This window comes from Trichosurus vulpecula, chromosome 8 (assembly GCF_011100635.1).
Source record: "Trichosurus vulpecula isolate mTriVul1 chromosome 8, mTriVul1.pri, whole genome shotgun sequence".
NCBI lineage: Eukaryota > Metazoa > Chordata > Mammalia > Diprotodontia > Phalangeridae > Trichosurus > Trichosurus vulpecula.
Window position 1 is genome coordinate 230,603,517 of NC_050580.1, and position 107,219 is coordinate 230,710,735.

Sequence of the window (107,219 nt, forward strand, 5' to 3'; positions counted from 1 at the left end):
AGAACTGATAGAGTCTGAATGCAGATCAAAGCACACTATTTTCACTTTTTTGTTGTTTTTTTTTTTTCCCTTTTGGTCTGTTTCTTCTTTCACAATATGACTAATGTGGAAATATGTTTTACATGACTGCACATATGTAACCTATTTAAAATTCTTACCTTTTTAGGGAGGGGGAGGAGAGGGAGAAAATTTTGAACTCAACATTTTCTAAAAATGAATGTTAAAAACTGTTTCTACAGATAAGTGGAAAAATATAATTTAAAAAAAGAAAAAAAAAGACCCTTTGGAATTCCTGCTCCAGCCTCTCCCCAACCAATGTGATTTTTCACATACCATATAGGTCACTGGGTCATTCAAGTCTGCTTACTCTTCCTACCACATCCTCATCAATATAAGCATACCCCACCCACCCCCCACCAAAAGCTACCAAGGTTGCCCAGCCACACTTCTTTCTCCCTCGTCTCATGATTCCAATTACAATGGTGACATGAAGGTTATAGAGGAGCCTACCTCTCTCATAAGCACCTCAGCCAAAGAGAAACAGAAAAGAATGTTCAAAACATAACAAAGACTAAGAGAGTTTACACCTGGGAAGACAATGTAGGCTCTGGTAAACAAAATGTAGCTTGAAAGCACTGAACCATGCCAGGGAAAATAGAAGAAAATATTGGATATAATGAAAAAAATATCATGGACTAACAGAAATCCAAGAGTTAATCCAAGAAAAAAGGATTAACTCTGCAACAAGTACAGGCAGAAGCTGGGGGGGGGGGGGGACGCGGGGGGGGGGGACAGGAAGACTTGGCCACAAAAACTATAAAAATAGCTGAACAAAAATGAACTTAAAAAGTGAAATTAGAAATGAAATAATAGCTGGGGAAGAAAAAATGGAAAGGAGAATAAATAGCTTAGAAAAGAAGTAAATTATCCAAGGAGTATACTCCCTAAAAAATAGAATGAAAAAATCAGAACTGAATGACTCCATGAAACAACAAGAAATCTAGAACAAAGTCAAAAGGTTCAAAAACCAAGAAAATTTAGGGTATCTACTATCAAAAACAACTGATCTGGAATAGAGGTCATAGAGAGATCATTTAAGAATCATCAGGATTCCTGAAAAAAAAAATGGCCAGACAAAAAACCTGAACATCATTTCAAGAAATAACAAAAAGAAAATGCCCAGATCTATTGGAAGAAATGGGTAAAGTGAAAATTAAAAGAATCCACGAAGCACCTGCTGGGAAAAAGAAAAAAAAACCCAAAAAACAAAAACCTAAACCACCCAGGAAGGTCAGCCAAGATCCAGAGTTTCCAAATCAAAGGAAAAATACTACAATTAGCCAGAAAGAAAGAGCTCAAGTGCCAAGGAACCAAAATCAGTATCACAAGACTTGACAGCAACTCCTGTAAAGGAGAAAATCTAGTAATACAATATTATAAAAACCTGCAAGATTGAGTACATTCCAAGAAGGGAGAAAGTGGCCTTCTAATAAATCAGATAGCAGGGGTCAGCTAGGCAGCACAGTAGATAGAGCACCGGCTATGCAGTTATGAGAACCTGAGTTAAAATATGGCCTCAGACACTTACTAGCTGTGTGATCCAAGAAGTCACTAAACTCCAATTGTCACTCCCACTCCCCAAATAAAATAAATCAAATGACATTCAAGAATTCTGTGTGAAAAGACTGGACCAAAAGTTTTGAAATGCTAACATGGGAAACAAAAGAAACCTTGAAGGGTAAATGCACTTCAACAACTGGAGGAGGATAGATGGTGATGAAGTATCTGCATTCAAATAGAAAAGAGATGTGTCCCTTCAGAATCCCAGTTTTCAAGAGTCATGGAAGGAGTTAAAAAAAAATATAGGCACAGAATCTGGGTGTGGTTTTGTTGTTTTTAAGGGTGGAAAGGAAGAAAAAGAGGACTATGCAAAGAAAGAAATGAGAAGGGGAAGCAATTTACCATCTCACAGAGATAAATTGCACAAGAAAAAGAATATACAATACGAAGGGAAGAATGAGAAGAAGAGGCATCTCATGATCCTCACTCTATGTGAACAGTGCAAAGGAGGGTTAAATACATGCACATCCACAATTTGACATATTAAATTTGACAAGAAAACAATCAGGTACAGAGAATATTGAGGGGAGAGCTAAAGAGGGAGGAAAGGTCCCAGCATACACAAAATAAACCTCAAATTTGGAGCATAAATGTAAAGGAGGGATTACAAAGAAAATAACGAAGTATAAAAACCAGAGATAAGTGTTTAGGTTTGGTGAGAAGAAGTGCAAAGGAGCAGGGACAGACCACTTCAGCCATAAACAACTATATTATTGATCAGATTCCTTCTCTTTCTCCATTCTCTTCATATTTGTAAGAAGGACTAAAAAGATTCAAAAAGTAAAAGAGGATATAACAAAAGGAAACATATAATTAACAATCATAAGAGAGACTCTAAATAGGATAGACAGTTATGAAATTGAAGAGGGCAGCAAAATGGATTAGAAAGCACTATCCAACCATATGTTATTTGCAAGAAGCACACTTGAAATATTATCTACACTTAAAACAAGAGTTGGTGCAGAATTTATTATGTTTCAGGAAAATTTTAAAAAGTATGATTAGCAATCATAATCTCAGACAAAGCAATAGTAAAAATAGACATATCTAAAAGAGACAAGCAAGGAAGTTACATTATGGTTAAAGGAGCTATAGTAATGGAATAACATCAGTACTTAACATATATACAAAAAATAGTAAGGCATCTAAGGACTTAAAGGAAAAAATAAACCTAACTAAAAAGAAGTAGATATCAAAACTACAAGTTAGGGTGTTCAATTTGCCCCTTTCATATTTAAATACTACATAAGAAAGAAGCTAAGGAGCTGAATTAATTTTAGTAAATTGAGATATAATAGCCTTCTGGTGACTAATGAATGGAAATTAAAGGAATATACACTTAATTGTACATGACACTTTTAGTCAATCAACAAGCATTTAATATGTGCCAGGCACTATGCTAAGCACTGGAGATACAAAGAAAGGCAAAAACATGGTTGTTACACACTTCACATTCTAATGGGGAGGCAACAACTAAATAATTATATACATACAAAATATATACAGGGTAAACTGGAAATAATATCAGAGGGAATGTACTAATATTGAAGACAACAGGAAAGGCCTCTTGCATAAGGTAGGTTTTCAGGTGCAACTTGAAGGAAGCCAAAGAAGTCAGGAGGTAAAAACAAGAAGGGAGAGTGTTCTAAGAATAGGAGACAGTAAGTAAAAATGCCCAGAGCCAGGAGATGAAATATCTCCTTCCATGACCATCAAGGAAGCCAGTGTAACCAGACTTCAGAATAACATGGAGGGGAATAAAGAGAGTTATGAAGGGATTTAAAAAAACAAAACAAAAGATTTTCTTTTTGATCCTGGAGGTTATAGGGAGCCATTGGAGTTTACTGAGTAGGAGAGTGACATGGTCAGATTTGTGCTTTAGAAGATCACTTTGGCATCTGAATGGAAGATGGACTGGAGTGGGAAGACTTGAGGCAAGGAGACCAATCAGAAGACTACCGCAACAGTCCAGTCATGAGATCATGAGGGTCTGCACCATACTGGTACCAGTATTAGAGAACAGAAAAGGACATATATGAGATGTTCTGAAGGTAATTAGATATGGGAAGGAAAGGTGAAAATAGTGAGGAATTGATGATAACACCTAAGTTGTGAGCCTAGGTGATTGAGAGAATGATAGGTCCTTGTTCTAGGATACATAATCTAATCAGCCATGTATCCCAGAACATACATAGTGTGTTGGTAAGCAAAATGGGCTCTTAGCACTTAGTTCAACAAGTGCCCTTGAAGAGTTTGGCTTCTGTTTGCTTTGAGTAATTCAGTGTATTTCATTGAGTCTTACTAAATGCTAAGCCCCAGGCTCTAACCCCTATTAGGTGTTAACCTAACCTATGTGGATGTGAACCTCCCAGGGTCCTAAGGGGAGGAGCTAACTCAAGAGCCAATCATAGCAGCCTAAGTTCTGGTCATTCAGATGACATTTGATGACGTCTGAAGCCCTATAAGAGAGGACAGAGCCATTTGTGCAGGGCTCTCACTTGTGCTGGTGTGCTGATGCAGAGACTACGGGCAGCTGTAGCTAAGGAGCCCTCCAGCTTGTAACCCGGATGCTGGGACTTTGTTAAACTCTGGTAACTATGTATTGGGATTTGAATCAGACAAGGTCTGTCTGTTGATGTTTGTACTCTGTTTATATTTTATTCTGAAGTTCAGGATGCTGGCTTTATCCCCTGAACTAAGTGAATGATATTTGTATGCTGAATTAAAAGTAAGCTTGTCAACCCCTTAACATAGCTTTCCTTAGTTAAGCAGATCAAAAGAACCTGTGCTTTTGCAGCATGCTGGTAGCATTCTTGTTGTTGGGGTTGTGTTGGTCTTCCACCCCCACAACAGCTGCTAGCCGGATTGCTGAAATAGTATCTTATCTCTTCTGCAATATGGATGCTTTCTCCACTAAAACCCACCCCAATGTGATGCACTGAATTGGAGGCAGGATGTGGATTTTTACTCTTCCCTCCTCTTTAGGTCTTGAGTTTTCTCATCTGGAAAATGAGAATAGATCAAATGACTTCTAATGCCCTTCCAGCTCTAGGTATATGAGTCCTCTCCCTCCTTCACTCAAGACTCTGCATTTAGTTTCCAAGATAGAGTGCCTCTTTGGACAGTCTCATATAGCTGCGTTCTCCATAGCCAGCCCAGAGGATTTGAGCTTCTCTAAAGAGAATTTTTTTAGTTAAGTTTTTAAAAAATTTATTTAGTATTTTATTTTGCCCCACTTACATGTAAAAAACAATCTTTAACATTTGTTTTCAAAACTTCTAAGAGATTTTTAATATTGCTTAAGGAAACCCTAAGTTTCTATTTCAAACAACACACGCATTCTTTACTCTTTCCTTTAAACTTTTATTTATTGTACAAATTATTTACACCATCAGCTGCAACTGCCCACGTGGATCGAACCCACCAATTTGTAGCAGGGACTGGCCCTTGCCTCAAGCTCATGAAACGTGCAGCCTTTTTCTTTGTTGTGAACTCAGTTAACCCCAAAGCACCTCAGTCACAAGGGAATAAATAAAAGTGCTGACCAAAAAAATACGTATCAAAAACTGCCAAAAAATTAATAGTCTTTCCCTTAATGTTCTGTACTGTCTTCCCCCACTGGTAAGTGCCAAGGGCAGGATGGGAAGATCGGATAGGGCCAAGAGCCTTTTTGGACTGAATGAAGGAGCAAGGTAAACTGGAGGCTGAAAAAAAAAACAATAGATATTAAGTACCAAAAGGGTTTCATTAACCAAAGACACTGAGGACCCACTACAGGTGTGGGGTTGACTTTAGAGAGCTATTAAGGAACCCAAGTCCCCCTAAGTGAATATTAAAACAGGACAGACTTCTAGCCAAGGAAATAACCTTAATTCCCAGCAGTAAAGGTCTCTGGATGGCCACTGGAATAGGGATTAGGGGATCCAGAAGAGGGACCACCACAGGAAAATCATAGAGGCAGTCCACATGCCCAAAGCTGGAAACCCCTATCTGGGCCTGAGGGATAAAGGGTTGTTCCTGTTTTCCAGGGTGGTGATTGCACCTGCCTTCCTACATCCTACTGGAAGAGGATGAAGGCAAGAAGCAACACCTTGTCTGGGTCCCTGAGGAGAGCAGTAAACATGGGGCATGGAGGATCTAGGAGTGCTAAGGCCCCAGCTGCAGGATTCTGGCTCCAGCAGATGGGAGAGGACAGCACCCTGGTCAAGAAAGAACAAATGACAGCTGAAAGAGACTGAAGCCACAGATGAGCTATAGCAGCTCAGGGAGATGGCAAGGAGTAGGGGTGAAGGGGCTTGTCCCTCCTGGTCCCCACCTGGAGGTTTCCAGGAGGCTGAGGTCCTGCCATAAGTTCTGTCTCTTCTTAGGACCCTTGTACTTGCTGGTTTTGGCAACAAAGATGGCTTGTAGTATTCTTGGTGTGAGTGCTCCACTGGGAATGGGTTTTCACAGCAAAGCATCCTTGAAAATGGAAACTTTTCAAATGGGAGAAATTTCTAATCTTGCAATTATCATTATTATTATTACTCAAATTTGTAATAAAAAAAAGGAGATCTTTCAAGAGAGATTTGCCAGTTTCAACCAGTCAAGACACTCAGAGCTTCTCAGAAACTAGCATTCATAATTTCTTTTTTCCCTTCCCCCTTGCTCATACCCCTCCAATCCCTGGTTGATAAGGACACAGCTCAATTTTTGACATTAAAGCAGTTGTCTTTTGAGCATATTCTCAGCACCCTGAACCTGAGAGAAAGGACATAGGAAGGCTTTACCACAGGTCAGTAGTGTGCCATAAGTTCAGGAATTCTAGATCCCTTTCTCCTTGCCTCAGTGCTTCCAGAATGGGGAAAATATTAAGAAAAAGGAATTCATATCTAGCAGGGATAGTAATCCTTTGCTAGAAAGATTTCTCCAGTAGAATTCAGATACATAATAAATAGGATCCCTATGCTAGAAAATTTTCTCTAGCAGGGTCTTAGGACAAGATACTGGTGCCATGCAAAAGATGGATTCACAGAACATAGCAGACTGTCCAACATAGAGGAAAGTGAACAGACCCAGCAGAACCTCTGTGGGAAAAGAAATCCAATGCACAGTATCAATGGCCTCCAAGCCAACCATGCACTCTAGAATGCCCCTTGATTCTACTACAGCTAAAGGTCGAGATATACCCATTATGTTCAATTTGAGAGGCTGTAGCTTTATCATCTTATATATTCTAAATTTGGTGTACTTTCCTCACCTGGCCTGAATTCAAGAGGGGGGAAAACAAACAAACAAACAAAAAACCCCATCAAAAGAACTCTTCTGGGGCTTTATGAGCTCTTCTGGAAATGCTTACACAAGTGGCTACTCTTCCAGTTCTGTACTCAGTGTCATAGGACACCAGGAGAAGGTCACCTTTGTGCTGCCAGTTCCCATTAGAGGTAGAACAACGCTATGGCCTATGTATGCCTGCTTTGCGCAGGGAAGCAAAGCAATGACCAGTCATGCTGGCCAGTTCCTATAGCAGATACTATGATCGTCTCTGCTCCTGATGAGAAAAGACAAAATCCTTTCCACAGAGAAGGTCTTGAGGCTGTGTCAGATCCCAAAGGGAAGAGAAAAGAGGGTTCCACTGGGAGCAATAGGAGAGGGAGCTAGAGCAAGGCATGGGCAGATATTAAGGCTTCCAGAGAGCCAGATGTCCGATGGAGCTCAAGAGCCCTTGGTGCACAGCCTTCTACAAGGCAGGTAGTCCCAACTACAGAAATCTTCTGCTCCCTGAGGATCAAATGGAATTCCTCTTCTCTCAGATGGATAACATGCCAAAAACTTCCAATATTTAGGTACCATACCAAAATGGCCTATGATGAGGAGAAAGAAATAATACAGGATTTCGGAGCAAGGCCTAGAGGTGGTAAAAAACTCCAGAAATAGGGGAGCATGCAACATCTTCTGGCTGACTGTGATGTCTGCCCTAAGGGCCAAAGGTTATGTCTGTGCTCTGCCTGAAAGGAAACTCTGCACCCAGGGCACTCTGGAGAACCCAGGGGTCAGATGGACAGTAGAAAAGTGGGTCAGAGCATGCCAAAGCCCTCGCAACCCTCACTGATGGCCAGTTGCAGCATTTTGTGCACATCTTCATATGAGTCATATGTAGGGAGGCACAACTGGTTGAAACTGGAAAGCAAGAAGAAAATCGATTAAAATATATTATTAATGACTGGTCACATAGGACAAGGGGTGCAAATACGTTCCTCCAAAAGGATGCCATTTCTGGTCCAACACTTACCATGTGTGTGCAGTGGGTAACGTGCTATGGGTTGGAGCTGCAATGATCTGGAATGAAGGACAGAGGGCAGCAAAGCCTCCGGGTGGCAACTGAGACGAACCAGTTGTGAACTGAAGCAACCTCGCCAATTCTTCCTGTGTGAGGCTAGAGACCACAGTCCAAAACCATCTCATTACCTGGCAAGAATAGCACAGAGTGAGAAAAATCAAGAAAAAGGGACTTATCCCAAAGATGATCAGCCTGTTGGTTTAGGGAATAGAAGAATAAATTCTGGGACATGCAGGAGTTACATGGGTAACACTGGGAATTGCTATTTCAAAAGTGTAAGGAAAGGAAGGATTATGTCAAATGATCTCTTCTAAGATTAGCTCTAATTGCTGCATGTGTACAAAGCACTGGCGATGGGATTGTTTCATTTTAAGACCAGGAGGGAATCTCATCCTATTCAGGAAGTGGAATGGTGCCAAAAGCAATTGTCTGGCATTGGAAGACCTTCCCAATATGGCCCCTTCCCACCTTTCCTCTTCTTACACTATACTCTTCACCCTCCACTCACTCTATAATGCAGTTTCCCTGGCCCACTTGCTGCTCCTCAAACATGGCTCTCCATCTTCCAACTCTTTTTAGTGGCTATCCCCCAAGCCTGGAACACTCTGCCTCCTCAGCTCTGCCTATTAAGTTTCCCTGGCTTCATTTGTGAGAGCTCAAAGCCCACATTCTGTAAGAGGCTTTTCCCAGTCCCCCACCTGCTTGTGCCTTTCCTCTGGAATTTCCTTCTATCTTCTCTGTATCTTGTTTGTCCCTAGCTATGTACATGTTTTCTCCTCCATTAGAAAGTCAGCTCCTTAATGGGAAAGACATTGTTTTTGTCTTTCTTTGTATCCCAAGAACTTAGCTCTGTGCCCGGCACAAAATAAGTGCTTAATAAATTGCTGGCTGAATGATTACCTAGATATCCCTTGACTGAAAGTAGTAAGCCTCAGTCTGGTCTACTTCAGCAGTCAACAAATGCTGTAATTAACCTTTTCTATGAATATTTATTAGCTGATTATTTGTATTTCCTACTGCATACTTTCCAATTTTCCTGATGCATGCACTAGAAAAGCCCCTAAGGATTCTGTTCCCCTAACATTTCAATCTCCTTACCTCCACTTTTCATGCCTTTCCATTAAACATGTCTACTTCTCTGATCCCCTTTAACCTTCTTCACAGCCTCTTATTCTGAATTCTCCAGTTTGTTTCTACTTTAAAATCTGTTTCCCAAATGACAAGGTGGGATGCCTGATATAATGAGGTACAATTTTTACTTCTGTTTATTTAAGAAAGAGGAGCTAATGACAAAATTTCTTTCTGAACAATAATAAAAAGCACTACAAAACTAATCATCATGTAATTATAGTGACCAAGCTTGGCTCCAAGGAAGAGATGAAAAAATGTATTCCCCATCTTTCATTCCAGAGGTGGACGACTATGGAAGAGAAACACCACATATACTGTAAAAACTCAGTTGATGATTTGGTTAGTTTTGCTGAACAGCTACTTTTTCTCCTATAAAATTTTTTTTTAATTACAAAGGTTGGCTGAGGGGGGTAGGGATAGGTTTGGAAATAAAGATGATATAAAAACAAAGTATTTAATTTTTTTTTTCATTTCAAAAATTTTTTCTATTTACCTTTTCCCTAAAATGCCATGAGCCTCCCACCACCACAGCATGTGCCTTGAAGTCAGAGACATTGATGTCACCAGTACCACACATCAGCAGCTAGAAGGAGATTGGTAAAAATTAATGGGAGCATACTCACCAACTCAGTGCTGTAACAAAAGGGTGTAATTTCTATTGGGTTTTCTTAGATGATCCTTCCCTATACTTTACTGAAGTAACTATCTAACCAATGATGCTACCACAAATTAAAATATATTTAAATGCGACCCATTTCCTAAACCAACGTACAAAAATCTTGAATAAAGAGATGATTATCTCAAGAGAATAAGTGAAAATTTTAGGAGAAAAAAGGCAAGGTCATAACCCTAACATCAAAGGTCTTAGAGGCCAAACAGTAATTGCTAGCTACTTCTGTGAAGAGAAATAACAAGAGTGGACAAGGAATACACAGCAGTTATTTAAGCCTTCCTCTGGGCCTTGCAGAGCACATCAGGAGCACTGAAGGAAGCAAGGAGGTGCTCCTGTCTCAATGGAAACACTCAAAGCAACCCTGAATGCTTCTGATACGCCTTCCTACCTGACTACAGTCATTTTAAAATTAAACTTTAATTCTCTCACCTTTAGCCCTTATCTTCCCCTCTTTCAAGCATATAAATGGAAAACTCTACTATACTAGGGATAATAAAAATATTAGTACATTAATAATTTCAGAGCTCAAACAATAATCTCGTTTGGTTCAAAATCTGAAAGATATTCAATACATAGTAAACAAAAAAAAAGATACAGTATTCATAGGCCATACAAACACCAGACCCAACTAAACCTATTAAATAATATCTTCCTACCACACGCACACACACACAGTCTATAGAACTAATCAACCAATGGTAATTTAAAATCATTAAAGAACTTTTCCTTTCCTTCTGCCCAAATATGACAATAGTAAATAAATATGACAATAGTAAAAGCAGAGGTGAGAGCTCTTCAACTCTAAAATAAGTTAACTTATTTCCCTGTTACAAACTTCAGGCAATTAATGTTAATTTCACTTAGATTCTCTATCACTTAGGTTCAAGATACCAGATAATACATAAATGCCATACAGACTACCCAAAAGGCACCACATTACCATGATCTAAGAAAATTCTATTAACAAGTACAAACAAACACAAGGCTGTTGAGGCCCTGATCTGTAACCCCATCCCTCCCCACTGCCTCAAAGCAGCATTTCCACTTTGCAGAATGCATAGTGTCTATAAAAAAATCAAGGCCTTTTTAAAAAAAATCTAAGCTTTTCATGTAGGTTGTAGGTATGAAAGAAATCATCTGTAAGCAGCAAACTGAATGTTCTTCTCACAGATAGTATAGACTTCAATTCTGTTCATCAAGGAGAGTTTGCCTTCTCGTCTACAGTAACCATTTTGTTTGTCACAGGATCTGAAATAAGAATATACTGCGTACAATCGTGTGATAGTGCTGTCCCAAATGTCATTAAGGCTGCTTTTAAATGCTTCTTGGTGGCTGATGTTATCAGACCTACAACTCAAGTTACTGAAGTTTCAAAGTTCCCAAGGTTTTGGGGAAAACCCTGGACACCATAAAATGAGCCTTTCATACTGCTCCTAAGTACCTCGATGGATCTCTAATTGCATCCAAGTTAACACGTCCTTCAACAGTGCAGATGCCAACCCATTTGCACCATCTACTCATCCAACATGATCACTCATTACAGGTGACTGGGCATTTTTAGGGTCTCTGTTATTACAGTCTAATGAAGACTGTAGACTAATGACTTAAAAAGTGTTCAGTGAAGAAAAGGTTGTGACAAAAGTAAAAATGACTCCTCTATAAAGGGCTTTCCCACTATATTCCATACCAGACACCCAATAAAATAACTGTTTATCAATATACACATTAATTAATTCAACAAACATTTACTGAAGTTTTACTAGTGTGCCAAGTATTGTATGCCATGAATCAAAGCAGGGCCTCAGAAATTCAAGCACTTACCTCAAGTTCATTCTCATCAAAAATAGCCAAAAGGTTTTCAGGAACTAATTCATTCAGGCCTGAAACAGAATAGTGAAACTCAAGTCAAATCTACAATGCTATTAAGGATGCTATAGCTATCAAACCAAAAAGAGCTGGCAAACACTTACCTTTTAAAAAATGTTCCACTTCATCTTTAACTTGGCTGGCCAGCCTATATTGTGCCAACAAATTTAGGTAGAAGGTTTTATTTGAGTTGGTGACTGGGACTTGAGCTCCTCCAGTCATGAGCTCTACAACCTGAAACAGGAATGAGACTTGAGGAATGGCTACAAAGACCAGACCACTACACTTCACTACAAGCTCTCACTATTCATCAAGCTCATTTCTCAACACATTTCCTCAAGCTCAACAAACCTTTTCATTATTTCTGTTTACAGCAATGGTTTTTTCTCTGGATTGCATCTCTAGGTATGTTTCCTTGTTTTAGCCATATTAGAGGGACAGTGCTGCAGATGGGAATCCTAACGAACTTACTGCTGAATGCCTCAACCTCTCAGTAGTCAAAGATTCAATCACCACTGATCTCACTTACTATTATAATGTCTATTCCTCAACTAAGCCATGAGTCTACAGGTCACATAGGAAGCAGAGAACACTGGGGTAAAGAGTGTCATAAAATATCACAGAAAGGAGAAGTGAGAGGTAGTCTAAAGAATTCTGCTACTTCAGGCTATAAAATTAGAAAAAGTTCTCAAAGTAGGAAAAGTTTTCCTAAACTTTTCTGTACTCTCTTCTCCAAAAAGGTATAGTGATGAGAACAAGACTTGGTGTTAAGAAGCATAGGTTCTTACCCCAGTTGTGCCACTAAGTAACTGGGGGACCACTGGCAAGTCATTTAACTTCTTTTGGCCTCAGTTTCTTATTCTACAAAGGTTAGAAAGATTCCTTTCAGCACTGAAATTATAGGATTCTTATCCCCACATTGTGTCTCCTTTCTAGTGGGAAACAACAAAGCTACACCAACTGGTAAAATGGGCAATCTGTTCAACAACTACTAGCTAGACTGGCATCCCTTTATCACTGCATGACTAAGGAAGAAGCTCCCATCCTTCTCTAGGGTGGTATAAAGAAGGGAATTAGGCTTTGGTCCTGCCTCTCACCTTATCCAGCTGCCCTGATTTATTGTATTTTTCTTCTGCAAAAACCAGCTCCATTTCACTCATGTCATTGTTGAGAATGAAACAAACCTTGGATTTATAAAATTCTGGATCATCAGTTTCAAAGTACTGAGAAGAAAGAAAAACAGGGAAAAGATACATGAATACTTGCTCTTCAACAAAAGGGAGCTTCATGTGGAAGAGGAACCCTATCCTTTTCACTTCCCCAACTGTAGGGACAGGCTCCAGATAGTCTCTAGAACTCATTTATGCCAACTAATCTTGAGCCTTTCTGCTGCATGGTATTCTTTTATTCTTCTCTGATATAACTTTAAAGTTACAATTCTTCCCTTCCCTCTTCAAGCCTTCTATACTTTTCCTCCTCTTCTCAAATCACTCAGATGAGGACCCTACCATCTCCTCCTTCACACCTTCACTCATGAAGACAAGACCCTTCTTGTCAAAGAAAATCCTTATACATGTATCCTTAATCCCACCCATTTCCCCCAGAAGATTGCACCTTATCTATCACGAACTTCAATTTCCCTGTTTCCTGGCTCCTTCACTGATGCCTACAAACATGCCAATGTCTCCTTTATCCTTAAAAATCCCTCATTTGCTAGCTATCATTCTATATCCCATTGCCTCTTCTCATCTAAAAGCTTTCTGAGAAAGCAATAAATGGTGCTTCCACTTCCTGTCCTCTCATTGCATTCTAAATCCTCTGCAACCCGGCTTTCAACCTCAATATTCAATTGAAACTGCCCTTTCCAAAGTCACCAATGATCTCTTAATCGCAAAATATAATGGCCTTTCTCACCTCTCTGCAATCTTCAGTACTGTTTTCTTCTTCTTTCCTCACCTTCTTCTCCTGAAGAATCTCTCTTCTCTAAGTTTTTGTGACACTGCTCTCTCCTGGTTTCCTACCTGACTTGTTCTTCACTGCTGGATCTTCCTCCAGGTGACATGCACTAACCATTGGTGTACCCCAAGGCTTTGATCTGGGTCCTCTTTTAGTCCATACTATATCATTTAGTGATCTCATTAGCAATGAGGGTTCAATTATCATCTCTATGCAAATAGTTCCCAAACCTATATATCTAGCCTAACTGCTCTCCTGAGCTCTAGTCAACAACTGCCTTTTGGATACCTCAAACTAGATGCCCCACAGACATTTAAAACTGAACATGTCCAAAAGAGAACTCATGATCTTTCTCCCTAACCGTCTTTTATCCCAAATCTCCCTCTTACTATGGAGAGTACCACCACCCTCCCAGTCACGCAGTCTCTAAATCAAGCCATAATCCTCAACTCCAAACTTGTATTTGCTCTACTTACCCTATCTATTTCTAAGTCTTGTCATTTCTACCTTCATAAGATCTCTAATATACACCCCCATTCTCTCTACCTATACAGACACCACCCAGGTGCGGGCTTTTATCACCTCAAGTCTGGACTATCACAATAGCCTTCTGCTTGGTCTTCCTATCTCAAGTTTCTCCCCATTCCAATCCATCTTCCATTCAAAAGCCAAAGTGGTCTGACCTTGTCATTCTCTTCTACTCAAACTCCAGTGGATCCTTATAATCTCCAGGATCAAAAATAAAACTGTTCATTTGGCTTTTAAAATCCTGCACAACCTGGCCCTTCATACCTTACCAATCTTCTTACACTTTACTTCGCACTTCCACCCATTCTATCATCAGAAACACTGTCCTCCCTTACAGAGGACACACACCATCTTCTCAACTATGACTTTTTGCTGGCTGACCCCCATGTCTGAAATGCTCTCTTTCCTCATCTCTGCCAATGAGTTTTCCTGGCTTTCTTCAAGCTCAAAGCTCAATCTATAAACAAGCTCCCTAAGAAAAATATGCCAGGACCAGCTGGATTTACAAGCAAATTCTACCAAACACTTAAAGAATAATTGATTCCAATATTATAAACTGTTTAGAAAAATAGGTAAGGGAGGAGCCCTATCAAATTCTGAGAAGAACAGTAAGAGAATGAACAAAAAAAAAATCTAAAGTAAGGCAACCTATATTACAAAAGAATTTGGTACTGGCTAAGAAATAGAGTGGTGGATCACTGGAACAGATTAGATACACGATACACAGCAGTAAATTACCATAGTAATCTAGTGTTTGATAAACTCAAAGATCTAACCTTTGGAGGTAAAAACTCATCATTTGGCAAAAACTGCTGGGAAAACTGGAGGGCAGTTTGGCAGAAACTAGGCATATAAAGGGTGATATCATAAGTAAATTAGGGGAGCATGGAAAAATATACTTGTCAGATCTATGGATAAAGGAAGAGTCTATACCAAACAAAAGACAGAGAGGATCATGGGAAGAAAAACAGGTAATCTTTATTACATGAAATTAAAAAGTTTTTGCACAAACAAAAACAAGGCAGACAAATGAGAAGGAAAGCAGGAAACTGGGCGGTGGGCGTGGGGTGGATTTTACAGCAAGTTTCTTGGATAAAAGTCTCATTTCTCAAATATATAGGGAACTGAGGCAACTTTATAAAAATAAGAGCCATTCCTCAACTGACAAATGGTCAAAGGATATGAACAGGCAGTTTTCAGAAGAAGTCAAAACTATCAATAGTCATATTAAAAAAATGCTCTGAGAAATACAAATTAAGACAACTCCAAGTTACCACCTCACACCTATCAGATTGGTTAACATAATGGAAAATAAAAATGACAAATGTTGGAGAGGACGTGGAAAAATCGAGACATTAATATGCTATTGGTAGAGCTGTGAACTGGTTAACATCAGATTGGTTAACATAATGGAAAATAAAAATGACAAATGTTGGAGAGGACGTGGAAAAATCGAGACATTAATATGCTATTGGTAGAGCTGTGAACTGGTCCAACCATTCCAGAGAGGAACTTGGAAATATACCCAAAGGGCTCTGAAATTATGCAAACCACTCTTAGTTCTATATCCTAAAAAGATAAAAGAAAAAAGGACCCATATGTATAAAAATATTTACAACAGCTCTTTTTGTGATGGCAAAGAATTAGAAACTGAAGGAATGTCTATTAATTAAGGAACAGCTGAACAAGTTGTAGTATGATAGTGTTGGAATACTATTGTGCTATAAGAAACAAAGAGCAGGATGGCTTCAGAAAGAACTGGGAAGACTTACATGAGCTGATGGAAAATGAGGTTAGCACACACAGTAACAGAAATATTGTAACAACACTGAAAGATCTTTCCTATTTCCTAGCTACTCTGATCAATACAACAATCCACTACAATTCCAAAGGACTCGTGATGAAAAATGCTTTCTAACTCCCGAGAGAGAACTGATGATCTCTGAGTGCAGACTGAAGTAGACTTTTTTCACTTTCTTTTTCACAACATGGCTAATGTGGAAATATGTTTTGCATAATGTCATATGTATAATGGGTATCCTATTTCTTGTCACTTAGGTTCACTTTGCCTTCTTCAATTCCTTCCTCTCCCTCATCCTTCATATCCAATCAATTACCTCATTTGGTCAATTCTCTATCCATGACTTTTCTTGGAGTACAACCACTGCATTACCTCCACCTTCACCTCTCTCACCTGGATTGTCATAAGAGCTTCCTGATTGGTCTCCTTGCTTCTAGTTTCTCCCTTCTCCAAACCATATTCTACAAAGCTACCAAAACCATCCTAAAAGCACATGTCTTCCTGTGTCACTCTCATAGATCAAGAATTTTCTATGGCTTCCTATCAAGCCTAGGATAAAAGAATCTTTCAGCTTGGCATTTAAAGTCCTTTCTAATATGTTTTCCCACCACCTTTCCAGACATTTTACATTGCTATCCTTTATATATTTTTTGTTCTACATGCCCTATTTGCCATTCCCTGAATTCAGCGTTCCATATCTTACCTCCCTGTCTCTGCCCAAGCTGTCTCATATACCTAGAAGGCATCTCCCTCACTGTCACTTCTTATAATACCTAGCTTCCTTTAAAATTCAGCTCAGGTCCTACTTCCTATAGGAAATCCTTCCTCATCTTCTTAGTTGTTAGTGTTCCTGACCTGCTCAGATTATCTTGTATTTAACTATCTGTTAACACGTAACAGCCCCCAGTATAACGTAAGCTTCTTGAGGGCAGGGACTTTGACTCTTATTTGTCTTTATATCTTCCGCAGCAAGCATACAGAAAGCGCTTAATACAAGTTTGCTGAATTGAATCAAACTGAATAGAAGCCTGGAGCTTTACTGTGGAAAACACACACCCAGATGTGTTACCTTGTAATGCATGCGAAGTCCTATGATTTGAGCCAGGAAAGAACGAGTAAAACGAGCTCGTACCAGTTGCTTGTAAGCTCCTCCTAAAGATGATTCATAGAGACACTTGCCTACAAGACGCCCTGCAAATTCATATAACTTTAGCCGGAGATGAGGAGGTCGGTTCGGGTTTGGATGCACCTATCAAAAGAAAAGAGATTTCAAGGGCTCTGTCCCTTGGCCCCAGGATTAGGAGATATCATAAAGAAGAACTCAGCGTTAACAAATGGAAAGCCCTCAAAACTGTCATAGGCTTTTTTTTTTTTTTTAGCAATTTAGGACTTTTTGTCACTTAAGTAATTCAAAGTAAAGGCACACTCCCCTCCTTTCTTTGCGGAGGTAGGGAGGGGGCTATTGGTGTGGAATACTACATATAATTCTGGACTTAGCTGATATATTTAGTTTTGCTGAACTTTTTTTTATTCTCTGTTATAAGACAAGACTATCTGGGTAGGGAAGGGTTACAAACTAAAAAATGAAGATAATGTAAAAGCAAAAGCTATAATTTTGAGTAAGAGCTTTGAGCTCAAGCTCCCTATCTTTCTATTGCAGCTCCAATTCCTACTTCTCATCTGAATTAAATAAGGTACATCTTCAGGCTTTGAATTGCCTTGAAAAGGACCTCTTCAAGACTGAATCATTCTGGGGGCGGAGCCAAGATGGCAGCTGGAAACCAGGGACTAGCGTGAGCTCCCCGCCGAGTCCCTCCAGAAAGGTATAAAAAACGGCTCTGAACCAATTCTAGAACTGTAGAACCCACGAAACAGCAGAGGGAAGCAGGGCTCCAGCCCAGGGCAGCCTAGATGGCCTCTGGGTGAGGTCTATCCCACACGGAGCTGGGAGCAGAGCAGAGCCCAGCATGAGCGGCACGGACCAACCAGACCAGGAGCCCGGCGGAATGTGCCCTAGTGCCCTGAATCACTGAGCTGAAGCAGTTACCAGACTTCTCAACCCACAAACACCAAAGACAACAGAGAAGGTTAGTAGGAAAAGCTGCTGGAGTGGAAGGAGTTCACGGTTCAGCTACCTCCCCGGGGGCAGTGGAGGTGGGGCAGCTACAGAAGTACAGCTGCAGTTGCTTCCGGCCCCAGGCCCACCTGGTGGGAGGAATCAAGTGGCAGATCACAGCAGGAGTGCACAGCCTGCTGAAGATCTAAGTCCAGTCCAGGTTGGGGGTTCTTGGGGAAGGAAGAGTGCTGGTGTGGCAGAGATGGCACATCCCCCTAAGTGTGGAAGATAATTCTCTTAACTACACAAGCAGTCATACCCCGCTGAAAAACTCAAGAGTCAAGTTAGTTGGCTGGGAATATGGCCAGGCAGCAAAAACGCACCCAGATTCAGTCTCAGACTTTGGATTCTTTCTTTGGTGACAAAGAAGACCAAAACATACAGCCAGAAGAAGTCAACAAAGTCAAAGAGCCTACAACAAAAGCCTCCAAGAAAAACACGAACTGGTCTCAGGACATGGAAGAACTCAAAAAGGATTTGGAAAAGCAAGTTAGAGAAGTAGAGGAAAAATTGGAAAGAGAAATGAGAAGGATGCAAGAAAACCATGAAAAGCAAGTCAATGACTTGCTAAAGGAGACCCCAAAAATACTGAAAAATATACTGAAGAAAACAACACCTTAAAAAATAGACTAATTCAAATAGCAAAAGAGCTCCAAAAAGCCAATGAGGAGAAGAATGCCTTGAAAGGCAGAATTAGCCAAATGGAAAAGGAGCTCCAAAAGACCACTGAAGAAAATACTACCTTAAAAATTAGATTGGAGCAAGTGGAAGCTAGTGACTTGATGAGAAATCAAGATATTATAAAACAGAACCAAAGGAATGAAAAAATGGAAGACAATGTGAAACATCTCATTGAAAAAACCACTGACCTGGAAAATAGATCCAGGAGAGATAATTTAAAAATTATTGGACTACCTGAAAACCATGATCAAAAAAAAGAGCCTAGATATCATCTTTCAAGAAATTATCAAGGAGAACTGCCCTGATATACTAGAGTCACAGGGCAAAATAGAAATTGAAAGAATCCACCGATTGCCTCCTCAAATAGATCCCAAAAAGAAATCTCCTAGGAATATTGTTGCCAAATTCCAGAGCTCCCAGATCAAGGAGAAAATACTGCAAGCAGCCAGAAAGAAACAATTTGAGTATTGTGGAAACACAATCAGAATAACCCAAGATCTGGCAGCTTTTACATTAAGAGATCAAACGGCTTGGAATACGATATTCTGGAGGTCAATGGAGCTAGGATTAAAACCAAGAATCATCTACCCAGCAAAACTGAGTATCATGCTCCAAGGCAAAATATGGACTTTCAATAAAATAGAGGACTTTCAAGCTTTCTCAGTGAAAAGACCAGAGCTGAATAGAAAATCTGACTTTCAAACCCAAGAATCAAGAGACGCATGAAAAGGTAATCAAGAAAAAGAACAAGAAAAAGAAATTGCAAGGGACTTACTAAAGTTGAACTGTTTTGTTTACATTCCTACATGGAAAGATGACGTGTATGATTCATGAGACCTCAGTATTAGGGTAGCTGAAGGGAATATGCATATATATATATATATATATATATATATATATACACATATGTTTATGTATATACATATATAAGTGAATGTGTATGTATCTAGAGAGAGAGAGAGAGAGAGAGAGAGAGAGAGAGAGGACACAGGGTGAGGTGAAGATGAAGGGAAGATATCTAAAAGAAATAAAATCAAATTAAGGGATGAGAGAGGAATATATTGAGAGAGGGAGATAGGGAGAGATAGAATGGGGTGGATTATCTCGCATAAAGGTGGCAAGAGGAAGCAGTTCTGTGGGAGGAGGGGAGAGGGCAGGTGAGGGGGGAATGAGTGACTCTTGCTCTCATCAGATTTGGCCTGAGAAGGGAATACCATATATACTCAATTGGGTATCTTACCCCACAGGAAAGAAGAGGGAAGAAGATAAAAAAAGGGGGGATGATGAAGGAGAGGACAGATGGGGGTGGAGGTAATCGAAAACAAACACTTTCGAAAAGGGACAAGGTCAAGGGAGAAAATTCAATAAAGGGGGATGGGTTGGGAAGGAGCAAAATATAGTTAGTCTTTCATAACATGAGTACTGTGGAAGGGTTATACATAACGATACACACGTGGCCTACGTTGAATTGCTTGACTTCTTAGGGAGGGTGGGTGGGAAGGGAGGAGGGGAGAGAATTCGGAACTCAAAGTTTTAAAAAGAGATGTTCAAAAACAAAAAAAAAAGTTTTTGCATGCAACTAGAAAATAAGATACACACAGGCAATGGGGCGTGGAAATTTATCTTGTCCTACAAGAAAGGAAGGGAAAAGGGGATGGGAGGGGAGTGTGGTGACAGAAGGGAGGGCTGACTAGGGAACAGGGCAACCAGAATATATGCCATCTTGGAGTGGGAGAGAGGGTAGAAATGGGGAGAAAATTTGTAATTCAAACTCTTGTGAAAATCAATGCTGAAAACTAAATATATTAAATAAATACATTTAAAAAAAAAACACTGAACCATTCCTATCACATCCTGCAATGCCACTTTATTCTAATCTCCTCACACTCTACAACAAGACAGGGATGAACAACCTCTTAACATTTAGTTGCCCCCTGAGAAGCTGGTAGGAAAAAAGCCCAGAGAAGATGAAGAGTGATCCTAAGCATAACTTAGGGGTCTTCTCCAATCCAAGATGGGGATGTATCTGTACTCTTCCAACAACCCAGATTTTTTGATACAGTTCACACTACAGAACTGGGTGGTGGACTCTGAAATTTCTGTTTCTCTTTCTCTCCTTTGCCGTTTCCTTCTGATTTACAACCAATGCTGGCTTGGGGTCTCTTTGCTCCCTGGAGACAACACAAGCTGTATGTCGAATGAAACACATATCTATGATATATTTTCTTCCCATCACTTTACTTCTTTAGAAAGGATGTTTTCACCTGTGCAGGCGTTTTCTTCTTCCCCTAAATAGCTACTGCTTTACCTACTGACAGAAGCTACTGATCAGTTATTATAGTAGTAGTAGTTGCACACATTTATATGATGCTTTAAAGTTTATAAAACATATTCCTTACAACCCTCTAAGGTAGGTAGTGTAAGTGGTATTATTCCCATTTTTCTGAATGAAGAAACTGAGGGTCAGAGTTGGAGATGGAATTGGAACTCATGCCTGAAGTCCGGGGCTTTTGTTAGTACATCTTGTTGCCTCTCTCCATCATACTGCCTATTCTCAGGCCTCATATTTCTTTCTCTTCCTCTCAGCTGACCCAGAAAGAGATGTTCAGTAAACTACACAGTGATCTGACTGGATTTCCAATCTGGAATGCTTGCAGAAGAGATCTCGGACCAGCTGCCTGTCTCTAACATTCTAATTTTGTTTCTTTTCACTAGGGAGTGAGCTCCTCTACCTCATTCTTCCTTGAAGAAGTACAGGAGGGATTTTCTGGAGCAGCACCAAAGAATTATCCTTGTGGCCTGGAGGTTTCTCTGAGATATATTTCTGACTTGCTTCTACAATCTCCTTTATACTGCTGTATATCACTTTGAAAGCACTTTCTAAATTGGGCTTGGGGAATCATCTTGCTTTTGCAGCTGTTTTCTGTGATTGGCTGATGCTTATTTAATCTTGGTTCAGCCATAATCTTCACTTCTAGAAAAATCAGGCCAGATGGCCCAACTTCCTCCTTCAGGTGAGATGAGCAACTCTTTTTATTTGAGAGCTGTCTGGGTGACCACTATATTTGGTCTCAAAGGTACAGGTGACAGTCTGATAGTCACAACTTCGTTAGCACCTAGAATGGGCTCTCTTTCATTCCACCCCCTCCCCAAATATAGAAAGATATAAAAAGTTCCTATTCTGGATTAGTCCAAAGGAGTGATTACCTCTAACTAGGTTATTTCATTTGATATTTGAAACCCCAAATCATTTGTCCCCTCTTTTCTCCTTGTTCCTCTCTCCCTGAGAAAGAATAGAGAGCTGGTCCCTGGATCTGCTGCAAACTGGTGGATTTTGTCTCATTTACGAGTTAGACCCCAACGAACTTGAGACAGCGCTTATGCTGCCCACCTTCAGTTTTATGTGTCATAACTTTTACCACTTTCTATGTATTTTGTATGCAAACTTTTTTACAATTAAAAATCAATTTTCTGTTAAAAAAAAAGCTAACAGAAGGTCAAAATGTATCCTTCCCTTATTAGCAAAAATAGGTAACACACATTGTGTAACATTACAAATATCATCAAACATGGTGGATATGCTATTTGGTTTTCTGCTGAGCTTTTTTTCTCATTTTTTTATTTTATGTTTACAAGGAATAACTTGCTGGGAAGGGAACACTGGAAGGATATATTCAAAAATGAAGGAGATCGAACAGAAAAGCTAGCAAAAAATAATTTTTTAATCTGAAAAAAAAAAGAGTGAAGGTTATGAAGAACAAAGAGAGATTTAAAATCAGTGCTTCTTAGCAATTTACACCGGAAAACTTAGTTTGCCTCTTTTCCTACACAAAAAAAGTAGCAACAACACTGGATGCTAACCCCTTGAATTCTCCCAGTTAAAGTCTATTTCTGTATGGGGACCAAAGATGCAGGTTTGCTGATTAAGGTATCCTTTGAGAAGAGATCATGGACTAGAACAATATTTATTATGATAATAACAAGTAGTAGTAGTGATAGCAATTGCATTATCATTTCTTTCATTCGAATGGGTTATCTGGCAACATGTCAAATTCTTCCCATTTTAGAGATGCCAAAACTAAAGACAAAAAAAGTAGAAACAGCCTGATTAATTCGCACGTTGAATCAACATCAAGGCCAAGAAAAGAACCTTGGTCTTCAGACTACTAAACCAGCACCCTGATGTATGTACCTTGTTAGTTTTGCCATTTGATGCACAGCTCTCCCCCCACTCCCAACCCCCATCCCACTCAGGGAAAGCAACAGACTCACCAGAGCTTGGTTGTTGTCACTGAATCGAGTGAAGAGTTGATTTGTGGTGTCAAATAATGCTCGGCAGGTTAGCTCAAACCACTCCCGGCGAGGGCCTCCCCAATCCAGAGCTAGACAATAAAACAAAGAAAACTCAGTCTGGGGCCTACAGCAACTTAATTTCCTTTATTTTTTTGCCTTGTTCTAGTCCCTCTCCTTCCCCTCTCTCCCTGCCCCCCAAAAACACACACACATATAGAACTAAAATACAAAGGTTTATGAAACTTGGCCCCCATCTATAGAATAACAACTACTTTGGCCACTGAACTGTGTGCCCCCTAGTGTAGATACACAGAAAGACAAAAAACTAGAAAAGCAGTTCATTTTCCTTTGCCTTCCAATCAATAAAAACTCTAGGCTTCAAATTTTTACACCTCCTCTTTTCACTTTCCCTCATGTTCATGCTCTTTAGGCTCTACACTGCCATGTGAACTTATAATGTTATCGCTCCTTTTCTGGCTCACTGCCTATTCTTTTCTCTCCAGAGGGAAAAAGGGGACATCCCAAAGATGGAAAATAAAAACACCCAAGTCACCTTCTTCATCCTGGAAAATTACTTCAAAATTCTTACTCCAATCTGAAATGGAGAAATTCCGAGTGGCTTTCAGAGACTGGAGGGCAATGAAAGAGAGAAAACTATCAACATACTGGCATATCAGAAATGCTGAGGTCAAGAGCAAGGCTGTGCCTATTCAAACCCAACAACAAGAAGAAATGTCATAACTGGAAGTAAGCTAATTTAATAACATCTCACATATACAGAGCACAAAGCTTCAAAGCAAATTGATTTTTAAAAAATATTAAAATATCTTTCCATTGGAAGGAAAGGTTAGAGCTTATAACTTTGACTTTACTGATAGGAAAATTGAGGTCCAGAGAAATGAGCAAACAGTGAAAACTACTCAAGTCACTACAATAACCAAGGATGGCCTCTGGTTTCTAGCTTGAAGTCCCCCTCTATCCACAAGACAACTTTCTCTAGCTACAAAGCTGGGGGAAAGACAGGGAATGAGGACACAGCAAGAACACAGTGAAGGAAAAGAGACTTTCTACTGGGCTATCCAGAGCCAAACACTCAGAGTTTCTGGAGAGAAGCCAAACTTACCCACTCCAAGGGAATGTATGAATTATGCTAATGTCTGGGCAACTGAGAAAGACACATCAGAGATCCATTTTCTGATTGACTATCAGTACAAGAGAAATGAGTTCCTTTTAACCCAACAACATCTCTTCTCATCTCTTATCAAGTAATTTATTTCCTTGATAATTTTAACTACATCCTCCTGGCCTATACATATACATAAGATTTCTTAAAAGCTCTTTTTATTTAGGTTTTAAACTCATTGTGCTGCCCAGTCTAGTTCTTTCACTACTATATGTCAAAGAAAGAATGACAAAGGAGACCATTTTAAGCAATAAACAGGAAGAGCATCTGACTACATTCAGAAGCGCAAAGGGGTCTCTGGAGTTTCTAGGGAAATAAAACATTACTTACAGACTCCAACAGGGTGTGTCTGCTGACCTTCAGTGTGACCTTCGAGTGTGGCCTTTTCATGTGCACCTGCCGAAGCTCTCGCTGGAAGAAGTTCACCTTGTCCTGAAAGGTCTCTGAGCCTCCTGGGAAGCAGTAGGACCCATTGTGGTCATAATCCCATTACAAAGTGTGCCTGACAAATCCAATTCTACATTCTTATACCTTGGGTTGTTAGTAAACCTTCCCTCCTCATTAAGAATCCCAAGCCAACTTTACCTATGTTTTTATGGAGAGAACGGATAAAAGTGGCTGCTAAGATGTTCCTTTCCTTACAGCTAAGCTCTACAGGAGGCTGGATCCCATCATCTACCACTAATGTAAGCAGCTTATGCACAGGGTCAGGTCCATGGTATGAAAACTATAAGGAAGGGGGAAAAAAACACATAAATTCAATGTCAGAACTGTTAATCTGCCAGATCAACCCAGCAAAACCCCTCATGCCCCAAGCTGGCCACACACCATCAAAGAAAGTCTAGTGCCAAAGCAGGATGACTGTAGTAAGCACCACTGCTCCAAAATACTGCTTTGAGGTCTCATGAAATCTAAGTTCAAAATAATTTTCGTCCATCACGGCTGTGGGAACAGATTTTGAGAACAAAAGGCACAGGTAGCTCCATATGCAGCACAAGATGAAGAGAGTTTATTCTTCAAAGTCCCTTTCAAGCCTAGGATTATAGACTAAAGATTTTGAGAATAACAGCTAGGTGAGTCTAACTGCCACAAGTTAGAAAAGAATACGTCTGTTTAGATTGTTTGGGGGAAGCTTACTCTTAACACAATGCCCCATTCCAGTTTCTGGGCAAAATTTTATCATTTCTCTGAGTCTATGTAGGGAAAGGAGCAAAAGGATGTATATAAATGCTAAGTCTACCGATTAATATTCAGTACAGGCTAATAAAATATAATCTTACAGATAAATTCTAGCACTAATAAGCCATTAGTGCTAGAATATTCTGAACTGCTAATAAACTCCTATGAGGCATTTCCTTCTATAATTTACATATTCCTAATGCTAATTTAGTAGAGATAATATTCCTTCATTTGGCAACAGATTCCACGTACAGTGAAAACCTCCAGATCCATCAGAAGCTCTCCCAAGAAAAAAGGGAAAGAGAGTTGAATCAGGCATGGTGGTGTACACCGTGTAATCCGGGATACTGTGTGAATCTGGCGGATGCTGAAGCATCCCCTGAGCTCAGGAGTTCTGAGTTGCAGTGGACTAAGTTGATCAGATGAACACATTAAGTTTTGCAATTAATATGGGAGGGCAGGAGGTAGAAAGAAGCACAGGTTGAGAGAGAAGGGATTGGAGGTGTTTTCAAGTTGCCCAAGGAAAGGCAAATTGGTCCATGTTAGGAACAGAGCAGGTTAAAGCTCCTATGTCAATCATAGTGGGACTGGGCCAGTATATAGGCCCTGCACTTTCAGTCTGGGCAAGATAGGGAAATAGTCTTTTAAAAAAAAAATTGTTCAATACAGAAAAAACACAAAGCTCAACCTACCTTTGTCCCAGGGCATACCCTAAAAGTGTAGAGGCGCCAGGGAATGATTTTCAGGTAGAATTCTTTCACTGAGAGTTGCTGAGGGACCAAGAAACCAGAAAGGAAATAAAGCAAAAGAAAAATTTTTCAAATGACCTAGGGTCATTGGAATTTAAGTTTCATTAAAGTTTAAACCACATTTCTTATTGCAATAACAAGAATAATAATAATTATTGCTCAAGGCTAAAGATTGGGAAATCCTTCAAAGTTCAAATCCTTATTCTACTTCTTGTATGCACTTAGACAAATTACTTAACATCACCCCCTCCTTCCTCCTTGAGTCTGTTTCCTCAGATCTCAAATGAGAGGATTAGACTAGATGGTCACCAATGTCATTTTCATTGTCATTCACTGTCATGTCATTTCTAGATCTTATTTTTTAAAAAGGGGGTCCCATGCATTGAGACACTGAGCACAGCTTTCTCCTTCCTTTCCAGTTTGGCAGCAACTCTGGGATAGAGGAAAGCTAACTTGAAAACAACCTCTGGATTTTTCTTCAAAGACTAAAAGGAGAAAAATACCCCTCAGACAACAATACAGTAAGGCCCCTTTGATGTAATTTCCAACAAAATGAGTGGAGAAAAGAATGATACAAGAAGGAAAAAAATTCTAAGAGGGACCTGTCGTTTGAGTGTTCACCAGGCCAGATCTTTAACTGTCAAAACTGCAAGAGAATGCTAAGTGGAACAGGGCCAAAATTGAATTTGGGTCACAGAGAAATAGGGACTCCAGGTCTGTAATAAGGAGTTTACATAGTCTGTCATTTATATAAGTCCTGAATTCATAAACAAAATCCATATATTTAAAAAGAGTTCCTAACCCAAAGCACCTCTTTGGGAGGTTTATGTTCTCATCCCTGCCAAAGTATCTCTACTCCAATCCCTCCAGCTAGGGAGAGAGGGAAAGTCATTTGTCATGCATTGAGAGATTATAAAATTCTATCCTTAATCAACCTGTTTCAATACAGCACAAGGTGCCAGCTAGGACTTTAGTTCTAGTGAGAAAATTCCAACGGCTAAAGGCAACTTTCTCAAAACCTGCCAGAGCCTATGACTTAGAAAAATACAACCCCAGGAAGAGCTAAAAACATATAACAGGTTACAATTTAAAACATCTTGGCTTGGTCTAGTCCATTCCAGATTATAGAAAACTTCAGAATATCATGAGTGGATGTTCAACTTCTATCTAGTTTTTCTAGTTCTCTAGAACATTAAAGACAATTACCCTATTTCAATTCTAGTGGAGTAGATACTATGAAAGACAACTCTGTCAAGCTTGTTCTACAGATACATAGTGACAATAAATATGTAAGCACGAGCAGAGGAATTTCAAAGTGAAAGGTGTTTTTACCTTGGGTGACACATAGCAGTACACCTTTTTAGGTTTTTTCACCTTTTCAGGGGTCTGGCTGTCAGAGGGTGAGTCTTCATCCTCCTCCTCAGTGGCAGTGGAAGGACGCCGTTGGGAAGAGCTCATGTGCATGGGTGGAAGGTGCCACTGTGGGTTGGCACAGTTGGTGGCATTATAGAGATAAGCCTCAAAGTAAATACTAACCCCTGAGGTGGACACATTGCGTTCTACGATGCTCTTCTCATTCTCTAGAAGGCATAAAGGAAAAGACTGGAAATAGGATTTGTTAGAGAAATATTCTATAGATAGAAAGATAGATAGATACAGATAGACCAACAAATGAAATGGTGCTAGACCTATACCTAGAACTACATATAGATCTAGATACCTGGAGCTATATCTGGATCACCATTTCGTATATTAGACTCTAAACCAGGAGTTCTTAACCCAAGGTCTTTGGATAGATTTCAGGGGGTAATGAATTTGTTTTTTAAATATTTTACAACTACATATCAATATAACTAGTTTCCTCTGTGTTTTATGTATTTAAAAAACATTATTTTAAGGAATCTATATGCTTCACCAGAATGTTAAATGTTCATATTACAAAAAAGGTTAAGAATTGCTCTAAACCAAGGAAGGCTCAAAGATCTAATAAAAATTTCAGTAGGTCAAAGGAGAGGAGAAATGCATCAGACAACAAATTCCAAATCCCTTCAACTCACCACTTAGGACAATTATATCAAATTCACCATTGCTGATTGGTTGATTTTGGTATGAAATGCAGGCACGGAAGCAGCCCCGGGAATGCAAGGTAAGCTTAAGGAACACCTGGCAAGTCTGTCTTTTGGATATCACAGATTTCTCAAATGAGACATCAGTACTTTCTTCTTCTGGAGGACCAAGCTACAAAGAGAGATGGACTATCACTTAGCATAAGAAGAGGGCAGGAAATGGGGTAAGGAGAGGAGGTTGACTGAAAACAAAAGGACTTTAACCTCCCTAGCACACAGGAAAAGGAGAGCTCACCTCATAAATGGACACATTGTAATTGTGTTCGTCTATCAAAGACACAGAGTTGTTGGTAGGATTGTCATACTCATCTCGAGGGACTATCTGGAGGGTGTGCTGTTGCCCACAGGTCAGAACAAGGGTAGAGAAATGGCACACAATTTTAGTCTTGGAAGGAACCACCATCCCTAGAACAAAAAACACAGGATCTAATGTTTAGAGAAAGATGCTAAAACAGATGGATCTTCACAGTACAAAGAGGTGCTTTGAACAGTGTGCTCTAAAGGCTTCCCCATCCCCAAGGGCAAACAACACTTTTAAATCACAGCATGGAAGGAAATAAAGGGACTGTTTCATATGATGAATTCTGGGTTCTTATGCCTATAAATCCCTTGCTAATCCAAGCACTATGTGAAATGAGAGAGAAGGGACCTGAAAAGAGAATTCAAAAGTTGTACCTAAACTCCCACGTGTATTCTGTACTACTTTCCCAGTGGGGACTTTTTAGTGAGGCAGAACCAAGACTAAAATGAAAGAAAATAAAAGGTCATGTACTGTCCTTGTCCACCCACTCCCACACCTTAGTGATAGGCTGGACTGCAAGGGAGGGGAGTGTCTTCACCCTGCACTGAAGAGAATTTTCTGAGACAAGAGTCTCTAATGAGCATATTCTTGCAAAAGGAAGTTATATGAAATAGCTAGTTACAAAAGAAGCTATTTGAAAGATTTAGCTCCAAAGGGAAAGGTAAATGCCAAAAGCTTCATTCTCAAGGCCTTGGCCTTTGTTCTAAGAATAAGGAAATCAGTTACCAGCCCATGGTTAAAATACCAAAACCTAATTAAACTCCTCTAGGATTTAACCCCCAAAGGTCATATATCTTTTTTTCTGTAACTACTAAATTGGCTAATACCCAGTGACACTCTCAAAAGGATGCCACCACAGTGTATACAGCACAAGTATTAGTCTCATAAATTGAAACAAAACATATGCAGCATACTAGGACAGATTCCACATTTCCAAAAATTTTAAGCAGAGCAAAGGAGGATCTGGTTGCTTATGTAATATGTACAAAGGATATGCAGAATATAACTAGAGACAAAAGGAGGTTCAATTCTCAGAAAACTGAAGCTTCAGAAACATTTACTAAAAATAGGTTCCATCAGTACAGGAAAACATACAATGGTAATAAAGGTGAGAGGAGGATAGGATTATTTTCACTTTGAATGATGTCAAACTACAGAAGACTTTTAAATCCATCTTGGCCCTCCTAGCCCTAAGATCTTACCAGCCTGAAAAATTTTGTAGTAGGGACTGTAGGCCACACTTAATCCACCAAGTTTCACTGTGATTTCATAGCGACCAGCCTTGCGAACAGTGAAGGCCACTTTTACAACATTGGAATTGGGCTCCTGAAGGACTTCTTGGGTTACTGGAATATCCACTGCTAACTCAACATGGGAGATGTGAACTCGTAATCCCACAGGTCGATGAGCAGGAAAGGGCTGTCCATTCTTGTAGAATAACTGTATAGGGGAAGTTAAAGGCACCTGTTAATGCCCAGAGAAAGAATACTGTTCCCCTATGGACACAGTAAACCCATTCATTGTATATGGAGAAAGCAGGTACTGGTAAGGGGAGCAGGAATTGTGTGTTAGAATTCTCATCCACTCCCACAGTTCTGCTCATGGTATTACAGGGAGAAATAACTCTAGCTACATATAACGCAATGTTTAAAGAAAGTTAAATAATATACAAACCTAGCTGTACAGAGGACAGGAGTGGACTGTGTCAGTGCACCACTCAATCAAACCCCACATTTCTGAATAACCAATGCTAGCTCTTGTATTACCAGAAATCTCCCCTCTAATATTGACCCAAACTTTAAAATCAAATTACACTGGTGTCACTGAGCACCTGAATCCTGTGCTATATGGGCCAAACACACTGCTAACAACATTTTTCATTTTCTAAAAAGTCATTAAGTTTATAATTCCTCAAAGAGAAGAAAATAATAAAAATAATAAAACAGTCCCTAGTGCTTGAATAGGAATCCTTCCCAAATTCCTTGGGGTGGGAGGACAGGGCAAGGGAAGATAATAACAGTATTTCAGTCTAGCACCACCCACAAGCAGAACCAGGCTCTGCAACAGCAAGCCACTAGAAACCCCAATGGGTGTGGAGACAGAAACATTCCCTTACATGCACTCGGAAGGCCATGCTATGGCCCACCTCATAGGGGTCCTTCCAATCCCAGGAGACTTTGCAGGACCGGGGGTCCAGGTAATTTCCCCGCACGTAGTCATAAATAGTCCGGTCCCCTCGGCGCTCCCGGTCTTCATTCTGGAGGAAGCTGACTACTCGTGCGGCAAGCTCAAAGAAGAACTTAATTGTGAAGAAGAAGGCAACCACAGACACTGTGATTCCACCTATGTGGAGAAAAGATCAGACGTATCACCCACCAGCTATACGTCATTGTATCTTAATACAGGAGAAGTCAGAAGTCTTTGAGAAGGATCAGAAAACCTTCCCAAACATAATATATGGGCCTAGGGATTTGGCATCAGAAGACCTGGGTTCTACTCCTAGATTTGCAATGTACTATTGATATGATGCTTAGGTAAGTCACTTAACTTCTCTGAGCCTCAGTTTCCCCTTCTGTAAAATGAGGAAGTTGAACTAGATGACTTTTGAGGTTCCTTCCTGCTCTAAATCTATAGTCCTGTGTTATTGGCAGGTAATGAGGTATACTTCTCTGACATGACATACAACATACATTACATAATGCACCCAATATCGCATATGTAGTTCCCACAATTGTGGTAAAAACAAAACAGGCACAAGGCATAAGTAGTTTTACCACTGTCATGTCTACTGAGGTATATTTGGCAGGACCAACAACTTTCTAGGTCAAATAGCAATGGAATTAAACAAAATTCACAAAGAACAGAAAAAAGAGAGAAAATAGGGCTCTCTCCATCACTCACCAATAACGTAAAACATCAGGTCCCTTCAATGAAGACAGACAGCTGAGGATCACAGCTTCAGCTGCAAAAGAAAATGAGCTTAGTTCTTTTCACTCCTTTTCCTCACAGCCATATCACCTAGGATAGCACAGAATAAGTTTTATGGGTTTAATTAAGCCAATCAAATCCCGAAAGTTTTTCTCTCCCCATCCTTTCATTCAAAACTAACACAGTCCTACTTAAGATATTTCAAGGAACAAAGATAGACTACATAATTCTCTCAAAAGAATCCTAATGTACCAAAAAACCTCTGGGATGCCAGACATTTCTTTGTTTCATTGCTAATTACAAATAACATGGCTTTCACAAATTCAGGTCTCCTGGGACAGTTCCCCTCCTCAAATAAATTGGTGCTAATTAATGCAAACAAGGAGGGGAAAGGAGTCACTGTCCTCTTACAGTGGCTTTCTGGAAGTAATTCATCCAAGTAGAATTAGCAATATAAAATGTGGGATTTAACAACTAAGTATTATTATTCTCATATTGGCATTATGTAATTAAAATGAATTTGAATTGTCCCAATATGCACAGGGTATATAACAGCAAGTTGCTTGTTTATGCTCAGCAATCAGGCTAATTGCCATTAATTGTCCCCTTAGTTGACAATCTCCAAAGAATAGCAGAGGAGCGAGGCAAGAACAAGTTATGAAGACCATACTTCCCCTTACATTAAGAGGCCACTCTCTGAGGATGGCTTGGAATCCTGGGAAGCTCACAATGCTGCTGCAAAGTCTTCACTACTTCTACCTGAACCACCACAGGACTCCCTTGGGGTAACCTGCAGTGCACCTTGATACTCGAATACCTTTGGACCCCAATAGCTCCTATTTGCCTCGAAATTATGTGCCACATGATAAACCTATCAGTATTTTAACCTAATTTTGAGTTCATGGCCAATGGGGTTGGAACCACATCTGCTCTCCATTCTAAACTGAACTGAGCACAATTTCTACAATCGAAACATATTAAATAACTTATTATCACCTTAATAAAACACCTTTTGCCAAGACCAAATCTTTAACTACTGAAATATAAAGGAAAATTCCTAAGACAGTGCTAGTGGTGACTAAAAAGGGTCTTTCTAAGAAACATGCCCAAGAGATTAAAAGGAGGGAAAGACACAGGCAAGCAGCATCCATCAATTCTTCCACTGACAATATGCCAGTGGAAAACAGGCAAAAAAGTTTTTTCAGGGGTATCTCAATCAAGTTTGATAAGAGTCCTTATTTAAGTTGACTTATACAGAGAAAAAAAAGGCAACCCATCATTCCATATCTGAAGCATTTACAACTGTCAATACAGTTTAGCATCAAGCTGCTTCTACATAGGACTACTACTTGAAGGACATAAGCAGCACAAAGAATTGGACCTTAATGACTGAGTCTTCTTCTCAAATAAGCACACAACGGTATCATTCTTCAGTGTTACACAATGGAAGCCATTATAGTATACCAGAAAGATCATCGCAATGGAAGTCAGGAAACCTGGATGCAAGTCCTAGCTCTGTTGAGTTTCCTCATCTGAAAAATGAGGATAAACAAGACAATCTCTATAGAGAAAAGCTGGCGAGCCTCTCTCAGATAGTATTCTGTCTCTGATATGCTGCTAACTTGGTGCAGCCAGAGCCAATAGCTAGGCTGGGTTGAATACCAAAAACATTATTGGAATATTCTCCAGACTGGTTCTGACTGTGAAATTTCTGCTCAATCAAGGAATGCACAGGACAGAGCATGCAAGGGCTTGCATACAACTTAAAGTCTCAGGAGACATGAAAAGCCCCTTGTTACTCGGAAAAACGAAGCCAGTGTCAATGCACAGAACAAGACTTGGCACACAGTAGGTGCTTAATAAATGCTTGTTGAATTGAACCATTTGATGGGCACAGTCATAAGGAAGCCAACAGGAGGCAGAACGGTGTAATGCACAGAGCACTGGACATATAACCCTGAGATAGTCACTCCCTCATTTTCTTTCTTTATAAAATTAGAAACTAAGCTAGATGGAGTCTAACGTCTCTTCCAGATCTCACATTTTCTCATTCTAACATACAACCCTGACCACTAATCCATTCTAAGAAGCTAAAAATATTCGAGTTACAGGTGGAAGAGTAGAAAAGGCACTAGATTCAGAGTGAGGAGACCCACACTTGAGTCCTGGCTCCAACATTTATCATTCCAGGCAAATCAACAACTTTCTGAGTTTCAGTTTCCTGATCTATAAAATGAGGATAGTAAGATTGTAGGACTTGGAACTTGGAACTGTTCAAATCCTTTCTCTGTATGGATGAAACTGAACCTAAGAGAGAGTAAGGAAGTCACTCAGGATCACACAGGTGCTAAGCAGCAAGGCAGGGACCACAGCCCAGGTCCTCTGAACAATACTTATATTACTTAACCTTACAGCAGTTGTGTCAAATGCAAACAGAAACCAATTGAGGTCACATACTGACTTAGAAAACCATATATTAGTATTATTTATGTTGTATTTTTTTAATTTTGTTAAACATTTCCTAATGACATTTTAATCTGGTGGCCACACTCAGGAGGAACTATTGGAGGCTCAGAGGAGAGTCTGACACTTCTAACTTTCAGGCTTGTGAGAAAAACACTTCATAAACCTTAAAGTATTGTGCAAATGTAAGTTATTATTACCCAGGCAAAGATTATAGTGCCAATGTGTCATTAGACACTACCCAATAAGGAAGTGAAGTGAATTATTTGCTCCTTGGTGTGCTTAAAGACCTAGGTATAGTGGTACATTTAGAGAAAAGTGTGTATCTGCTGTCACTGTCAAAATCTCTTCCTTGTCATAGTCATCTATGTGATGTTCCAGAGCTATGAAAACCTCTGGAGGGATCAAGGATTATTCTGCCTCTAATGCCAACAGGATATGAAGGCAGACAGTCTGATAAAATCTATGTACTCCTCAGAATAATATTTTAAAATGCATAACATAAAATATATGAAACTACAAAGGAAACCAATTATGTCAAAATATAGTTATCAAAAGATTTTTTAGAACAAGCTCGTGGACATCAAGTTAAGAACTGTACAAAGGGAATGTTCCCATCTACCCATCTTTCCCTCAATGGAGCTGCATCATTTAAAGGCACACACATGTTTTCCTGTCTATACTGTCATTCCAAGACTAATAATGAGTTTTACTAATGATTAAGCCATTGGGTGGTTTCCTCATTTTTTTCTTCACATCTACTTCACCATAACAAATCTATCTATTTTACCTAGACTTCTACTTTTAGGTCAATCCCACATTTCCACTCCTCTCCCCATTATCATACAAAATTCAGCAAGTCAAATACTGCTTTCTTTTGAAGTCTTTAGTTCTAGTTTGCCACCTGGGTATGAACTCTCACAATTTATAACTCATTAAGGTCAGTGACTCAACCTTTGACAAAAGCTACTTCTCTGATATTTCTGAAATTTATTTCATCCTTTTCATTCAACTGGCATGTGCTGTTTCTACATTTATAACATCTCTAAAAACGAACCTTTCTTCTACTCACACATCTTTAGTTTAGGCCTTCATTACTTCTCAACTATACTACTGCAACAGTCTCTTAAATGGTGTCCCTGCTTTCAAGTCTCTCATCACTGCTCCATCTTACACACTGCTACCAAAGCAATTTTCCTTAAGTAAAGATCTGACGTGACTCCACTATTTTATGTGACTCCTCTATTCAACCAATTTGACTGGCTTTCCAATGCCTCTAGGATCAAATACATACTTCTCTGTTTGGCTTTAAAATCCCTATACAACCTGGCCCCAATCTACTGTGCCATGGGATATCACTCCCCCTCTCATACTCTGTAATCCAGACTAACTGTATTTCACATTCTTCACATATGACACTCCATCTCCCACCTCCATGATTTTGTACTGGCTGTCCCCCATGCCTAGAATACATTTCCCCTCCTTACTTCACAGAGCTCTTTCCTTTAAAATGCAATATCCTCTGCATAAAGCCGTTTCTGATTCCCCTTCCACCCAAACAACCTTACATTTAATTACTCTGTGTATATGTGTGTGTGAATAGATATAGAGAGATATAGTATGTATTTGTTGACTTTATAACCTATTGTCTATATTTTATATGTTCTTACTGTTTCCATCATTTAAATTCATTTAGAGTAGGGATTGTCTCATTTACAATGGTATCCCCAGTTCCTAGCACAGTGCCTAACACATAGTACATACTTAATAAATACTTGTTGATTGAATGATTTTCAATTCCTTAATATTTCCCATACTGACTGTACTATACTACCTCTAACTTTTATATTTTCTCCTTTCTTGTCCCTCCTGAACATTCTCTTTCACTTGTAACTTAAATCACAAGATAACACAATTTTAACTATTGATTAGAGAAATGCAAATTAAAACAACTCTGAAGTACCATTCATGCTATCCAACTGGCTAATATGACAAAAAAAGGAAATGATAAATGTTGGAGAAGATGTAGGAAAACTGAAACACTAATGCATTGTTAGTGAAGTTGTAAAGTGATCCAACCACTGTGGAGAGCAATTTGGAACTATGCCCAAAGGGCTATAAAATTGTGCAATACCACTACTAGGTCTGTATCCCAAAGAGATCACAAAAAAGGGAAAGGGACCCACATGTACAAAAAATGTTTATAGTAGCTCTTTTTGTGGTGGCTAAGAATTGGAAATTAAGGGGATGCCCACCAACCGGGGTATGGCCGAACAAGTTATAGTATACGAATGTAATAGAATACTAGTGTTCTATAAGAAATGATGAGTGGGTGGATTTAAAAAAAAAAAACCTGGAAAGACTTACATGAACTGATGCTGAGTGAAGTGAGCAGAACCAGGAGGAGATTATACACAGTAACAGCAACACTGAGTGATGATCAACTTTGACAGACTGAGCTCTTCTCAGCAATACAATGATCTAAGACAATTCCGAAAGACTCATGATGAAAAACGCTTTCCACATCCATAGAAAAAACTACAGAGTCTGAATGCAGATGGAAGCACAGTATTTTCTCTTTTTTTCTTTCTCATGGTTTTTCCCTTTTGTTCTGATTCTTCTTTCACAGCATGGCTAACGTGGAAATATGTTTAATATGGTTGTACGTGTATAGCCTATATCAGACTGCTTGCCATCTTGGAGAAGAAGGAGGGAAGGAAAGGACAGAGAAAAATTTGGAACTCAAAATCTTACAAAAATGAATGTTGAAAACTATCTTTAGATATAACTGGCAAAATTTTAAAAAGATAATATGATTTAGAGATAGAAGGCTCCTTACAGATCATCTATTCTAACTTCCTCATTTTACAGATAAGAAAACTAACACTAAGGCTCAGGGAGGTTAAATGCCCTCCCTATCCAGGGACAAACAGTATTACTGAAAGGGTTTGAATCCAGATGCTCTACCTCCAAATCCAGTAGGGCTCTTTCTATTCTCAGGCCACACTACAATGCCCCTACTTACTTCACTCCAGATATGGCCCTTAAGGATTGTGTGCTTCAGTTGTGGGGGAGCTGTGAGCTGGCTCCACCATTCTGGAGAACAATTTGGAACCATACCTAGAAGGCTACAAGACTGTACACACCCTTTGACTTAGCAGTAGCACTACTAAGTTTGTACCCCAATGAGATCAAAAAAAATGGAAAAGGATCCACATGTACAAACAGATAGATAGATAGGTATCTATATAGATATTTAGAAAGATATCTGTGTGTGTGTGTGTGTGTGTGTGTGTGTGTGTGTGTGTGTATATATATATGTCAGCACTTTCTGCAGTGGCAAAAATTGTTAATTCAGGGGATGACCACCAATTGAGCAATGGCTAACCAGGCTGTAGTATATGAATATGATGGAATATACTACTGTGCTATAAGAAATAATATATACTAACAGCAATTTTGTAACTATAATCAACTGTGAAAGACTTAGAAACAGATCAATAAAATGATCCACGGCAATTTCAAAGGACTCGTAATGAAAAATGCTATACACATTCAAAGAGAAAACTGATGAACTCTGAGTATAGACTGAAGCATATTATTCTCTCTTCCTTTATTTTTCTTGCCTTTTTTACAACATGACTAATGTGGAAATATGTTTTGCATGACTTCATATATATAGAGGGTATCATATTTCTCAAATAGTTCACATTTCTTATCATATTTCAAAGGGTGTGGGAGGGGAAGAAGGAGGGAGAAAATCTGGAACTGAAATTTTTTTTAAAAAACAGAAAAAAGAAACAGGGATTCTGTGCTCCTTCTCTTAGTAACCTATTCTAAAACCACCTCTGACCTATCCTGTGCTTCTTATTATCTTCAACTCTCTCACTTTGCTCTTCTGGACTTATTTCCTATGATTTCCCTTTGAACATCCTATGCTCTCACCAAACTGAACTACTTGTTCTCTAAACACCTCAGTACTTTCCTCCCCCCATGCTTTTACTCACATAGGTCACTCCCCACTTAGTACCCTTTCCCAGCCATTTCCACATGACAGAATTTTGCTCATCCTTCAAGGTCTGCTTCAACTACTGCCTTTTCTATCAAAGTGTCCCTAACTACCATCCCTCAGCAAAAAAGAGCTTTCCCTCCTATGAACTTCCAGAACATTATCTGCACCTTTCCCATGTATAGTTCTACTTTATGACTATTTGTGTATCCTCTTAGCTTATTTGCTTTCCTACAAGACCGAAAGCTCCTCAAGGTTACACCTGGCTTTTTCCCACCTTCATTCATCGTGTTTACTGATTGATGTTTATTGACTGATTAATAAATGGTTAGGTACCAGATGTATTTTTACTAAGTTCTAGCAATTTTTCCAGATGGGGCTGTTGCCCTCTTCTACCCATCCCCCAACCTCACTCCCATGCCAAAGTAATGTTCAAAAGCATAGCTCTGATCATGTCACGCCCTACTCAAAAACCTTCAATGATCTTCTACCGCCCACCAGTGAAAACTGCCTGGAATCGAAGAACCATTTTAGTCCAGCTACCCTCCCTCATTGTATCAGAAAGGCAATAATCACAATATAGACAATAATTGTCAATAGGCATATGTGGTCCTGTATCACAAAATATAAGAGACTCTCCATATGGAAAGCAGAAGAAGTAAAACATTTATTCAGACACGAGAACCAGGTCCCCAAACCAGTAAGCCCAATCCATCATAGCAGTGAAGAATTCAATACACAATATCACAGCAGAGAACCACTCCATCCCATAACCTTCCTGCCCCCTGCTGCGGCCTTGCCACCATCAATCACTCACAGCACAGCACAGCACATCTGCTCTCCCCCTCAGCTCTAACTGCTCTCTAAGTACTTCCTGTGACACACTTTCCTTTTCCCTTCAGGAAGCTCCTCCCACCGCATGTGACTTGGGCTTCCCATGATGTAAGCAGGTCACATGGCCTATCAACGGGTGGGAAAGATCTTCAAATTTAAATTGTCATTACACTCATGCACCCCATGGACCAGTAATGTTCAATTACTCTCAAATCCCTAAACAAGCCCTACATTTTTCCACTTCCGGAGATTTGTTTCTACCTTTTCCTACAGTTTAAATACCCTCTCCCACCTCTGCTTCTCAAAATCCTACTCATCCTTCAAGACCCAAGTCAAATGCCACCTCCTCCAAGAATGAAATCTTCCCCAAGTCTCCTTAGCCGAGATAGTTTCTCCTTCCATGTATGCACAGAATTTTGCGTATACTCTCTTTTACAAAACTTATTTTTTTTATTCCACTTTCTATTATGGGCATTTATGTATGTCTCGTCTTCCTTATTAGACTCTAAACTTCTTGAGGGCAGTGATCATGTCTTTTTCATATCTGGATCCCCCTGGAGTATCAAATAAAAAGTAATAAATGAGTATTTGCTGAATTGAATTGGATTGGATTATTCTGACCAGCAATGTACTCATTTTGGGTTAAAGACCCCACTCTTCAAGTCAAAGGGTTAATTCTAGATTACTAATGCATGGTACAAGAAAACAATTGTATTCTATGTTCATGATCACAGGTATTTATCTTCTTCTAGCAATTTATACAGCAACTAACCCACTTTCTCCTACTCATAACTTCTCCAAAAAAATTATTTTGTTAAAGTTTCCATGTCTGATTCAAGCCCAAAGAAACATTTCAACATTTTATCCAAATTGGTTCTTATATTTCAAAGTTATAAGGATGGTTTTTTGTTTGTTTTAATATCCTACGGTATTGTAACATCCTGTGCTGACAGAATCACAATCCTTATTGAGGGAGAATAAGCAAATCCTAGACAGTGAAGTATTCTTGAAAAAAAAGGTAGACTAATTTAAAAAAAAAAAGTGAATGCAGGCATAAGAGAGAATCTGGGTTCCTTCCAGCTCAACTGTTGTAATTACAGATGACAAAGTGTTAACACCAATGATTCCTTTATGAAGCATGAACACTTTTCTGAGTGAATCAGGCAGGACAACCCAGTTGCCTGACAGAAGATGACCATGCCCTCAGGTGATCTTTAAAAGACAGTTCACAAGCCAAGAGACACAAGCTCAGCAGAGTACATCTTTTTTTTTTTTTCTCCATTTCATATATCTTGATCGTCACATATTAAGATTTTTTGAAATAAGGCACACTTTTAACAGGCATTCCCACATCAAGTAAGCAATAGATATTTGGCGTGTTTACTTATCATTGTTTGCCAATCTTCATCACATGTTATCACCATTTTATATTTGTTGAGCAAATAATAAGTAGGCTGGAGCTCAGCATCTGCTTAGGAGGTTCTGAATAAAACAAAGAGGTAGCTGGTAGGTCTTTAAAATGAACTTAAAACTATCATCTACCTGACAAAGCAACTGAGGAAATATCAGTCCCAGAAGCTGGTGGCTGTGCCAAGGCCTTGTGACATGTGATTTCATTATGTCTTTGTTTCTTCTCTTTGACGGCCCAATTTCAGCAGAGTACATCTTAAATGCCTTGATCAGGCTGAAAATGTCCTACGATGGAGACATTTTTCCAAAAAAAGACTAAAGCTAAAATATGAAATATAAAAACAGGATATACCCCAAACTATTTAATGTAGTTCTTTGTTTAAGGACCTTGGACAAGTTCCCTACTCCCTTTGGTACATTACCCATGAAAGGAAACAATGAAAAAAAAAACTTGTCTTGGAGCTGCCTCAGGGAAATGCTGGGGTATATAATGATGTCATTACTTCTAAAGTCTTTGGAAAATATACAAGGTTAATATTGTACTATGAAATGATTTTTTTTAGGCCTAACATTAAAGAGAAGTACTGGAAAAGCCATTCCCCAGAAATGAATGCTAGTCTCTTAGCACTCTCAAAATCATAAAGTCACCTGGGTCAAATCTAGCTGTCATTGTGGTTCTGCTAAACGAGGCCCCTTTGCAATTAAGCCATTTCTTTCTGGAAATGCCCATACCATGATTTTCCTAATGCCAACAATAACACCCTTAAACTACACCAGTATCTTACCTTTAAAGGAGGGCCCATGTTCTGAGAGTTGAGGTAGCACTCTCATTCATTAAACCAATTTTCCCTTGGTTTCTGTTGCCTTGCTTTCCACTTTCCACATGGAGAAAAAAAGGGAACAAGGTAAATAAGAATGGTCTGTCCATCAGACTTTTGCTAAGATAGTATCACAGTGAAGCAGAGTGTTTGGAACTTCCAGGGAGAAAAAAAATCAATCCTAAGACTACAACTCCATCTCTGGTCTTCCTCTCTACAACAAGGCACAGTCCATCCAATCAGATGTACATGTTTCAGCTTCCCGGCCTGAAAAGTAAAGAAATGAGCTGATTATTTATTTCTGAAAGACAGAACCAAACAAAATGACAATGAAAAAGTAGAACAAAAAGAAGAAAGGTGGAGGCATCAGGGAAGAGGGAGAAGTAAAAATAATAATCAAGATCTAATTAGACTCTAGCCAGAGGTTTCCCAATTAAAATGACTTCACCATTACATCCTTCATTTTAACTGAATCACATAGTAGTAACAAACTTAACACATCAATAAGACCTGAATGGTTTTTCTGTGCCTACAGATTAAGTTTCAAATTCTTTACCAGGGCATTCAAGGCCTTCCCTGCTCTAGCCCCAGGCTAGCTTTCTGATCTTACCTCTCACCATTTCCCTTTTCTAAGACCTAAGCTCCAGCAAAACTAAAATAATGAACATTTCCCAAACACATCCTGAGTTTCTGCTCATTGTGTTCCTTCTTCAACTCATTTCAATGAACAAACACCATGGGAGGTAACATGGCAAGGGAAACAGGGCACTGGACTTCAAATTAAGAAGACCTGGGATGTATAAATATCCTGCCTCATACACTTACTTCCAAAGACAAGTCACATTAACCAGCCTGCCTTTCAATTTCCTCATCTCTAAAACGAGCAGGATGGTCTCAGTGGCCCCTACAATCCCTTCTAGCTCTATTCTAAACTTATGATCCTGAAACCTATTATGAGGGCACACTAGCATACCACTGGTAGAGCAATAGGTTATTCCAACCACACTGGAAGGCAATTTGGAATCAAGCTTTAAAAAAATGACATAAAATGTCCATACCTTCTGACCCAGATTTTCCCATTGCTAGGCTTATACACCCTTGAGGATGTAAAAAACAGAAAACTCCTATATATTCCAAAATATTCATAGCAGTAATGTTGGTGGTGGCAAAGTAATGGGAACAAAGTAGGTAGTTTCCCAGTGATAGGAAAGGGCTAAGCAGATTGTGGTATGTGACTGTAATAGGATATTATTACACCAAAAGAAATGAAAAAGATAAAGAATTCAAAGAAACATAGGAAGATAAAACTTGGAAAACAATTATGTTTATGGGATACATGAATTGATGCATGTAAAGACATGTTTAGCTGTTGTTCAATTGTTTTTCAGTCTTATCCAACTCTTTGTGACCCCATTTAGGGTTTTCTTGGCAAAGATACTGGAGTGGTTTGCCATTTCCTTCTCCAGCCCATTTTACAGATGAGGAAACTGAGGCAAGCAGTGTTAAGTGGCTTGCCCAGGGTCACACAGCTAGTAAGTGTCTAAAGCCCAATTTGAACTCAGGGAGATGAGCCTTCCTTGAGGCCAGGCACTCTATCCACTGTGCACCTACCTGCCTATAAAGATATGTCAGTGAACAATTAAAACAATATACATGGGTAGCTAGGTGATGCAGTGAGAATGTGGTGCTGGAGAAATCAGTTATTGCTAAGGAGACCCCTGCCCCACAGCTGTAGAGAAAACCCCAGTTTGCATAAGAAAGAATGGACTCAGACCTTTGGGCATTTAGCAAATGTCCCTGGGGCTCCGGGACTCTTCCAAGGAATGTCAATAGATAAGATTATCCCACTTAACTATAACCTGTCAGAATCTTTGATCTGTCAGGACCTTTGTTCCTGTTCCCCCGGACCACCCTGTGACCTGGCCTGTAAATTTCAAGAAATAATTAACCACTGCACCCTGTTTTTTCTGTATAAATACGACTTCTTCAGACCAACTCCTGGCCATTCTGATTTGGGCTGTTTATACCCCGGAACGGATGCCTGCTAATAAATTCTCCATTCAAAACTTATACTCTGTGACGTGTCTAGCTTGCTCTTGGTATAACATAATGGAGGCCCCAGCGAGATAGAGGCAGTATTCCGTGTTATTGCCCTGGAGACACCCAGAGAATTTCGGGCCTCAACAGGGAGCCTCTGCCCCTCTCTCTCTTCGGAGGGCCAGCACCTGGGATTTCCTTTCCTAGGACTCTGATGTCGGGTGACGATCTCGGAGGATGGGCTCTTTGCTGACTTGTCCCTTTTTGGCCTATGGAGAATTCTCGTTTTCAGATCTCTAGACGTAAGATTTCTGTTCTGGGCTAGCCATCTGGTCTGTTAACACACTACCTGGACGCAGGGACACGCATGTTCAGGGGGGTGAGGACGGGACATTGTGTCTCACCGCGGGTGTGAGAAAGATAGAAGGCCTTTGTTTAACCCTAAAGAGGAAATCTGGTTTATTTTTTCTTTCCTCTGAGGGGACTTGGTTTAGCTTTCAATTCGACTTACACATTTGGCTCTGTTCTGTACGTTCTGAATTTGTCTGGGTCTGTGTGTCTGTGTCTAAAAATGTGAAATGTCTGTATTTTGGTAAAATCTGAAACGCAGGCAGCCAGAGATTTCGGGCTGCAACTAGGGAAACAAAGACTCTTTTCCTTGTGGTTCCTTGTCTGGCCAACTTGGAATTACAATGGAAACAGGACTAACAAGTTTTAGCGGATTTTGGGATTTAATCATTAAAAGTTTGGAAACTGGTTAGTTGGATTTGGGGGGAAAGAACTCCTGAAACTGTAAAATCACTCCAGGAGCTCACTCTTGTTGAAACACCTCCTCCCAATGAATGCCTTCTGGCTGAAAAAAACCTGTTTATCCATGAATATGGAATCTGGTTAAAGTTTTCAGTCAGACTCTCACACTTGTCTTTGTCCCTAATCACTTGTCCACTCCCTCCCCAAAGTTAAGAGGGAATCCTTTCCTTAGATTTAAGTGCAAAAAGGTTTTAAGGAGTGAGCAAAAGGTGAAGTTTACTTGAGTTACAATCATTGAGATCTTTCACCATTGTTGTCCTGTCTCTGACCGAGCCAGGGCTGCAGTAAAAGTTAGAGCAGTTAAAACAAACTCCTCTCCTCCCAGATCAGATTAGAAGAGAATGCAGGAGAACTGTAGGGAAAACTTAAATCACCCTTCCCCACCTGGCAAAAGGAGGAGAAGGACAGAAATTCACAGACTGACAGTCAGTCCTGTGCCCCTGGGTACCTTTGTAGCCCATCCTTTTTGGCAAAGCTTGGAAAAAACACCCAGGTGCTATGCATTCTACCCACCCTGTCCCCATCAGCTGCAAACTGCCCTAGGCTCAGTAACTTCTGCAGTTGTGGCTGAATGGAAAGATGAATGGATTGGGCCTGTGATTAGCATTTCCTAAACTCTGCCTCAAAAAAATATTGTCTTCACTTCGAAACCAGCCCCTGCTCTTTGTTCTAGGTAAACTTCACACTTCTTTGTTCCAATTGCAAAACTGTATTTTCATCTCTGTTTGACCTGTTTCCTGATTTGTAAAGGGATATAATAATGATGGTTGTTTATATTTTAGACACAACATTATTATTATCTCTCTCTGATTTAATGTAATTGTTAACCTTTGAAGTGGTTTTTGAATACCAAAAGTAATAAGCTGAAAATTTTCTATATGTGATAATCTGGAAATGCAATTGATGTCATCTGAAATTTATTGTTTCTGTATTTCTAAAATTGCATTGTATTTCTAAAATTCTCTTAGACTGTGAAATTTGAGAAAACCATTGTCTGGTAAGAAATGATGTTATAGCAATGTTAATGAGATTTTGAAATATGTGAATTGGGTTTTTAAAGGGATGTGATAAAATTTGACAATTTGGAACTGTTATATGTGGATATAACAAGTGAATAATTAATAATACTGACATTTAACCATGAGAACAGACTTTCCATGTGAAAAAAAGTTTTATTATGAGAATATATCTGGTGGTTTAAAGTTATAGTTTCTAATGATGAGATGAAAGATTCTCTGTGTATGGAGATTTAGAAATGCATTCCCCTAAATTGATAAATGGGTTGTTTCAAGTTTTTAAAATGCATAATTATGTTTAGGGCCTTGTTACATTTCTAAATTGTGTAATCTGACAAACAGATGTATCAACAATATTGAAAAAATGTGGTTTTATAAACAATAATCTTTTCTTTTACAGTGCTAAGTACTGGGCCTTAGAAATTAAAATGTTACCACTAGTGGTTATGAATCCAGATTTGATTTGCTTATCCAACTCAGTTATGATCACTTCATTGGTAATTAATTAGATTTTGTTCCAAGTTTTAAAATACATGACAATTGCTTGTGGTACACCTATATTTCTAAATTGTAAATTGGTTAACATTGCATTACCTATGCTGTTAAAATATAATTCCTCTTATAATCTGGATGTTGTTAGATTAAGAATTGTACTTAATTAGGTTGTTAACTGAAACAAGGACTTTTGAAACCATCTAGTCATGAATTCTTATCAATCTTGTATAAAGTTTCTGTGTAGAGGAATTCCTATAGAAAAAAAGTTTTTTTTAAAGTCCTGGTAAACTTTGTTATTGTGATAAGGTTAATTTAATTGGGTATGTAATTATAGAAACTAGATGTCCTCCCCATTATGACACCTTTTTGACGAAGAAACTTTGCAATATCTAGGAATTCTGTGCAATATTTGAGAATGAGGACATTTTCCACCAACTTAGTTAAGGAATTCCAGTGTTTAAGGTTTAATTTACTTTAAGGAAAAAGAAGGAGATGTCTATCATTTTAAAACCTTCTAAATAATTCTCTTCAGAAAGGTTTAGTGAGTATTCAACATCAGGATAAATTTTAAACTGTTTTAAAGAAGGGAAAATACTTTTGAAAAATGCTCTGTAAAATCTTTTTGTATAATTTTCAGAAGGCCTGCTGAATTTCCACCTGTAAGCTAACTGGTTGCAGTTCAAACCTACTGTGAGTTGTCCGAGTTTCTGGGTGAGAACCTTATACTTGGGAAATTAATGCTTATCTATAGAAGCCTTGGGAGGGTGGTTAAAGCATGTGTTTTATGTACTCCAAGAAAGGCCCATTCAATGTCTTATTCTGGATTTTTGAGTAAGGAGGCAGTCTGTGCATTTCTTACTCCTCCCCCCCTTAGTTTAGATAAGAAGAAAGAGTTTTACCTTTGCCCACCTGTCAGCAGGGAAGGAAGGGGGAGGAGCAGCAGTTACTGGGATTTGAGTTTTACTGAAAATAGGAGAACAGTAGGGGTCAGAAGCCTCCAAACCTGGCTTCTTAAAGTCAGCAGAACTGATAAGATTAGACTAGTCTTGAAATGGGGTTTGGTTTGGTAGTTTTTATTAGTGAACCCTGCCATCTGACGGAAAAGAACCCGTCCTCGGGGGAGATGATATGGCAGATCTCTTTAATCAGAAATAAGCAGGTAGTGACAAAAGGGAAGTTATCTGCCAGAATCTGTTACCATTGTGAAAGAAGTTGGTTTTATGGGGAAAATGGAAAACTGGATAAATGCAAATATGTGAAATCTTGCTGTTTTAATCAAATGACTGGTTACACTGGTACTCTTGTATAGCCAAATGAAAGATAATATGGTTACTAAAGTATTAATAGGAATAATTTGGGCAAAAGGAAAAAGAAGTTTTATGAGATAATACTGTTTACAAATGTAAGGTTGAATCATTATCCCATAGACTAAGGCTGGGATTTAAAGTTATATTGTATCTGTGTGAGATAGAGTTCTTAGATGTTTTAAAGTGATACAAGAGCAATTAGGTATTACTACAAACAGTGTAATTAATTACCACGACTAAATCAAAGGCACCTTCAGTTTAGGGAAATAATTCTAGAAATGTTTTGAAAAAAAGTTTTTGTGATTTTAAGCAAGAGTTAGAGCTTATCAATGTGTATAAGACTTAATTCCTGAAGTGTCCCTTTCCTCCAGAATGAGTAAACAGGGGACATAAATCCATCAACCTGTGAGGTCAGTCATTACCCTCTTTTGTTTGTTTAAGAAGCTGGAATGGGATTCCAGTATACACAGTAATGTCAGTAATAAGTATTAACTTATGAGTTGTTTTGTCTTATGGTTGAAATGTAAAGGAAGACTGAGTAATGGGTTTGAAAGATTTGGAAAGGTAAATAAAGGTTTGAGGGAAAATACAAAAGGCAGATAAGAAAGTTTGGGGACAAATGGGAGTTAGCTAAGCCTCTCTTGTTCTGAGAGAATGCTAGTTTCAGATGGTTTAAGTTGGGAAAGAATGTGAGAAAGTATTTAGAAGATGGAAAAGTTCTGTAGCTTGAATTGATAATTATTAGTTCAATGAAATTTGGACAGTCTTATCTGAAGAATATTTATTTGCTATTTAAGATTTTAGGAGACTACAATTTAATATTGTTTTAAGCTCTGACTACAGGAATAGGTCACATGAAGCCAGTAGTAGTATGGCAGGCATTACAAGCTGAGAACTTTAAAGGTGGATGTCTGTGCCTGGGAAACAGTTTTGAAGATGACCTTGGACACGGCCTAGGTAGGATCTTCCCGAATCTATTTCCCAATTCTGGTATTTCCTTTCTGAAAAGGAAATCCCCACCTGATTACTCCTAAGCCCTGCTTTCAGCACCTAGTGACTATATGATTGGCTATCAGATATGACTCATGTCTGGAATCAAACAGAGCTAAGGAAGTTCTTTCCTTCTGTTAAGATATATGACATTGTCCCTCTTTTCTTTCATAGCAAATTTATATTATCAAGAAGTTTTGTAAGCACGATGCTAAATCTGCTAGGTAATAGATGAATACTGAAATATCTCTGAGTTATTATAATAGGATGCAGGAATGAATACCTTACAATTTTAACCTATGTTCATGGCCAAATAAAACATTGAAATAATACAGAAATAACAACCTCCAAAAGGAGGAAATGATTAGAGAAAGTAATAAGGCAAAGATATAATGACTAGACAAAGAAATAAGACAAAGATGTAATGTGATAGAATGTCTAATTAAATAGGATAGCAAATTTTTGAGGAAAATAACAGGATCAGATTGATTCCCCTAAGAATTATATACAGATGTGTATGATTGGCTCCAAAATTTATCAGTCCTGGAAATTCAGGCTGATAAGTGTGTTTTGTTAATAAGATCTTAAATTTGGATGTTAGCACAAGAAAATTGGATAAGATAGTAGTACACGTGAAATTATATCTCCTTTGTAAAGAATCTGTCTGATAATTTTAAAAGGGAAGATGAGTTCAGTTTATGGTTGGACCTTCTATTTTAAAGGGTTCTTACACCAAGTACAAAATTTAGGTAAGGCTAGAAACAGCAGATGATACATAAGCTGAAATACTCTGAAGTTTCAAAAAAGGAGAGCCAAATTTAAGTGATTGTATTAAGTTATATTAAGTTAGAATTGTCTGAGAATTTCTAGATCTGAACCAGAAAAGTAGAACTCTCTTTTACTATCTAGGGACTAGATAACTACAATCAGGCATCTGGGATTCAAAGTGCTGCTTTAAATGGATATTAGGAATATGTAACTATGATTTAAAGTTACTTTGTATACACAATGTGCAATTAAGTGCCGGAATTAAATCAGAACCATTTTTAGCTTTGTTAAGAATGGTTTGTGGATTATTTTGTAAATGCCATCAAAGAGACATGGCATGACTAAAAGTTTATGATGTTATATGTACTGTGCTTCTGGGAGCCGAGGAATTCAATGTTAGTCAACATTGTTAATAATGATTGCATTACTTTGTATGGTTCATGTTTAAGTTTTCTTGGTTATCTAATGCGTAAATGTAAAACATGTGACATGCAAATTTCCCCCTCTATTGTGAACCATCTAAGTGGTTTGGTCTGTACCTGACTCAATGTAATTGTGCAGTTTTGTGAATTATGGGAAAAACTTTATTGTAATTGTTTAAACTCAGCCCTGTGTGGCTGGGACACTGAACCATTTACTGTATTTGTTTGAACTTATCCCTGCGTGGCTGGGACCTATGTTGTGTTGTTTTTCTCTCAATCATCAAATCACATGTGTTCTGGGAGCTCCTGTTAGGTCTGACCACTTCTACAGCTGCCAACACGTGGATATGGACTCCTTGATCCTTCTGTCACATCTGAGGGCTGCCCCTGCTCCCAAGTGGATATCTAAGCCCATAGGAGACCTTGCTCTCTGGTTTCAAAGAGCCTGAAGGGGACAGCATCAGACGCAGACAGCTTTCTCCTGAGATTCCAGACCAGAACCTGAGCAAAGACCTGCTCCTTCCCTTTCTGAGTCCCTGTGTTCCCAAGACTGTTTGCCCTACCTTGATTCCCCTTGCAACTTGCTCCCTGCTTGTTTAAGATAGAGGTTTTTCCATACCTTGATTGGTCTTCAGGCGAAACTTTCAGTTTGCCTTTGACCAAAAGGGGGAAATGCGGAACGTTTTATACCATTTTGTATCATTTTTAATTTCAACCAGACCTAGAGCCTGAATTAATGAGTAACTGGAAGAAGATCCAGGACCTGGGCTTCTCTGTTCTCTAAACTTTGCTCAGACTATGTAGCCCCTGACCTGAATCCATCAAGGCAGGGACAGCTCTACACCCCTTGCCAGCAGGAAGCAGTTTCAGAAGCTGAGACCTTCGTCCCTACCCCAAAAGAATTTGGGTCCTATTTGTTTGAGGGGGAATGATGAGGGCACAGTCTCTGGGAACCCCCTTGAATCTAGAATACAGTCCCTGGGAGGCTCCTTGAGTTCTCCTTGAGTCTTCCAACTGGATCTGGCCTTCCCCTGGGGCCATGGGCCTTGCATTATCATCGGGCCAAAATCTCTACCTGAGCCTAGCCCTCTATTGTTACTATCAAAATGCATGCCTCACCACCCTGCTTAGCATTTTGGCTGGCCCCCTCATTCTATTGCTATGCCCCCATCAGGTCGTTCTTCTTTCAAAGGTTTGAATAACTCCATAAGAGAAGTGGGGAATGTGATGCTGGAGAAATCAGTTATTGCTAAGGAGACCCCTGCCCCACAGCTGCAGAAAAAAACCCCAGTTTGCATAAGAAAGAATGGACTCAGACCTTTTGGCATTTAGCAAATGTCCCTGGGGCTCCGTGACTCTTCCAAGGAATGTCAATAGATAAGATTATTTGGGCAAATGTTCCTGTTCCCCAGGAACACCCTGTGACCTGGCCCGTAAATTTCAAGAAATAATTAACCACTGCACCCTGTTTTTTCTGTATAAATATGACTTCACCCCAACTCCTGGCCATTCTGATTTGGGCTGTTTATGCCCCGGAATGGATACCAGCTAATAAATTCTCCATTCAAAACTTATACTCTGTGACGTGTCTAGCTCGCTCTTGGTATAACAAGTAGAGCACCGGCCCTGGAGTCAGGAGGACTTGAGTTCAAATCCAGCCTCATATACTTTACACACTTACTAGCTAACTAAGTAGTCCAAAGGACTCACGATGGAAAAAGCAAGCTACATCCAGAGAAAGAACTATGGAGTCTGAATGCAGATTGAGGCAAACTATTCACTCTTTTTTTTTTTCCTCTTTTTTTTGGTTTTATTTCTTCTCTCTCATGATTCATTCCATCAGTCATACTTCTTCTTTGCAACTTGACTATTGTGTAAATAAGTTTAATGCAAGGTCTATGTAGAATCTATATTGGACTGCATGCCGTCTTCAGGGGTGGAGGGAAGGGGAGGGAAGGGAAGAAAATTTGAAACTCAAGAACATGTAAAACTAAGTGTTGTAAACTAAAAATAAAAAAATCTAATTAAAAAAATGGTGAGCAGGCAGACTTAAGAAAAGCCTGGAAAAACTTGCATGAATTGATGCTGAGTGAAGTGAGCAGAACCAGGAGAACACTGTACACAGTAACAGCATTGTGCAATGACTGACTTTGTTAGATTTAGCTCTTCTGAGCAATGCAATGATTTAAGGCAGTTACAAAAGACTCATGTTAGAAAATGCTATCCACATCCAAAGAACTATGGAGTCTGAATGCAGATTGAAGCATACTATTTTCTCTTTCTTTTATTGTTTTTCGTTTTTTCTTTCTCATGGTTTTTCCCTTTTGTTCTGATTCTTCTTTCACTAATGTGGAAATATGTTTAATATGATCATACATGTATAGCCTATATCAGATTGCATGCTATCTTGGGGAGTGGGGAGTGGAGGGAGGGGGGAAAATTTAGAACTCAAAATCTTATAAAAGCAAATGTTGAAAACTAAAAATTAATTAATTTTTAAAATGCATCAATAAAAAAAATTGCCTTTGTGCAGAACATTGGGCTAAGTCTTGAGAAAAATACAAAAGTTCTGATAAGATGCACTCCCTGCCTTCACAGAGTTTATAGACTAGTTGAGGGAAAGACAAATAGGTAAAATTAATGCAATGTTACATGACAAGTATATTACAGATGTATGAAAAGTGTGCTATGTGAGATCGTCTGAGAAAAGTACCTGTGGATGGGAAACTGTAAGCTTCATAAAGGAGGTGACATTTAAGTTGAGCTTTGAAAAAGGGTAGGAATTCAAGAGGTGAATAAAAGGGGAAAGGACATTCCAAGCACAGGGAACAACATAAGCAAAGACACAGAATAAGGACAGGAAAGTGAATGGCATGTTCAGAACACAAAGAGCAATTCAGCTAGCCATGTAGTAGAGAGGGGAAAAGGTGGAAAATGTAGGGTAACACACCTGTGGAAGGCCTTGAATGCCACTCAAGATTTTTCAGCAGAGGAGTAATGTAGCCAGATTATATATATGGAAAATGTCTGGCAACAAGGGTAGAAACCCACAGAGGTTCCCAAACTTATTTGGCCTATCGCCCTCTTTTAAAAAAAAAAATTACTCAGCACCCACCCTGGAAATCTACTTTCTTTAACCTTTAACGGTTTTTTTGAAATTTGAGTTATTTCAAAGTACTGCAGCCCGTGAATCGTTTCAGCACCCCCCAGGGGGAGGTATCACCCACTCTGGGAACCTACGAAGGATGAACTGGATGAGGAAGAAAACGAAGGCAATGTCAATGGTCCTGGTAACTAGAAAAGAGAATCTATAATAAGGTGGCTGCATTGGGAATGATGAGGATAGGCATGACATCGTGGAAAATGTTCCTAGAATGTCCTTCCCTACCTCTCCTCTTGTTCAAATCCTACCCATCATTTGAAGTCACATTCAAAGTCATCTCCTTGATACCTCTTCACCCCAACCCTGCACAAACTGAAAGAATTTCACCATCCTGTGTTGCTGCTATACTCTGTTCCTCTTCCAAAGACCCATCACATTCTACCTTGTATTAAAATTATTCCTAAACATGTCCTATCTCCCTGTAAGAGACATTAAGCTCCTTGAGGGCAATAAACATACATTGTTTATTTTTGTAGCTCCTACTGTGCTTTACAAATAGTAGGTACTCAATAAATATTTGTGGAACTGAATGGATGAAAATCAGAGCTCAAAAATCTCATAGTGAACTTCTATAAAAGTCAGTAGTCAGTACAGGCACAGAAGGATCTGAAGGATCTTTTTTTATTTAATATTGCAAAAAAGCATCTGCCTAAAGTCAAAAGTTAGCACACTATTCAAAGGGGAAACACTAGAAACTTTCTCAATAAACATAGGAATAAAGCAAGGAGGCCCCCTCCTTTTCCTTCTATTATGTGAGATAGTTCTAGACATGCTAGTAATAGCAATAAGACAAGAAAAAGACATTAGAAGAATAAAGATAGGCAAAGAGACAAAACTATCATTGTCTGCTGATGTCAAAATAATTTACTTAGACAATCCCAAGGAATCAGCAGAGAAACTAATAGACAATTAAGAGCCTCAGTAACGTCAAGACTGCAAAGTAAACTTACTATTCTTACTGTTACCATTCTACTACAGTACTAATAATCACAATTATCAAAATTGTCTTCATTCTCTTTCCCATACAATACAGTCTTCACATTCTAGCCAGATATCTTCCATTATTTGTCCATTTGTCCTCTTCTGCTTAAAAACTTCAATAGTTCCATAATGCTTCTCATAAAAAGTTCATATTCCACAGAATCAACATCACTTCTAGATAGCAATAACAAATTGAAGAGACAATAATAGAAGTCCCATTCAAAATAACTACAATATCTGGGAATCAATCTACCAAAGCACATTCAATCACTGTATAGACAGTTATAAAATACTCCTTAACACTAGAAGGACCAGAATTTAAGAATATCTTAAAGGACCAAGCTGTATCAATTGACACAACATAATGTTGCCTTTAATCCATAAGGCTAAGAAAATAGAGATGAAAGTGTTTATTTCAAAGAAAAATAATAATATTATTGTGCCAATCAGAAGGACCTGAGTTCAAATCTGGCTAGTGTCAACACTTACTAGGTACATGATCCTGAGCAAGTCATTTAAGCCCAAATGCCTCAAAAAAATATTTTTTTAGTGCTACGACAACCATACTTCTGGGGAATACTTTACAGAGCTAAACGATATAATGACAAAATTCACTGAGAGAAACAAAGGATCTAGAATATCGAGGGAAATAATGAAAAGGTAGGAATGAAGGGGGAATAGCACTTCCAGACATCATACAATATTATGAAGCAATAATCACAAAAATCATTTGGCGCTAGTTAAAAAATAGGAAAAGATCAGTGAATGGAACCTACTAAACAAGGAAGAATCAGAAAAAAAATTTAACTCAATAAACCAGTGTTTGGTAAACCTAAAAATATAAATTATCTAGGAAAGAACTCCCTATTTCACAAGAACTGCTGAGAAAATGGGAAAGCAGACTAGCAAAAACTGGGTTTAGACCAGTACTTTATACCATATTCTACAATATATTCAAAACAGATATGTGATCTGAAAATTTAAGATCATACAAAAAAAGAATATGCTTTTCACAGCTATGACTAGGGGGGAAATTTTTAACCAAACAAGGGATAGAGGTAAGCTTTAAAGATAAAACAGATAATTTTGATTATATTAAATTAAAAAGTTTTTGTATGAACAAACAATATAACTAAGAAGAGAATCTGTCAAATTAGAAAAATATTTGTATCAACTATCTCTGATAAAGGTCTGATATCCAAAATATAAAGACAACTAACAAAAATATGCAACACCAAAAGCCATTCCTCCATAGATAAGTGGTTAAAAGATATGAATAATTCCCAGAAGAATTGTAAATTAATAACAAAACCATATGAAAGAATGCTCTAAATCACTAATAAGAGAAATGCAAATCAAAATAATCTTGAGGTTTCAACTCATACCCCACAATGTGGCAGAGATTACAAAAAATATAGGAATAGTTAATGTGAGAGGAGATATGGAAAGACAGGTATACTACACTGTTGATGGAGCTGTGAATTGGTCCAACCATTTGAGAAAGTAATTTAGAACTGTTCAAATACAGTGACTAAAATGTCCATAGCCTCTGACCCAGACATGCCACTGCTAGGTATAGATCCCCAAAAGGTCAATAATAAAAAGATAATACCCATATACACCAAAATATTACAGTAGCACCTTTTGTGGTAGCAAAGAATTGGAAGCAAAGTACATGCACACTGATCAGAAAATGGCTAAACATATTGTGGTACATGAATTTAATGGATTATTATTGTGGTGTAAGAAAAATCAACATGATGAATACAGAGAAGCATGAAAAGACTTATATGAACTGATGAAAAGTAAAGTAAACAGAACCAAGAAAACAATATACACAACTATAATAATGTAAATGGAAAGTACAACCACAATGAAACAAAAGAAAGAGAAGGCTACGAAAATTACAATGTTCAAAAATCTCTCCTTGGTCCCAAAGGAGAGATATAGGAAGAAACCTCCCTCCTGTTTCTTTGTAGAGATGGGGGAATATGGGCAGGGATCATAGCATATAACATTAGACTTTTTTTTGATATGTCAGTTTCGCACAACTTTTTTTAAAATTCCTCTCTTTTAAAAATATTCTTTATTACAAAAATGGCTCTCTTAGATGCTGGAGAAGGATGCAGTAAGAAATGTAAGTGATATAAAAGCAAAATATGTTAATAAGACTTATTTCTTAAAAACAAACTCAAGAATGAATGCTATAGGAGCAAATGGGATAAAGAAAAATCATGACAAGGTCAACACTGACTTTGCACATACTACTGGCTTAACAGATGTCATAGTCATTAAGAAGACAGGCAAACATTTCCTTCTGGTTTTATATGACACTGCTTTGTTGTGTGTAGCTTCACAGATGAGGAGGCAAAGTAAAAAAGATTTCTGTGGACATGAAAGTCACCTCTCCATCTCATAACCCACAATGCCCATACCATTTCATCATTCCAAGTCCTCTCATCAAAATGATTGTCATTCAGATTTAGAAACTGACCAAAAAAAAATCACTAGACTGGTAACCTGCACATGATGACTAGTAGAACTAATCTGAGTCAAATTCATATAATCACCAAAAGGAAAGATATCTTGGTTCTTTTGATGTTAACCATGTGAAGGATGTTAATGGAAATTGCCACTAGGCTTTCAGACATGTTTGTAAAACAAAAGTTTCTCTACCTCAAAATACCAAAGATTAGCAGCCAAAGCAATGGATAAGGCACATTAGAACTAACGGAAGTTTTATAGTCAATTCAAGAATTTACATAGGATTTGTTTTAAAAAATAAAGAGCAAAGAAGTTAAGTAATACACAGAGCAAAAAGGTGAGAAAGGACTCTGGAAGGTTGTAATAGGATCTGAAGAACTGGGAGCCAATGAAAGAGGTGGGCGCTATCAACTATTTCAGTTGTCTAAAAAGATAAATAGAGGCTTCTGAATCTGGCTAGGAAGAGGCCATTGACATCTCCTGAGGAAGTTTTTGTTGTTCACTGGCATGGCTGATCTGTGACATCTAAATATGCTAGCAGTGTAAGAACTTACAATTATAAGTAGTACCTATTTTTGGAGAGCACATACAGTTTAAAGAACTTTCTTCCTAAAGAAAGAAAAATGCATTAAGGTAAGGGTATTATCCTCTTTTCATAGGCAAGGAAACACAAAGAATTGAGCTCAAGGGACTAGTTTGCTGAGTTCCATTCACTATGAATTAAACCACTCCCTACATTTGTAATTAGTAGATCAGAGTTTGCCATCCCTATGAAAGCAAGTAATTTTTTATCCCCATAGATGCAGCTGTACCTTTAGTTTCAAATATCTTGAAAGGCTCCTACGATACAGACATTTTGAAAAATCAAAAAATAAACTAGAAAATTTTTTTCAAGTTTTGTCAGGACCCCATTTTAACCAAGAGGTATATCACTCCATAGATTATATTACTAATTGTCTTGTGCTTCCCCTAACAAAAATTAGTTTTTCACATAATAATTTCCCAAGCACAAGTTTTATTAAAAACATTATTGGGCCACTGATCCATAAAACACAATCAAATATCTATCCTCTCTTCCCCCCAATCATCAGAGGCCTTATGGCAGAAATATCCCAAAAATTTTTAACCTATAGCTCTAAAATGCTGAGGGACATCTTACTTGTAGATTCTGTTTCAGAAAGCTGAGACATTTCAATCTTGTGCCTATCAGAATTCCAAATAACCTACTTATTTCCAGATAACTTCAGAACTAGAAAGTCAAGAAAGAGGCTGGCTGTGGTAGGGTGTGATCTATAGTGCCTTCTAGACATAAGTAATAGATATGATTCCAGGGAAAAAAGTACTAACTGAAAATAAAAAGCATTTTGTGAAAAATCTATGAAATATAGCAGATTTACTAAGAGAGAACCATCAGGTAGCCTTCATCATCAAATGATGCAGATATTTACCTTAAATTTTCTCTTCTTCTCATTTTACTCTGGTTCAATTCCTTTCACCCTCCCCAATACCCACCCTAAAAAAATTGCCCTTTTCCATAAGATTTCACCCTTGAGATATTTATACAGTTGTATATTTCTGCAGTCTTTGTTCTGCCAAGTTATAAGGATTTCATTTATATTCTTTCCTCATAAGTCAGTCCCTCCAGTCCCTTAATCATTCCTGTTATAATTCTCTGAACTCCCTCCAATTGCTCTATAGCTATCTTGTAATGAGGTGCCTTAAACTGATTGCAGCCTTCCAGGAACTATCTCATCAGTCAAAACAAAATGAGCTAATCCTCCTTAGCTCCATGACATAATACTTCTGTGTAGGCAATCCCCCCAAATCACACAATACTAGATTACTGCAATATTACACTACAATTTCCTATGTAATCTGGTTAATAGTCCTAACCCACCTAACTCAGGAAAATAATGTATGCTTACATATGACTTTTCTACCATTGTCACTTTTCAGCTTTCTCCCCTACCACCCAATATCTGTGTTTCAGATTAATTTTCTCCAGATGCCTTTACTAAAACTTTAAGTTGCATTTCATGCTGTAATTTCCTGACTAGGTCACCAACATCTTTAGGTTCCTTTGTATTCGCTTTTTGGATTCCCTGGTGCTCTCATCACTTCATGGTTTAACATCTCCTGCAAATGTAATTCACATGTCATTCCCACTCATTTTCATTATTAGTAAGGATACTAACCTAAACATGACCCAAAGCCGACACCCACTGCCATAAATTCTAACAGTTCAATGTTTAAAATAGTTTTAAAGGCATGTAACAATTTCAAATCAAAACTGATCTGAATTCATTTTCTAGCCCTGTATAATACTGTGGATCAGAAAGCTTGTCACAATTTTTTAAAAGTTTTTTTTTACCTACTGCATTCCATTTTATCTCTAATTAAGCTGTCCCAATTCTATTATCTCTTTAAGTTTCAATTTGCCACACTACTAAGGTCTGTTTAGGTTACACAAGATGCCTGCATTTGGCAAGATTTTCAAATTATAAAAGATTTTTCCCCTTTAGCCCTAATAAATTGCCATTTCTCAATTTAACTTAGAGGGTTTACTTCCAGTTCTTCTCCTCAAATTAACATGAAACATCTGTATTGCTGATGCTGAGTCAAATAAAAACACTAGGCTCTGGCCCATCCTCAGGTTAAATCAGCTTCAATTAACCAATTTCCAAACCATGGACTAGTCCCTTTAAAATTATTCTCTGTAGGAGCCAAGATGGCGGCTGGAAAGCAGGGACCAGCCTGAGCTCCCTGCCGAGCCCCTCCAAAAACCTATAAAAAATGGCTCTGAACCAATTCTAGAACGGCAGAACCCACAGAACAGCAGAGGGAAGCAGGGCTCCAACCCAGGACAGCCTGGATGGTCTCTGGGTGAGGTCTATCCCGCACGGAGCTGGGAGCTGGGAACGGAGTGGAGCAGAGCCCAGCCAGAGCGGCGTGGACCAACAAGACCAGCAACCGGGCAGAGCATGCCCTAGCGCCCTGAATCAGTGAGCTGCGGCAGTTACGAGACTTCTCAACCCACAAACACCAAAGACTGCTGAGAAGGTTAGTGGGAAAAGCTGCGGGAGTAGAAGGAGTTCGCGGTTCGGCTTCCAGCCCTGGGGGCAGCGGAGGTGGGGCAGCTACGGAAGCTGCGGCTCCAGGCCCACCTGGTGGGAGGAATTAAGTGGCGGATCAGAGCAGGGGTGCACAGCCTGCCGAAGATCTGAGCCCAGTTCGGGTTGGGGGTCCTTGGGGAAGGAGCAGTGCTGGTGCGGCAGAGCTGGCACCTCCCCCCCAAACGTGGAACATAGAACTCTGTAGTCTACAAGCAGTCATACCCCACTGAAAAACTCAAAGGTCAAGTTAGTTGGCTGGGAATATGGCCAGGCAGCGAAAGCACATGGAGGTCAATGGAGCTAGGATTAAAACCTCGAATCACCTACCCAGCAAAACTGAGTATCATGCTCCAAGGCAAAATATGGATTTTCAATAAAATAGAGGACTTTCAAGCTTTCTCAGTGAAAAGACCAGAACTGAATAGTGGGAAAAGCTGCAGGAGTAGGAGTTCGTGGTTCGGCTTCCAGCCCCGGGGGCAGCGGAGGTGGGGCAGCTACAGCTGTTGTTACTTCCGGCTCCAGGCCCACCTGGTGGGAGGAATTAAGTGGCGGATCAGAGCAGGAGTGCAACAGCCTGCTGAAGATCTAAGCCCAGTCTGGACTGGGGGTTCTTGGGGAAGGAGGAGTGCGGCTCTGACAGAGCTGGCACCTCCCCCCCAAACATAGAACATAGAACTCGTTAGTCTACAAGGAGTCATACCCCACTGAAAAACTCAAGGGTCAAGTTAGGTGGTTGGGAATATGGCCAGGCAGCGAAAACGCACCCAGATTCAGTCTCAGACTTTGGATTCTTTCTTTGGTGACAAAGAAGACCAAAACATACAGACAGAAGAAATTAATAAAGTCAAAGGGCCTACAACAAAAGCCTCCAAGAAAAACATGAACTGGTCCCAGGCCATAGAAGAACTCAAAAAGGATTTGGAAAAGCAAGTTAGAGAAGTAGAGGAAAAATTGGGAAGAGAAATGAGAAGGAAGCAAGAAAACCATGAAAAACAAGTCAATGACTTGCTAAAGGAGACCCAAAAAAATACTGAAAAATACACTGAAGAAAACAACACCTTAAAAAACAGACTAACTCAAATGGCAAAAGAGCTCCAAAAAGCCAATGAGGAGAAGAATGCCTTGAAAGGCAGAATTAGCCAAATGGAAAAGGAGGTCCAAAAGACCACTGAAGAAAATACTACTTTAAAAATGAGATTGGAGCAAGTGGAAGCTAGTGACTTTATGAGAAATCAGGATATTATAAAACAGAACCAAAGGAATGAAAAAATGGAAGACAATGTGAAATATCTCCTTGGAAAAACCACTGACCTGGAAAATAGATCCAGGAGAGATAATTTAAAAATTATTGGACTACCTGAAAGTCATGATCAAAAAAAGAGCCTAGATACCATCTTTCAAGAAATTATCAAGGAGAACTGCCCTGATATTCTAGAGTCACAGGGCAAAATAGAAATTGAAAGAATCCATCGATCACCTCCTCAAATAGATCCCAAAAAGAAATCTCCTAGGAATATTGTCGCCAAATTCCAGAGCTCCTGGATCAAGGAGCAAATACTGCAAGCAGCCAGAAAGAAACAATTTGAGTATTGTGGAATCCCAATCAGAATAACCCAAGACCTGGCAGCTTCTGCATTAAGAGATCGAAGGGCTTGGAATGCGATATTCCGGAGGTCAATGGAGCTAGGATTAAAACCTAGAATCACCTACCCAGCAAAATTGAGTATCATGTTCCAAGGCAAAATATGGATTTTCAATAAAATAGAGGACTTTCAAGCTTTCTCAGTGAAAAGACCAGAACTGAATAGAAAATTTGACTTTCAAACACAAGAATCAAGAGAAGCATGAAAAGGTAATCAAGAAACGGAAATTGCAAGGGACTTACTAAAGTTGAACTGTTTTGTTTACATTCCTACATGGAAAGATGATGTGTATGATTCATGAGACCTCAATATTAGGGTAGCTGAAGGGAATATGCATATATATATATGTTTATATATATATATATATATATATAAGTGAATGTGTATGTATGTATATATCTATGTGTATATATATGTGTGACACAGGGTGAGTTGAAGATGAAGGGAAGATATCTAAAAGAAATAAAATGAAATTAAGGGATGAAAGAGCATCATACTGAGAGAGGGAGATAGGGAGAGATAGAATGGGGTGGATTATCTCACATAAAGGTGGCAAGAGGAAGTAGTTCTGTGGGAGGAGGGGAGAGGGCAGGTGAGGGGGGAATGAGTGAACCTTGCGCTCATCAGATTTGGCCTGAGGAGGGAATACCATACATACTCAGTTGTGTATCTTACCCCACAGGAAAGAAGAGGGAGGAAGATAAAAAAAAATAAAAGGGGGGGGGATGATGGAGGGGAGGGCAGATGGGGGTGGAGGTAATCAAAAACAAACACTTTGGAAAGGGGACAGGGTCAAGGGAGAAAATTCAATAAAGCGGGATGGGTTGGGAAGGAGCAAAATGTAGTTAGTCTTTCACAACATGAGTATTGTGGAAGGGTTATACATAATGATACACATGTGGCCTAGGTTGAATTGCTCGACTTCTTAGGGAGGGTGGGTGGGAAGGGAAGAAGGGAGAGAATTTGTAACTCAAAGGTTTAAAATCAGATGTTCAAAAACAAAAAAAAAAGTTTTTGCATGCAATTAAAAAATAAGATACACAGGCAATGGGGTGTAGAAATTTATCTTGCCCTACAAGAAAGGAACGGAAAAGGGGATGAGAGGGCAGGGGGGTGATAGAGGGGAGGGCTGACTGGGGAACAGGGCAATCAGAATATACGCCATCTTGGAGTGGGGGGGGAGGGTAGAAATGGGGAGAAAATTTGTAATTCAAACTATTGTGAAAATCAAAGCTGAAAACTAAATATGTCAAATAAATAAATTTAAATTAAAAAAAAATTATTCTCTGTTGCCATCATTAGCAGAGGCAGCCTGTGCAGTTACACACAGAAGGATATTAAAATATCATCTACTGTTTGTTAAATGGAAATTTTAGAATTAGGGGATGAAGAGCTTACCAAGAAAATAACTGTCTGAGACAGTAAAAATCTCAAGTCTCTATTAAATTCTTTGTTCTGCCTACTGAACAATTCTGCCCCATACCAAAAGAAAAAACCTGATAACCTGGAATTTGACCAAAAACTCTTTAGACTGAAAGGATTTACCTATCACAAATATTCAGGAAGTAGTATGTAAAACAAAACAGTTTAGGTTTTTTTTTTAAATGGGCAAATCATTTAATCTCTCTGAGCTTCAGTTTCCCTGCTTCTAAAACTAGGGGGTAGAATTTAAGGTCCCTTTCTATCTTCTGATTCTATGAAATATATCTCTAGAACAGGGGGAGCAGAAGGGATTCAGACCTGAGCAGAAAGGAAAAGAGAAGCAACACCTGAATAGTATGTGACTTTACACAATAATCTAGAGACAGAAACATGTCATATACACACACACATCTTCATGTTTTTCTGACATATAAAACTGAATTTCCACTGTGCCAATAACCTGCAGAATTAGAAAGCACCCCAGGGTTCCCATACCAAGGCAGCTTTGGATACTTAAATAACCCTGGGACACTGACTCTTGGTTAATGGGAAAATTTCAGGACTAATTCCCTGAATCTGACAAGCCGTCTCCCTCAATAAGTCCAGGAGGTTATTTCATTAAGCACTGCATGAAATGGCAGGCAAGCAGCCAGCTCTGTGGTCCGGTGGGGTGGAACCAGAGCTACCTGCAACATTTAGAACGTCTCTTCCTTTCCCTTCTTACAATATATGTATGTATACATGTGTGTAAGTTTATATTTATGTACGTATGTATATACTTTACAAATATAAAACATATATACATATATAAAAATAGGTGCTGGTAGAGACAGAAATAGTGACTGTCCAAACAACTATTTTACTTTCTAACCTATTTTTTTTCCTAAGTACGCATAGTATTTTATATACTAGAAAGGAGAACCACCTCAGCCCAGCACTTTGGTAGTAGGCTGAAACTGTATCAGACTCTAAAAAGAAAAGCTCAAAAAGCCACAAAAAGTCCCAAGGTAAAGCAGCCCAGCTCTATGAGAAAACCAATTCAGAAATTCAAATACCTTCACTAAGTTCTTTTCTTGCCTACCTAAGTGCCAGCAAACCCTGGTTATCTAACGGTTTCTCAGGAAACTTCACATTGCCTGTAGGGAGAAGTAACAATTAGAGTCAACAAAGTTCCAGGAAGAAAGGTCCAATAAAACAACAGTTGTCATCAACAGGGGGCAAAGCCCTAAGCAGCTGGAATTATTAACCTCAGGGCCACTGCCCCTCTCCCTTCAGCACTGGTCAAGGCATTCAACAGAATCCAGACCTGTTCTCCAAGGAACAAAAACAAAATGGCACACAGGTTTCCCATTTAGGCATGGATTCTTTTCTTTCCTCTTCCCACTACTCCCAGTTAAAAGTTAATGCTTTGGAGAAAGTGGTTCTTTGAATCTTTCGCCATCTATTTTTTTTTTTGGCCAATCATTCTGTCATCTCCAAAGAGATGAAAAAAACTTCTTTTTAAAAAAGATTTAAAAGGTCAGATTTTTCCTTTTCCCACTAGTTTCAACATCTACAACAGAAATCAACACAATATGGAACTTCCCAAAGGAAACAAGAGAGTTGTCACACCTAGATGGTTAAATCTTTGAATAAGAGGAAAAGGAATGATGTGGGAAATGTGGTTTTCCCAAAGATAAATAAATAAAATTTCTTCTATCCAGTGGTTCAATCTGTGGTGAAAAAGTACAATCAAGTACAAAAAGATCAAATTCACAAACAGTAGCTAACACCTCAAAAGAACCATGCAACCTGCATCAAAAACAATGGCTCCTTTTACACTAACAAAATCAGGTTTTGTTTTTTTTTTTTTCAGGGGGGTGGGGGGGTGTCAGGGAATGAGGGCCCCCAGGTGGGAAATTCAGCAGCCATTCACATGCCATATCCCACTGTTAGACAAATACCCTGAGCAAGTCAAAGATAAGATAAAGGTCTCTTATGTCAAAATATTCATAGTAGCACTTTTTGTAATAACTAGAAAATAGATGCTCTTAGATTAGGGAATAGCTAAATAAATTGTGGTACATGAATATAATGGAATATTAATGTTCTTTAAGAAATGATCAATATAATACAGAGATGCATGGGAAGATTCCTATGAACGCGAAGCACAACCAGGAAAAAAATATACACAATGAACACAATGTATACAACATTGAATACAACAATGTAAACGAACAGAAGCAAAAAATCATTGAATGCTGTGAAATTATAGTGACCCAACTTGGCCCCAAAGAAGAGAAAAAAAGGTATCAAGGCGGGGGATTATGAATGTGGGATAATATATAAGGTCAATCTTTTTTGATATGTTGGTTAGTTTTGCTGACCTTTTTTCTCCTCTTTTTAATTTTTTATTACAAGAGATGAATCTCTGGGAAGAGGACAGGGATATACTGAAAAATATAAGTGTCGTACATACAAACAAGAGGTCAAACATTCATTTTTCAAAAGAAAAAATAAATATGAAGAACTCGGAGAAGCATAGGGAAATTTATATGAACTAAAACAAAATGAATTAAGCAGAACCAAAAAAGCCAACAATGACCACAGCAGTTTAAACAGAAAGGATGAGAAAAAAATTCTGTAAACTGTGCATTTAAATTGACTATGCCTAGCCCCAAAGCAGAAGAAAGAGTACCTTGTTCTTTGCTTTTCCAAGGTGGGAGTTGATGAGTGTCAAACATTGCACATGCTGTCAGACTAAGTTGAAATTGATTAGTCTTTAGGAACTGCCTTTTATTCTTTTTTTTATTCTTTGCTATAAGGGATAGCTCTCTGGTGGAGGAGGTAGAGAATGAAAACATTTAGAAATAAGTAATGTAAAAGAAAAATCTTTAAAGAAAATGAACGTTTCACAAAGCAACACATATGAAATGATTCAGAGTGAAGCAAACAGACCCAGGAAAACAACGTACACAAGAACTCAATGTAAATGGAAAGAAAAGCTGAAAATAAATGCACCAGACTGTAAGCTCCCTGAAAATGAGGTCTGTTTTTTACCTTTCTTTGTATTCTCTGTAGCACAGTGCCTAGCACATGCTAGGTGCTTAATAAAACTGGATGACCTGACCACGTAATTACAATGTGACCAAGCTTGACCCCAAAGAAGAACTGAGAAAATGAGCTTCCTTCTCCCCTTCCCTATCTGAGGGAATACAGTTGTAGAGTACTGCACATATTGTCAGGCATAAATTGATGTGTTTATTGGTTTTATTGAACTATTTTTTTCCTTCCTTTTTAAAACACCAAAGTGTTTTACAACGGATGATCCCACTGTTATGGGACAAGGAGAAGACATATTCATAAATACAAATGATGTAAAAATGAAATGACTATAAAAGAAAGATTTAAATAATTTCTAAACGAAGGTGGTTAGAAAACAAAAGGATTATAAACATAAGATTTAGAACAAGATTATAATAAAAGCGTAAGACATTGCTAGGCAAAAAGAGAGAGAAAACAAATACTTCAGATACAAGACATACACCAAAGAAGACAGCCTAACAAAAACTCAAGACTCACTCAACTGAGCAGTTGAGGGGCAAAAGAAAATGTAGAGTTGAGCAATGTTTGGAGGTTTGGATTTTTCCAGATCTATCTGGAAAGAATTAGGGTACTAGAATTTGCTAACTGCTGAATATAACCTGGGCAAATATACAGAGAGGCAGCCTCCATTAGGAGTCCCAGTAGCGGTAAGCTAGAAAAGCCAAAATTTCAGCAGTTATGAAGGAATTTTTCTTTCAGTTATGTGTAGAAACTGCACTGTCTGTATTTCTTCTAAAGCAAATAAAAACATATGTAAAAAAAATGCAGATTAGTCCCCCAAATTTTGTACAAAAGGTTAAAAAGGAGGAATGACTCTCTACTCTCCAGTTTAGAAGGGAGAACCAAGTGTTTCTTGAATGAAAACAACTACTTCAAGAGGAAAACAAAGAGAAAAAATACTTCAAGGAAGGAGAGTCTAGACCTGTTACAGGAGAATGGAAAAATGTGACAAAGAAAGGAAGGATAACTAAATCTTTGGAGCTATGTATGTAATGGGTTCAAGGCTGGTCCTGTAGAGTACACAACTGGACCCTAATAGAAAGTACCTTCCTGTGCATTACATAATAACAATAAGGACACATCAGTGTTGACAGGAGAGAGAATGTCTATAACTGACCACAGGAAGAAGAGATGAATCCATGTGTTGGCCTGACACAAACCATCAGGAGGCTATCTTATTTACAAGGTTTGCCAGTTCCTCATCCATGTCACATCCACTAACCTTGGTTGTCTCCCAAGGGTCTGTCCTTAGCCCTCTTCTTTTTTCACTCTATACTACTTTACACAGACATTCCTTTAGCCTTGCTGAGTTCAATCATCATTTCTATGCAGATAAATCCCAGATCTGTATATAGCCTCTGCTGAGGTAGTCATGCATCACCAACTGCCTTTTAGTCATCTTGAACTAGATTGGTATCTCAAACTTTACATGTCAAAAAACTTCCTCTGAATCCTTTCTGTTGCCACACATCCCTATTATTGTCTAGAGAAGCATCATTCTCCCAAGCCTCAGGTCTGCAACCTCAGTATCATCCACCACCAAATCCTATCATTTCTACCTTCATAACCTCTCTCGTACGTCCATTTCTCTTTACTTGTATAGACATCACACCAGTGCAAGCCCTCATCCCCTCTCTCCTGGACTACTATTCAACCATCTACTAACTGCTCTGCCTACCTTCAATTTCTCCCCACTCCAATCCATGGGCCACTCAGCTGCCATGGTTATTTTTCTCAAGCATAGGTAAGAACATAACACCCCACCCTCCTACCCTCTGTACCAGATAAAAAAGCAGATCAAAGACAGGAAGAGCTACAATTCCAGCAGTTATGAAGGAATGTTTCAGTTATATGTAGAGATTGTGCTATGTACCTATTACCTCAATGATCAAATATAAACTCCTCTGGCATTGAAAGGTCTTCTTCATAAAGGGAGAGGGATACAGGTGAAATTTTAGGCAATATAAAAACATAAGATATAAATCACTTATTTTTTTTTAAATAAAGCTCTTCATAACCTGGCCCTTTCCTACTTTTCCAGTCTTCTTATAATTTACTCTCCTCCACACACTCTACATCCTACTAAAATAACCTACCTGCAGTTCTGCAAGCATGAAAACTCTATCTCTCTCCCCCATGCCTTTGTTCTGGCTCTCCTACATGCCTGGAACACTCAGCCTCCTCACCTTTGTCTCTTAATTTCTCTGGTTTCCTCCAAGGCTAAGTTTAAATCTCATCTCCTGCAGGAGGCCTTTCCCAGTCCTCCTAGCTGTTAATGACTTCCCCTCTGGGATTATTTTCCATCTACTCTGGAAATATCTTGTATGGACCTAGTGTATTACATATTGTCTCTCCCATTTGAATGTCAGCTCCCTGAGAGCAGGGATTATTTTTGCCTTCCTTTATTTTCCCAGAGCTTAGCACAGGGCCTGCCACATAGTAAGTGCTTAATAAATACTTGTTGACCAACATAGAGTTTTACAGGGTGCCTCCCAAGAACAATCAAAAGTGACAACTAATGACCACATCCTCTAAGGATGCTGGTGGAGCCAGATCTAGAAAATATTTCTAGTGATTTCAAAGTCCTAAGGAAAAAAACCAAGCTCCCTAGGGCACATCTGTTATTTTCATCCATATTGCTTATATGCAGTCTTTAGAAACTATATTCAGGAGAGAATGGGCTTTGGAATTTTTGCTTAAGGATACAGGAATAAAGGGCTCTTGGCTACAGATGGAGTACACCTAACCAGAGTCTGAAAGAAGAGAATATATTTGCCTGGTGATTTCTGGGTCTTATTTAAGGTTTGTACTGAAAATGGAAGAAGGAGAAAACTATCTAATTACAGGTGCTTAGCCAGATATTACTTAGTAGTAAGAATGTCTTAGGAAGAATAGTGGTGATAGTGACCAGTAATTCCCAAAAGACAATGTTCAACAAGGGTAGTAATAAATAATGGGCCCAGAAATCTAAATTCAAATGCAATGAGCATTACTAATAATAAAACTAAGTACATTAAAGATAAGGAAGCAAATACAACCTCAGACTCACCACTCACTAGATGGTATGTATTCCAAGCCTGAATGTAGGGATAAAAAGATATGAGTAAATAAAACAGCCATTATATATCAAGTCTAGAACAATTTCTTTTTTTTTTTTACGGGACCTGTGATTTTATCAGTGTAGGGAAGTTTCCAGGAGCAACTTCCTCTACTAATGTAGACTTGCATCTTCTCTGCAATGTGGTCTTATAAAGTAGCCTACGGCACTAAGAGGTTAAAGTAACTTCCCAGAGGTGACATAGCCAGTGCTATTAAAGGTAGGACTAAAACTCAGGGCTTCCTGATTCTGCAGCTACTCCTCCATCCCATACACTAAGCTACCTCATTTTGCGAAGACAGTATTATATATTAAAATAGTCCTGTGTTGGCCATTCATGAACTATAGGGAGGCAGTAAGGTGGCGAATATGCAGGGGTATCTCAAAGGAGGGAGAAATAGAAAAACTTCTATAATGATAGTATATATTATGCATCAATCAGTAAGTCATTAAAAAAAAATAAATTGAATGATGAGGTCCAGAAGCAAAGCAAAAAGTTGGCAGAGGGGTGTGACATGACAGTGGTGGGGGAGGGACCTAGAAGAGCTAGAAGGGACCTCTGAGGCCATCTAGTCTGTCTCATTTTACAGATAAGGAAACTGAGGCCCAGAAAGCACAAGTGGTTTTTACCCAAGGTCACACAGGTAGTAAGCTTAAGAGAAAAATCTGAACCTGGGTCTTCTGACTCCAAAGCTAAGGCTCTTTCCACTCAAGTTCCATTATTAAAAACAGAGGAAGTTGATACACTTTTCATTCACATTACTGATCATTTCAAGTTTTAGAAAGCAGAAGTGGCAAGAAGAACTATCATTAGGGAACCTGATGTCTACCAATAAGGAGGATCTGGTTGACAAATTAAGCACAATGAAAAAGTGGGGGATGGGAGGGCAGCAGAAACGGCAGGGGGAGGGGCAGGGGAGGCGCAATGCTGCTACCGAAAAAAGCAAAGACCATCAATGAATCACTAAGTAACAAAGAAAAGGAACAGAGGAAGTTCAGGAGACACCAACAAGAAGACTAATGTTAGAACTACCCGTGTGAAATCTGAAACATACAAAAACCCTGAACTAATGGAGATCCAATTTCATGCGCAATATTTTTTGTTCTTCTCATATAAGTAATGTTCGTATTTGTTGATGCTTGTCAAGTTCATAACAACAAACAGGAAAAAAATTAAATGATGAGCACCTTGGAAGTGACCATTTAGGAGGACACAGTTAAGAACAAGTAAAATGCTTGGCATACTTTACTGATACCCTAGACTTAAAACAGCACATTTCAAAGAGGGCAGAGGATGGCAGGACACCTTAGTCAGAGACAGAGTGAGCTCAAAAGGAGTAAAGAGTCCTTAAGAGCTTCAAGTCAAGACAAGAAATTCTGACAACATAAACACAGATTATCCCAATGAGGCAGAAAACATGCAATTTTCTAAAGAGATTGATTTCTCTGTCAATATTTAATTTTGTATTTTTGCATCAATGTTTATCAGTAACTGATTTCCTATTTTTGCATCACTGCTCAGTAATGATAGCTGTTGACTGATCTCTTGCTGTGCTTCATCCTTCTACAGTTTGAAATCAGAACTACATTTTTATCATAAAGTCTGACACAATGCCTTTTTCCTTCATTTTTGAAAATAGCTGATTTTTCTTTAAATGTTTGATAGAATTCATCGGTAAATCTGTCTAGACCTGGAATTTTTTTTCTTTAAAAGGTAATCTGAGGGGCAGCTAGGTGGCGCAGTGAGTCAGGAAAACCTAAGTTCGAATTCGACCTCAGACACTTGACACACTTACTAGCTGTGTGACCTTGGGCAAGTCACTTAACCCTAATTGCCCTGCCTTCCCCCCTCCAAAAAAATTTTTTTTAAGTTAATCTGTTGCTTCCTCAATATAACTTTCTGAGATTAAGTTATTTAGATTATCTAAGTAATAATCATAGTGATAACTAACATTTATACAGAGCCTTTAAGTTGACAAATTGCTGTTTTCACAAAAGCTTTGCAAAGTAGGTAATATAGATACTGTTAAAGGTACTTTCTGGGCATATCTTTGGGGTCACACGGTTGGTAAGCAACAGAGTTGTTACTCAAAACCAGATCTTCTTACCCCAAGATCAGCAGCCTTTCCATTAATGACATTCCTCCTCAAGAAACTGATGTGGCTGTGAAGGAAATTCATCCATCAACTTTTCTTAAAGACACACAGATGTTGAAAGCAAGAATAGGCAAATGAGAATAAAAACAAGAGTGGCACAGTTCTTTAAAATAGTATCAGGAAGGTTAACGAAAAGAATGCAGTGAAGCTTTTGATGAAAGCTAATAACAACAAAAAAACCTTTTTCAAGTGTGCCATAAACAAGAGGAAGATGCTTGAGATGACAGTGGATGATGGAGAGAGGGTAGAGATATTTATTGAACTGTGTGACCCTGGGTAGTTCACTGTATCTCTCTATCCCTCTGTGTTCTATTAAAAAAAAATCTATAAAATTGAAATAGCTAGATATTTGCATTATCTATTTCATGGGTGGGGAAGCATTCTGAAAATTTTAAAGAGTTATATAAGTGTTGTTAGCATTATTATCACCTAAAATCTTCTTTCTACATTCATTCTACCAAGAATGATCTTCACATTGAGAAAGAAAAAAGTGGTTAACAAGAAGGTGAAACCTCAGAGAGGCGGGTTTACGGTACAGATATTTAGTTGTCTCTGACAAGTTCAAGTCACTGAACCCAGAAAAACTATCCCCAGTGTACCAAGAACCTATATATGTGATTTCTGTGCTTTAGTTAGTAATCTTTCAAGAACAAGAGACATTTCCCATGACAGGAGATAGGAAAATGTACTTACTTTCAAAATCTGAGAGAAGGCTGTAAACTATAGGTCACTGAACTGGATATTAATTCCTGGCAAAATTACTAAACCACATTATTAAAAGGATTGTTTGTGAGCACTTCCTCTACCAAAGCAGATCAGCAACTGATTTGAAATTTAAAGTCTTAGAAAGTTTCCTAGAGCACTAAGAAGTTAAATGAGTTGCCAGCATGTATTAGCAACAGGATTTGAACCCAGACCCCTCCTAACTCTGAAGCCTAAAGTTCATATGGAAAGAATTACAAACTCAATTGTACCATCACAGCCAGGAAGCTGATATAATCTTGGGAAATTAATTTTAGGTACAGAGAAGGGGGCATGGGTGAGGATACCCAAAACTTTGCCAAACGTCAACTGACTGAAAGAACTAAGAATGTTTAGCTTAAAGACTTTGGGGAAAAGGGGAGAAGATACCAGTTTTCCAACTCAGAGGCACATAAACAGAGAAGTTAGATTAGCTTGGCCCCAGGAAGCATAAATAAGGACAACGGGTCCATGTTACATGGGGAAGGAGGGCAAATTTCAGCTCAATATGAGGGAAAATGTCCTAGCAATTAGAGCTATCCCAAAACGCCACCTTGTGAGTGAATGGATTTCCCATCTTTGGAGATCTCCTAGCAGAAGCTGGATGAGTGACTGCTTGATGGGTTTACCATATTTAGTGTGTTCCTGCTTCAAATAAGCATAGGCTGGAGTAAATGACCTCTGACCTCTGAGGGTTTCCTTCCAACTTTGACATTTATATTTCTGCGATCTAAAAAGAGATGAGGCAAATTTAATTTCCAACTGGAACACCATAAAGTATTTAAGGTTCCAAAATTGTATGTCCTTGCTTAAGTCAGTTACATGAGGAAAAGGGTCTTTTATCATGAGTCCAAACTCATAACTAATTAAAACATAATTTTTCTGATTCTTTTTTTTTTAAGTTTCCTAGAGTAAAGTTTTTTCACACTACATTTTCCACTGTGTTCTACTAGGAAAGTATGGTCATAGTACATGTGCATGATCTGTGAGGCCTTTCCTAGTTGTGTCTCCCACCCTTCTGAGACTGCCTTCCATTTATACTGTATATATCTTGTATTACCTAGTTGTTTGCATGTTGTTGAACCCTTAAAATGGGAGCTCTCTGAGAACAGAGACCTCCTTTTTTGCCTTTGTTATGTCCTCAGCACTTACCACAACGCCTGGCACAGAGTAAGCACTTAACAAGTATTTGTTGACCAAATGACTGCCTCCTCTGGGCCCCACAGTACCCCAGCTTAAGTTGAGATCTAAAGTTTGAAAACCTATGCAAAAGGGACTGTTAATGGAGAATAGAGAGCCAGACTCTGAATCAGAAAAACCTAGGTTCAAGTCCCTGAGCAAGCCACTTAACCTCTCAGTATACTAGGGCAATTTTTTAAGAAAGATGCAGAGCAAATGCCAATTCCCCATAGGTAGAGCGAGTTACTTCTCCTGGAATTCCCTACAGTGATTAAATAAATCATAGATTACGACCTCTCTCCATCCTCTCTAAAAAAAGGTCACTAATAAATGACAAATCAGGAATGCAGAAGACTGGTGATGAAGCATTTTCCCCACTGCTTCCCTGAGAGGTAACAGCCTAGTAATGCAGAAACAAATCAACAAAATTCTTTATTCAGATGGAAGCAACAAGAGACAGTTTGGGGCTTCTTGTTTCAATGCACATGACAAAGAACCATTCTCTCACACTTCCCTATAAAACATTTCAATATAAAGAATTCCAGAGCAGAACATTTATTATATAGCATGCTAATGCAGGTAAACAACTAAAAAACAATGATCTACACCTATAACTGTCAACTGAAATTAGTAAAAAACAGACACATGCCACTATGTGAATCTTACAACTAAAAAGGAAAAGAACAAAATGGTGACATTTCAGAAAATGTCTTTGAATTAATTAACTCATTTCCATGGTAATTATAGCAGGAGGAGTCTACTTATAATTCTTTGGCTCTGAAATATCAAGAAGAGCCCATGCAAACTTCTCTTAACCTATAAAAAAATTTATAACATAAATACTGATGGCTTCAATAATGCTCAAATTAGTCCCTAGTATAACTTAGTGCTGTTACTAGATGAAGTCAAGTCTCAGCTTTAGTGATTTCAGGCTGTGGATCAAATGTGAATAAGAATTCTTCCTTTAGGACTATAAATAACACTATATATCTTTTTCTTATAACTTCTTATCAGCATTATGTTATTTTTTCTATTCATCAGTATGGAAAAGGTCTAATTAGTTTTTGATCCTACTCACCCAAAACAACAGAGCCCTTCTCCAAAGCATACATACAGCCTCTATGTATACCACTTCTGCACGGTAACAGTGTCAGGTCTCAATAGAGAAAAACAAATGTTTTTCAAAGAATGAGTCACGACCTGGTTACTATGGTTCAATCATTACCAGAAATTTCTCTATCAAGTAAAGCAAACAGGAACCGTATGAGAAAGAAAAAATATGCATAAAAGATGTGTAATCGACTATACTTTCAGAATTCTCCAGGAATTCTAAATTTCAGGACACAAATTCTAAATCAAGATCTTTTTGGTCCAAATCTGATTTTAATGCAATTTCTAATTGACTGGACAAAGAGTCTGAGTCCTAACAGATTGGTATTTTTGAAAAAGGGAAGAAATTGCATTCATCAAACTACAGGTCACTGACCTTGACACAGATTATTGATAAAATTCTAGAACAAATAATTAAAGCAAAGGTTCATGAGTGCTTAGGTCACTACAATACAAAAGACCAAAATTTAGCTAAAAACATTATTTGCCAGTCAGAAGCTCCACTTCTTTATAATAGAAGAAAAAACCAAAAAACTATTATCTGCCAAAGCCCCATCCAGGGCTTTCACTCATGTCTGGGTGAAGAGCTTTATTCTGGCTTTGCAACAGCCAGAATTAAACAAGAGCCAAGACCTAGAGATGCTTTGATAACTGAATTAACCTTAAATCATTTATGTTACTCAAGGGAGTCAGATAGGAATAACAATGCCCTCCAAAACATGGAAATACAATGGAGAAAAAACGAGGCAGCACAGCACAGTAGAAAGACCACGGACCTTACAAGTCCTGAGCTTTATAGTCCTGACCCCCTACACTGACAAATTGTCTGACCTCTGTTAAGTCACAGACTCATTAAGCCTCCATTTCTTCATTTGTAAAACGGGGATAATGCCGATACTACTTGCCTAATGGAGCCGTGATGATCAACCTTTTTTTAAAGGACATTTTTTTTTAAGTATCTCTTCTGAGGAATACACCATACTAACATAATTGCTTTGTAGCAGAAAAATCACTATTCAAATTTCCTCCAATCACTACAGACTAATTATCTATATCAAAATCACACATATCAACACATTTTGAGTTTTTTACAACCTGAATATTTAATCGATTTTTCCATTTTAATCCATTTTTTCAATCAATTTAATCAACGTTTTTGCAGTTCCCACCAGGATGCTAAATATTGATATTTACGCATGTGTATATAAACATAGGTATATACAACTACATACATATATGGGTTGCTAACTATACGTACATGTTACGTATGTATATACATATACATACCAGCCACAGATATATACGTATAGATATATACGTATGAATGCTAGCTATATGCATATACATATATACACATGCTAGTTATATACATATACATACACATACATATAGGATGCTATATACGCACATGTACACGTATTGCTAGCTATATACAAGAATATGCTTATAGGATGCTAGCTATATAAACACATATGCATGTTGTATACACGCATACATATGTATACTATGTAGGCATACACATATATACAGTAACAACCGAAACTGAAATGCTACTAGTTTCAAAGAATCCAAAAAATGCCAAAAGTTCAAATTATTTTCAGCATGTGCATATGGAATACAGATGCACTCACATAAGATTTCTCCCTCAAAGGTAAACGCTATAAAGCTGCTTTTCTAATTTGTGCCTGTTTTAACCACCACCAAGGCCCTCGCCCAACAACTTCCACAATTTTCGGATATACAAAGGCTGTACTGCCCAGAAGAGATCCCTAAGTCCTGATTCTCCTTTATGGGACCGCACCGTACAGAATGCAGGGCACTCATCTGGCTAATGAATGAGTGAATGAAGCAATCTACCCAAGTCCTGTCTCCCAGGACAAGTCAGGGGGCTTCAGCCTGGGAGGCGAAGGATATTCCAGGGTCCCGACCAGCATGTGCCATCGGGCCAACCTCCCCGCGACCCCGGGCTCCTTAGGGGACCCTGGACTGAGCCACAAACTGGAAACAGTTCCCAGCCGTAAAGAGAAGTTACCCTAGAGCGGGGACTGCCGCGACACGAGGTCCCCGCCCCACTGCCTTGGGATGGTGCCAGCACCGAGTCCCCTGGACCGGCCGCCAACCCCGCCAGAGACCTCGGTCCCGGGTCGCGTTACCGGTCCGGCTTGAGAAGCTCTTCCGTTTCCCAAGGAATGGGCAGTACTTCCGGGCGGGGGGGGGGGGGGGGCGCGTGTTGCCGGAAGTCGGGTGGAGTGACGTAGAAGTGTGCGCCGCGCTTCAGACCTCGGACTGTGAAGCGTCTAGAAACATGGTGAGATACAGGCAGGGGAAGGGATTAGGGAGGACTGAACATTTCCTCACCAGAGAATAAACAAGTTGACGGAGGCGAGCGGGGAGCTTGACGGTTTAATTCTCGAGCCTGGTTCCGAGGATGCTCTTCTTTCTCGTCACCTTCACGCCGGGATTATCCGCCAGGAGCCGGGAGGCGGGCGGGGGGGAAGGGACGAGAGGGGAGTCAAAATGTTTGGTGAAGGCCATCGGGGGAAATATCAGGACGGAGCAGTGGATTTTAACTCAGAGATGTCTGTTAATTTTCAGGGGAAACAAAAGAAAGCGAGGAAATACGCGACCATGAAGCGAATGCTTAGTTTACGAGATGAGAGATTGTGAGTGGCCTAAATCAGCTACTGTGCTAAATAAAGCAGATGCCAGCAGAGGAGGGTCGTAATTTGCTTGCAGAGGTTTGGTCCCTGGATTCCTGGTTAGGTGTTGCTTGTTTTGAAATATGACGTAAATCTAAAGAAACCTTCTCAGAATTTAGGGGGAGAGGGAAGAAAAAACATGCGGATCAGAAAATAAACCTTTAAGTTTTAAAAATCTCTTTAGGAGAATTATTCTATGTAGGATTACTTGTCATGCAGCTGATTTGGAGTAATTGGTTGTAATTAGTTCGAGAAAAATTTAATTTTTGACGTTCTTGTAGCTTCCTTTCAGTTACTAGACAGCACCATTTTGGAACATTTATTATATTATAGAGAAGCAGTATAGTAGAGTACATAGAGGACTGGCCTTGGTGTCTAGAAGACCTGACTGGGTTCAAGCTCTTCTGCTAGACTAGGCCAGTAATTTATTTTGGGTCCTGAAGTTAATTGTTTGGTACTCTTGCCAAAAACATTTTGTAAGATGTTTCCATGCATCAGTCACAAAAGATTTTAAAACAAGAATGGGAAGAATAACATTTGAGACAAATGGATAGAGAATAGGAAAAGAGGCAGGGGTGAGGTCTTACACTTAGGCAACCAACAGTTGGGGATTGGGAGAGGAAGTGGCTAGGTGAGCTGAATAGTGCATGTTGTATTAAGTTGTTATACTCTTAGAATAGCATACTCTTCTGAAAAAATGCACAATTGACAGTATTACGGAAGGGCTTTTCCCCTTCCTTGTGTTCACCGGGGCATACTAACTCGAAATACATTTGTTCTTATTTACAGAAATGTTTGCTTTCACTCATCCACTTTCTGTTTATCCATGTGTGAACTAAAAATGTTGTATGTTTTAGATGAAAGAAGTACCAATATCCAAAATACACCACTGCCAATGTTAAGGGCTTTTTCTCTTCTATTCCTGCCTTCATCAGCCAACACTAACTCTTAACCCATTTAATCTTGTAAAGTTTGGGGAAGTGTTTGATGCAATAATTTGTCACCTAGATGTAGATTTTAATCCTTGATAAAGAAGCTCTTGACTAAGAGATAAAATGATTTATCTCTTTGTTAGCCACAATTACTTTGTATTTAACTAGGTGTAAATTAAAAATTCTACATGTTTTTAATCTCAGAATGTTAAGACATCTCCTTAGGTTAATCTCCTAACATCTCGTATGTTATTAGAGCATCTCTCACTGTGCCTTCAGGGAATTGATTTTACTAATAGCATAAGCCAAACAAAGTTAGATTACCTAAGTCATCATTCTTATCCATTAATGAAAGTAATTAAGAGTTGGCTGTACTTATATTTATTTAATAAGGACTTTTTTTTTTACTGTGATGTTATTCCTAAATTTATTTTTTTATTTTATTAGAAAAGAAAAAGATCGATTAAAACCAAAAAAGAAAGAGAAGAAAGATCCCAGTGCTCTCAAAGAAAGAGAAGTGTAAGTATTGAAGAAAATCCAAAGTTCTTCTTGGTATTTTCCCATATCTACCTGTACCGTTGCCCACCATTTCCACCATGCCTTCTGAAACTGCTGTGTGTAGTTAACAAATTTCTCTTTTAAACCTCTTCCTCTCGGATTACTTCTATCTTCTTATACTAAGAGACCTGGCTTCTCCCAGGTGCTAGTGCATTCCTAGCCATTCTCTCTATCACTTGCTGAACTTTCTTTCATACTCCTCTTATGTACTGGTCCTTGAGGATAAGTTGGAATGTTCTTTGTTCCTCACTTCCAGTTCCAGACTCTCACTTTACCACCATCAGCCCATTCAAATATATGACCCAGTTAAAATCTTAGCAATTATCTGCTAGTGCCCAAGACATTCTCATGCATTTCTCAAAGTACCTAGCTCACAGTCTTCCTCTTGATCCCAACTCCTACCTTTGAGAGTGAGTGGGAATACTCTTTTCTCCTCACTTCCAGTTCCAGACTCCCTTTATCAGCATCAGTCCATTCAAATATATGTTGATGTTCCCATACACCCCAGTTTTCCCAATCCCTCAGTCCTCTTCCACTTCACTTCAGCTGTACACAGGGATGGTCACACCCTTGATCTCTCCAACTAGTATTTCACTTCAATAATTGAAAACTCTCAAAATCCTTTTATTATATCATAATCTGTATCATTCCATTTATCCCTAAGCTGTATCCCTCCTAAACCTATTCTTTTTCCATATGGGGACCTCCAATCCTCCATCCTTCAGTATTCTCACAGGCTTTCACCTCAGCTCTAATTTCACTCCCCCACCCTGACTCTAACTTCACTGTCCCCCCTCCTTAATCTCTATGCTACATTTAACCAATTCATACCCTACTTTGCCCCAGATCCTGTTAACACCATTTTCCAAACCCTAATTCTGTATTACACCCAGCATCTACTTCATTCCTGCTCACATCCTGCTGAACAGATCTGGAGAAAGTCATGCAGTCGAGCTGACTAGTCCACTACAAATTTATGTTATCTAATCTCAACTGGACCCTCACCTCAGTAAGGCAGTCCTTTTACTCCTTACTAACTGATTCAGTATTCTCCTCAGGATAGAAGTTGTTCCAGGCTTTCTCTTCCCTCCTCAAGCCTCCTTCCTCATTCCCTTCCTCTCTTCGTTGAGGATGTCACCTCATATTTTATTGAGAAAATTGAGACCTTTTGCCATAAGCTACTCCTTCCTTTCTCTGTATCTCTGAAACCCTTTGATATCATCCCTTAATCTCACCTATATTCCACTTCTGATGAAAAAGTGACTCCTATCATCAAGGCCAACCCTTCTTCATTTCCCCTTGATTCCACCCCCTCCCATCTTTTCAAAGGGATTTCCTCCACAATCACCCCTTCCATTCCTGATGTTCACAAACACATCCAAATCTCCTTTACTCACTAAAATCCTCTTAGACTCTACCTTCCTCTCAAGCAAATATCTCTCCTCCCTTTCGTAGCCAGCCTCTTAGAAAAAAGCTGTCTATCCCCATTGCCTCTAATTTCCCCTACTCTTCTAAATCTTTTGCAATGTGACTTCTAATTAAACTGCTCTCTCCAAAGTTATCGGTGATCTCTTAATTGCTGGATCTAATGGCCTTTTCCCAGTCCTCATCTTTCTGGATTTCTCAGCTATATTTGATATTCTTAACTTTCCTCTTTAAGTTTTTATAATGCTGTTCTCTCTTTGTTCTCTTCCTACCTGTCTGACCACATCAATCTCGTTTACTGGTTCATTGACCTCCTAACAGTGTGCATACCCAAGACTGTTCTGGATCTTCTTCCATATATACTCTTTCACTCAATGACCTCAGTAGCTCCCATGAGGTTAGTTATCTCATTACAGATGACTCCCAAAAATATATATTCAATTCTAATCTCTCTTTTAAGCTTCAGTCCTCTGCTTCCAATTAAATATCAGGGTATTTTAAACTAGATGTCTCATGTCTGGGATATTCAAAACTGAACTCATTATCTTTCCCCAAAAGACCCACCCCACTTTCCATCTTCTCTGTTTTTCTTATGGTACCCAGACCTCAACCTAAGCATTATTATCCTAGACTCCTCACTCATGTAGTCACCGCACGTATGCCATCAACTGCCAGATCTTGTCATTTCTACCACTATAATGTGTCCCACATCCATTCCTTTCTCTTTACTCGCCTGGCATCACCTGTTGTCTGTGGCAATAGCCTTTTCCTTGGTCTCTCTGCCTCAGATCTTGTCCCATTCTGTCCATCTTCCTTACAGCTGCCAAAGGCATTTTCATGAAGTGCAGGTCTGCCCTTGTCACTCTCCCAGTGACTCCCTGTAACATCTGGGATCCAACATAAGCTCCTGAAAAAGCCCTTCATAACCTGGCCTACAGCCCACCTCTCCATTCTCATCCTTGCCCAGCATTCCATTTGCTGTCCAAAGTCTTTCTCTTTGTAGAAGAATAGGGAAAAGAAGTTAAGCCTCAGAATCCCTTTCATTTTGTTAATGTGCCGCACTCTTCCTAGAACATGCCTCTTCAGAGTTTGGACTCCTCTTAACTGTCAAAGGACTTTAGTTGTTGTCAAGTGTGTTGTTGGTACTAAGTAAAAATCATTATAAATTAATTTATACTATTGTCTTTTAGTCCCCAGCACCCATCCTGCTTGTTCTTCCAGTATAATACACAGTTGGGACCACCTTACTACATCTTGGTTGATACCAACTTTATCAACTTCTCCATCAAAGCCAAGTTGGATTTAGTGCAGTCAATGATGGATTGTCTGTATGCCAAGTGTGAGTATTGTACTTAGAATAAGACTTTTTCTATAACATAAATTAATCAATGAGCACTTACTAAAACACTTACTATGTGCTAAGTGTTGGGAATGTAGTGAAAAAAATGAAGCAGCCTGTGCTCTAAAAGATGTTAAGTTCCATTTACCTAAAATCGTTGTGAGATGAGAAATTCTCATTAACCTAGGAGCTTATGTCTGTAGTTACTGTGGCAACTATCAATTTTCAAGGAATTGGAATACAGTAAAAGCACTTAATCCTAGTATTTGGATATAACTTCTTTTTCCAGAAGTTGCTTCAGAATTTCCTAGTGCCTCTAGACCAGGCCTGCACAACTTGTGGCATGCCAGAGGATTTCCTCTACGTACAAAGGATGTTTTCTTCTACATTTTTCGCAGGCTGCAGGTTGTTGAGGCCTGCTCTAGAGCATCAAATATCAATGTAATAGTATTCTGTAAATTCCGTTGAGCTTTCTAATTTGGAAATCATTGAATTTTCAGTATGCCATAGTCAGGTCTCTTTTCCTTTCAATAAGAAATGGACCTCAAAGTACAGGTGGGGAACATGGCAGCTGGAAAGCAGGGACTTGCGTGAGCTCCCCACCAGGTCCCTCCAAAAACCTATAAAAAATGGCTCTGAACAAATTCTAGAACTGCAGAACCCACAAAATAGCAGAGGGAAGCAGGGCTGCAGCCCAGGACAGCCTGGATGGTCGCTGGGTGAAGTCTATCGCGCATGGAGCTGGGAGTGGAGGTGAGCAGAGCCCAGCATGGGTGGCGGCAGGACCAACCAGACAGGGAACTGGGCGGAACAGGCCCTAGTGCCCTGAATCACTGAGCCATGGCAGTTACCAGACTTCTCAATCCACAAACACCAAAGACAACAGAGAAGGTTAATCGGAAAAGCTGCAGGGAGTTCGTGGTTCGGACACCACCCTGGGAACAGCAGAGGTGGTGCAGCTACAGAACTACAGCTGCAGTTGCTTCCAGCCCCAGGCCCACCTGGTGGGAGGAATTAAGTGGCGGATCAGAGCAGGAGTACACAGCCTGCTGAAGATCTGAGTCAGGTCCAGGTTGGTGGTTCTTGGGGAAGGAGGAGTGCTGGCGTGGCAGAGCTCGATGTATAGAAATAGCTCTGAAAACAGCAGCGCATCCCCTTAAACTTGGAAAAAAATACTCTTTACAAGCAGTCATACCCGGACAAAAAACTCAAGGGTCAAATAAGATGGCTGGGAACATGGCCAGGCAGCGAAAACGGACTCTGATTCAGTCTCAGACTTTGGAATCTTTCTTTGGTGACAGAGAAGACCAAACCATACAGCAAAAAGAAGTCAACAAAGTCAAAGAGCCTACATCAAAAGCCTCCAAGAAAAACACGAACTGGTCTCAGGCCATGGAAGAGCTCAAAAAGGATTTGGAAAAGCAAGTTAGAGAAGTAGAGGAATAATTGGGACAAGAAATGAGAGTGATGCGAGAAAAGCATGTAAAACAAGTCAATGACTTGCTAAAGGAGACCCAAAAATACGGAAAAAAAAACACTGAAGAAATGGACCTCATTTCATGTTTCATACTGTTCATATAGTAAATGTTTATTGATAGATATGCCATGTGTTTCATTGGCTCCACAGATCAGTACAGTTAGTCCTCCCACAAGTACTGATTGCAGCCCATCTGTGCCTTATCAATATGTGATTCATCTTGTCAGTTCATAAATCCTTCATAGAAGATCTGCCTTATGCTTGAAGGTCTTCATCTGGGTCTTTTAATATTTCATAAATATCAATCTGACACTTGAGCCATCCTCTTCCCATGTTTTACCCATATTTTCCACTCATACATGTCGTGGAAAAGACCTATGCTGTTTTTCTGCATAAGTTTTTATTGGTAATGTTATTATGGTAAAAATGACTTGTAATTTTGAGGGGCATAAGTTCTTCCAGGGCCTGCCAAGTTGAACTTGATACAGTTATGGACCTCAGAAAGTTTGACAAGGAGGAATTTGGGGGTGGGGGGGAGGGTCACAGAAATGCTGTGAAATACTATGCTGCAGTGTGAAGGTGTTGCTCTCTATGTCAGTAGAAGATATACCCATACTGATAAAATCATGGACATTCTTGAAGGACTGTAGCATAGAAATTATTGATATAATAAATAAAATGGATAACTATAGTGAAGTTTCAGGTACCTCATTAACCTTTGAGGATAATCCCATGGATGGTGATTCTTATATGCTCCCATAGTTGTGCTTCTTTTAAAGTTCGCTTAAAACTTGTTTTTTCATACTGTAGTAATTTCCTGCCTCGTTGTAACAAAAACTGTCTGATGTAACCAGCACTTTTGACAATGTGACACCTCATTGTATAGCTATAGTTCCCTACTTCTACTGAGAAGAGAGAGATTGCTTTCGTTATCTTTTTTCTGGAACCAGGGTTGTTCATTATAATTAATCAGAGTTCAGCTGCTTTTTTTGTTTTAATTTGCATTTTGTAGAAATTGTCTATATTGTCTTAGTTCTGCTTATTTTACCCTGTGTCAGTTCTTGTAAGTCTTCCTGTCTTTCTCTGCAGTATTATACTGTTAAAATCATATGCTACAGTTTGCTGGACCATTTTCTCACTAATAGCTACCCACTTCTTGAATTTTTGTTTGTTTGGAGTTTTTGTCATTGCAAAAAATACTACTTTGAATATTTTGGTATATATAGGGCCAGCCTTTTCTGTCTTCAGTCATTATGAGACATGCCCAGTTCTGAGATCACCATTGTGTCAAGGGATTAGAACAGTTCAGAGACTTTTTTTCTATAATTCCAAATTGTTTTCCAGAATGGTTAGAGCATTTTACAGCTTCATCAACAGTATCTTAGTGCGCGTGGCCTCTTTCAGCCCCTCCAGCATTGAGTATGTCTTTTATAAAAACATCTTTGCCACTTTCTCTAAATGAGTTTTCTTAGTATTTTTTTCTAATTCTGTAAAGTAACCCCTTGGTAATTTGTTCTAGTTGAAATTTATATGGTACTTTTAACATTTTTATTGTATTGCCATTGATCAACTGTGAACAGTGTTGATGCTAATGATTTCCGTGAATGTATTTTATAACCTGCTGTTTTATTGAAATTATTAATCATCTCAGTTTTTTTGCCAGTTATCTGGGGGTTTTCTAAATAAGCCACAATATCTGAAAGTTGGGTTAATTTTGTCTCTTAGAATGTACCTTAAGCAAAGTGATACAGGTTTCTTTACAGGTATGAATGATAATTTTTTTAATTACATATAGGCATTCCCTGCATAACTGACTGTGTAATGGCTGAAATTGAAAAACTGGGACAGAAGTACCGAGTAGCCCTGAGGTAGGGACATAATGGGAATTCCTTTGGTCCTGTTTCATTAGTTTACTGTCCTAAATTTTCTCATCTTATTAACTTAGTTAAAATTCATGTAAAACTAATTACCTCTAAGAGTTACAGTTGAGAATTCAAAGCTCTAAAACTCAGAAGCTAGGATTTTTGGTTAATTTATTCATATTTTCATACAACTTTTAAAACTTTATCTCCATTTTCAGTTAGAGGTGGCATTTTAAGTTTACTGTTCTCTTAAATGATATTGCTATATAGGAACCCCTGACAGCAGAATTTCAGTTAATAGAATTCAAAATTTAAGGAAACGCCCCCACACCCTTAGTTTTCCATTCTTTACTACAATAAAAAGTGATGCTATAAGTAATCTCTGTGTTTAGGTCTTTTCCCTCCTTATTTTATACCTTTCAGGTATAATACTAGTTTACTCGTGGTCTCACTGGATCAAGAGATATGTACAGTTTAGTAACTCTTGGAGCATATTTCCAAATTGCTTTCCAGAACGGCATCGTCTAGCCTGTTCTTAACACGATTGTCATCTATGCCTTTATTTAAGTCATCGATAGAACTGGACTGTATAAACAAATGCTGCCATTAATATCTCCTTACAAATTTTGTTGTGAATCCAGTGCTTGAAAAATGTAGTGACCAGATTGGATACACGTGTCTAAATTCAGCTCTTATATCCCTGTAGGATTGCCAAGGACCCACGATTTGAACGATTGCCATGCTCGCACAAAGGAACATACGCAGATGATTGCTTGGTCCAGAGAGTCACTCAGGTATCCATTTTGAGGGGTCTAAAAAAAGTTGCTTACTAATTGGTGAACTATGTTCTGCATAAAGCCAAAAAAATCCGCAAATCCCGGGGGCAAATCATATGCAGCCTGTTCATAAGCAAGTGAGACTATCTCTTCCTGGAAAAAAAAGGAGAGATAGATGATAGCTACTAATGTTAGTCTCTTGAAGAGTGAAAGATTCTCTCATCCAGAAATCCACTTATTTTGTGCATTATCTTGTTCTGGTAGCCCTTCTCATTAGTATTATGCTATGTAAACTATACACTAGTATGTGTATACTCTAGATAATCTCAGCCCCTGTCTCTCTTGCAGCACAAGTGTTACATTGTGGCTACAGTTGATCGAGACCTTAAGCGAAGAATCCGGAAGATCCCTGGAGTTCCCATCATGTACATTTCTAACCATAGGTGAGACATGTCTGAAGATGATGATGAGAATATTGTCATTCAAGTTAGTTTAAAAGTATTCATCATCTTTTATGCCCTTTCAGGTCTGTTTATTCATTTAAAGATGGGGTCAAGATGCAAGATTTTACAGATTGTTCTATGTCAAGTATTTAAATAGTTAAATCTTGGAAGAGAAAAAAAGATGAACCAACAGGGACAAAAGAAAGTTTTAGGAATTAAAGTGGATGGTACAGAAATACAAGATAGTCATGGGGGGAACTGGAAGTCGTTAGTTTTAGACACAGAAATCACTTCAGTCAGGATCCAAGTCTAAGACCTAAATGTGTCAGAAATCTCTGAACTCTTGAACCCTGGTTAACTAAAGGCTTATAAAAGAGCTCCTTTTACTTTTCCAGAATTTGTTAAGTCCATCCCCAGATTTGAATTGTTTTTCTCTTTTTCCACACTGTGGACTCTCTACCTAAACAAAGTTAGTACACTGTACTACAAATTCCTCAGCATTTCTTTTTTTATAGTACTTTATTTTTTCCAATTATATGTAAATACAGTTTTTGACATTCATTTTTTAATAAAGTTTTGAGTCCCAAATTTTCTCCCCCACCCCTTCCTCACTCCCTAAGTAAGCAATATGTGTGCAGTCACATAAAACATACTTCATTTTAGTCATATTGTGAAGGAAGAAACAGAACAAAAGGAAAACACAAAAAAAAGTTAAGTGAAAATAATATGCATTGATCTGTATTCAGACTATCAGTTCCTTCTCTGTGTGTGGATAGAATTTTCCATCCTGAGTCTTTTAGAATAGAATTGTCTTAGTTTATTGTGTTGCTGAGAAGAGCTAAGTCAGTCATAACACACATAATGTTGCTGTTACTGTGTACAATGTTCTCCTGGTTCTTCAGTATTTCTTTACTTACATGGATAATTATAGATTCTAAGATGAATTTCATATACCTTTATGTTGCTCGCTGCAAGGCCAAGGAGAGAATATCAGAGTTAGTTAATACAAAGCAAAATAAAAGCCATTGAATAGGTTCTTCAAGCTTTCTGAACAGTGTGTTAATTCTTTATTGTAAATAGGTATAACATCGAGAGAATGCCAGATGATTATGGAGCCCCTCGATTGTAACATCAAGAGACTGAACTTCCTGTGATGCCAGTCTACAAAATACCATTCTAGTCCCTGACTTGTCCTGTTGGGCTTACAGAGATTTACTTTTTTGTCCTACTCTGAAATGATTTTTGTATCTTAATGAAAAACTCATTTAATTTGTACATACATCAATTTTGTTTAGATATTTCTATAGACTCGGTTATTCCTGTTGTCTCATTCTTCTTCACTGCTGGATAATAGGCTTTAAATAAATACTTCCATCGAGTTTCTTCCTTTGCCTCTACCCCTATTGCAGAAGCTGCTACTACATACAACTTTATTATATTGGAAATAAACATGTAATTGAGGAAAATATTGAAGCTCTCACTAGATGTAAGAAATATTTCTTGAAGAATGTGCTGCCAGGTATCTTACGACATGTTTCAAACTTCTAAGCAGTAGTTTCTAATTTGTATTAAAAATAAGAAGAAGCACTCTTGATAAACAAGTTGATGTCAGTATTCTGGAAAAATGTTTTAACTTTCTCCTATATTGGGCCTTTTTGAAAGTTTTATTGATACCTTTTCTTACATTGCCTTCATTCCTAATTATTCCTCCACCCAAATGAGTCAAAAAAAGATAGAAAAGGAATTCAACAAAACTAACACATCTACAAATTCAAACATCATGTGAGCTGTTTCACACCCGTAATTTACCATCTCTGCAAAGAAAGAGGGGAGGTGCATTCTTATAGTTTGGTGGGGTGAGGGTAAAGGAACAGGAGTGGTACAGAGGGTCTCTTTACCATCTTGTAAGGTTCTGTTTTTCCCAGGGAAGTATAATCAGTGAGACATTTTGACTCAAGGCTGAGAAGCATTTTTAGTTCACTTCGAAGAAGGACCCGATCATTCTGCTCTTTCCCATTTCAACCACCCTGTATGTCTTTTTTTTTTTTTTCACTCCTCCAGAATTAGGTATAGAACTCTATGTACAGAGCCCTGTGCTAGGTACTGGCAAAAAATAGAAATGTTTTAAAGTAAGTTTCTGCCTTCCAGGATCACTGGAGATATTTGACATAAATAACTTTTTCCAAAAGTTTAAAAATGAATGAAAAGACAGAAATGGAACCGTAGCTAATGGATCGCAGAAGGGCTTTATGATAGTGGAGTACCAAAATGTGTTTGGGGGCAGGTGAGAACAAGTTAGTAGTGAAGAAGAGACTGAAGGCATGAGGGGACAGTTTAAAAGGTATACAATTGCCCCACGTTAGATTGTGTGATAAAAGAAAGTTAAGCTTGACAGGGCTCCAAGATTTTGGTTGCATAGAGTTCAAGGGATTCAAGGAAAGAATAGGGTCCTATGGTCTAAAATTTCTTTAGCAAAGTCAGAGTCCAGGAGGAATGAAAGGCTCTCAAGAGTGACATCTCAAAAGCACAAAAGAAAAAGTTTCAGTGAGAAGGAAAAGGAGTTGTCTGAGGACACTCACATAGATGTACTCTCAGATTTTTGAAAGATGTATCCAGAATGTGGAAGCATGGGCAGATAAAATGAATACTAAAGTGTGACAGTTCTAAAAGAACAAGGTCAGGACCAATAAAGCTCAGAATAAGCCTAGGCTGGTAAGAAATGCAAAAGACACCTTTAAAAAGGCTTATTTTTTTTTCTTTTTAAGCCACATAGAGAAAGGAAAATCAAAGATGGGACCACTGCTTAGGGTGGATGGAATGAGGAAAATGGCCAGCTGATAAACAGTAATACTCAATTCTTATTTTGCTTCTGTTTTCTCTGCCATGGGTAATAATCTTCAGACAAGAAAGAACAGAATGAAGAAACTTCAAAAATGTGTTTAGTTTTTACTGTGTGCTAAGCTTTAGGGGTACATAGGAAATCATTACAATGCTCTTGAGCTCACATATGGGGCACATACATGTATATATAAACTACATGTACTGTATGTAATATACATTATATGTGTGCATTATATACATGCATATGCATGATACATAGATATGTCTAATATACACCAAATGTGTGTGTTACATATGTGTATATGTATACATACATATGTACATGCATATAATGTGTATAGTATATATGTCCCAAAATCATAATGTGAGCTTGAGAGGAAGTAATATAGGAGCTCATATACAGAATGTCGCCACCAGTCTTAGAGTAGGAATTATAGCCCAAATGGATGATCGTTATCAGCCATGAGTTCTAATTATATTTATTCTGGGGTATAATTTGCTCCCCAAGATAGAGTAGATGGACTTCATGAGGTTCAAAGAACAGGTTTAGGCAGAATGAGGCTGAAGGAACAAAGTCTAGGAGGTTATGTATAGAGAAAGGAATTTTAGCATTGAAGATCATGAAAACAGAACAGTTGTAAGCGATGCTGGTATTGAAGTTGTGACCATCACCCTAGATGAATGCCATGGCAAAAAGATGTATATTGTGGGAGTTGAGAAGGCTAATGAATTAGAAGGCCAAGGTGTTCAGAGGAATACCACTGTGCATATTGAAGTCCATAAGGATGAGGACAGGGTTTGGTGATGAAAGAAGACATTAAGCCAAGTACTGAATTATCTGAGAGAGGAAGGAGAATACCAGGAGGGCAGCGTATAACTGCAACAAGAATCTAGACCAGCTGCTGTAGGTGGACCACATGAACCTCAAAGGAGAAATTTCTGATCAACGGCAGCAGAGGAAGGATTTCTCTTGAAGTGGCAATCAATCAGTAAACATTTATTAAGCGCCTATGAGCCAGGCATTGTACTGAGTGCTTGGGGGTACAAAAAAGAGGCAAAAGACAGTCTCTGTCCCAAGGTGCTCACAATCTAATGGGGGGAACATTAAGCAAATAAATATGCGCAAGCAAGCTACATGCAGGATAAATAGGAAAGGCCCTAGAATTAAGAGAGGTTTGGAAAGATTTCCTATAGAAGATGAGATTTTAGTTAGGACCTAAAGGAAGCCAGGGAAGTCAGTAGACAGAGTTGAAGAGAGGTCATTCCAGGCATGGGAGACGGCCAGAGAAAATGCCCAGAGCCAAGAGATGGAGTGGTTTGTTCATGGAACAGCCAGGAGGCCAGTGTCACTGGATCAAAGAGTATGTGTTGTGGAATACGATGTAAAAAGACTGGGAAGGTAGGAAGGGGCTGAGTTATAAAGGATTTTGAATGCTAAAACGGAGAATTTTGTATTTGATCATAGGCACAACAGGCAGCCACTAGAGTTTACTGAGTGGGGAGTAATACATTAGACCTTTGATGTAGGAAAATCACTTTAGTTGCTGAATGGAAAATGGATTGAAGTGGGGAGAGGCAGGCAGACCTACCAGCAGGCTATTGCAATAGTGCAAGTACGAGGTGATGATGATTTTCTCCAGGGTGGTGGCAGTTTCAGAGGAGAGAAGGGAGCAGAGCAGGAGAAAGGAAAGAGAGGAAGAAAGCAGAATATTAGATGTTACAAAGGTAAAATTGACAGGCCTTGGCAAGAGATTGGGGGATGAAAGAGAATGAAGGATCCAGGATGACTGCTACATTGTGAACCTGAGTGACTGGGAGGATGGTGTTACCCCCTACAATAATGGGGAAGGTAGGAGTAGAGGAGGGTTTGGGAAAGATAATGGTTTAGCTTTGGACATAATGAGTTTAAGCTGTCTGAAAGGCAGCTGAGGATGCAAAATTGGAGTTAAGCAGAGAGATTGGGTCAGGACAGAGAGATCTGAAAATCAGCAAATCCATGGGAACTGAGATTGCCAATTGAAGTAGTATAAAGGAAAAAGACCCAGGAAAGAATTCTGTGGGACACCCATGGTTAAAGGGTGTGCTCTGGATGAGGAGTTAGCAAGAGAGACTGAGAAGGAATGGTCTGATAGGTAGGAAGAAAAGCAAGAGAGAAGAGATTATCAAGGAGAAGAGGGTGATCAACAGTGACAAAGGCTGCGGAGGGATACAGGAAAATGAAGATTGAGAAAAGGCTATTGGATCTGTCAATGAAGACAACTGGTAACTTTGGAAAGAACAGTCCCAATGGAATGATAAGGTCAGAAGTTTGATTGTTAAGAAGGATTCTTGGAAGGGGTTAAGAAAAGAGTGAGAGGAGAGAAAGTTACTGTAGGTGGCCTTTTCAGGGAGTTTAGTCACAAAGGGCAGAAGGGATGTATGATATAGTTGTTGTGTTCGTCCTTCATTTTCGAAGAGGACCATGACATCAGGACAATGATAACATGACGTGCAGTTGACTTCGATTTGCATGAAGGAGGGCTATGCAAGGTCACCAACCTCACTTTCTCCTCCAGAGGCATCTGGGTCCAGTGCCCTTATATTCATCAGGACTACTAGAGATGGCCCAGGATGCAATGGGAGACCCTGGCCCTTTCACGCTAAGGCCTTTTCAGGTTCTCATTTTGAGTGAGGTAACACCCATTCAGTGTAGAGGCTTCTTTAAGAAGCGAGTCAATGGGTGGTCCCTTTAACTAGAAAAAAGGAAAAAAAATCAAACTGGGAGGGGAAGACCCTAAGAGTTGTCTGTGCTCATCCTTTGTTTTCGAAGAGGACCATGATATCAGGAAAATGATGACATGACTTGCAGTTGTATATCACATAGAAATCAGAAATAGTAGGATCGAGGATTTTTTTCAGGATGGGGGAGTCATGAGCATGGGGTTTTTTTTAGGCAGTAGGGAATGAACCAGTAGACAGAGACTGGAAAATAAGTGATAGAATAGGGTGACAAAGGGGGCGGTCTGTTGGAGGAGACAGGATGGAATGGGATCACTTGAGCAGGTAGAGGTGTTAGCCTTTGTAAGGAATAAGGCCACTTCATTGTGTGAGACAGGGATGAAGAAGTGGTCAAAAGCATCTGATTCATATAAGATGAGAAAGAGGAGACAAGAGAGAGTTCACAATGAATGGCTTCAATTTTTTTTATGTAAAATATGAGGCAAGGTTTTCAGCTGAGAGACTGAGGGGAGGGAGAGCCTTGGGAGACTTGAAAAGGGATGGAAAAGGTTTGGAAGAGCCACTATAGAGTGGGATAGAGAGTTAAGACAAGTATAATAAGTTTTCCTAGCAGCAGTAAGGGCAGCGAAGAGCAAGGAATTTTCCATCTCTTCCTCTTGGTCTCATGTATAGAGACTGTGAGGGAGGGAGCATCCAGGGTTAGAGAGGATGATTGCAGGTATAATCTAAACTGAAAAGAATCAGGTTTCTGCTAGTGCCAGTTTATAAGAGAATGAGGTGAAGTTGTCTAGGAAAAAGAGGAATTTATTAAAAATATAGCCAAGGAGATTTCTGAATGGGAAGATGCATCTAAGCCTTCTCCTCACCACCCGAAAACTGCATGAATTATGCCAAATAAAGCACCAAACAAATTCCCCACATACTAATAACTACAGGAAAAAATAAACAACAGAAGATTATATCAATGATTCTGTTTGTGCCCTGCACTCTTCACAGTTCCCAGTCAAGGGCCCCAAGCCTCACCTTACTTTGGTCATATCTATTATGGCCTCTTGGAGGCTCCCCTCAAGTAATGACTCATCTAGAATGGAAAGACATATGGGAGACAGGTCTCAGGGATCATGGGAAAAGGCGATGCACTAGGTCACAGTGTCCATATCCTCAACAAATTCTTCACTGAGATTTAGGGATGCATCGCACTAGTAACAGATAGGCTCTCCCACTCAACTCAGGAATACAGAGGGATCTTCAGAGTATTTTATAGGTCGTAGGATAGATAAGCTACATGTAGAAAGCAAAGAGCAGAAAAAGAAATTCAGGTGGCCCTCTAGAGCCTATAAGGAGAATCCAGAACTGAAGGAATTGTGGGAACTGAGTGAACCACACTGACTCTAGCTCAGTTCCCTTTCCATTCAATTATGGATCTAGTACAGCTTCTGTCTTGTGAGAAAACTTTATTCAATTGTGAGAATTGTGAGAAGGCATTATTACATTGTTTGAAGTTATCCCTGCATGTCTGGGAAGTTGTACCATCTCTATCTGCTTCTTAGATACCCCTTAACTAAGGACCTAGGTTATGCCGACCAAAAACCCAGTCAGGTACGATGATTGATGCAAGGAGTTTTCTCACAATTATACATCTCAAGCAACCCACGTCATGGCCACACACTGGTCAATCAAGTTATTGTTTCCATGTTCTTTTGATTGAATACAGACACTTGCGGGGAATGGAACACCTCTTTTTCTGATTTCAGGGAATTGCACCTGTTCATTCTCCTCCTTTCAACTTGGAAAGTCCCTAATCTTTCCTCCAGTTAAGAATCAAATTACCTAATTTCGCATCATGATTCATTGTTTTCTTTTGATTTATTGGCCTTATTTTATTAATTGCTTTTAATAAATAAAATCTGTTTCACTCTGTATTCAAGGTCTTTGGACTGACTGGGGAATCCATTGGCCTCTTTATTATGCCTGTTTTGCTAATAAATCTTAGAGCTCAGATTGATTCCTCAGTTGTTATTGATCATTCACCACAGAATTCTAAGCCTGAACACTAAAGCTGGCAGCACCCAAGCCCAACCTAACCAAAGCCTTCATCCAGGCCCCTGATTGCCAGAGCCAGAGACAGCAACTTCAGGGCATTCTGGGCTAGTCTAGCATGACACTCCCTGCCTGAGCCAAACAGCTCCTGGGCCCAGCCTGATTATTTTCTAAGCTACTGACTGCAGAAAATGAGCCTGGAAGAGCAGCTTTGAAGAATTCTTAGGTAGTTCTAGCTGAACTTTCTGTCTGAGTCAAACAGAGCCAGAGCTCTGCTCAACAATGACCAAACGGAGTCCAAACTAAGCCCAAAGAGTAGCTTTGAGAGTTCTAGGCAGAGTCTAACATGGCAAAATCTAGTCCAAGCAGTCCCTGAAAACTGAGCAGGAACCCAGCATGAAAGTAAGCCCTGACTCTGGACATAAGGAGAAAGGACCCCAAAGTAGAGCCTACAGCAAGGAGAGGTACTGGAGTTCAGTGACAAAAGGAGCCTCCAGGGAGAGCCTAACTCTGTAAACCCTTAGTTCCTTGAAAGAAGGACTTAAACAAATTGTCATGCATGAATTTGATGGAATATTCATATGACATAAGAAATGATGAAATGAACAAGTGCTTATAAGTGGATAGAAAGGAGTGGATAGAAATAACTACAGGAAAGGCATTACAGATAAAACAATAGACTAGAAAAAAAAGAAAAACTAGTAAACAGATGAAAGTATCCAATAAAATGGATAAATACTATAGAATATTTATAGAATACTATATATAAATATAGAATAAATGTAATAGAGTGAATGCCTGAGTGAGAGGAAAGGGTTCTAGAAAATTAAAATTAACCCCCCCCCCAAAGTTATAATGGAACAATGGTCAATAAGAGCATTAAAAGAATTATAGGGATAGAAATTAGGATAGCAACTAGAGCTCTCAAAAAAGAAATCTAAAGATCAAAAGAGTAGAGAATTTAAAGCAAATGATAGAAAAGCTCTCCAAAACAGTAGATTCTAAGAAGAAGACAAAAGCACATTCAGAACTCAAAAAATTAAGAGGTAAAAGAAAAATTGAAAGAAAAAATCAAAAGACAACAAAGAGTAGAACAAATGAACCCTCTATTAGCCAAAGCAATTGACTTTGAAGTTAAAATGTGCAAGGATAATATAAAAGTAATAGGTCTTCCAGAAAGAAAACAAAACATATGAAATAGAAATCCTGGATACCATATCTCAGGAAATTATATAAGAATTTTGCCAAGAGGTATTGGACACGAATGTAAAGTACAAATAGACTCCATAACAGTCCCAACAAAAAGCAAATCTCAAGTTTAATTCACCAAGGAACATTGTCATCAAGCTTTAGAATTTTAATATCAAATCACAAATATTGCAGACAGCCAAGAGGAAGCTTTTCACATGCTAACATGAGAGTCTGAACCACCCTGAACATGAAGAATCAAAAGAAAATTTGGAATATGATATTCTAAAGTCAAAGATTGAATGGAGGCAGAGCCAACATGGCAGAGAAAAGGCAAGGATTTGCCTGAGCTCTCCCAAATTTCCAACGAAACAACTTTAAATAATGCCTCAAAACAAATTGTGGAACAGCAGAACTCACAAAAGGATGGTGTGAAACAATTTTCCAGACCAAGACAACTTAGCAGCAGCAGGAAAGGTCTCTTGCACCTAGGCAACACTGGAGCATATGCTGCGCCACCACAGACACAGGACACCCCAGGAAACCAGCAACAGGTCTTAGGAGTGACTGAATCAGCTTCAGCAGTGGCTGCTTCTGGAGTTCTCAGCCCACAGATGATAAAGGGGTCAGAAGGAGATTACAGGATTCCTTTTGTTGCCACTGGGCACAGGACTCTGTTGTGTTAGCGATACTCAGATCCAAGTCATAATCCTAGGTAGCAGTCCCAGTGTGAGGAGGAACAGTAGCAGCACACCAGAGTTTGAGTCTGCAGGGGAACAGGGACCCTGGTCACAGTTCAGGGAAGAAAAGAATGTTTAAGGTCACTCACAGACCAGAGCACAGGCCATCTTGGAAGAACTGAAAGCTTACAGACTCTTGGAATTAGCTCTGAAAACAGCCACATAAAAACCTGAAGCTTGGGACAGTGCCCTTGCAACCTCAGGAGGAGAGCCTGATTTTAATATAAAGTTAGAAAGTCAAGAAATAGGCTGGCTGAATGCTGATTAAAGCATATCGTTTGCCCTCTCTTTTTTTCCCCTTTTGTATTTGTTTTTTCTTTCTCATGGTTTCTTCCATTGGTTCTAATTCTTCTTTACAACATGATTAATATGAAAATAGGTTTGATATGAATATATATGTATAGCCTATATCAAATTACATGCCATCTTGAGGTGGGGGAAGGGGAGAGATGGGGAGAAAATTCAGAACTCAAAATCTTATGGAAGTGAATGTTGAAAAGTAAAAATAAATAAACATTTAAAGATAAAATAAAATAAAATGTGATACCTAGACCTGAAAAAAAAGAAATAGGGTGGGAAAAATGAGCAAGTAACAACAACAGAAAAGATCCTGACCATAGAAAGTTACTATGGTGACAGGGAAGATCAAAACATAAACTCAGAAGAAGACAACAAAGTCAAATTGCAACATCCAAAACCTCATGGAAAAATGTGAATTGGTCTCAGGCCCAAAAAGAATTCCTGGAAGAGCTCAAAAAGCATTTTAAAAATCAAATAAGAGAGGTAAAGGAAAAATTGGGAAAAGCAATGAGAGTGATGCAAGAAAATCATGAAAAAAGAGTCAACAATTTGGTAAAAGAGACACGAAAAAACCCAACAAAAGAAAATAACACCTCAAAAAACAAAGGGTAAAAGAGGCACAAAAATCCAATGAGGAGAAGAATGCCTTAAAAAGCAGAATTGGCCACATGGAAAAGATATACAAAAATTCACTAAAAGGCAAAGATCAATTTGCGCTACAAAATACCATATCCTGCAAAGTTGAACTTTATCATCAATGGAACAAAAAAGAACTTCAAACAAAAAAGAGAAATGGGAATCTTTCCTTCAAAAGAAACTAGAGGTGAGCAAAGCATTTGACATGCAAATAATTGAATAAAAGAAGCACGAGAAAGACAAACAAGTATTTATAAAAAGAAAAAACTAAGTTTAATCAGTGCTTACACACTTCTAGGACTAAACACAGCTTTGGATTTTCAAAAATTCTCATCTTTGTTTGAGGTCTATGAAGAGATTAAAGAGAATTTCTATAGATACATTTCAAAGAGAATCCAAGAAGCAAAGAGAGAACTCAATTTTTCCTTGAATTAGAATCAAAGTTCCACCATTAGTGAATTAACATGGTGGTGAAAGCGGAATACAAAGAGGAAGGTTATTCATGGAAGGGAATATAGGGAGGAAGGATTGTAGAGAAGGGAATCTAGAGACACTATCTTGCTGTGGTTCTTTTAGTCTCAACCTACCTGAGGGCAGTGGGACATTTGGAGAGCAGATCCAAAGCATTGGAAAATAGAACCAAGGTGGGTGAGAAAGCAGCCTGTGGAGAGAGTAAACTCTGAAGGCATCATGATATCACAGACAGAGATGAGGTATAAGATAGGTCCTTTGATATGGGTTTTTCGAAGGAAAGCGATTACTTCAGAGGGCTCTTATTCTAACTCTAGGAAGAGGCAATGTTTCTCAGGACCATGTTCTACCTTAAGGGAGGAGGAGTCTAGGTCCCCAAAGGGACTGGGTTAAGAAGATGGCTGAAAAGTGTGGATACATGGGTCCAGAAGGATGATGTGCTAGACCCAGAAATAGCAGATGATAAATGGGAGGATTTTGATTGGATTGAGTCCTATGACTCTAGACACCGAGGTCCATATGGTACCGCTTCTTTGAATTAGTTCTTCTGGGAATTGGGCTCCTCAAAAATTCTTTCAAATAAAAAGATGGGGAAGGGAAATATGAGTGAAAACAATTACACTTCTAGATGAGCTAGATAAAACATGGAATGAGGATTGAGTCTTCTTAGAAGACCCACTTTAAAAGGATTGCCATAAAGAAAAAAAAATTAGACTTACTAGCTGTGTGACCTTGGGCAAGTCACTTAACCCCAATTGCCCTGCCTTCCCCCCTCCAAAAAAAAAAGATAAGAAAAGAAACATTTAAGAGCAAAGCCCATAAAAAGAGGGAAAAGTGATGAAGAAGAGAATGAATTAAATGAATATTTATTGGGAACAGCCCCACAAATGAATGTTATACAAGCCAAAAGATGAGATAGAATGAAAGGCAAGGAAGATTCTGTATATATGGTGGTGAAAGGGGAATACTCTTATCTGGTCTTCAAAAGAAGAGGGGAAGGAAGAAAAGGGAAGGAGAAAGAAAAGGTCAGAGAGAGAGAGACAAACATAAAGTGGAACAGAATAAAAATAGATGGTGGATTCATCCTAGGAATCTTGTGTAGGGTAATAAGAAAGGGGAGAGAGTTAATATAACAAACCATAGGAACTTAGTACATTTTTAAAAGAGGGAAAAACTGAGTGGGGGAGACAAGATGGTGGAGTTAAGGCAGGTACTCTCCTGAGCTTTCCCCAAAACCCCTTCAACGATCTGTAAAAAAAAAATTACTCTAAACAAGTTCTGAGTAGCAGAACCCACAAAAGGACAGAGTGAAACAAATTTCCATCCCAAGACAACCTGGATGGTTGATAGGAAAGGTCTGTTGCACCAAGCTGAAATTGGAGCACAGTACAGATTGGGCCCCAGCAAACCCCTAAAAATGAAATAGGAGAAGTAGAGGAAAAATTGGAAAAAAAATGAGAGTGACACAAGAAAATCATGAAAAATAAGTCAACAGCTTGGTAGAGGAGACCAAAAAAATACTAAAGAAAATGATATCTTAAAAAATAGACTAGACCAAATGGCAAAAGAGGTCCAAAAAGGCAATGAGGAAAAGAATACCTTAAAAAGCAGAATTGGCCAAATGGAAAAGGAGGTCCAAAAGCTCACTGAAGAAAATAATTTCTTAAAAATTAGAATAGTGCAAATGGAAGCTAATGACTCTATGTGAAATAAAGAAATTATAAAACTAAACCAAAAGAATGAAAAAAATAGAGGACAATGTGAAATATCTCATTGAAAAAACAACTGACCTGGAAAATAGATCCAGGAGAGATAATTTTAAAATTGCTGGGCTACCTGAAAGCCATGATCAAAAAAAGGGCCTTGACATTATCTTTCAAGAAATTATTAAGGAAAATTGCCCTGATATTCTAGAACCAGAGGGTAAAATAGAAATGGAAAGAATCCACCGATCACCTTCTGAAAGAGATCCTAAAAGGAAGACTCCCAGAAATATTATAGCCAAATTCCAGAGTTCCCAGGTCAAGGAGAAAATATTACAAGCAGCTGGAAAGACACAATTCAAGTATTGTTAATCCACTATCAGATAACATGAGATTTAGCAGCTTCTACCTTAAGGGATTAGAGGGCTTGGAATATGATATTCTGGAGGTCAAAGGAGCTAGGATTAAAACCAAGAATCACCTAGCCAGCAAAACTGAGTGTAATCCATTAGGGGAAACAATTGATATTCAATGAAGTAGAGGAATTCAATGCATTTTTGAGAAAAGACCAAAACTAAACAGAAAATTTTACTTTCAAATACAAGACTCAAGAGAAGCATGAAAAGGTAAACAGGAAAGAGAAATCATAAGGGACTTATTGAAGTTGAACTATTACATTCCTACACAGAAAGATGATATTTGTAACTCATGAGACCTTTCTCCTTAGTAGGGTGGTTGGAGGGAATATATATAGACAGAAGGCACAAGGTGAGTTGAATATGAAGGGATGATATCTAAAAAATAAAATTAAGGGGTGAGAGAGGAATGTACTGGGAGAAGGAGAAAGGGAGAGGTAGAATGGAGTAAATAATCTCATGTAAAGGAGGCAAGAAAAAGCTTTTACAATGGAGAGGAAGAGGGGGTAGGTAGGTGAAAAAGAATGAGTGAACCTTATTCTCACTGGAATTGACTTAAGGAGGGAAAAACATACACACTCAATTGGGTATAGAAATATAGCTTACACGTCAGGAAAGTAGAGGGGAAGGGATTAGAAGGGGTGATAGAAGAGAGGACAGATTGGGGGAGGGGGTAATCAGAAGCAAACGCTTTTGAGGAGGGACAGGGTCAAAGGACAGAATAGAATAAATGGGGGGGGCAGGATAGGACGGAGGGAAATAATTAGTCTTTCACAACATAACTATTATGGAAGTGTTTTGCATGACTACACATGTCTAACCTATATCAAATTGCTTGCCTTCTCAATGAAGGTAGGTGGTGAGGGAGGAAGGGATAGAATTTGGAACTCAAGACTTTTAAAATGAATGTCAAAAATTATTTTTACATGTAATTGGGAAACAAGATACACAGGCAATGGGGTATAGAAATCTATTTTATCCTGCAGGAAAATAGAAAGGGAGAGGGGTAAGAGAATGCGGGATGTGATAGAAAGGACAGCAGATTGGAGGAAGGGGTAATCAGAAGCAAAACACTTTTAAGGAGGGAAAGGGTGAAAGGAGAGAGACCATAGAATAAATAGCAGCAGGGGGAATAGGATGAAGGGAAATACAGTTAGCAATAGTAACTGTGAAAAAAAAAACTGTGTCAAATTTATAAAAATAAGATACATTTCCCAATTGATAAATTATCAAAAGATATAATCAGTTTTCAGACAAAGTAACTAAAGCTATCTATAGCCATATGAAAAAACATTCTAACACTGTTGATTGGAGAAATGCAAGTTAGAATAATTCTGAGTTACTATCTCATACCTATTAGATGAGACAATAGGACAGAAAAGGTATATGACAAATGTTGGAGGGGATATGGAAAAAATGAGACATTAATGTACTGTTGGAGTTGTGAATTGATTAAACCATTCTATAGAGCAATTTGGAACTATACCCAAAGGGCTATAAAACCATATATACCCTTTGCATTGCAATGCCACTACTAGGTCTGTATCCCAAAAGAGGTAAAAAACAAAAAGGAAAAGGACCTATACATACAAAAATATTTATAGCAGCTCTTTTCTGGGGGTAAAGAATTAGGAATTGAGGGGATGCACATCAATTGGGGAATGGCTGAAGAAGTTGTGGTGTGTAATTATGATGAAATACTATTGTACTATAAGACATAATGTTCAGGATGCTCTCAGAAAAACCTAGAAATATTTACATGGGTTGATGCCCTGAAATTTACTGGGTACAAAGTAATAGCAATATTGTAAGATGATCAGCTGTGAATGACTTATTTATTCTCAGCAACACAATGATCCATGACAACTCTGAAGGACTTATGATGAAAAACGCTATCCATCCCCAGAGAAAGAACTGATGGTGTCTGAATACAGATTGAAGCAACTTTTTTCCACTTTCTTTTTCTTTTTGTTTTTTTTTCTGTTTTCTTTCACAATATGACTATTATGGATATGTTTTGCATGACTACACACACATATGTATGTATGTATGTATATAACACCTATATGGAATTGCTTGCCTTCTCAATGAGGGGAGGTAAGGAGAAAGAATGGGAGAGAATTTGGAACTCAAAGTTTTAAAAACAAATGTTAAAAATTGTTTTTACATGTAACTGGGGAAAAGTTAAATATTAAATAAATACAAAAAAGAGGGGAAAATTAATATTACAAGTTAGTGGAGGAAAAATACGATTGTAATCTTCAACAATCAAAAACAATATCAAAATAAATTTAAAGGTAAAACCTAACAATTTTCTGCATACAAGAACCATAAAGAGACTTGTAGGGTTAGATTAAACTTCTGGAGAAAATTGTTTTATTTAATTTCTGTTGTGCATTTAGAATTTTTGACAGTCAATTACTTGTTTAGTTAAGAGTTGAATTGTTTCAATTCAACACCACAACTTTTTCTTATTATTATCATCTATTCTTGTTTTCAATTAATTCTGATCTTAGCTCTCACAAATTCATGGTCTGGCTATTCATAGGCAATTGACTCAAGCATAACTCTCTGAGTCTGTTTTTCCAAGTGTAACTAAGCTACAGAAGCTGGCTATATGGAATTATGGGAATTGTAGTCCACAGGGACAAAGTAGGTTCCTCTCACTTGGGCGCTGTCTAAATATGTAGATGCACTTAGCTCATGGGTGGCCCAGATAAACATGATAATGATAAATGTGGTCTGAGATCTGTAGTAAGACTACATAAAGAGAATAAGAGGAGAACTGTACTGGCAGCACCAACAACTTACATGAGCAAAATAGCACAGGGTCCAGGAGTGCTGGAGATGGGCAAATCTCTTGTCTAGGCTTCAAGAGGAGCTTTGGGCTAGTTTTATATCTAGCAACACTACCTCAGATATTATTAGTCTAGGGGTATAAGCCTGTATTCAGAACAAAAGCCACTATCCTTGGTTGCTCTCAAGAGGAAATACTTGCCATCAAATACTGATTACAGAAAAAGAAACTACAAATATCTAGTAAACATCTTTATTAAAAAAGTAAACAGAAACCAGACAACTTATACAGATTAGCATATATTAAGAATACAATAGTAAATGAGATCTTCAGTTGGGAGAAAATCCTTAGTTCAAACCAAGAGCTAGAGCAAAAATCGCCTCACCAACAGGAGGTCTACCCTCAGCATGTCCAGGACTGCAAGAGCTAGAGAGCAAGAGACATGATGGGGGCTGGCTTCCTCTACATGTCTGCAGTTCTGGAGTTCCAGTCTTCCATTCAAAAGCCCACGCATCTTCTTTTGAAGATTAGGCTGTTAGAGGGAGCATCAACATGAACAACAAAGTCTCCTACTATAAGGGCAGGAGTTTGGGAGGAGAGGAAGACAGTACTCTGAATTCCTTGAGGTAGGAGGGAGACTAGTCTTCTGGATGTCCTTTCTTGAAGAACTGTGTCTCCAACGGTATGAAGGAGCATCCTTCTGGAGAAGAGAGGAGGGGATAGGATCAAGGGTACATGAAGTGGAGTTGGCCTTAACAAAGACAAAGGCCACCTCATTATTAGAGATCAGAGGAAAAGAGGAGAGAATGAGAGATGATGTTTTGAAACAAAGGGAGAGAACAGGGAACTGATGATGAATGGCCCCCATTTTCTTTTTTTTTTTATTGTCAAATTAAATTTCCTTTTTCAATTATCAAGCATTTTTTTCTCCCTTCCATCTTCCTCTCTGCAACTAGATCTTGAGTCCATTAACTCTACGTTAAGAGGTGGATAGCATGCCTCATCATTGGTCCTCTGGAATCATGGTTGATCACTGAAATGATCAGAGTTCTTAAGTCTTTAAAAGTTTTTGTCTTTAACATGCTGTTATTGTTGTATAATTTGTTGTCCTGTTCTGCTCACTTTATTAGCATCAGTTCATACAAATCTTCCCAGTTTTTTCAGAAATTTTCCCTTTTTAAATTATTTATGGAACAATAATATTCCATTGGGAGGGAATGAGCCTGGAGTCAAGAAGATCTGAGTTCAAATTCAGCCTCAGATACTTACTATCTATGTGACCCTGGGTAAGTCACTTAACCGTGTTTGCCTTGGTTTCCTCATCAATAAAATAAGCTGGAGAAGGAAATGGCAAACCCATCCAGGATCTTCAACAATAAAACAGGACACAACTGAACAAACAAAATCAGAAAAGGTGATAGAGCAGAAGAGGAGCAAGATACTGAAGGTAATTCAGAGATGGGGTTTGGAAAGAGATTTGCTGTGATAGAATAAGGGGCTGAGGAATTGTAGAGTGGAAGATAATGCAGAATTGAATTGGTTAGCTATAGGATTGAGATTGGGAAGAAAGGAAATTGAAGTCAGAGCAGAGCAGGGTTAGGGAAGTACTGATGGATGGAGGGATAGTAAGTCATTATGAGAGCTAAGAGTAGGTTTAAAAAGAGTGAGACCCAGAAAGAGATGGAAAAACAGGAGGTTGTGGTCAACTAAAGGAACATCAGAGGTTTTTGTTTTGTTTTGTTTTTGTTTTTATCAAGGAAGTGGAATATTTGTGGTTAGTGGTGAGATACAGGCTGAGACCCTATGTGTGGTTAGTATGTGGCTTAGGAATAGACAGTCATTTTCGCTGGCTATACCCCATGCCTGGAATGCTCTCCTTCTTCAACTCCAAATACTGACCTCCCTGGCTTCCTTTAAGTCCCAATTAAAATTCCACCTCCTATAGGAAGCTTGCCCAACCCCTTTCCTATTTATTCTGTATATTGCTCACTTTGTATATTTTTGTTTGTGTGTTGTCTCCCCCATTAGACTGTAATCTTCTTGAGAGCAGACTGCCTTTTGCCTCTTTTTGTATACCCAGTACTTGGCAGAATGCCTGACATATAGATATGTTGAATAAATGTTTATTCATTAATTGAGAGTGAGGAACTGGTAGGTTATGGATTATCAAGGCGGGAGTTTGGGTTGGGGGAGAGGAATGCTGTGGGCTGAATTTCTTGAGAAAGTAGGGAGAACTAAATGTAGTAGTGGTGGAGGCTGAGGCTAGTAGATCTCTTGAACTCTGGAGTTCTGAGCTGCAGTAGGGTTAAAGCCTATTGGCTGTTCAAACTATGACCAGCACCAGTATAGTGTCCCCAGGATTGAAGGCCCACCAGGCTGCCCAAGGAGAGGCAAACCGATCTAGGGCAGAAATGGAGTGTGTTGTCATACAAATTTAGAGTGGAATTTGGGTGAATAGCATGTAGCAACACTGATATGTGCTAAAATGGTTTGATGATATTCATATCCAAGCACAACAGAGGAGGTTATGAATGGATGTACAGCAATTCAGTTAGGGATAGAGTTGCAGGTGGCCTCCTGACTTAAAATTAAAATAATTTTAAAAATTTAGAAACTAAAAAAATTAAAAAAGATCAGCATACTGCCTGCTTATGGACCTCAGACAGAGAGCATTCACAGCCAGAGTATCGCAGGGTAGTAGCATGCAGGATGGTGGCCCAGATCAGCAGTTGGATATGCACTCCAGCTGAAGAGACAGAACCACTGGGGGCCCAGGTATACATAGGGTATTCAGACCAAAGACCTGCCATGACAGACATTACCTCAATGGTGGGGTGATGGGGTTAGGGAATATGAGCCAATAATAAAAGTGAGGTTTCTAAGATTAACCAGCAAGGCCTACTCAAGAGCAGGAAGGTGAAATTAGAATTGTGCCGCATCAGTAAACTTGTGGGGAGTCTGATCAATAGCAGAATCATGCCTATAAGTAGCCACTGTATTTCTACCTTTGGCCAGATAAGAGAGAATCAAGTCTCGGGGAAAAAAGAAAAGCAAGGAAGGAAGGAAGGGAGGGAAGAAGGAAGGAAGGGAGGGAGGGAGGGAGGGAGAGAAGAAGGAAGGAAGGAAGGAATGAAGGAAGGAAGGAAGGGAGGAAGGAAAGAAGGAAGGGAAGGAGGAAGGGAAGGAGGGAGGAAGGAAGGGAGGGAGGGAGGGAGGAAGGGAGGTAGGGAGGGAAGAAGGGAGGTAGGAAAGAAGGAAAGAAGAAGAAAAATGACCTGGAGGTGAGTAGACAACAGTCTCCATAATCTGTATCAAGTGATAAATTTAAATTGAATGAATTTCAAAGGAGGAAAGGGTGCTGAGTGATGGCAGTAAAGGGAGTGTCTGGAAGTGTCCCGGAAGAGTGAAGGTCTCCTCTAGGATCAGTGTGGGAGGAGTAGGGGGGGAGAATATGAATGAACATACAACCAGTGGTGGAGAGAGCATGCAAGGTCATCTGGAGGAAGCCAGATTTCAATGAGAGCAAGTACATAGAAGGAGTATGAAGGGAAGAGATCCAGAATTAGAAGTAAATTTGCTCCTTTTTGGAAAAAGGACCTTTCAGAAGGTGTAGGGGAAAGAGTGAGCAGAATTGGAATGTGACAGAAGATGGGGTAGAGATAAAGAAATGAGAGGTAAGGACTGGAGATTATTCACTTAGGTAGCCAAGAGGGGCAGCTAAGTGGTGCAGTGGGTAGAGTGCTGGGGCTGGAGTCAGGAAGACTCATCTTCCTGAGTTCAAGTGTGGGCAGACATGTATTAGCTGTGTGACCCTGGGTAAGTCACTTAAACTTAACACTTAACTCAGTTTCCTCATCTGTAAAATGAGCTGGAGTATCTTCGCCAAGAAAATCCCAAACAAGGTCATGAAGAGTGGGACACAACTTAACAACAACAATATGTAGCCAAGGGAGACTGACAGGTGGTTGGAGTTTGCTAACCATAAGGAGAGTGGTGGGTGACAACTGAGATATAACAGTCATAATCTCCACAAGATAGTGTTTTAGGACAAAAGGCCAAAGGTACTGGACCTTGGTCTCTCCATCTGTTCCTGTGGACTGGGTGTCAATTCTACTTGCATGTCTCTGAACCTGTCTGCTTTTCTGCAACCATACAGTCATCATCCTAGTTTAAGTTATCATTACCCCTAGCCTGGACTATTGTAATAGTCTCCAGGCTAGTGTCCTTGTTTCAGTCTCTACCATCTCCAGGTTGTTCTATGTAAGAAATAGCAAGTTCATCTTCAGACATATCAAACTGGATGTCCAGTAGATGACTTAAATTCAACATGTCCAAAATTGAATTCATCTTACTCTGAAAACCCTCCCTACCTCTTACTTCCTTATTACTTTAAAGGGTAATACCATCTTCCCAGTTCCTCAGGGAAAGTAGGAGGTAGGTGATGGGGATGGGATCTGAACCCCTAAAAGGAAAACACCGTGTCTTTGAAAGCAATCCAGTCCCTGAATTTTCCCATACATTTCAGTAGCCCAGATCACTGGTGCCTCTGCCAAGGCATCTGGCCCACTTTGATTACTTAATTAGCTTGACACTCCTTAATCCCATCCGGGCCCCTTTCTCTGTTACCTCTGGACCACCCCAGACTACTTGCCATTCCTTAGTTCCAGCCAGATCTTCCTACAGTCTTTCTGTATAAAAATATCAGTCATATCTTCATCAAATGTTCAGATTCCTTAAGAATCTGGCCAGCTAGTACTGGTATCACAAATACCTCAGACTCACTAGGCATCTTGCCCACTAGGAATCTCAAAATAATAAATTTGGACTGAAAGAAGGCTTGAGTGGTGGAATTCTTTTGAGGCAGACCCCAGAACTGTGCCCTTGTACTTCAGAGTTCCCAGCACCCCTAGACCGCAATAGTAGGGAAGGCTTAAGGGGAAAGATGCATTTAGTATTGGACATGTTGAATTTAAGATGTCTACTGGATGTCCAGTTTGATATGTCTGAAGATGTACTTGTTATTTCTTATATAGAACAATCTGGTGCTGGTGGTGGTAGTGGTTGTCCTTTGTTCTGGAAGAGGACCAAAATGACAAGATTCAATGTGTCCAACTATGGCAGATCAGGCTGATAAAGAGCTCAGATGCTCTACCACAGGTCAGGCACAAATAGTCCACGTGAACATTTGGGGTGGAGACTCCAAACTTTTGCATCATGCATTTCCTTTGAGTTGTTTCAATTCTGCTTTGCTCATAGAACACAGCACCTTCTCTGATGTGGGAACGCCATGCTGAGTGGCCCTGTGCCAATGTCTCCCATGTCACACAATCAAATCCAAAGTTCTTGAGAGAAACCTTGAGAGTGTTCTTGTATCGCTTCTTCTGACCACCATGTGAACACTTGCCCTGTGTGAGTTCTCCATAAAATACTTTTTGGCAAGCACGCATTCTACATTTGAACAATGTGGCCAGCCCATCAGCGTTGCACTCTCTGAAGCAGAGTTTGAATGCTTGACAGTTCTAGTAAGGACCTCAGTGTCTGGTACCTTGTCCTGCCAGGTGATCTTCAGAATCTTCCTAAGACAATTCAAATGGAAGTGATTCAGTTTCCTGGCATGGTGCCAGGTGTCATGGGCATGCAACAATGAGGTCAGCACAATGGCTCTGTAGATCTTCAGTTTGGTAATCAGTCTAATTCACATTCAGCAAAAGGGATGCCCCCAAGACAAAATGACTACCAGAAGAATTACTATCAACAAATTAGAGCTCTTCCCTGAGTGGGAACAGTTTGGCTGTTGGACTGACTTTCAACCTAAGGTAAATGGCTGATCCCTTCACCTGGAAAATGGTTGTCTACCTGAGAAGCCTGTGGCTTCAGGAAGGGCTGAGGAACAGTTGATATGGTGTTTGCTGCCCTACAACTCCAGGAGAAATGCCAGGAGCAGAACCAAGGTCTGTATACAACATTTGTAGATCTGACCAAGGCCTTTGATACTGTTAGTCATGAGGGCTTATGGAAAATGATGTCAAAATTTGGTTGCCCAGAGAAGTTCATCAGCATTGTACATCAATTTCAAGATGGCATTGCTTGCCTGGGTTCTAGATAATGGACAATGCTCTCGTGCCTTCCCAGTCATCAATGGAGTGAAACAAGGCTGTGTGCTTTCTCCTGTGCTTTTTAGCATGATGTTTTCAGCCATGTTGTCAAATGCTTTCAATGAGGTAACATGGGGAACAGGGGAACATGGCATCAAAGTCGGCTACTGCACTGATGGTAAATTCTTCAACTTGAAAAGGCTACAAGTCAAGACCAAAGTGGAGGGAGTGTTGGTGCATGATCTTCTGTTTGCAGATGACTGTGCACTCAATGCAGCCTCTGAAGTTGAAATGCAATGAAGTATGGATCAATTCTCCCCTGCTTGTGCTAATTTTGTCCTAACAATCAGCACCAAGAAAACACAGGTGCTCCATCAGCCACCACCACACCATCTATACGTAGATCCATCAGTCACAGCAAATGAAGAAGTTTTGAATGCTATAGATAAATTCACTTACCTTGGTAGCATACTTTCCAGGGAAGTTACACATTGATAATGAGGTTTGATGCACTCACTGCCAGAGCTAGCTCAGTGTTTGGGAGGCTCCAAAGGAAAGTATGGGAGAGAAGAGGTATAGAACAATCTATTTCCAGTCTCTGTGCCTTTTCAGAGGCTATCCCCTATGCCTAGAATGCCTTTCTTCTCACCTCTGCCTCTTAGAATCTCTAGTTCCCTTCAAAGCTTCATATAGGAGTCTTTTCCTGATCCCCCCAAGTTACCAGTACTCCCTTAAAAAATAAGCTCATATTTTCTTTATAT

At 39.0% G+C, this 107,219-nt stretch overlaps 2 protein-coding genes across 8 annotated transcripts; one reads left to right on the forward strand and one right to left on the reverse strand.

Annotated features, from left to right (window-relative positions):
* Window positions 1–4,969: 4,969 nt before the first annotated feature.
* Window positions 4,970–75,206, reverse strand: AREL1 (apoptosis resistant E3 ubiquitin protein ligase 1). Of its 7 annotated transcripts, none has more exons than XR_005008951.1 (21): window positions 75,035–75,168; window positions 40,952–41,251; window positions 31,424–31,484; window positions 30,639–30,865; window positions 29,725–29,962; window positions 28,457–28,626; window positions 28,153–28,333; window positions 27,428–27,675; window positions 26,039–26,116; window positions 24,753–24,894; window positions 24,498–24,619; window positions 23,538–23,613; window positions 22,964–23,073; window positions 16,964–17,143; window positions 12,707–12,832; window positions 11,714–11,843; window positions 11,565–11,623; window positions 9,564–9,653; window positions 7,892–8,067; window positions 6,959–7,779; window positions 4,970–5,324 (listed from the first exon to the last, which is right to left on the reverse strand). XR_005008951.1 is itself a non-coding variant. In XM_036735181.1 (20 exons), the coding sequence occupies exons 3-20, from the start codon at window positions 31,437–31,439 to the stop codon at window positions 7,677–7,679; spliced, it is 2,442 nt and encodes an 813-aa protein (XP_036591076.1). In that variant the 5' UTR covers window positions 31,440–31,484; window positions 40,952–41,251; window positions 75,035–75,206; the 3' UTR covers window positions 4,970–7,676. The 7 variants fall into 7 exon arrangements, 5 of the variants coding, with proteins under 5 accessions (XP_036591076.1, XP_036591072.1, XP_036591073.1 ...); XR_005008950.1 differs by having other exon boundaries at window positions 5,936–7,779; XM_036735181.1 differs by having other exon boundaries at window positions 4,970–7,779; window positions 30,669–30,865; window positions 75,035–75,206.
* Window positions 75,207–75,237: 31 nt separating this feature from the next.
* FCF1 (FCF1 rRNA-processing protein) lies at window positions 75,238–85,896 on the forward strand. Its single transcript, XM_036735592.1, has 8 exons — window positions 75,238–75,310; window positions 75,598–75,665; window positions 77,081–77,152; window positions 79,807–79,955; window positions 83,228–83,300; window positions 84,001–84,088; window positions 84,419–84,513; window positions 85,594–85,896. Exons 1-8 carry the CDS (start codon window positions 75,308–75,310, stop codon window positions 85,640–85,642), a joined length of 597 nt encoding a protein of 198 aa, XP_036591487.1. The 5' UTR covers window positions 75,238–75,307; the 3' UTR covers window positions 85,643–85,896.
* The last annotated feature ends 21,323 nt before the right edge of the window (window positions 85,897–107,219 follow it).

Excerpts from the sequence above, each read along its gene's own strand:
- AREL1 (XM_036735177.1), bottom strand. Across the intron at positions 17,144-22,963 it reads GTGACAACAACCAAGCTCTG|GTGCATCCAAACCCGAACCG; the intron begins GTGAGTCTGTTG and ends TTCTTTTGATAG. Across the intron at positions 7,780-7,891 it reads TTACCCACTGCACACACATG|TTTCAACCAGTTGTGCCTCC; the intron begins GTAAGTGTTGGA and ends CTTGCTTTCCAG.
- FCF1 (XM_036735592.1), top strand. Across the intron at positions 79,956-83,227 it reads GGATTGTCTGTATGCCAAGT|GCATTCCCTGCATAACTGAC; the intron begins GTGAGTATTGTA and ends AATTACATATAG. Across the intron at positions 83,301-84,000 it reads AAGTACCGAGTAGCCCTGAG|GATTGCCAAGGACCCACGAT; the intron begins GTAGGGACATAA and ends ATATCCCTGTAG.